Raw genomic sequence first — 113,241 nt, 5'->3', positions numbered from 1 at the left:
CTGGGGGTGTTGGCCGTTTCAAGGACTTCTGTGTTGGAGATATAGTCCTGCCACCTGATGCCAAGTATTCTCCGAAGGCAGCGAAGATGGAATGAATTGAGACGTCGCTCTTGGCTGGCATACGTTGTCCAGGCCTCGCTGCCGTAGAGCAAGGTACTGAGGACACAGGCCTGATACACTCGGACTTTTGTGTTCCGTGTCAGTGCGCCATTTTCCCACACTCTCTTGGCCAGTCTGGACATAGCAGTTGAAGCCTTACCCATGCGCTTGTTGATTTCTGCATCTAGAGACAGGTTACTGGTGATAGTTGAGCCTAGGTAGGTGAACTCTTGAACCACTTCCAGAGTGTGGTCGCCAATATTGATGGATGGAGCATTTCTGACGTCCTGCCCCATGATGTTCGTTTTCTTGAGGCTGATGGTTAGGCCAAATTCATTGCAGGCAGACGCAAACCTGTCGATGAGACTCTGCAGGCACTCTTCAGTGTGAGATGTTCAAGCAGCATCGTCAGCAAAGAGGAGTTCTCTGATGAGGACTTTCCGTACTTTGGACTTCGCTCTTAGACGGGCAAGGTTGAACAACCTGCCCCCTGATCTTGTGTGGAGGAAAATTCCTTCTTCAGAGGATTTGAACGCATGTGAAAGCAGCAGGGAGAAGAAAATCCCAAAAAGTGTGGGTGCGAGAACACAGCCCTGTTTCACACCACTCAGGATAGGAAAGGGCTCTGATGAGGAGCCACCATGTTGAATTGTGCCTTTCATATTGTCATGGAATGAGGTGATGATACTTAGTAGCTTTGGTGGACATCCGATCTTTTCTAGTAGTCTGAAGAGACCACGTCTGATGACGAGGTCAAAGGCTTTGGTGAGATCAATGAAAGCAATGTAGAGGGGCATCTGTTGTTCACGGCATTTCTCCTGTATCTGACGAAGGGAGAACAGCATGTCAATGGTCGATCTCTCTGCACGAAAGCCACACTGTGCCTCAGGGTAGACGCGCTCGGCCAGCTTCTGGAGCCTGTTCAGAGCGACTCGAGCAAAGACTTTCCCCACTATGTTGAGCAGGGAGATTCCACGGTAGTTGTTGCAGTCACCACGGTCACCTTTGTTTTTATAGAGGGTGATGATGTTGGCATCGCGCATGTCCTGGGGTACTGCTCCCTCGTCCCAGCACAGGCATAGCAGTTCATGTAGTGCTGAGAGTATAGCAGGCTTAGCACTCTTGATTTTTTCAGGGGTAATGCTGTCCTTCCCATGGGCTTTTCCGCTGGCTAGAGAATCAATGGCATCACTGAGTTCCGATTTGGTTGGTTGTATGTCCAGCTCATCCATGACTGGTAGAGGCTGGGCTGCATTGAGGGCAGTCTCAGTGACAGCATTCTCCCTGGAGTACAGTTCTAGGTAGTGCTCAACCCAGCGGTCCATCTGTTTGCGTTGGTCAGTGATTATGTCCCCCGATTTAGATTTGAGGGGGGCGATCTTCTTGATGGTTGGCCCAAGAGCTCTCTTCATGCCATCATACATTCCTCTGATGTTTCCGGTGTCTGAGGCCAGCTGAATATGACTGCATAGGTGTTGCCAGTAGTCGTTTGCGCAACGCCTAGCTGTTCTTTGTGCAGTACTTCTGGCTGCTTTAAGTGCTGCGGATGTTAAATCGCTGGGGGCTTTCTTGTAGTTCAACAGTGCAATGCGCTTAGCGGCTATGACAGGTTCCAGCTCTTCATTATGAGATTGAAACCAGTCTGCATTTCTCTTCGCACTTTTGCCGTAGGTGGTCAAAGCTGACTCATAGATGGCGTCTCTGATGTGGGCCCACTTGGTCTCAGCATCCCCTGTGGGAGTGTTTTGAAGGGCTGTTACAAGTGAATTTAGAAATTTTTGTAACAGCTGTGGCTGAGAAATTCTGCTCGTGTTGATGCGCGGGTGGCCCTTCTGCTTGGAATGATGCAACTTCTTTGGTCTGAGTCTAACCTTGCTGCACACCAGGGAGTGGTCGGTGTCGCAGTCCGCACTGTGGAAGCTGCGTGTGATTTGAACACTGTTTAAGGCGGCTCGCCTTGTGACAATGAGGTCTAGCTGGTGCCAACGATGTGATCTTGGGTGCCTCCATGAAACCTGGTGACAGGGTTTAGTGTGAAAGAACGAGCTGGTGATGCAGAGGTTATGATAGGTACACAACTCAAGCAGTCTCTGCCCATTCTCATTCATCCTTCCAACGCCATAGCGCCCAAGGCAGGAGGGCCATGAGTCATGGTCGGCCCCAACCCTGGCATTAAAGTCCCCCAGCAGGAATAGGTGTTCGGTGTTGGGGATGCTGCTAATGATGTTATGGAGTTGTTCATAGAACTGGTCTTTAGCTTCAGGTGGGGAGCAGAGTGTTGGAGCATAGATGCTGAGTAGGTGTACTGGACCAGAGGTGGTGAGCAGTCGGATGGACAGTATGCGTTCCGAGCCATTTGAGGGAGGCTCTATCATGCTGAGCAAGGAGTTTCTGATGGCGAAGCCCACTCCATGCTGTCTTGGTTCTTCAGGATCCCTGCCCTGTCAGAAGAAGGTGTAGTCTTGCTCTGCTAGAGAGCCACTCGCGGGGAGGCGAGTCTCCTGAAGTGCTGCAATGTCCACATTGAATCTACTGAGCTCGTTGTTAATGATGGCGGTCTTGCGAGAATCGTTGATTTGTGTAAGGTCTTCCGACAGGCCAGGACACATAGTTCTGACGTTCCAGCTTGCAAAGCGAAGGGCTGGTACCTTCTTTCCTTTTTTCATGTTGTTTGGTGCGGTGTATCAGTCCACCTTTCGGGCAATGACCCTGAGCTCCAAGCACCCATTGAAGCAGGCAGACTGTGGCGGGACAGAATCTTATTGACCGGGGGCTGCCCGGTTTGAGGCGGGCGGTAGCTGTCCAGTGAGGTGCAATGACCTCTCCCACCGACAAAGGCAACCCGTGGCGCCCAGTTTCTACGCCAATTTATCTGGACTTATAACCTGTAACTGCTGCCTTCCGTGTTGTTTTAGTCGCTGTGAGGCAACTGTGGAGTGACCTCTCCATGGCGCATGCCTGGGCAAATTTATGGAGGTTGAGAGTTGCCCAGTCGTCAAAACCCCCCTCTCGGCCTTTCTGGTGGGGTCCAAAGGAGTGCAGGACACGACGTTTGGCACCAGTATGGCTGAAGGAACTGCCGGAAACATGCCAAAGGTGACACATGACCGCCTACGGGGTTCCGCTCCGGATTTTCTGTTAGGGTTTACTCCCTTAGCCTTGGTCTCTCCCGAGATGCCCACAAGGCAGTGGGGTTGTTGGGGCCCCTACACAGGTGTAGGATGGTGCCGGTGGGAGGAGGGGATGCAAGGGGGAGGGGTAGAAAGAGGGGGTGGGGGGGGGGTGCAGGGGAAGGGGGTGCGGGGTGAAGATGGTGCGAGGGGGGGGCGGGCTGGGACGGGGTTGTGAGGGGGTGAGCTGAGAGGATGGAGCAGGGAAGGGGACGTGGGTGGGGGGGGGGTGGAAGGGGGGTAAAGGGGGGGGAGGGAAGCTGGTGCAGGTAATAAGCCATTTCCTCAGTGCCCACCATCGACGTCCGGAAAGCTCATCCACGTCCTTCGGGAGGTGAAGCATCATTTGGCAGACTTAGAGGTGATTACATTTGCTAAGGGTTTTTTTTTTTGCAGTGGTTTAAATAAAGGCATGCAGCATTGCCGACAGTGCGCTGCAGATGCTCTCCGAGCCATCTCCCGCGGGCGCTTTGAATCCCATATTCCTACCAAACATCCCCACCTGTCCCTATATTTCCCTACCACCTACCTATACTAGTGACAATTTTTATAATGGCCAATTTACCTATCAACCTGCAAGTCTTTTGGCTTGTGGGAGGAAACCGGAGCACCCGGAGAAAACCCACGCAGACATAGGGAGAACTTGCAAACTCCACACAGGCTATGAAAAGCCCCAGTGTCCTGACCAACATTCTCCCTTAACTAACACCATCAAAGAGAACAAATTCTGCTTAGTCATCCCATTAATTGACTGTGCCATGTTTGCCTATCCAAAAACAGTGTTTTCACTTCAGAAGTAATCCATAGGATGGGAAGCACTTTGGAACATCTGAGAGACATGATAAGGTGCTTCACAAATTGATCTTTGTTTTCTCTTTAAGGCTAAAGACTGATTATCCCAGCACTGACTATGTATATAACAGGACTAACTGCTCCACACTGACTGTGTATAACAGGACTGTGTCCCAGCACTTACTGTATGTATAACAGCACTGACTGTCCCCACACTGACTGTGTGTGTATTACAAGCATCCCTGTAATGACTGTGTGCATAACAGTACTGAATCTCCCCTCACTGACTGTGTATGTAAACAAGGATGAGACTTTTTAAATCGAGGAGTTGCCAGACCTGGAGTCTATGTAGATCAGCAAGCACGGGGTGATAGGCGAACAGAACTTGGTGCAAAGTCAGGATAAAAGCAGCAGGGTTTTGGATCAGTTGAAGTTTACAGAGTAACCAATTTCTAATCCTTTCCTCTTGTATGTGGTTCTTTCTGTAGTTTTTATGCTCTGCAGGCTGATGATATACTTGAAAATATGTAATACTGTTGAGAATTCAGAAGCTGTTTAAAGCTTGTTGTAAATTTATTGTCTTCTAGCTGAAAAATGAGAAGTAAATCTTCCTTTCTAAACAGAAAATTCTTTTTTTTAAATGTCTTTCACAGAGAACAAATTAAAGCTTTTTAAAAATAGGATTCATCCAGGATTTCACATTTCAAACTTACAAAGAGCCCCAAGCAAGAATCATAGCCCTAGACCAATGAACAACTATAGTGTTCTGCCAATTGTTTAACTCCCTTTCTGTCTCTGAAAACTACCACGTCTCTACATCCTCAGTCTGGACATGGGGGAGAGGATCGGGTTACTCAGATACCCATTGGCAGCACCACTCTCCTCTGGGGGTCTTTGCCTGTGAGAGGAACTTTATAGAGAAGGACTTTGCATTTATATAGAACCTCATCACATCTCCTGGAATGTCCCAAAGTGCTGTGTATCCATTGCATTATATCTTGAACTGCCATCTGACTGTTGTGAAGAGGGAAGACACCCTTCTGATCAACTCCTTTTACATTCTGCTCACAGTAAAGTTTAGATATCGATAAAGATCCTTCTACACAGTCCCATCAAACTTTCCCAGGACAGTATGCATGGCTTGGATACACATTAAAGTTCTTTTTACATTGCCCTATCAAACACTCACAGGGCAGGTACAGCATGGGTTAGATACAAAAAAAGGGGGTTAGATACAGAGTAAATCTCCCTCTACACTATAAAAAAAAGAAAAAAGGGGTTAGATACAGAGTAAAGCTCCCTCTACACTGTCCCATCAAACACCCCAGGGCAGGTGCAGCACAAGTTAAATACGAAGTAAAGTTCCCTCTACACTATGTGTCACATTGTAGTTCCAGGCTCTGGCCATTGGGTGAGTGATATTTCTGAAGACCCTCTTCCCTACTTTGATACCATCCTGTATATAACAAAAAATAAATGTATCAACTGAATGGGAAACAATAAGCAACTTAATACTTGTACCACTTTAAAATATCTTCTGTGACTATATTCTATGAAAGATTTTGGGTGGAAGGATGTTGGGCAATCCACATTGCTGTCTAATGTGTCAATGCTTCACCTCTGATTATGTTGTCCTATTTCATGTGGCTCAATTGGTAGTGATCCCACCTCTGGGGTTTAAGTCCCAATCCAGAGACTTCAACACATAATCTAGGCTACCACTCCAGTTTAGTATTGAGGGAGTGCTGCACTATCGGAGGTGCTGCCTTTTGGATAAGAAATTAAACTGAGGCCCTATTTGCCCCCTCAGGTGGATGTATAGTGCTTTGGGACGTCCTGAGTTTGTGCAATATAAATATAAGTCTTTCTTTTAAGTATTGGAAGACAGATAGTGCATCCAAATAATAGAAATAATTCACTTTGGCCACCTAGGCAATCAATCACCTAAACTCACAGCCTGCTACATTTGCAATTATTATCGATCTTTGTAAGAGCTGTCGCATGTAGGGGTCCTGTAAACAAGACTATCACATTTGTCCTTCATTCTGACTTTGTGTGAATTATTTGAGCCAATACTCTGAGATTCACAATTCCATCAGGAAGGATGTGGGCATAAGCAAGGTGACGATTCCTGGCAGCGGAGGTGCTCAGGTCAAAGTCTACATGTACGACACACCGTCGTCTGCTTGGATCTGCTGTCTGTTCACAGACTGATGAGCATCTGCGACCAGTTCGAACTGGCCTTGGGAGCTAAAGTAAATCACATCAAGAACGAGGCCATGTTTTTTGGAAACTGGGCTGACCAATCCTTTATCCCTTCTCCGTCAGGTCAGACTACCTGAAGGTGCTGGGGATACGGTTCGGAGGGCCAAGGTGTGTGCCAAAAACCGGGAGGAGCATATAGTCAAGGTGAAACAGAAACTGGTCATGTGAGAGCAATGCTCCTCCAATGCAGGTAAGAACCTGATCATCAGGGGCAAGGTGCTCTCAGTGTTACTGTAGCTGGCACAGGTTTGGCCCAGACCCCACTCCTGCATGAGAAGAACCACTAATATTTTGGAGCTTTATTGTTTTGGAGTGGGTAGCATAAGGTAAAGTGAAATAGTATAATCTATCAAAAAATACTAGTATAAATTTTGCTCCTGTTTACTCTTATGTCTTAATAAGTAGATTTTAGTAGTTTTAGTCTGAGCATATTATTCTGTTGGGTGGTGTTTTCCATCAGTCAGGCAGATCAGGAATAAACAGTGGCAACTAGTATTATCTTTAGTATATATTCCAACAATGCAAAGATTCAGTGTTCATCTACAGACTATTACCTTAGATACTTTCTGCACAAAGTCAAGAATAAGTTCCAAGGAAGACTGACTGCTTTTGGAGGTCGGCTTTTTCAGTGTAAATAAAAAATTTCCTGGAGAAAGCCCAATAATTGTATGCTAGGAAGTGTCAGGGCTTCTGATGAGAGCTCTTGTGGAGAGAGAGGGAATGGAAAAAGATGAAAATTCACATCTGTCCTGCCAGTGTTTGAAAGTGAAGAAAAGGGTTAATGATAGCCTCCCTCATGGTCCAGTGGGTAACATAACTTTGTGGTGTAGTACTGAACTATAGACCTGAGGTTTCCATGTTAAAATCACATAGCACAGCACAGAAGGAGGCCATTCTGTCCATTATACCCATGCTGGCTCTTTGAAAGAGCTATCCAATCAGTCCTACTCACCTGCTTTTCCCCCATAACCTGCAAATGTTTCCTTTTAAGTATTTATCAAATTCCCTTTTGTAAGTTAGTGTTGAATCTTCTTCTGCCACCTCTTCAGGCAGTGTATTCCAGATCATAACAACTCATTGCATAAAAAAACATTCTCTTCATCTCCCCTCTGGTTCTTTTGCCAATTAACTTCCGTTTGTGTCCTCTGGTTTCCGACTCTCCTGCCACTGGAAACAGTTTCTCCTTATTGTCGGGACCACAACCTGTGCTGAGTTAGCTGATCTCAGCTAGGGAAGAAGATGCGTTGCTACAAATGGCTTTGTTGCCCCTGGACTACGGAGGAACTTAGGTTGGCTTCCAGCTCCCAATTGATATCCAATATCCTCTGGTGGAAAGAGTGTTCATATGGACATTGGCCAAGAAAGAAAGAAGAATTTGCATTTATATAGCGTCTTCAAAACCTCTCAACTTCACAAAGCCCTTTACAGCCAATCAGTTATTTTTGAGTGTTGTAATATACAAAATGCACAGCTAATTTGCACACATTGAGCTCCCTCAGACAGCAATGAGATAAAGGACCAGATTACCTGTATTAATGGTGCTGGATGGGGGATTAAATATTGGCTCAGGTCACCAGGGAGAATTCCCCTGCTTCTCTACGAATATTGCCATGAGATCTGAGGCAGACAGGGCCTTGATTTAACATCTCTCAAAACAGTGCACTTCTGACAGTACAGCACTCCCTCAGAACTGCACTAGGAACATCAGGTGAAATTATGTGCTTAAGTGGGATTTGAACCCACAACCAAACAGGATTGAGCTTGGTTTACAATGCTCTCTAAATTCTACATCTCAGCTCACATGGGAACACTGGTTGCTTAGGCAAGGTTCTGTAGGGTGGACCTGAACCCTAGCAAGAGTCAGAAGGTGCAAAAGGGGAAGGGACAAAATTGACCAACAAACAGGTTAAAGCTGTGGGTCTGGTCACTAAACAGAATAAACCATAAACCTCTGGTAGATGGAAGATCAGTAACAAATTATATAAGAATGCTGATTATTTCTTTGTACCTTCAGACAAAAAAAAAACAGGGCTCGTCCGGGATTTGAACCCGGGACCTCTCGCAGCTTAGAACTATAAATGTCCCCCTAAGCGAGAATCATGCCCCTAGACCAACGAGCCCTCCTTTGAACAGTATTGAAGATTTTTAACTTGTCTCTTTCAGAACTGCCACGTCTCTGCTATTTGGGCTGTACACAGCAGCTGTAGGGAGAGAGGATCAGATTACACAGACACCCAGCAGCAGCACACACATGTGTTCCTCATCAGCTGGTGGGGGGCACATGTAAGGGAGACATGCAGACCAGGAGAGTGCAAACTAGCCTGTACTGAGTTGACTGATCTGAACCAGCTGGTACTTGGGCAGCTAACATTAATGTCAACATATGCTAGGGAAGTGAGGGAAATCAAGCAAGGTTCCTGCTCTCGTGATCATTGCTCAGCTATCCCAGCTAGACAGTGCATGTGTGCAGATTTCAGGCGAGGATAGGATAAGGCTTTGGTGTGGTGGCTGCCATAGTCAAATAGCTGGTCTCTAGCAGTCTCAGCCAGGGCTCCGTGGGTAGCACTTTTATATACGAGTCAGAAAATCATGGATTCAAGATTTATTCCAGCTTTTTAAGCATATAAACTAGACTGACACTCCAGTGAAATGCTGAACTTTTGGAGTTGCTGTCTTTCGGAAAAGACGTCTGCCCTCTTAAGTGGATGTAAAAAATCCCTTGCCACTATTTGAAGAATAGCAGGGGAGTTCTACTCTAGTACCCTGGTCAACATTTATTCCTTGACCAACCCCTAAAAAATATTGACTCATCATTATTGCATTGTTGTTTTTGGTAGCACGCAGTGTGTAAGTGATCTGTTTCCTGCAAACAGATTATACTTCAGAAGTAAAAACAGAAAATGCTGGAAATACTCAGTAGGTCAGGCAGGTTCTGTGGAGAGAGAAACAGAGTTAACGTTTCAGATTGATGACCTTTCATCAGAACAGATGATATAAATGCACATAAACATACAACTATCCTGTACTGTATAAATACACAGAAACACACAGCGATCCTGTACTGTATAAATACACAGAAACACACAACTATCCTGTACTGTATAAATACACAGAAACACACAGCGATCCTGTACTGTATAAATACACAGAAACACACAGCTATCCTGTACTGTATAAATACACATAAACACACAACTATCCTGTACTGTATAAATACACAGAAACACACAGCTATCCTGTACTGTAGAAATACACAGAAACACACAGCTATCCTGTACTGTATAAATACACATAAACACACAACTATCCTGTACTGTATAAATACACATAAACACACAACTATCCTGTACTGTATAAATACACAGAAACACACAGCGATCCTGTACTGTATAAATACACAGAAACACACAGCTATCCTGCACTGCACAAATACACATAAGCACACAATTATCCTGTACTGTAACAGTACACAGAAACACACAGCTATCCTGTACTGTATAAATACACAGAAACACACAGCTATCCTGCACTGTACAAATACACATAAGCACAGAATTATCCTGTACTGCAAAAGTACACAGAAACACACAGCTATCCTGTACTGTATAAATACACAGAAACACACAGCTATCCTGCACTGTACAAATACACATAAGCACACAATTATCCTGTACTGTAAAAGTACACAGAAACACACAGCTATCCTGTACTGTATAAATACACAGAAACACACAGCTATCCTGCACTGTACAAATACACATAAGCACACAATTATCCTGTACTGTAAAAGTACACAGAAACACACAGCTATCCTGTACTGTATAAATACACAGAAACACACAGCTATCCTGTACTGTAGAAATACACAGAAACACACAGATATCCTGTACTGTATAAATACACAGAAACACACAGCTATCCTGTACTGCATAAATACACAGAAACACACAGCGATCCTGCACTGTACAAATACACATAAACACACAATTATCCTGTACTGTATAAATACACAGAAACACACAACTATCCTGTACTGTATAAATACACAGAAACACACAACTATCCTGTACTGTATAACTACACAGAAACACACAGCGATCCTGTACTGTATAAATACACAGAAACACACAGCGATCCTGCACTGTACAAATACACATAAGCACACAATTATCCTGTACTGTAAAAGTACACAGAAACACACAGCTATCCTGTACTGTATAAATACACAGAAACACACAGCTATCCTGTACTGTACAAATACACATAAGCACACAATTATCCTGTACTGTATAAATACACAGAAACACACAGCTATCCTGCACTGTACAAATACACATAAGCACACAATTATCCTGTGCTGTAAAAGTACACAGAAACACACAGCTATCCTGTACTGTATAAATACACAGAAACACACAGCTATCCTGTACTGTAGAAATACACAGAAACACACAGCTATCCTGCACTGTACAAATACACATAAGCACACAATTATCCTGTACTGTAAAAGTACACAGAAACACACAGCTATCCTGTACTGTATAAATACACAGAAACACACAGCTATCCTGTACTGTAGAAATACACAGAAACACACAGATATCCTGTACTGTATAAATACACAGAAACACACAGCTATCCTGTACTGTATAAATACACAGAAACACACAGCTATCCTGCACTGTACAAATACACATAAGCACAGAATTATCCTGTACTGTATAAATACACAGAAACACACAACTATCCTGTACTGTATAAATGCACAGAAACACACAGCTATCCTGCACTATACAAATACACATAAGCACACAACTATCCTGTACTGTATAAATACACAGAAACACACATTTATCCTGTACTGTATAAATACACAGAAACACACAACTATCCTGTACTGTATAAATACACAGAAACACACAGCGATCCTGTACTGTATAAATACACAGAAACACACAGCGAACCTGCACTGTACAAATACACATAAGCACACAATTATCCTGTACTGTATAAATACACAGAAACACACAGCTATCCTGCACTGTACAAATACACATAAGCACACAACTATCCTGTACTGTATAAATACACAGAAACACACAACTATCCTGTACTGTATAAATACACAGAAACACACAACTATCCTGTACTGTATAAATACACAGAAACACACAGCGATCCTGTACTGTATAAATACACAGAAACACACAGCTATCCTGCACTGTACAAATACACATAAGCACACAATTATCCTGTACCGTAAAAGTACACAGAAACACACAGCGATCCTGTACTATATAAATACACAGAAACACACAGCGATCCTGCACTGTACAAATACACATAAGCACACAATTATCCTGTACTGTATAAATACGCATAAACACACAGCTATCCTGTACTGTATAAATACACAGAAACACACAGCTATCCTGTACTGTATAAATACACAGCTATCCTGCACTGTATTGGAACAATCAATGGGTATCATTTTGTCTGAAAGGTGGGGTGAGGATAATGAGACTAAGTTCTTGTTGGTGAGAATACTATGGCCACAAACTCTGTCTGTGCTGGCTCTTTGCAGAGGGTCTGTTTCTGTAACCTGAGCATCCCTCCCGACAGCTGCTGTGTGCATGGAAATCACAGAGACGTGGCTGTTCTTAGAGAGAGTGAGAAGCCACCTATCTGGAAAAGGGCTCATTGCTCTGGGGGCATGATACTTGCTTAGAGAAATTTTGAATTATGAGAGCTCCCAGATTCAAATCCACCTAAGCCTTTTTTTGTTTCTCTCTTTCACAGGATGGATATAAATCATGAATCTCACTGTCATCATTTTATTTTGATCCCACCTTTGACACTTGACCTCACTGTCCTTGCAAACTATCAGGCATCTCCAAACTCTCTTTCCTCAATCAGGTTTCCACCACACCGCAGTACCAAAAAAGCTCATATCAAAGTCACAAATGGCATCCTTCATGACTTCAACAAAGGTAAACTTTCCCTCCTTGTCCTTCTCAACCTGCCTGCAGCCTTTGACACAGTTGACCACACCTTGCTCCTCTAATGCCTCTCCACTGCTGTCCAGCTGGATGGGACTGCTCTTGCATGGTTCCTTTCTTATCTACTTAATTGCATCCAGAGTATCATTTGCAATGGCTTCTCTTCTTGCTCCCACACTGTTACCTCTGATATCCCCCAAGGATCTATCCCTGGTCCCCTCCTATTTCTCATCTATATACTGCCCCTCGGAAACATCATCTGAAAGCACAGTGTTAGTTTCCACATGTGTGCTGACAACACCCAGCTTTACCTCACTACCACCACTCTCAATTCCTCCACTGCTGCTAAGCTATCAGACTGCTTACCCAACATCCAGTACAGGATGAGCAGAAATTTCCTCCAATTAAATATTGGGAAGATTGAAGCCATTGATTTCCCACCACAAACTTCATTCTGTAGCCTCCATTCCATCCTTCTCCCTGGGAAAAGTCTGAGATTAAGGCAGTCTGTTCAGAACCTTGGTGTCTGACCCTGAGATGAGCTTCCAACCACATATTCATTCCATCACTAAGACCACCTATTTTCACCTCTGTATCATCGCCGACTTTGCCCTGTCACAGCTCATCTGCTGCTGAAACTCTCATTCATGCCTTCGATACCCCTAGACTTGACTATTCCAATACACTTCTGGCTGGTCACCCACATCTACACTCTGTAAACTTGAGGTCATACAAAACTCTGCAGCCCATGCCTTAACTTGCACCAAGTCTCATTCACCTATCACCCTTGTGCTCGCTGACCCACATAGGTTTCCGGTCAAGCAATGTCTAGATTTTAAAATTCTCATCCTATTTTTCAATTCCCTCCATGGCCTCGCCCGTCCCTCTCTCTGTAATCTCCTCTAGCCCAGCAACTCTCAGAGATATCTGTGCTCTTCTAAGTCTGGCCTCTTGAACATCCCTAATTTTAATCACTTTGGTCCCATTGGGTTTTTTTTCCAAAATATACTTTATTCATAAAAATCTGCAAAAATTACATTCCCAAACAGTTTAAAACAGCATCAAGTCAAAAAATACAAACAGTGCAAAGGTGATCAGTTTCCTTCTATACAATCATGAGTTGCCTCACAACCCTTCCATTTCATTTGTCATGCCATGTACATTTTTACATTTTACAGTACACAAAATTTTCCCGATACAGTTCGAGGGGTTTCCCATGGATCCAGCCCCTCATTTCACCTTGGTGGGGGGACCTTACACTGTGGTCTTTCCCCATTGAGCCTTTGCTGCAGCTGCCCCAAGCTTTAGTGCGTCCCTCAGCACGTAGTCCTGGACCTTGGAATGTGCCAGTCTGCAACATTCGGTCGTGGACAACTCTTTGCGCTGGAAGACCAGCAAGTTTCGGGCAGACCAAAGGGCGTCTTTCATCGCATTGATAGTCCTCCAGCAGCAGTTGATGTTTGTCTCGGTGTGCGTCCCTGGGAACAGCCCGTAGAGCACAGACTCCTGTGTTACAGAGCTGCTTGGGATGAACCTCGACAAAAACCACTGCATCTCTTTCCACACCTACTTTGCAAAGACACATTCCAGGAGGAGGTGGGCAACCGTCACTTTGGTCCCATTGGTTGCCGTGCCTTCAGTTGCCTAGGCCCTAAGCTCTGGAATGCCTGCCCCACATCTCTCTGCCTCTGCACCTCACTTTCCTCTCTTTTGGTCATCTGATCTAATGTCTCTTTGTGTGGCTTGGTGTCCTATTTTGTTTTATATTGCTCCTATAAAGTGCCTTGGGATGTTTCATTATATTAATGGTGCTATATGATTATAAGTTGTTATTGTTTACAAAGTTTCTTACCTCTATAATTCTACTCTCACCACTCCAGCCTTCTCAATTAAATCCAATCTCAACCAATCTTGTGTTCCCCCAGGATCTTAGGTAAAGAAAGCCAACCTTGCCCATTTGTGTTCTTTTCATCACCATCCCCACAATGTTTGTCCTTTCCTCCCAGTTCTTGCTGGAGTCCTGCTGTGCAGATTTATGACTCTTCTGAGAACTTACCCAAGTGGCTGTTCTTCTTGTGTGCACTAAGACAGTGACGAGTGGCAGCCTATTCAACCTTGAAAGGCACTGCAGCCAAGGAATACAGGCAACTGTATTCCCAATGTGCTCAAATGTTGATTATCCAGTCGGGGTCAAGAGCACAATTAAGAGTGAGTGCTCTGGCTGTCTATGCTTCTTTCTAACCCAGGGGCACTGGGACAAATTGTAATGCCCCAAATTACTGTACTACTTGAGATCAACTAACTCAGCACATGCAAAAGATCAAAGCTGGTCACTCAGGGTCCGTATGTTTGGTGCTGTGCAATGTAGTGAATTTACTCACTGAACCATCATGGGAGCTTCCTGCAATAAACCTTTGCACCCATTACAATAGAATACGTATTGACACTATCACACCATGCAAAGATGCTTGCTGGGACTGGCGTTTCGGGAATCTTGCAATGGTACTACAATGTGAAACAGGCTTCATTTATTCCAGTTTATGGTGTTTATGTGGAATTCCTGGATTTTGACAGCACTTAAAGCCAGCCCAGTACCACATATGCAACAGACCTGTCTGTCTCTTAACTAAAAGATCAAAACCAAAATGCAAGACACCAGCAAGGCTAAAGCGAGTAGATGAGACAAACCAGGAAATAGTTAACAAAGGAACAGGAGTGGGCCATTCTGCCCATCGAGGCTCTTCCACCATTCAATTAAATCATGGCAGATCTGCACTTATTGTTAAATGACATCAAGATTGGAGCTTTACAAGGTTGTAGATTAAAAGCAAAATACTGCAGATGCTAGAAATCTGAAATAAAAACAGCAAGTGCTGGAAATACTCAGCAGGTCTGGCAACATCTGTAGACAGAAACATAGTTAACGTTTCAGGTCTGTGACCTTTCAGCAGAACTGTTCTGATGAAAAGTCACAGACCTGAAATGTTAACTCTGTTTCTCTCTCCACAGATGCTGCCAGACCTGCTGAGTATTTCCAAAGCTTGTAGATTGTTGCTTGAGGGAAGAGTGAGGGAGGTGAGGAGTTCCAGAGTTTCAGGAGAGACTGAGAGAGCTGAGGAATTCCACAGTTATCAGCTCCTGAGAAAGCCTAGGTTACAGCAGGAGACAGTGTGTAGAATATGGATTTTAACATAGTGAAGATATAGGGAGGAGAAAGAGTGTGTAGGGCAGGGCATTTGGGGTTTAGGGATTAAGGGAAGTAAGTAGAGTAGAAAGTAGATTGGTAGGAGATGGAGAAAGTGGGGGAGAAGAAATGTGGGAATGGAGGGAGATTGGAGGGAGTTGTGAGAGAGGGTTGAATGACAGGGGAATCAAGGGATATAGGAGCATGGTGGGTACATAGAATTCAGGCTACTGCACTTATGGAGACTCAACATCAGCATAGACTGGTTGAACCGAATGGCATGTTCCCATGTTGTCACTTCAATATAATGATACAATCAGAACTGTTCTCAAGGATGTTTACATAGAATTACATGGAATGTCCAGCACAGAAACAGACCATTCAGCCGAATAGGTCTATGCTTGTGTTTACGTTCCACACGAGTCAACTCCCAACCCTTTTCAGCTCACCCTATAAACATAACTTTCTATTCCTTTCGACCACATGTACTTATTTAACTTCCTCATAAATGCATCTTTTCTATTTGCCTCAACTACTCCATGTGGTAGCAAGTTCCACATTCTAACCATTCTCTGAGTAGTTTCTCTTGAATAGCTTATATTTCTAGCCCCTAATTTTTTTGTCCCAGCGACAGTGAAGGAACGCTGACATAGTTCCATGTCAGGATGGTGTGTGACTTGGAGGGGTACTTGCAGGTAGCAGTGTTCCACAGCGCCTGCTGCCCTTGTTCATCTAAGTGGTTTGAGAGTTGCTGTTGAAGAAATCTTGGCAAATTGCTGCTGTCCATCTTGTAGATGGCATACACTGCAACCACATTGTACCATGGATGGAGCGAGTGTATGTTTAATCTGATGGATGGAGTGCCAATCAAGTGGGCTACTTTGTCTTGGATGGTGTCAAGCTTCTTGAGTGTTGTGTTGGAACTGGACTCATCCATGGAAGTGGAGAATATTCTAGCACACTCCTGACTTGTGCCTTGAAGGAGGTGGAAAGATTTTGGGGAGTCAGGAGGTGAGTCACTCGCTGCAGAATACCCTACCTCTGACCTGTTCTTGTGGCCATGTATTTATGTGACTGAGTTAAGTTTCTGGTCAATGGTGACTCCCAGGATGTTGATAGTGGGAGATTCAGTGATGATAATGCTATTGAATGTCAAGGGGAGACGGTTAGACTGTATCTTGTTGGAGATGATCATTGCCTGGCATTTGTTTGGCATGCCAATACTGCTTATCAGCTCAAGACTGAATGTTGTTCAGGTTTTGCTGCATGTGGGAACTGACTGCTTCATTATCTGAGGAATTGTGAAAGTTACAGAACACTGAAATCATCAGCAAACATCCCCACTTCTGACCTAATGATGGAGGGAAGGTCATTGATGAAACAGCTGAAGATGTTTGGGCCCAGGACACTGTCCTGAGAAACTCTTGCAGCGATATCTTGGGACTGATGTGATTGGCCTCCAACAATCACAACCATCTTCCGTTGTGCTAGGTATGACTCCAACCAGTGGAGAGTTTGCTCCCTAATTCCCATTGACTTCAATTTTACCAGAGCTCCTTGATTTGACATTCGATCAAGGACAAAGCAGCCGGCTTGATTGGCACTACCTTTAAAATTCACTCCCTCTACCACCAACGCACTGTGGCTGCAGGTTGTACCATCTACAAGATGCACTGCAGCAACTCACCAACTCTCCTTCAACAGCATCTTCCAAACCCGTGACCTCTACCGCCTGGATGGTCAAGGGCATGGGAACACCACCACCTGCAAGTTCCCCTCCAAGTCACATACCAATCTGACTTGGAACTATATCACCGTTCCTTCACTGTTGCAGGGTCAAAATCCTGGAACTCCCTTTCTAACAGCACTGTGGGTGTACCTACACCACATGGACTGCAGCAGTTCAAGAAGGTGACTCATTATCACCTTCTCAGGGGCAATTAGGGATGGGTAATAAATGTTAGCCTAACTAGCGATGCTCACATCCCCTGAGAGAATAAACAAAAAAAAGATCAAATGTTGATTTGACATCAAGGGCAGTCACTCTCACCTCATCTTCAGAATTCATCCATGATCGGACCAAGGCTATAATGAGGTCTGGAGCCGAATGGCCATGGTGACACCCAAACTGAGTATCGGTGAGCAGGTTATTGGTGAGTGGAAACATCTTCTATATATCTTACCCATCAAAAGCCTTCACAATTTTAAGGATCTCCAACAGATTACCACTCAGTCTTTTCTAGAGAAAAGAAACCCAGCCTGTTCATTCTAGTTATAACCTACTGGTAGGGGCCCTGTAAATCTTTTTTGTACTTTCTCTGGTAATCTGGAGACTAGAACTGTGCACAGTACAGTACTCCAAGTACAGTCTGACCAAGGATGTTTCATAATCCAGGGGATCCAGGGTGAGCTAGCAAATTGGATACAAAATTGGCTTGGTGATAGGAGGCAGAGGGTGGTAGTGGAGGGTTGTTTTTCAGATTGGAAGCCGGTGACCAATGGTGTGCCGCAGGGATCGGTATTGGGCCCTCTGTTGTTTGTCATATATATGACGTGGATATGAAGGTAAGGGGCATGATTAGTAAGTTTGCAGATGACACCAAAATTGGTGGTATGTGGACAGTGAAGAAGGTTGTCTAAGGTTACAACAGGATATAGATCAACTGGGAAAGTGGGCAAGGGAGTGACAAATGGAATTTAACGCAGACAAGTGTGAGGTGATGCATTTTGGGAAGTTAAACCAGGGCAGGACATATACAGTGAATGGCAGGGCCCTGGGGAGTGTTCTTGAGCAGAGAGACCTTGGGGTGCAAGTACATAGTTCCCTGAAAGTGGCAACACAGGTAGACATGGTGGTGAAGAAGGCGTATGGCATGCTTGCCTCCATTGGCCGAGGCATTGAGCACAAGAGTTGGGACGTCATCTTACAGTTGTACATAACGTTGGTTAGGCCGCATTTGGAGTACTGTGTGCAGTTCTGGTCGCCACACTACAGGAAAGATGTAATTAAGCTAGAGATGGTGCAGAAAAGATTCAGAAGGATGTTGCCTGGTTTGGAGGGCTTGAATTATAAAGAGATTGGATAGGCTGGGTCTGTTTTCCCTGGAGCGAAGGAGGCTGAGAGGGGACATGAAAGAGGTATATAAAATTATGAGAGGCATAGATAGGGTAGATAGCCAGAGTCTGTTTCCCATAGCAGGGGTGACTAAAACTAGAGGGCATAGATTTAAGGTGAGAGGGAGGAGGTTTAAAGGGGTTCAAAGGGGTAAATTTTTCACAAAGAATAGTGGGTATCTGGAATGAGCTGCCTGAGGAGGTGGTGGAGGCAGGAACAGTAGCGACATTTAAGAGGTATCTGGACAGGTACTTGAATGAGCGAGGCATAGAGGGATATGGAATTAATGCAGGCACGTGGGATAAGTATAGATAGGCATTATGGTCGGCATGGATGCGGTGGGCCGAAGGGCCTGTTTCTATGCTGTACGACTCTATCACTTTAAAATGCAGCTGTAAAAGAAATGGAAATAGCGCCATCTACTGGTACTGGAGGAAACTGCTTCCTCCAAACTTAGTTTCCATCTAAATACAAAACCAAAATACTGCAGATGCTGAAAATCTGAAATAAAAACAGAAAATGCTAGAAATACTCAGAGGTCAGGGAGCATTTGTGGAGAGAAAAACAGAGGTTACTTTTACTGCTCGTCATCGTCAGAACTGTTTCCACCATTTACTTAAGAATTACTCAATGTAAAAAGACCAAGGTCCGTAAATCTTTGTTCAAGAGTAACTAATTCAGTGAACAGCACTCCAGAGAAAATTTTTGATACATATTCCTACATTTAAAAAGGGAGAGAGAACAAGTTCAGGGAACTATAGACCAGTTATCCTAACGTCAATGGTAAGAAAAATAATGGAATTCCTACTCAACAGTGTAATAGAAAAGCATCTAGAAACTGTAAATATAAGTAGTTGGCATCCATTCAAAAGTGCAAGGTCATGCTTGACCAACCCTTTGAAGCAGTAACAGGAAGACTACACAAGGGTAATGTAGTAGATGTAATATATCTAGATTTTCAAAATATAATATACCACACACTAGACTCATAACTAAGGGTCAGAATGTGTGGAGTCAGGGACAAGTAGTAGAGTAGATAGCAGGCTGACTACAAAACAGAGAACAGAGAGTAGGGGTTAAAGGTAGCTTCTTTGGCCTCCTTATCTCGAGAGACAATGGGTAAGCGCCTGGAGGTGGTCAGTGGTGTGTGGAGCAGCGCCTGGAGTGGCTAAAAAGGCCAATTCTAGAATGACAGGCTCTTCCACAGGTGCTGCAGAAAAATTTCTTTGTCGGGGCTGTTACACAGTTGGCTCTCCCCTTGCGCTTCTGTCTTTTTTCCTGCCAACTGCTAAGTCTCTTCGACTCGCCACACTTTAGCCCTGCCTTTATGGCTGCCCGCCAGCTCTGGCGATCACTGGCAACTGACTCCCACGACTTGTGATCAATGTCACAGGACTTCATGTCGCGTTTGCAGACGTCTTTAAAGCGGAGACATGGACGGCCAGTGGGCCTGATACCAGTGGCGAGCTCGCTGTACAATGTGTCTTTGGGGATCCTGCCATCTTCCATGCAGCTCACATGGCCAAGCCATCTCAAGCGCCGCTGACTCAGTAGTGTGTATAAGCTGGGGATGTTGGCCATCTCGAGGACTTCTGTGTTGGAGATACGGTCCTGCCACCTGATGCCAAGTATTCTCTGGAGGCAACGAAGATGGAATGAATTGAGACGTCGCTCTTGGCTGACATACGTTGTCCAGGCCTCGCTGCTGTACAGCAAGGTACTGAGGACACAGGCTTGATACACTCAGACTTTTGTGTTCCGTGTCAGTGCGCCATTTGCCCACACTCTCTTGGCCAGTCTGGACATAGCAGTGGAAGCCTTTCCCATGCGCTTGTTGATTTCTGCATCTAGAGACAGGTTACTGGTGATAGTTGAGCCTAGGTAGGTGAACTCTTGAACCACTTCCAGAGCGTGGTCGCCGATATTGATGGATGGAGCATTTCTGACGTCCTGTCCCATGATGTTCGTTTTCTTGAGGCTGATGGTTAGGCCAAATTCGTTGCAGGCAGCCGCAAACCTGCCGATGAGACTCTGCAGAAACTCTTCAGTGTGAGATGTTAAAGCAGCATGGCTAATCATGGCTAAACATGGGGATTGCCTTCCACAGGGACCGGTGCTGGGACCACTGCTATTCACAATTTACATTGACAATTTGAACTCAGGAATCAGAAGTACAACTTCAAAATTTGCAGACGGCATTTGATTGGGGGTGTAGTTAATGAAAAAGAATACAACAAAATACAGGAAGACACTAATAAACTAATACTACAGTACCCTTTTGTAGTCTTCCTGTTACTTCTTCAAAGAACTCAATATGGGTTGGTCAAGCATGACCTTGCACTTTGGAATGGATGCTGACTACTTATATTTACGGTTTCTATATGCTTTTCTATTACATTGGCAAATGAATTTCGATACCGAGAGGTGGTATATTTTGGTAGGAGGAATAAAGAGGCCACATACTCCTTGGATAATAAGACTCTAAATTGAGTAGAAGAACAAAGGGATTTATAGATGTACATTCACAGATCACTAAAGGTAGCAACACAGGGTAACAAGGTGTTACAAGAGTGCTTATTTTTTTGTGTAAAATATGTTTTTAAGGACTTATAGTTGAATTATGGACACGGATTCATCTGGAATCTTGAAGAGATGCTGAACTTGGTGTTATTTTAAAAAGAAGTCACGAGAAGTTCCCTGGACTTGGCTTGTTAATAAGTCTTACTGGAAGGCACCAGTCTATGGATAATCACCCAGAAGGGGTTGTTTTTGATTTGGGGAGGTGTTTACAAAGAAGTGACTGGTCAAGATTTATAGAGATCAGGCGGCTTGACTTCTGGAATGTTTTTAGTTTCAGTTTTTCAGTTTGAACTGTTACAACAGACAGTTGGATTTTGCCTGCCAGAAGAAGACCCAGCTCATCTCTCCCTCTTGAAAAGAAACCCTACATACAGTGTTTCAATTTCCTATTTCCAACTGTATTTGAAGAAACCCTGTATATCAAATGTGTGGGAACTGAAAACTCTTGTTGTTGCATTTCTGCTGTAAGACCTATCTGAAGCCTCTGTCGCTGCATTTCTTGGAAAGCCTACCCAAACTGATCTTCAACATCACCTGGAGAGAGCTGTTCTAGGAAGATCCCCATGACAGCCGTCTATATGCATTTGGGACACCAAATCAAAACCCAGGAAAGGTATTCCACGTAAGTGTTTTTTTTTGTTTTCTCTGTAACAGTGCTATAAACAAAAATCCCTTTTATGTTTCTGGTTAACTGGTGTATGTATGTGTGTGTGTGTGGGGCTAAGATAAATAAGGGGGTTTAGTATTTCAATCTGTGTGTGTGTGTTTTACTTTATTACTGATTAAGACTTGTTTTATAATAAACCGATAATTATTAAAGAAACCTAGTTGGTGTGTTTTATTCTGGGAAAAATAGAGTATATGATTGACCACATCGATAAGTGGGAAAATTTAAATATATGTTGTGACCTGTGGAGAAGTGGGACCAGAATGAACAGTGCACTCCTCCCACCTCAGTCGTAACAAAGGCATAAATAAAAAACATGCACTGGGGTTCATTTCTAAAGGGATAGAATTAAAAAGCAGGGAAAATATGTTAAACGTATTGAATCTTGGTTAGACCACACTTGGCATACTGTGCACAGTATTCATATTATAATACTCCATATTATAAAAAGGATATAGAGGCATTGGAAGGTTGCAAAAAAGGTTCACAAGGATGATGCTGGAACTGAGAGGATACACTTATCAGGAAAAGCTGAACATGCTAGGGCTCTATTCTATAGAAAAGGCTGAGGGATGACCTGACTGAAGTCTTTAAGTGATGAAAAAGTTTGATAGAGTAGATGTAGAGAAAATGTTGATGTAGAGAAATTGTGGGGAGTCCAAAACTAGAAATGATAAATATAAGATCGCCACTAATATATCCAATAAGGAATTCAGGAGAAATTTTTTTACTGAGAGAGTGGTTAGAATGTGGAACTCACTGCCACAAGAAATAGTTGAGGCAAAGGGAGTATATGTATGTAAGGGGAGGCTAGATAAACAATTGAGGGAGAAAGGAATAGAAGGATATGCTGATAGGGTTGGATGAAGAGGGGTAAGAGATGGCTCTTGTGGAGCATATATTCTGACAAACCAGTTGGGCCGAATGGCCTATTTCTATGCTGTGGAGTCGATGTATTTCAATGTAATCCTTACCAAACAAAAATCTATCAATATCAGTCTTGAAAACTTTCGTTGACCCAGCTTCTACAGACCTTTGGGGGAATAGAGTTCCAGATTTCTACTACCCTATGTGTGAAAAAATGCTTCCTGACTTTACTCCTAAATAGCCTAGCTTTAATTTTAGGTTTGACCTCTCTTGCCCTGGACATCTCCACCAGAGGGAATAGTTTCTCTCCATCTACCCTATTGAATCCCTTAATAAGTTTAAAAACCTCAATTAGATCATCTTTCAACCTTCTAAACTTGAGGAATACAAGCAGATTCTATGCAACTTGCTTCATCATTTAATCCTTCAATAAAATAAAAGAAAGACTTGCATTTATATGGTGCCTTTTATGACTGCAGGATGTCCCAAGGCACTTCACAGCCAATGAAGTCGGCACAACATCGTGGGCCTGTGCTGTGCTGTACTGTTCTATGTTCAATGAAGTATGTTTGAGCTGCAGTCACTGTTGTAATGTGGGAAACACATCAGCAAATTTGGGCACAATATCCCACAAATGGCAATGTGATAATGACCAGATTTTTTTTAGCAATGTTGATTGATGTATAAATATTGGCCAGGACACTGGGGATAACGCCCCCCCCCCCCCCACCCCCCCTCCACCACCCGGCCCCCGGCTCTTCTTTGAAATAGTGCCATGGGATCTTTTATGCCTGCTTGAGAAACCCCCAGACAGGTCCTTGGTTTAATGTCTCATCCAAAAGATGACACCATTGACAGTACAGCACTCCCTCAGTACTGTACTGGAGTGTCAGCCTAAAGTTTTGTGCTCAATTTTCTGGATTTGAACTTGAACCCACAACTTTCTTGACTCAGAGGTGGGAGTGCTACCAAATAAGCTCTGTATCATTCTGGTGAAGCTGGATTGTACCCTCTCCATGGCCAATATATAATTCCTGAGGTTTGGTGTCAAAACTAAACACTATGCTCCAGTTGGGGTCAGAACAAGGATAATTAGGGATAGGCAACAATTGCTGGCCTTGCCAGCAATGCTCACATCCCATGAAAGAATAAAAAAAAAAGGCTCTGTACTTCCTCCCCAATGTATTCCAAGCCCTTGGTTTTTGTAATGCTACTACCAAACATGGTAAATAATCAATGGCAGACAATTAAGGAGCTATTTCACAACTCTCAACAATGTTATATGCCACTGAGAAAGAAAGACTGTACGAGAAGGATGCACCATCTGTGGCTAACTAAGGAGATTAAGGGTGGTATAAAATTGAAAGAAAAGGCATGCAATGCTGCAAAGATTAATGGTAGGCCAGAAGATTGGAAAATTTCAGAAACTGGCAAAGGATGACTTAAAAAAAGGGAGAAATTAGAATGTGAGAGTAAACTCGCAAGAAATATAAAAACAGACAGTAAAAGCTTCTACAAATATATAAGGAAGAGATTGGCTAAAGTAAATGTTGGTCGATGAGACAGGGGAATTAATAATGCGAACAAGGAAATGACAAAGACTTTGAATAAGTATTTTGTATCTGTCTTCACAGAAGAAAACACAAAAATATCCCAAGAATAGTTGAAAATCGAGGGGCAAAAGGGAGGGGAGGATCTTAAAACAATCACTATTATTAGAGAAAAAGTACTAGAAAAACAAATGGGACTAAAGGTTGACAAGTCCCCTGGACCTGATTGCCTGCATTCTAGGGTCTTAAAAGAAGTGGTTGCAGAGATTGTGGATACATTAGATTAGATTAGATTAGAGATACAGCACTGAAACAGGCCCTTCAGCCCACCGAGTCTGTGCCGAACATCAACCACCCATTTATACTAATCCTACACTAATCCCATATTCCTACCACCTGTCTCTATATTTCCCTACCACCTACCTATACTAGTGACAATTTATAATGGCCAATTTACCTATCAACCTGCAAGTCTTTTGTCTTTAGTTGTAATCTTCCAAAATTTCCTAGATTGGGGAAACATCCCAGTGGATTAGAAAACAGCAAATGTAACACCTCTATTCAAGAAAGGATGGAGACAGAAAGCAGGAAACTATAGGCCAGTTAGCCTAACATCTGTCATTGGGAAAATGCTGGAATCTAATATTAAGGAAATAGCAGCATGTTACGACCAGGTGAGAAAGAGGTCTAGGGTTCCCTTTCAGCCTTCACCTGGTCTAATGTAACAGGCTTTTATTTTTAAACACACTGTGTTTTTAGCTCCCCCTTGGTGAATCCTTATTCTCCACTTTCCAATTATAAGGCAAAGAAACCAGCACACACACACAGGCTTTCTTAGGTTTAAAGAAGAAAGATTGAAATTTATTAAAACTTAAACTTAAACTCTAACTTGGTTGATGCCTACGGATACACGACGTGCCCACACTAGCATGCATAGGCAATACACATATGTTAATAGAAACAGAAAAGAGCAAAAGAAATAAAGTGGAAAAGTTTGATGCAATATCTGCAGAGTTTTTGTTACGGGTCTTCGAACTCACTGTATAGTCCTTGATTGTAGGTACTTCTTGTTTTTCATTGGAGCCCAGTATTCTTTTTAAGCCTTGTTCACTGTAGGAGACTTTTCTCTCTTGCGGTTTATGTGGCTTCAGTCAGGTTTTGGAGTTCCATGAGGAAGAGATAGGAGCAGACAAGTAGACAAGAGGTTTTCTTCAGTCCGGGAGCATTCTGCTTTTCTGCCAGTTCAAACACTGACTCTACAATTTAAAACTCTCATTTCAAACTCTGCAATAGCCAGCCAGTCATGTGTCTAACTGGTCTGACCACGTCTGTTTGTGGATTGAATTGGAGCAGGGGATAGCTCCTTTGTCTCCAAGCACTGTCTGTTAATATGCAAAAATGTCTTTCCAGCCAGGGGCCTGGCAACCCCTTGTAACAGGCCTTCTCTTCTTTCCAGCAACAATTTGAAATTTAATGACCATGTGGCAAAATTAATGTGCCTCATTCTTGGCAGGTGGGGGCCTGCATGACAAGCAGGACATTTAGAAAATCATAATAAAATCAGCTAGATTCAACATGGTTTTGTGAAAGGAAAATAGTGGTTGACCAAATTAATAGAGTTCTTTGAGGATGTAACAAGCAGGGTGGATAAAGGGGAACTAGTAGATGTAATGGATTTTAATTTCCAAAATGCATTTGATAAGGTGCCACGTAAAAGGCTACTACACAAGTAAGAGCTCATGATGTTGGGAGTTTCCCCTTGTGGAGGAATCTAGTACCAGATGGCACAGTTTAAAAATACGGGGTCTCCCATTTAAGATGGAGATGAGGAGGAATTTCTTCTGTCGAAGGGTCATTAATGTTTGAAATTCTCTATCCCAGAAAACAGTGGAGGCTGGGTCATGGAATATATTCAAGGCTGAGTTAGACAGATTTTTGATCTACAAGGGAGTCAAGGGTTATGGGGGAGCAGACAGGAAAGTTGTGTTAAGGCCACAATCAGATCGTTATTGAATGGCAGTGCAGGCTCGAGGGGCATCTGGCCTACCCCTGCTCATATTTCTTATGTTTTATGTTCTCCGCTCCCCTCCCCTTTATCATTTGTGTTTGATTGTGACAGAATCTAATATTTCCTTTTGAAATGATGTCTTCATTTGTTATACAATTGGAGAATATGTGCACTGTAATGTCAATCTAGATTATGTACTGAAGTCCTGGAGTGGGGCTTGAATTCACAACCTTCTAAATCGAGTTGAACCTGTTATTAATTGAACCAAGCTGACACTTAATTGCAGATAGTAAGTTATTGCTCTTTAAAGGAATTGAATATTTGAAACCCTGATGGATGTGACAAGGATCATAGGAACAAGGATATGCACCAACATGTTGCACCACGGACATCTGACAAAATTATTGACTCTGCCATGGACATGGGAGCAATTGATCTGTATATAAAGTGTATAGCCAATCTAATGCCATCAAAACACAGTCCAATTTAAAACACATTTTTCCCTATAAATAAAGTAGCGAAGCATAATAACATCAATGGAGAGCAGCACAACTGTATTAGTTAGCTAGCAAGCAAAATAGTATGTAATGTCAATGTGAATTACTTTTGTTGACAGAATAGAGCTAGCTACACCATTTCAAGGTGTGGTAGATGGACCTTATCGGACGACCTCTGGATTCACACTGTGTCAGGAGTGCAAGTTCATCCAATAAACCATGAAACTCAAGGAGAGGATTGTTGTTATTGTAGTTATTGAAGTGAGGCAGTAGAAAAATCAGCAATAGGAAGATGGATCATTTCTCACACTGCTATTGTCACAAGACAATTTAGCCCATGATGGTCAACGTTTGTGCAACTTCTCCACCTGCTTGTAATATGTGTCTGAAGACAGGACAGTCAACAAAGGGGCAGTGATCTCCAAATCAGGAGAATATTATAGGATGGAGTAGATAGTACTTCAGAAGTGCCATGTAAAATAGAAAAGCAGAGTGGAACAGGAAGGGACATAGAGATTAATGGTAGGTATCCAAGACTAGTTTATTCATCTTGACAGGCTGTTAAACTAGGTCCTGGATTCTAAAATACAGAAACAACAGCATCTCTCATGGACAAAATGTCAGTTACTCACCAAAGCTAGTGACAAAATTAGATAAACACAATTACAAATAAAGAGCGCTCTTTAGTTCCTCAAATAAAGTAATTCTCTTGAATTCACTTGTGTCTATATCTGAGACTACCACTGTCGATTCCAATTCAGCTCGGACAAGATAAATATTAACAAAAAGCTTTTCTGCAAAAAGTTGGGCAGTTGTTACTACATGTATTATTCAGTTACAAAATGTTTAGTCACTATCTTCAAGATTGTACTCCAGACTAATCAATTTATATCCCCACCAAATCCCTTACCTGTTAGCATAGGTGCATTTTTAACAGAATGGAATTATATGATACAGACAACTTTCAAAAGACATTGGCCACTCAGGTTATCTGCCTCAAACTGGATAGTACATGATGCACATTGTGGTTACTGATCTTTGACATACTTGCAAAACTTGTCCTTTAACCCAATTCGCAGCAAAAAAAATCAGTTAATGACTGTGTCTAACATGGTCATTGAAATATAATATATTTTTAACTATGTCTTCCTGACAGTTTTTAAAACTGCTAATGCAGCATGGATTTTGTTAAGGAACTGTAGACAGTTTATCATAGACTAATGTTTATTAAAGCTGTCTGTTACATAGCATTTACTAACTATTGTATATGTATTTACTAACTATTGTATAACAGCATCCTGTTTTTGTCAATATTACACAGCTCCATTGCACCATACTCTTGTATTCATGAGGAATTTACAGTGGTGATTCCATGGATTTTCTTGCCTGTTTCCCCTCAATACAAGTTCTGGAACATGTGATTCCAAATGGATAGCAGCAGAACTGCGACATTTATAAAGAAGCAAAATTCCAGCAACTTTCAGCATGCCACTGAGCTTGCGTCCCAAGTGAAAGTTATGCATGCCAAAGCATAGAAACCGAGACATTTCCTGAGTGACTTTTGTCATTTTAAAATGAGTTTACATAACACAAGCCTTTAACCTTGTGTTTTAATATAGCCTAGCTGCTAGGTTATTTTAAAACACAAGGTTAAAGGCTTGGAACGGGGGTGTCGGGTTGCGGGGTGGGTGGGGGGGGAGGAACATCTTTGTCTTACATAGGGGGCCAGTGAGACAATTTTGAAAAGATAAAGGCATTAAAAATATATCTTACTATTGTTACAGCCAGGTGAGGAGGGGGTCTCAGGATCCCCTTTTTCCCCTTCCTCTTATTTGACCGCAACAGGGTTTATTCCTTTTAAACAGTGGTTGTGCTTACCTTTTTCCTTTACTGTGATTGCAAAAGAACCAATCGGACAGGTTTTCTTGAGTTTAAATAAGAAAGAAGTAAGTTTATTATACTTAACACTCTAACCTGATTTAAAAATACTAAAAATACGCTGCGCATTCACGCACATTTTCACACGAGAATCACACACACACACAAGTAGATTACAGGAGGGATATAGATCTGCTGGTTGGATTAAAGTCCAGAATAAATGGAACTTAAATAGAGTCTGTAAAGTGGATGATCCAGTAGTCCTCAGCTGAAGCTGTATTCTTGAAGTTTTTGGTTGGTCAAAGTGTATTTTGGCTGGCTTGCTGTGCTCAGCATTTTCCTGAAGGCAGAATTTGTAGTTGGTTCTCTTCCCCTGGTTGCTGACTGTAGCTGTTTGTAGGCTTGGAGGATCCTCCAGTCGCAGACGGTTTTCACTTGATGTTTTCTGAGGAGAGAGACAGGGGAGCAGCAGCCTTCTGTGCTGCTGTACACTCAGATACTTCTTTTCTGCTTGTCTGTGTAACAAAACTTGTTTCTTCAGAGATGAACAGGTGGTAACATGGTTCTTCTCAATCCCCTTTGCTTCTAATGAGGTTTTTCTGGAATCTTCTAATGAAATTCAAAGGTTCTACATGCCCCAGGGTGTCCATTCACACTTGGGAGAGGTTGTCTCTTTCAAAGTCAATGGGCGGGAATGGCCTTGACTGCCATCCTAATGAAGCCATTCAAGGTAATTCTATCACTTAGAACAAGCCATTGTCCTGGCTGGGCTGCTTGTTAGTCTTTTTGTCTCTGGTCCAATCTCCTGGTATTTTAGATGTAAATGGAAGTGGCCATCTTGGCTGCTAGTTTTTAAAAAGTTACTTGTAGGGTGTTTTCCATCAAAAGTCTAAGGTAAATTTCCAACCGTTGAAATTGATATTTCCCATTTGGCAAAGAGGGTTTTCCTGACACTATTAATTAAAACAACAAATGTGCATTTTGTGAAGAACCTTTAAAAGGGAAGACTAATTTATTGACTTACTTTTTTGTTACTATGTTGGACACTGATTTAGTGAGATATCTAGCATTTTTTTGCTTGCACAAGTACTCAATGTCTGCCTGCACATTTGTTGTAGCGATACGTCATATTCTGGATAGATGTCCATCTGTCAGGAGTGATCTTGATCGCTCTCTCTCCCTCTCTGTGTTGTCCCCCCTTCTCTGTGTCATCCCTCCCCACAATCTGTGTTGTCCCCCACTCTGTGTCGTTGCCCCACTCTCTGTCCCCCCTTTCTCTCCCTCTTCCCCCGCTCTCTCTCTGTTCCCCTGCTCTCTCTCTCTATTGCCCCCCTCTCTCTCTGTTGCCCTCTCCCTCTGTTCCCCCCTTTCTCTCTATGCTCCCTCGCCCTGTCTGCCCACCCTCTCTCTCTGTTTTCCCCTTTCTCTGTCCCCTGCCTCTCTCTCTTTACCCCTCCTCTCTCTGCCCCTCTCTCTCTGAGAGCGGGAACAGTGATTTCTGAACTTTGGACAGATTTGGGGTTTTCTAGCGGATTGCAATTTTTTTTAAAAGGCCGCTGGAAAACCACAAATCTGTCGGAAGTTCGGAAACTGCTATTCCTGCTCTCAGCACCAGTCAGCTGTGAATATGGAAAGGAGTGTTAATGAGCGTGAGATAAAGATCTGAGCTTAGAAATTCCAATTTAGCTGTAAAACTGCCAGCTGCAATTTAAAAAAAAAACCTGTCTGGTTGAAAAAAGCCAATAGAAAATTTCTCATCCCTGAAATTACCAGTCACGGACCTCAACATTTTTTTTACCATGGACAATGCTGTCTGTGTACGGACACATTACCGATCCTTGCATAGGAACAGGAGGAGGCAATTCAGCCCTTCAAGCTTATTCCGTCATTCAATTAGATCATAGCTGAACTGTACCTTATCTCCACCTAGCTGCCTAGGTTCGGTAACCCTTAATAACCTTAGCCAACAAAAATCTATCATTTCAATTTTGACATTTTCAATTGACCCTCAACAGCTTTTTAGAGGAGACAGTACCATATTTCCACTGCCCTTTGTGTGAAAAAGTGCTTCTTGATATCATCCTTGAATAGCCTAATTTTAAGCTTTTGTCCCCTTTGTTCCGGACTCTTCCACCATAAGGTGCTAAATGAGTGCAAGCCTTTCTTTTTAACATCCAGTTTTCTCTTCTTTTCTTGCTGCATGATACCACAGGTGCTGGCATCACTATCTCAAGTGGCTGTGTTGATAGGCTATTCAACTATAGGGAGAAATCATATTTAATAATTATTTTAAAATAAATGAGTATTCATAACCAAAAGCACTTGGCAAGTCTGGATGTTACAGACTCAACTGGAATGGAAAATAGGGGCGTACTGGTTAAGGGAACAGAGGTTAGGAGTAGTGTGTTCAGGTCTGTCTTTTAAGCTGCCGCTTCCTGTGCGTGCGGAACCCGAGAGTGAGGGGGTGGGTTCCAATCGGAGCGGTTGTTGTGTGAAGCTGAGTTCCGGTGTGAGCTCAATGGCGGCGGTGAGCCGCTGTGAACAAATTTAAAATTAGAGAAGAATTTAATCCGGATTTTAATCAAAATCCCCGAACGAACGGAGTTGGGTCCGCTGGGGATCGAGCGGCTTCCAGTCCCACCGTCCCATCTACTCGCTGCCGGAGCCATGGCCGGGGACAGGCCTTCGCTCACCGTCGTCTACCAGGCCGTCAAGGCGCTTTACCACGACCCGGACCCGGCCGGCAAGGAGCGCGCTTCCGTCTGGCTCGGCGAGTTCCAGAGATCGGTAAGGGAAAGAGGAGGAGGGGGAGCGCGGTAGTCGAGCCCCAGGCTTCCACCCGGGGCCTGTGGCCTCACACAGTCGAGAGAGGAGGCCGAGCCACAGAGAGCCGGCAACAGACACTTGGAGAGGAGGAGGCGGAAATAAGCAGCGCGGAGGGGAAATAGGGACCCGCGAGTTGGGAAAGTTTATTAAATTCGAAACAACTTCACTCTAGTGTTAAGGATTTGAGTTCACAACCGGCTCAATGGATCAAAAAGAAAACTTGCCATCAAGTGAACTTAAACAGGGATCCTTGTGATCGTGGAATCAGTGAGCTCCACCTTAATCTCCATAACTTCAAAACTAATATTTATCTAAACTCGTCACCAAGTGAAATTCGGGTGGGGATTCTTCTGATGTTGGTGCCAGAGGAGAGGAAAATAGTTTTAAAATCACCACGTTCAATCTACTGTGATATCAATAATTTTATATCCTTCGATAAATATTTAATGTAAACTTGTCACCAAGTTAAAATTAAACCGGAAGCGTTTTAATAGCGCCAGAGGAGAGAACAACAGTTTAAAAAAAAAACAAATTTCACGTTCAGTGACCTCCACTTTAATATCAATAATTTTATATTTTAATCTGAAGATGTGAATGAAGTGAAAAACATCTGGAATCGTTCTGATACGAGAGCTAGAGGAGAGAAAACCAATACTTCAATATTAATTTCATATACGAACATACGAATTAAGAGCAGGAGTAGACCACTCGGCCCTTCGATACTGCTCCACCATTCAATAAGTTTATGGCTGAACTGATTACTCCACATTTCCACCTACCTCTGATAACCTTTCACCCCCTTGCTTATCACGAATCTATCTACCTCTGCCTTAAAAATTTTCAAAGACTCTGCTTCCACTGCCATTTGAGGAAGAGAATTCCAAAGACTCATGACCCTCTGACAGAAAAGGTTTCTCCTCATCTCTGTCTTAAATGAGCGACCCCTTATTTTTAAACAGTGACCCCTAGTTCTAGATTCTCCCACAAGGGGAAACGTCCTTTCCACATCCACCCCTCAGGATCTATTGTTTGAATCAAGTTGCCTCTTACTCTTCTAAATTCCAGCGGATACAAGCTCAGCCTGTCCAATCTTTCCTCATAAGAAAGCCCGCCCATTCCAGGTATTAGTCCAGTAAACCTTCTCCGTGCTGCCTCCAATCCATTTACATCCTTAAATAAGGAGACCAATACTGTACACAGTACTCCAGATCTGGTCTCACCAATGCCCTGTATAGCTGGACCATAACGTCCCTACTTTTGTATTCAATTCCCCTCACAATAAACAATAACATTCTATTAGCTTTCCTAAGTACGTGCTGTACCGGCATACTAACCTTTTGTGACTCATGCACTTGGGCACCCAGATCTCTCTGCATCTCAGAGCTCTGCAATCTCTCACCATTTAGATAATAAGCTTTTTTTATTCTTCCTGCCAAAGTGTACAATTTCACACTTTCCCACATTATACTCCATTTGCCAGGTCTTTGCCCACTCACTTAACCTATCGATATCCCTTTGTAGCCCCATTATGTCCTCACAAGTTACTTTCCTACCATCTCTGTCATCAGCAAATGTAGCAACTATACCTTTGGTCCCTTCATCTAAGTCATTCATATTAATTGTAAAAGGTTGAGGCTCCAGCACAGATCCCTGTGGCACACCACTTGTTACATCTTGCTAACCAGAAAATGACCCATTTATGCCTACTCTCTGTTCCCTGTTAGCTAGCCAATCTTCTGTCCATGTCAATATATTACCCCCTACACCATGAGCTTTGATGTGGCACGTTATCAGATGCCTTCTGGAAATCTAAGTACAATACATCCACCGGTTCCCCTTTATCCACAGCTCATGTAACTCCCTCAAAGAACTCCAATAAATGGTTTAATTATGATTTCCCTTTCAGAAAACCATGTTGACTCTGCCTGATTACCTTGAATTTTTCTAAATCCCCTGCCATAACGTCTTTCATAATAGCTTCTAACATTTTCCCGCAGACAGATGTTAGGCTAATTGGCCTGTAGTTTCCTGCTTTCTGTCTCCCTCCCTTTTTGGATAAAGGAGTTATATTCGCAATTTTCCAATCTAACGGAACCTTCTCCGAATCTAGGGAATTTTGGAAAATTAAAACTAATGCATCAACTATCTCACTAGCCACTTCTTTTAACACCCTAGGATGAAGTCCATCAGGACCCGGGGACTTGCCAGCCCGCAGCTCCAACAATTTGTTCAGTACCACTTCTCTCGTGATTGTAATTTTCTTGAGTTCCTCCCTGCCTTCCATTTCCTGACTTTCAGCTAATACTGGTATGTTACTTGTCTCCTCAATAGTGAAGACCGATGCAAAATATCTGTTCAATTCATCTGCCATCTCCTTATTATCCATTATTAATTCCCCAAACTCACTTTCTATAGGACCAATGCTCACTTTGTTAACTTTTCTTTTTAAAATATCTGTAGAAACTCTTACTATCTGTCTTTATATTTCTAGCTAGCTTTCTCTCATACTCTTATTTTACCTTCCTTATCAATCTTTGGTATTTTTTATATTCTGTCCAATCTTCTGACCTGCCTCCCATCTTTGCGCAATTATATGCATTTTCTTTAAGTTTGATACTATCTTTAACTTTTATTAGTTAAACACAGATGGTGGGTCTCACCCTTGGAATTTTTCTTTCTCGTTGGAATGTATCTATTCTGTGTATTCTGAAATATTCCCTTATATGTCTGCCACTGCATCTCTGTTGACCTATCCCTTTACCTAATTTGCCAGTTCACTTTAGCTAGCTCTGCTTTCATGCCCTCATAATTGCCCTTATTTAAGTTTAAAATACTAGTCTTGGACCCACTCTTCTCTCCCTCAAACTGAATGTAAAGTTCAATCATATTCTGATCGCTGCTACCTAGGGGTGCCTTAGCTATGAGGTCATTATTCCTATCTCGTTGCACAATACCAGGTCTAGTACAATAAAAGTAAAATACTGCAGATGCTGGAAATCTGAAATAAAAACAAGAAATGCTGGAAATACTCAGCAGGTCTGGCAGCATCTGTGGAGAGAGAAGCAGAGTTAACGTTTCAGGTCAGTGACCTTTCATCAGAACCAGGTCTAGTATAGCCTGCTCACTGGTTGGCTCCAGAACATACTGTTCCAAGAAATTATCCCCAAAACATTCTATGTACTCCTCATCTAGGCTACCTCTGCCCATCTGATTTTTTCCAGTCTATATGTAGGTTAAAATCCCCCATAATTATCGCTGTCCCTTTCTGACAAGCTGCTATTATTTCTCCCTTTATACCCCATCGTACAGTGTGGTTAATGTTAGGTGGCCTGTACACCACTCCCACAAGTGATTTCTTGCTTTTATGATTTCTCATCTCTACCCAAACTGCTTCTACATCCTGGTTTCCTGAACTTAGGTCATCCCCCTCTATTGCGCTAATACCATCATTAATTAACAGAACTACCCCTCCACCTTTTCCTAGCTTCCTGTCCTTCCTAAATGCCATATACCCTTCAATATTCGGGTCCCAATCTATGTCATCCTGCAGCCATGTCTCTAATGGCTATCCGATTACTTATTTATTTCTATTTGTGCTGTCAGTTCATCTATTTTGTTTCGAATGCTACGTGCGTTCAGATACAGAGCCTTTAGTTTTGTCCTTTTATTATTTTTGTAACCTCTAGCCTTATCTGTTGATTTACTCTTAGATTTGTATGCTGTGTCACTTCCTGTCTCTGTCTATCATTTCCCATATTAATACCTTTCTCCCTTGCCTTGTCTCTACTCCTTGATTTACCATATCTTCTCAAATTTGATCCTTTGCCCCCACTATTCAGTTTAAACATTCAACATTTATTTTAAGAATTAAACTGGTAAAGTGAAAGTAAACCTGGATCATCCTAATAATTGAGTTAGTGGTGAGGAAAGCAGTTTCAAATCTTTGCTAAATTCAGCGAACTCCACTTCAGTATAAGTAATTTCATGTTTATTAATCTTCACTGAGGAGTTGCACTCAAAAAGTCTGCAGCATTTCCAATCTTTAAAAAAAAAATCGATTAAAATAAACTCCTGGCTCCTCATTTTATTAATTTTATTGCTTGTTTCAAATCTTCAATTGAAATTTGATGACAATGATGGAGGATAAATAAGTGTACATCTTTTCCAAAAAAAAATGTTGATTTAGGCTAGTGGAATCCAGATAATTATTTGAATTCTTTCAGGTCTGACTGGTTATAACTTCACAGGCTTGCAGTTTCACCACAGTTTAATATGTGTTGAAACTTCAGGTCCAAGTCTTTTCATTTGTGTCCTGGCCAATATTTATCTCTCAACCAAAATTACTATCAAGTAGCACTTACTCAGCAATATCCTGCTTACTGATGCTCAGTTTAGTTTCCGCCAAGGCTGCTTGGCTCCAGACCTCATTACAGCCTTGGTCCAAACATGAGCTGATTTTCAGAGTTGTGGGCGAGAGTGACTGCCTTTGACATCAAGGCAACATTTGATTGAATGTGGCATCAAGGAGCCCTAGCAAAATTGAGGTCAATGGGAATCGTGGGGGGAATCTCTCCTTTGAGTCATACCTCGCACAAAGGAAGATGGTTGTGGTTGTTGGGAGTCTAATCATAGCAGTTCCAGGACATTGCTGCAGGCGTTTCCAAGATAGTGTCCTACCCCTAATCATCTTCAGCTGCTTCTTCAATGACCTTCCCTCCAACATAAGGTCAAAAGTGGGGATGTTTGCTGATGATTGCACCATGTTCAGTACCATTCACAGGTCCTCATAATGAAGCAGTTCGTGCCCACATGCAGCAAGACCTGGACAGTATTCTGGCTTGGACTGATCAGTGGCAAGTGACATTCGTGCCACACAAGTGCCATGCAATGACCATCTCCAACAAGAGAGAATCTAACCATCTTCCCTCTACATTCAATGGCATTACCACCACTGAAACCCCCACCATCAACATCCTGGGGATTACCATTGACCAGTAATTTATCTGGACCAGCCATATAAATACTGTGGCTACAAGAACAGGTCAGCAGCTGGGAATTCTGTGGTGAGTAACTTGCCTCCTGGCATCCCAAAGCCTGTCCACCATCTACAAGGCACAAGTCAGGTGTGTGTTGGAATACCCTCCACTTGCCTGTATGAGTGCAGCTCCAACAACACTTAAGAAGCTCTACACCATCCAGGACAAAGCAGCCTGCTTGATTGGCACCCCATCACTCCCTCCACCACTGGTGCACAGAGGCAGCAATGTGCAAGATGTACTGCAGCAACTCCCAAACTCACGACCTCTGTCAACTAGAAGAACAAGGGTAGCAGATACATGGAAACACCACCACCTGCAAGTTCCCCACCAAGCCACATACCATTGCTGTTCCATCACTGTTGCTGGGTCAAAAACCTGGAACTCCCTTCCTAACAGCACTGTGGGTGTACCTACACCACATGTTCTGCAGCAGTTCAAGAAGGCTGCACACCACCATATCTAGGGAAATCAGAGATGGGCCTTGCCAGTGATGCTCACATCCCAAGAGCAAATGAAGAAAAAAACTAAAAGAGGTTATCTGGTCATTATCTCATTGCTGTTTTTGGGACTTTGCTGGGTGCAAGTTGCTTCATTGGCAGTGACACATTTTGGGATGTCCTGAGGTTGTGAAAAATGCTATATAAGTGCAAGTAAAAAGGGTTTAATTTATCCAAAAGTCATATAAACATTAGGAATATTCGCTAAAAGGTAACACTTTTTCTGCTGTGCAATAATGCTAAGTTACTTAATAGGTTTAACGTTGGATTTGGGAATCAGAGAAAAACCATGTTACTCTATAGTGTGTAACCTGAAGACATTCTCGTTGCCACATGCTATGTGATGTAATTAAGAGTTTACTTTAACTTGCCTTGGTCTGTGTCAGTTTTGAGAGAGAGGCTTTAATTTATTTACCCCGCCTGTAGCAAAGGAATTAATTGTGTGTTTTCTAAGGAAGCAACAAAAAATCTTCTGCACAACTGAGATGATTCTGTGTGCTAACCATTGCTGTGATAATACTGGTTTCTCCCCACCTCGATTTGCCTGCTCGCGAGATGTGTCCGCTGCTCTATTCTGAACAGCTGTTGGAATGTCTGCTGGGATCGATCATCTCTTTCAGGTGATGCGTTTTCTGGTTCTGAGCCATATAGAGCAAGGAGATCCTCGGTTTGTGCTGATCTCGGGGAGCAGTGCAAATGGTCCTGGCCATGGGCCAGGGAGGGAGAAATCAGCCAGGGTTCCTGTTTCTGATTGTTGTCCAATGACCCTTTCCGTTACATCTGATATCCTAATCAGGGACCTGGGGGGAGAGGGGGATTTGAAAAGTCCTGAGCAGGCAACTTGGTGGGTGGGGGGGATTAAAAGGTCTGGAGCCAGCTCCTGGGAATCTCAGGCTTTGTAGGGCATGAGACAATTTGCAGAGGAAAGGTTTTCTGTGGGATTGAGATAGCAGACCAGTGGTTCGCACCACTGTACACTTCAGTAAAATGATTTTAAACAGTCGCTTGTCACTTGCAATCTGCACACTCACACAGTCTTGAGTATTGAGACTTTTCCAGTGACTTGCTAGGTGCTCCCATGTTCACCATATGAATCGGAGCTGCTCATACCAGATCTTTGAATAGGTAAAACTAGCATGACCAGCTCTACCTTGCTGGCATTGCTTCTAGTGCAGTGTTCTCACTGCGATTTTACTGAAGTGTAATGGGCATATAAACTGTGTTCACTTGAATAGTGAAGACTAGCTTTCAGTTCAGCTGTACATTGTCCTTCTAAACTTGGTTTTGTGTCTGCAAAGAGCACTTTCAGCTGTGTAAAGTGAGTGGGAATAAAACTATCAGTGATACTGGGACCAATTTTAGATGATAAAGAGGGCATAATGATACATCGGACATCTATAGCATGTTAAAGTGTAGAAATTTACTTTACTGCATATTGGTGCAATATAATAAACTTGAAGAGACAGTGCAAAGGGAGCTTTACTCTGTATCTAACTGATGCTGTACCTATCCTGGGAGTGTTTAGGATTGCATAGGGAGAACTTTACTTGTATGTAACCCATTTTGTTCTTGTCCATGTTTTACAGGGTGAATGGTGTGATATGGAGTGGAAGGTATATTTTATACAGTGGAGAATGGTTAGGTTGTAGAAGGGTGGGGTTGGTGGATTGGCCAATGTTCCCACTGAGCATGGCCACGCAGCAGCCTGGAAAGTACCACGCTGACCTTGTCCTATTTTAAATACTGCGGCTGCGCGAACAATTTTAAAGATATCATGCATTGAAATAACTGTCCCTGCACCGCAACAGAATTTTAATGGGGACATGAAGTGAGGAATGATGCCTGGAAGGGGGTGGGGGAGCGTGTTGATGTGTTGTGCAGGAAGAATGATGTGAGACAGGGAGGGTATGTTGTACGGTAGGCGATGGTGAGGGGTGAGTTATGTAGGTGTGTTGTATGGTAGAGGAGGATGTATAGTTACAAAGTAATATGACATAGATTGTACTCATGTTGACATTTTCCTGTTTGCTTGTCTTAAAGTAATGTAGAACTCATTCCCTCGATGCAGTGTGAAACTGATTAATCACTGAGGAACATATATCTACTTGTGTGTCTGTTCCCATATCTCATGGCTGACCATATGACTCCCTGTCTACAGCTTAAGCCCTTCATTATTATATGTGAATGGTGGTTAAGATTCCGAAGACTGATGACAGTGTGGAAAAGAAAATGCTTTACGTCATGAACAAAACAAAGCAATGAATCATTTTGTATCGGAGGGCATTGGAGTAGAATTTTATAGCTTGTTTAAAAATGAAATTAACTGGGGGGGGTATCAAAATAGAGAGCATTGTATGTTGAATGGTGGTTGTCAATATGTGATCAATTCCATTTTGGCATTGCCTCCCACCTTCATTTTCTTGCCTTGTTTGGAGAAGAGTCTGTCTGACCCTGTCCCCCGATAGTGGGAAACTCACTGCCAGTGAGATCTTCACAGGTTTTTAAGTTGGTGACAGGATACTTAAAGAAAAAAGGCACTTCAGTGGTGGCCTGTGACTCACTTGTGTTGCTCACCCATTTTGCAGTGTGGCATTGGGCTGGTTGAAAGACCAATAGGATGGAGGCCGACAGTCTGCTTTAAGTCTAATGGCTGTTGTGTGAACCCACCAATGTTTGGCCCTGTATGCAGTCATACTGCCTGCGTTGCTGCTTGTGATGCAAGCATTCTGGAAGTAAGACACTGTGGCCCTCCAACCCCCACTCTATTCCCTCAAGGGGTGTGAACTTGTTTGACCTGTTTGTGGTGAGCACTACTAGGCCCAGCTGATTGCAGTTCTCTTTCCAGAAGTGGATACAGTGTCAGATTTCTGATCTGTTGAAATCATGTCCTCATTTTTTTTTTAAACTGATGATTGAGTAATGTAGCTAAGCCAACCTAGAAGAAAGTAAGGCTAGAAGTATACTGGGCCAAGGGAATTTTAATTTATTTTCCTCCAGCTTGTTTTTTTCTGTTGTTGCCTTCAACAGCTCTTTTTTTATGGAGCCCATCGCCTTCTGCTTCCCAAATTGGGGAGGCTCATAGTCCCAGTGATATAACGATATTCTGGGTGGGAGAACACCACTGCCCATGTTGGCTATCTCTAACCAGAATCTGACCTTACAGCTGACCCCAATGTCTCAAGTATTCGCCCCACAATTGTGTTCCGTCTATAATTTGAAGAATCGCTATCTACCCCCGTTTCAATGTTGGTGATCCCATTTTACGTATTTCAATCCATGGGGATACTTCCTGATTCCAATGAGCTTTTTAAGGATATTAATGAGGGGATTTGCAGTCCTCTTATCTACCTCTACCAGCACACTTCGATGGAAATTGTTAGGGCGTAGAGCCTTGGTTACCTGCACTTTTTTAAACCTTCAATGTAGAAAACATTCCCAAGGTGCTTTACAGAGAGGTGTATAAAAAAAAAGATAACAATTTCACAGTTTGATCTTATAGATGTCCAAGTACATATCAGAATTTTAAAATATTTGTTCTTAGGATATAAGTGGTCTCAAGGTGTCATTTACTGCCCAAACAAGTTCCTCCTGAGGGCATCCAGAGTCAGCCACATAATATGGGGCGAGTCAGATCGGGTCGGGGAAGCGGGTTTCATTCCCTGAAAGTCACTTTCCAGATTTATTGAATTCAGTTTCATAACTAACCATCATGGGATTCAAACTCCTGATTTCCCAGTTGCTAGTACAGCATCGTAATCACTAGGCTACCTGAAGTCTGTTTTCCTAACTTTTGTCCTCATTAGCTGCGTGTCTTCGTGTGATGCTACTTAGTGACAGTGATGTTTCACTGTTCTACTTACAAAACTATAGTATGTGGGTGGCATGATTTGGACTGTAATATGTGGGTGCAGCTCTGATATTACAAATTACCCATCTCAGTCTTGTCCTTTGGGGAGGCATCATGTAGGGTAAACCTTGTATTCAGCCCTAGGAGTGTAGCTCAATCCTCACCTTTGAAGGAACCTTTTTCCATTTTTTCCATTTCCTACACTAGCCCTCCTCCTGGTCTTTGAGTGAGACTATTTCTGGCTGTTTTGTGCTCCATTTATGAGCCTGTGATTACCAGGAGCCTGGCTGATTGCGTACCAAGGTTATTCCATGTAGGACATTTTCATTGGCAGTGAGAAAGACTTCCATCTCGTTGGTAGATTAAATTCTCAGTACTCATCAGTTTGCAGTGTGATTTGCAAATGTAACTTCACTTCAGCACTGTCAACTCTTGAAAAGGAGACTTGCCATCAATCAGTACCTGCTTTTTAAGTCAACAAATGAGTTTTTTTCCCCTTGACATCCTTTTTTCTTTCTTTCCTTGTCCTCTCCATTTTGGCAAAAGCAATGCAGGTGGCTTAGTTGGAAGAATTGGGTGGTGGAGTTACTGGGTCTGACAATGAAGGAGTGGAATTATCCTGCATACCTCAAATGATTATCAGTCAGTTGCTGGGAGATTTTGGACCTGTCATCATCCCAGCCAGTGCACTGATCCAGCTTCCAAACATTTGACTTGGGAACTCCTTCCAGCCAGTACATCATGTTACTGATTTACTGATGGTAATCCAGCTCCTTTGCAGTAATTGGGCTCCAGGTCTCTTGTTAGCCAGCGCCCTTGCTCTGGGTGGAACAGTGTTTGGAATCCGAATCTGCCTATATACCAAGTTGAGCCAAAGCACTATCTCTATGTGGGGGAGGGAGAAATGGCTAAAGGAGAATGAGGAAATCTGAGATAGTGTTGGCAATTGTTTTGAGCATGAGTCGTTTGCTCAAGGGATATGATCAATGAAACCTGTACAGGAAGATTGAAGGTATTTCACAGGGTCAAAAAACCACATCCTGTGTGTACTAATGTTCAACTTCCTCTTATCCTCAGTTCTTTAAGAACATAGGAACAGAAGTAAGCCATTTAGCCCTTTGCGCCTGTTCTGCCATTCAGTAAGATTGTGGCTGATTTATGACCTAACTCCACATACCTGACTTTGCCTCATATCCCTTAATACCTTCGGTTTATAATCTATCAATCTCCAGTTTAAAATTAACAATTGACCTGGCATCGACTACTGTTTGTGGAAGAGAGTTCCAAACTTCTTCTGCACTTTGTGTAGAAGTGATTCTTAAATTAATTCCTTAAAGGTCTGGCTGTAACTTTTAGACTGTTCTCTAGTCCTAGATTCCCCAACAAGTGGAAATAGGGTAGTACAAGAGTGAGAAATTACCTTGGTTCAGAAGATCAAAATCAGTTGGGTGGAGATAAGAAATAGCAAAGAAAAAAGTCACTGGTGGGAGTATTTTATAGGCCCCCTAACAGTAGCTACAAAGAAGGACAGAGTATGCAAGAAATAATGGGGGTTTGCAAGAAAGGTACGGCAATCATCATGGGTGATTTTAATCTTCACATTGATTGGACAAATAAAATTAGCAAAGGTAGCCTAGAGGTTGAGTTAATAGAATGTGTTCGGGACAGTACCATACGTTCTAGAACCTACCAGGGACCAGGCTGTTTTGGACCTGGTAATGTGTAATGAGACAGGATTAAGTAAAGGCCTCATAGTAAAGGATCTTGTAGGCAAGAGTGATCATAACATGATAGAATTTCATATTCAGTTTGAGGGTGAGAAATGTGGGTCCATAACTAGTGTCTTACCCTTGTAATTGCCTTTATTTAAGTTTATGAAGACAGAGTTGGTTAAAGTGGACTGTGAAAATAGGTTAAAAGGTTAGACGACAGAGAAGCAGTGGCAGACATTAAAGGAGATATTTCATAACTCTCAACAAAGATATTCCATTGAGGAAGAAGGACTCTACCGGAAGGATGCATCGTCATTGGCTAACTAAGGAAGTTTAAGGGTGGTATCAAATTGAAAGAAAAGGTGTACAATGCTGAGAAGATTGGGAAAATTTTAGAAACCTGCAAAAGATGAGGGAGAAATTAGAGTATAAGAGAAAACTGGCAAATATAAAAGCAGACAGTAAAAGCTTCTACAAATATATAAAAAGGAAAAGAGTAGCTAACTCGGTCCCTTAGAGGGTGAAACTGGTGAATTAATGGGAAACAAGGAAGTGGTAGAGGCTTTGAACAAGTATTGTGTAGTCGTCTTCACAGTAGAAGACACAAAAAGCATCCCAAGAATAGTAGAAAATCAGGGGGCAAAAGGGAGGGAGGAATGAAATCACTATCACGACAGAAAAAGTAATGGGAATACTAATGGGACTAAAGGCTGACAAATCCCCTGGACCTGATGGCCTGCATCCGAGGGTCTTTGAAGAAAGTAGCTGCAGAGATAATGGATGCTTTGGTTGTAATCTTCCAAAATTCCCTAGATTCGGGAATGGTTCCAGTGGATTGGAAAACCAGAAGTGTAACACCTCTATTCGAGAAAGGATAGTGACAGAAAGCAGGAAACTATAGGCCAGTTAGCCTAACATCTGTCATAGGGAAAATGCTAGAATCCATTATTAAAAAGGTGGTAGCAGGACATCTAGAAAATCACAATATAAACAGGCAGACTCAATATGGTTTTCTGAAAGGGAAATTGTGTTTGACAAATTTATTAGAGTTCTTTGAGAATGTAATGAGCAGGGTGGATAAAGGGGAGCCAGTAGTTGTATTTCCAAAAGGTATTCGATAAGGTGCAACATAAAAGGTTACTCCACAAGATAAGAGCTCATGGTGTTGGGGGTGATATATTAGCATGGGTAGAGTACTGGATAACTAACAGGAAACAGAGTCGGGATAAATGGTTCATTTTCAGGATGGCAAACTGTAAGTAATGGAGTGCCACAGGGATCAGTGCTGGGGTCTGAACTATTTACAATCTATATTAATGACTTGGATGAAGGCACCGATCTGTATTGTCAAATTTGCTGACATTACAAAGATAGGTTGGAAATCAAATTGTGAGGAGGATGCAAGGAGTCTGTAAAGGGTTAAAGATAGGTTAAGTGAGTGGGCTAAAATTTGGAAGATGGAGTATAATGTGGACAAATGTGAGGTCATTCACTTTGGTAGGAAGAATAGAAAAAGAAAAGCAGAATATTATTTAATGCAGAGAGACAGCAAAATGCTGCAGTACAGAGGGACCTGAGTTTTCTTGTACATGAATCACAAAAGGTTAGCATACAGGTATGGCACATAATTGGGAAGGCAAATGGAATGTTGGCCTTTATTGCAAGAGGGATGGACTATGCAAGTGGGGAAGTCTTGCTACAAATGTACAGGGCATTGGTGAGAGCGCACCTAGAGTACTGTGTACAGTTTTGGTCACCGTATTTAAGGAGGGACGTACTTGTGTTGGGAGCAGTTTGGAGAAGGTTCACTAGGTTGATTCCTGGGCTGCGGTGTTTATCTTGGGAAGAAAGGTTGAGCATGTTGGGCCTATACTCATTGGAGTTTAGAAGATTGAGAAGTGATCTTATTGAAACGTATATGATTCTGAAGGGGCTTCACAGGGTAGTTGCTGAGAGGATGTTTCCCCTCGTGGAGATCTGAAATTAAGGAGTCTCCCATTTAAGACAGAGCTGAGGATGAATATCTTCTCCGAGGGTCATTAATGTTTGGAATTCTCTTCCCCAGTGAGCTGTGGAGGCTGGGTCATTGAATATGTTCAGGGCTGAGTTAGGCAGATTTTTGATGGGCAAGTGAGTCAAGGGTTATGGGGGGCAGGGAGGTAAGTGGAGTTAAGGCTACAATCACATCAGCCGTGATCGTATTGAATGGCAGAGCTGGCTCGAGGGGCCAAATGTCCTACTCCAGTGCCTATTTCTTATGTTCTTATGTCGATAGAGAGAAACTCAGTCCCTTTTTAATATCTTGAAAACATCAATCAAATAATCCCTTAACTTTCTAAATTCCAGGAAATACAACCCAAGCCTCCATTGTACTAATGCAGTCTCAGTAATTCTGCAGCACTATTTTGTGACTAACACCTTTAAGACTGATAAATTTATCTAATGCCTTTCACGACTTCTGGACGTCCCAGTGTCCTTTACAGCCAATGAAGTACTTTTTGAAGTGTATCAGTGTTGTAATGTAGGAAACATGGCAGCCAATTTGTACACAGCAAAGTCCCATAAAGAATAATGAGACAATGGCTGGATAATATTAGTTAGGTTAAGGGTTACATATTGGCCAGGACACTGGGGAGAACTGCCCTGCTGCTGTTTGAAATACATCCACTGAGAAGGCAGACGGGTTAACGTCTCATTTGCAAGACGGCACCACGGACAGTGCAGCACTCCCTCAATACTGCATCGGGGGGTGTCAGCCTAGATTTTGTGAAGTCTCTGGATTTCGGGAAATTCTACTTCACACAGAGTGGACAACTTGTGGAAGGGACTCCCAGGTAAGGTCATGGAAATAAAAAGCCTGGGATTGTTTAAGAAGCAAGCAAACGCTTTCTTGAGAACTTGTTTTTCTAGATGGATGCGCATTGATACAGCAGGAAGCCTTTCCTCCTTATTTCATGAAGTGTCCTGGTGGCTAGAGTATGAACCAGTTCTCTTTGATCTTAATGGTCTCCGGTCTTGGCAGAACATTGAGTAAATGGTGGTTTTTGTTAACCGGTTTAAAATTTAAACATTGGACACGTATACATAACGGGAGCTTGACTTTTCACCAAGTTATTGGGCTATATTGGCTTTACTGCAAGTGACTAGTGAAAGAGTCAATCAAGACATTTACTTGGGAGCTAGATACTTGATCCATTTGGGCTGTTGGCATAAGGGCAAGGGGCTGAATGGCAAATTTGTGCTGAAATCTTGATTGTGTATGAAAGGGTAGTCCTTTATATGTGCTGCACATTTGGTTATTCTCCTAATGGTTTTACTTTGGGCATTGCATCCATCTGTTTTTTATTTATTCATTTCATGAAATGTGGGGGTCGCTGGCAAGGATTGTATTTGTTGCCCATCCCTAATTGCCCTTGACAATTGAATTCAGAGGGCCGTTAAAAGTCAGCCACATTGCTGTGGGTCTGGAGTCACATGTAGGCCAGACCATGTAACTGCAGTAGATTTCTTTCCCTAAAGGAGGTCATTTAAATTCCACCAACTACCATGGTGGGATTTGAACCCATGTCCCCAGAGTATTAACTTGGGTTTCTGGATTACTTGTCCACTGACATTATCACTATGCCACCATCTCCCCTGTTTGATGGCTTTATTTTTGGCAGCAATGTCATTTCGATATCAACCAGCACAACTATGATTCACATGAGATTAAAGTGTACAGATTTGCCTTACACTCCTTCCTGTCGAAATAGAGCCTTGCAAAAATAATCCAGTTTATTTTATTGTATATATTTGATACATTGCTGTAGGGATAAAATGGAAGGAGTTGTTCAGAAATTCATGTTTGCACCCTGAAACTATAGTGTTAAATGATATCTTTGGGAGGCCCTTACTAAATTGTGAGCCTCTCGTGGCCTGTGCTGCATGACTCCATTGAAATGTTATTTGTTTTTTTTTCTCTCCCTTGCATTTTATTTGTGTGTCTCTGGCTGTCTCTTTCCCTCTCTCCTCCCACACTTTCTTCCCTCCCTCCCCCCCAGATGTATGCCTGGGAAATTGCCGACCAGTTGCTTCAGTTGCAACAAGAAATGGAGCTCTGCTACTTTGCTGCGCAGACTATGAAGATGAAAATTCAGACGTCATTTAACGAACTTCCACCTGAAACACATTCGTCTCTGCGAGACTCACTGCTCACTCACATTCAAAACTTGAAGGACGTGTCTCCTGTGATTGTTACACAGGTGAGTTGTTGACTGAGGGGTGGACAAGCTTCTCTCCCAAATGTTATGGTACAACTTATCTGCATGTAAATATTAATGGGGGAGGTACTAAACTGATGTCATGACTGTCACCATGTTTATTTTAGAACTGTTGTTTCACTTTTCTTCTCATTGTCTGAGGACCCTGACTGATGCAAGGTGGTGCTTTTCTTGCCCACCTCTCCATTCTCCCTGTATGAGCCTGGGTAGTGTTGAAGGGCTGTTTGACTGTGATGGACACCATGACCTGGTTATGTTTCTCAAAGACAGAAAACATGTGATGCTCCATTGTGCACGGTACTGGGGTCTCGAACTGCAACGGCATTAAGGTGCTGCTAAACTGATTAAAGAGCTAGATTTAAGAAGTTGTAGATTGCACCAGACATGTTCCAAGAAAAAAATGCACAGTCAGGGTACAGTATTTTACACAAAGGAAATCCTTTGTAAGTAATGTTTCAGTAAGGTACCCTGACCTCTCCCCAATTTCCTTCAGCAAACCCTGTCACCCTACTAAATCATGTGGAACTCTGTACGTTTCCACAGTAAGGAAATGTTACACCTGACAAGCAAACAGGTGAGTCTCTACAATCACAAAGAGAAATCCTTACCCTAAAGCTGAATTGTTCACTCACAGCTGGCTTTGTAGTGGGATAGAGAATTTGCCGTATGGTGAACTGCAGACCCGAATCTCTGTCAGTGGAATGTCAGCAGTGATGGTGAAGATGGTTAAAACTTCGCCACTCCCTTAGAGTTTCTCCTTACAGAACTGAGGAGTTTTTATGCCGGGTTACAGTTTCTGAAACACAATTTCTTTCTTCCTTCTCCAGCTGGCACTGGCGATTGCGGATCTTGCCCTGCAAATGGCCTCATGGAAAGGATGTGTGCAAATGCTAACTGAAAAGTAAGTGTCTATGGGTTTGGGGCATATTAATATAAGAGCATAGGAGCTGCTTCTGTCCTAAACATTGGTGGGCCAAAGATGATTCCTGCAAGTTCAAGTCTTGTTTCTCTCAGTTCCTTCCTCCATCCACATACCATTTCATCAGGGAAGGTGGTAGGTAGGCAGCAACCTGTTCCTGCATCCTGTCCCATTATTTTTCAGGAGCTGCACATTGTTACGACCAGGTGAGAAATGTATCTAAGAGTCTTTTGCTGTCTTTACCTGGTCTTATTGTAACTGGGTTTAAATTTAAACATACTGTGTTTTGAGCTCCCCCTTTGTGAATCCTTGTTCACAACTTTCCAATAATAAGGCAAAGAAATGAGCACAAACAGGCTTTATTTGGTTTAAAGAAGAAAGATGAAATTTATTAAACCTTAAACTCATATATGACCCGCCCATGCTAGCATGCACACGTGATATAAACATGCAGATAGGGACAGGAAAGATCAGAAGAAAAGATAAGTAGAACAGTTTGCAGCAATATCTTGTTACCGTTTCTCGAGCTCGCTGTAGTCCTTGATTGAAGATATGGTCTTGAGTTTCGTTGGGGCCCAGTAGTAGTCATAAAACTTCGTTCACGTAGGAAACCTTTCTGTCTTTGAGTTTCATGTGTTTTCACAAGATTCAGTTCCGTGGGAAGAGATGAAGGCAGGCAGGCAGACAGAGGAGATGTTCAGTCCATGAGCACACTGCGTTCTCTTCAAATCCTTTGGAAGTTCAGATTCTCTAACAGCCAGTTAGTCATGTGACTAAAACTGGTCTGACCACTTCTGTGTATTGGGGAAGCAACTGCTGGGTCCCCATTGTTTCAACATTGTCTGGTACTATGCAAATGTCCTTCCAGTCAAGGCTTGCAATTTTAAGTTTTTGTTCATGTGGCAAAATAATGTGTGCCTCAGTCTTGGCAGGTGGGGGTTTTGCCTGACAATGTACGTCAAGAGAATAGGCCTTTCAATACTGGGGAAAGAAAGGCACTCCTGTATCATCATTCTACCACATGATTTTCCCAGTGTGAAGTGAACATATTGCAAGCTCAGGATCAGCACTTGAGTGAAAGTGTAGTGATAATACCTGAAGTGTGTACTCCTGTAAGAGATCTCCCTGACAAAAGCTGCAATATTTTCATGCTGATGCTTGAGAAATATGCTTTAAATGGTTATATTTCGGTCTCAAAATTCATACAATAGAAAAAAACTGAATGATGGTCAAGTTATTGTATCTCTTTTGGGGGACAGATGATGTGTGGTTGTCCATACATATGGGTAAATTGGCTGTCTCTGTCAGATTTTAGTCTCCGGTGTGCCAATGATCCATCCTCCCTTCAATTTCAGGTATGGCAATGACCCGTCATCCCTTTCCTTCTTGTTGGAAATCCTGACTGTGCTTCCAGAGGAAGTTCATAGCCGCTGCCTTCGCATTGGAGCCAACCGCCGCACTGAAATAATCGAGGACCTGGCATACTCCTCAAGCACAGTGGTATCCCTGCTGGTATGTATATAACATTTAATATCTGGTGGGAAAGGAACGGTTAGAGGAAGCGCAACTTCATTTTATTTTCTGCCAATTTTTTCCCCATCTCACCTGAGTGGTGTCTCTGGTATATCACCCTAGTGACCATTCGTCATGTGCAAGTGGAGACAGTATCAGTAGGCTGCTCGACCTTGGCAGCAGAGTAGGTGGGAGGGGTAAGGGAGAAAAGGCAGATCAGGACCAAACCTAGCTTGTCCTCAGCTAACCTCCACGTATGACTTCAGCAGGAGTGATTGGGTAAAGAGCAGGACAGGTAACCTTGCCAATTTTTTCACCTTTGTTGGACTGGGGCACTGAGGTAAGTTGTAGCAACTCGTCTGGCACTCAACTAACAAAGAACCTGCAGGCTTTCTCATCTGTATGGCTTAGCTTGCAAGGTAAAGGGAGAGTTATGTAAGTTGCATCTTTGTCTAATTTCTACGCACTAGCTGATCTGTCCACAACTAAACTCAGCGTCTCTTCTTCCAAAGGAGTGTTGATCTAATACAAAGGCTTCTCATCTCATGCAGTTTAGGAATAAAGAAGCTGCATTTATATAATGCCTTTCATGTCTTCAGGATGTCCCAAAAGAGTATTCACAGCCATTGAATTCCTTTTTGTAGTTACTGTTACATAGGGAAACAGTAAGGCCTTGCAAACTGTTGCAGGACCGGGAGCCAGTGTAGGTCAGTGTGCACAGGGGTGATGGGTGAGTGGGACTTGATGCAAGATGGGATACAGTCAGCAGATTTTTGGATGAGCTCATTAATGATTCAGCAACATTATTATTACACCCCCTCCCTGTCACCTCTTCTCAAGGCTGAAGAGCCCAGACCTCTCCAATCTTTGCTCATAATTCAGCCCTCGAACAAAATATGGAGTTGTGTAACCCTTGGTGAGCAGAAAGGCACGCTGCTTGGGGAGACATTTATGTGATCGACGCTACACTTGGCCAGTGCTCTCGGGGCCTGTGGGTTGTTGCAGTGTAACTTGTCAAATGTATGCGTGACTGCATTTGAATATGTTTGCTTTCTGTTCATTTACCTGTTAAACTAAGGTTGGGCCTAAAAATAGTGTCAAAAGATACATGGCGTTTCAGGAGGGTGTTGTGCCCTCTTTGCAGTGATGGGTCCATGGTTCATGTCTGAATGTGGTGCCCCTACCCATCCATGTTGCAGCTGGTTCTCCTGCCCTGGCAGAAATACTTTGCTTCCAAATAAAATCTGTTTAAAAATTAGAAGTTCAAATACCCTCATTGCCACATCTTTTTCTCTCTCTCATTCTTCCTCCGCCCCCCTCCCTTTCTCTCCCCTCCCTCCCTTTCTCTCCCCCCCCTCCCTTTCTCTCCCCCCCCTCCCTTTCTCTCCCCCCCCTCCCTTTCTCTCCCCCCCCTCCCTTTCTCTCCCCCCCCTCCCTTTCTCTCCCCCCCCTCCCTTTCTCTCCCCCCCCTCCCTTTCTCTCCCCCCCCTCCCTTTCTCTCCCCCCCTCCCTTTCTCTCCCCCCCTCCCTTTCTCTCCCCCCCCTCCCTTTCTCTCCCCCCCCTCCCTTTCTCTCCCCCCCCTCCCTTTCTCTCCCCCCCCCTCCCTTTCTCTCCCCCCCCCTCCCTTTCTCTCCCCCCCCTCCCTTTCTCTCCCCCCCCTCCCTTTCTCTCCCCCCCCTCCCTTTCTCTCCCCCCCCTCCCTTTCTCTCCCCCCCCTCCCTTTCTCTCCCCCCCCTCCCTTTCTCTCCCCCCCCTCCCTTTCTCTCCCCCCCCTCCCTTTCTCTCCCCCCCCTCCCTTTCTCTCCCCCCCCTCCCTTTCTCTCCCCCCCCTCCCTTTCTCTCCCCCCCCTCCCTTTCTCTCCCCCCCCTCCCTTTCTCTCCCCCCCCTCCCTTTCTCTCCCCCCCCTCCCTTTCTCTCCCCCCCCTCCCTTTCTCTCCCCCCCCTCCCTTTCTCTCCCCCCCCTCCCTTTCTCTCCCCCCCCTCCCTTTCTCTCCCCCCCCTCCCTTTCTCTCCCCCCCCTCCCTTTCTCTCCCCCCCCTCCCTTTCTCTCCCCCCCCTCCCTTTCTCTCCCCCCCCTCCCTTTCTCTCCCCCCCCTCCCTTTCTCTCCCCCCCCTCCCTTTCTCTCCCCCCCCTCCCTTTCTCTCCCCCCCCTCCCTTTCTCTCCCCCCCCTCCCTTTCTCTCCCCCCCCTCCCTTTCTCTCCCCCCCCTCCCTTTCTCTCCCCCCCCTCCCTTTCTCTCCCCCCCCTCCCTTTCTCTCCCCCCCCTCCCTTTCTCTCCCCCCCCCTCCCTTTCTCTCCCCCCCCCTCCCTTTCTCTCCCCCCCCCTCCCTTTCTCTCCCCCCCCCTCCCTTTCTCTCCCCCCCCCTCCCTTTCTCTCCCCCCCCCTCCCTTTCTCTCCCCCCCCTCCCTTTCTCTCCCCCCCCTCCCTTTCTCTTCCCCCCCTCCCTTTCTCTCCCCCCCCTCCCTTTCTCTCCCCCCCCTCCCTTTCTCTCCCCCCCTCCCTTTCTCTCCCCCCCTCCCTTTCTCTTCCCGCCCCTCCCTTTCTCTTCCCGCCCCTCCCTTTCTCTTCCCGCCCCTCCCTTTCTCTTCCCGCCCCTCCCTTTCTCTTCCCGCCCCTCCCTTTCTCTTCCCGCCCCTCCCTTTCTCTTCCCGCCCCTCCCTTTCTCTTCCCGCCCCTCCCTTTCTCTTCCCGCCCCTCCCTTTCTCTTCCCGCCCCTCCCTTTCTCTTCCCGCCCCTCCCTTTCTCTTCCCGCCCCTCCCTTTCTCTTCCCGCCCCTCCCTTTCTCTTCCCGCCCCTCCCTTTCTCTTCCCGCCCCTCCCTTTCTCTTCCCCCCCCGCCCCTCCCTTTCTCTTCCCCCCCGCCCCTCCCTTTCTCTTCCCCCCCGCCCCTCCCTTTCTCTTCCCCCCCGCCCCTCCCTTTCTCTTCCCCCCCCGCCCCTCCCTTTCTCTTCCCCCCCCCGCCCCTCCCTTTCTCTTCCCCCCCCCGCCCCTCCCTTTCTCTTCCCCCCCCGCCCCTCCCTTTCTCTTCCCCCCCCCGCCCCTCCCTTTCTCTTCCCCCCCCCGCCCCTCCCTTTCTCTTCCCCCCCCCGCCCCTCCCTTTCTCTTCCCCCCCCCGCCCCTCCCTTTCTCTTCCCCCCCCCGCCCCTCCCTTTCTCTTCCCCCCCCCGCCCCTCCCTTTCTCTTCCCCCCCCCGCCCCTCCCTTTCTCTTCCCCCCCCCGCCCCTCCCTTTCTCCTCCCCCCCCGCCCCTCCCCCCCGCTTACTGCGCCGAGGATCTATTTCTTACTTTGCTTTGTGGTATTTAGAGTCTGCCTTGTTTCTGTTGAATATATTCAAGACTGAGAAGATAGGTTTTTTGATCTCAGGGAATATGCAGACCGTGCAGGAAAGTGCAGTTGAGATAGAAAATACGCCATGATCGTATTGAATGGAGGAGCAGGCTCGAGGGACCCAATGGTCTACTCTTGCTCCTATTTCTTATTTTCTCCTTTACCCAGCGAGTGGTGAGACTGTCGAACTTGATACCGCAGGGAGTAGTTGAGGCAAGTCGTATAAATGCAGTAAAGGGGAAGCTGGATAAGCACAAATAGGAGGAGGTTTGAGTAGAGTGTAAATACTGACATGGGTATATTGGGCCAAAATGGCCATGTTTCTATACTGTATATTCTGTAATCCTGTTCCTCAGCTTTACAAAGTGTGTGTGTGAGAGAGAGAACTTTGGGTGAGGATAGGATAACCCACTGCCAATAGTTGATTAGCTTGCCCAGTAGGAAAATCTCAACTCATACAAGAGTAATCACCACATTGAGGTATGAGAATGCAGACAGCAACTGTGTAGCTGTAGCTCCTGCAGGGTTCCAGAGTTTCCGCTGAGGAGGGAAACCTGTTGCTGCATCAAGAAAATCCATAATGGCCATCTCTTTTTTTTTTCCCTAGACAGCCTGTACAGAATGTAGCGGCAACGAGGAGAAGACTCTAATCAAGGTGTTCCGGTGCTTAGGGAGCTGGTTTAATCTGGGTGTGTTGGACAGCAACTTCATGGCAAATAATCGACTGCTACTAATCCTTTTTCAGGTTTTGGTGAGTGCCTCGGGGCAAGATGCCCAGTATTCTTTACAGTTCTCTGAAATAGAGCAGGTCTGAAGGATCTGTGTGTATTGAACTGAAACCCCGTTTCCATTGCGTGAAAGTGACTTTATTATAGCAAGCAATATATGAACAAGTATGTTTTCACATGGGCGTAATGGCTTAATAATTGGACTTGAGCAGGCAGTAATCGTTGATGAGACATTAGGCTTGCAGTGAGGCAGCTAACAAAGCAAAATCACTGAGTGCTTTGTGAAGGTGTGATGCATGTAGGCATCGTAATACTTAAGACATTTGGCATTGAACCTGAGTCTGTAAACAATTAGCCAGTCTGCGTTCAAACGCATGTTTGGTATCGCAGTTGGCCTCAGTTTCCTTGAGTTAGGATGGGTCCCTGACTGTTGCCCAGAGATTCCTGCTGGAAAGTGGAGGGTGTGGACATTAAATTAAGCCATGGCCTGGTTTAGCATGGCCCACTGGCATTTAACTGTTCAACTCTTTCATGATGACTGGTTGCTGGCATATTACTGGAGTACACCCGGTGACTGTGGAAGCATAACCCAGTAAGATTCACTGTGCCAAAAATTTGTTTACGATATTTGTCTTTGGTTGTCAGAAGTTTCCCCTTATTCAGATGTCTTTGCGGTGCCTGTGTTAAAAGGAAATGTCTCTGACATCACCCTATTATCTCCTAAGGCTGCTTTTACTTTTCTTTGCTCTAGTCCCTCTTATCTCTCAGTTGTTTGGTTGAGATCATGAGTGTTAATGCAAGTGATGCACTTAAACCCAGTAACGCAAACATGTCAGTGTCTAGTACTGAGATTGAGGGTCACTGTTTTTTGACCAGGAGTGGAATCCTGGCATGGGTTCTCCCTTACTAACCCAGAAATGCTGATGCACTGTCTTTTTGTTTCAGCAATGTGATGATACCTCAACAAACCTGCACGAGGCTGCGTCTGACTGTATTTGTTCAGCACTCTATGCCATTGAGAATGTAGAGACAACCCTACCTCTAGCTCTGCACCTGTTCCAGGGCGTGCTAACTCTAGAATCTGCATATCACATGGCTGTGGCACGGGAGGACCTTGACAAGTAAGGATCTCATAAATTTTATCATTGTAAGGCTCTGTTATAATGTGATGTTGGCACCAGAGCTTTCAGTGTGTCTCAGACACTGGACAATCCTGATGTTAATTGGAATGGTTTTGTTGTAGGCACGTTGGCAAGTAAAAGCAGTCTTGAATTTCATATGCTGTAGAGCTGGTGCTGGAGGCACTGTTGATCTGTGGAAGTCATATTTAGTCTACAGGGCATGATGCTCAGCTGTGGAGGGGATGTCTCCCAGTACTGCTGCAAGTGAGCTGTCACTGACAGCAAATACAAATGATTGTTTCCTCCCACAGTTTGATCTGGCTGAGTGCCTGAGCTTTTGGCCCATCTGCATCGGCCTGAAAAGTGGTTTTCTGTATTCCTGGTGAGTTTTATCATTATCTTTCCAGGTTTTGTTTTTTTCTGAGTTCTATTCGCATAGAATTATAGAATGATACAGTGCATAAGGCAGCCATTCAGCCCATCATGTCTGTGCCAGCTCTTTGAAAGCGCTATCCAATTAGTCCTATTCCCCTTCCCCCACTCTCTAACCTTGCAAATTTTTCTCCTTCAAGTATTTATCCAATTGAATCTGCTTCCACATACCTTTCAAGCAGTACATTCCAGATCATCATAACACTCTGCATTTAAAAAAAAACCTCAATCCCTTCTCAGGTTCTTTAGCTAGGTACCTTGAATCTGTGTCCTCCAGTTATATCAACTTTTGCTTTGGAAAAAAAAATGTTTGGTGTAATTTAATGTCTTGCGGAGGAGTGGTTGGATGAGGGATAAATACCAAACAGGAAATAGGAGAAAGTTGGGGAAGGTAATCAATGGCAACGCATATGAAAATGGGGAGAGATGAGACAAGGTGGTGAGCTTTGGGGAAAAGCCCTTAGTTTGTGGGGTTAAGATGGGGGTAAAGGACTGTGGGTCAGATGTCCGAGTTGAGGGGAATACATAGTGCGGAGTGATGGGTATGATCTAGGATGCAAGGCTGGAGAACACTGCACTGACGAAGTGGGCAAAGGCCTTTAAAGAATTAGGACGGTAGGGGAAATTGAGAGCAATTACTGAATGTGATTGTGTGCGTAAGGTGTAATTGTCAGCAACAGATGCTATAATCAGTACAATGCAACTCCGCAATCACCTACCCCTCTAAATCAAGTCCAGCGCACCGCTCTGTACCACTTTTCCTGAACTTGGCATATTTAGTCAGGTGCATTCAGAAAAAGACATACAGTATGGGGTTTAAATTTGAGTTGAGAATGAAAGGGGAAACAATCTGAATTATTGGAAAACTGAAATAAAAATGGCAGAGGCTGGAAATATAAAGCAGGTATTACAGCTTCTTAAAGTGAAAGACAGTTTCATGCTTCGGGTGTAAATCTTTCATCAGAACTAGAAACTGGGAGATGGCCAAATCCTTTTGAAAGGACTACACCTGAAATACTAATCTGTCTTCTCATTCAGATGCTGACTGACCTGCTCTGCAGTTCCAGCTTTAGTCAGTTTGAAATGGATTCCCTTCTCTTTTATTGATGTTTCCGCTCATGTTCATAAGCAAAGTGTTTGATCTCATATCTTCCTGCTTGGCTCTGCAGATTGGTTACAAACATTCTGCTGAACCAACTGCTTCCTGGGTGCTTGCTCTATCACTTAGTCTATTCCTTTTTTAAAAAATTCTTCAGATGTGGATGTTGCTGCCAAGTGCTTCTTTTATTGTCCATTCCTAGTTGCTCTTGAGAAGGTGGTGGTGACCTTTTCTCATAAACCGCCGCAGTCAGTGTGGTGAAGGTACTCCCACAGTGCTGTTAGGTCCAGAGTTCCAGGATTTTGCCCTGACGGTGATGAAGCAATGGCGATATGTGTCCATGTAGGGATGATGGGAGACTTGGAGGGGCTATCCCTAAATTAGTATAAAATGTGAAGTGTAACAAAGTGCTCATAGGACCAATATTATTCCATCTCTCCATCATGTGCAATCTTTTGCATTCTCTTGCCTGCTGTATTTCTCTCCCTTACCCACATGCATACTTTGTGCCCCCTCTTTGTGTACACATGCACATGGTTGATTTCTGCCTGCAGCTGTTGCCTTTTGGTTGTGTGTGCCTGCCACACAGTTTTTGCATGAGCTCCCTCTCCCCTTTCATGCTTGCTTGCACACTCTCTTTCTAATGCACATTCTGCATTCCTCTTTTTGCTGTATGATCTTGCACTGCAAGCTCTTATTACCCTTCTTTCCTCTTCCTCTCCCACCTTCACTCCCTTTGGTGCACTCTTCCTTTCCTTGCTTTCTCTTCACATGCTCTCTATGCTAGACGTACCCTTGCCGTTTCTCTTTGATGTGTCCTCTCACTTTTCAGTAGTGTAGTGGTTATGTTACTGGGCTGGTAATCCAGAAGGCTGCACTAATAATTGAGAATGAGTTCAAATCCCATCATGGCATTTTGAAAATTTGTATTCAGTTTAGAAAGAAAATCAGGAAATAAAAAAGCTGACTTCAGTAAAAGTGACAAAGTTGCTGTCAGATTTTTCCAAAGGCAGGAAACCTGCAGTCCTTACCTGGTCTGGCCTGCATGTGACTCCAGTCTCTCACCAATGTGATTTGACTGTTAACTGCCCTCCAAAATGGCCCAGCAAGCCAGTCAGTTAAATCAAGCCATTCCCACCACCACCACCACCACCATCTCACTACCTTGTCAACAACACGAACATCCCAAGAATGGATTAAAAACTCAACTAGTCATTCACACATGACCTTTGATCATTGTATCATAAGGTTTAGGCTGACGATGGAAAAGGACAAAGAACTATCCAGGGTAATAATAATTAACTGGGGGAAAGCCAACTTCAATGGGGTAAGAATGGAGCTGGGGCGAATAAATTGGAGTCAAAAGTTGGCAGGAAAACCAGTAGCTGAACAATGGGCTGCCTTCAAAGAAGAGATAGCTTGGGCACAGTCAAGGTATGTTCCCTCAAAGGGGAAAGGTAGGGCAAACAAATCCAGAGCTCCCTGGATGACAAAAGAGGTAGAGATTAAGATATAGAAGAAAAAGTGTGCTTTTGACAAATGCCAGGTAGAAAATACTATTGAGAACCAGGCTGAATATAGAAGGTTCAGTGGGGAAATGAAAAAGCAAATAAGAGAAGCTGAGAGAGAACATGAAAAGAGACTGCAGCTAGCATTAAAGGAAATCCTAAAGTTTTCTATAGACATATAAATAGTAAAAAGGTGGTAAAAGGAGGAGTGGGGCCGATTAGGGACCATAAAGGGGATTTACACATGGAGGCAGAAGGCATAGCTGAGGTATTAAATGAATACTTTGCATCTGTCTTTACCAAGGAAGAAGATGTAACCCAGGCAATGGTGAAACAGGAGGTAAGTCAGATACTAGAAGGGTTTAAAATTGTTAAAGAGGACGTATTAGATAGGCTGTCTGTACTTAAAGCGGATAAAGCACCAGGACTGGATGAGATGCATCCAAGGATAGTGAGGGAAGTGAGGGTGGAAATAGCGGAGGCACTGGCCATAATTTTTCAGTCTTCCTTATGCTCGGGGGTGGTGCCAGAGGACTGGAGAATTGCAAACGGTGCACCCTTGTTCAAAAAAGAGTGTAAAGATAAGCCCAGCAAATACAGGTCAGTGAGTTTAATTTTGGTGGTGGGAAAACTTTTGAAAAAATAATTCGGGACAAACTTAATAGTCACATGGACAAATGTGGGTTAATTAAGGAAAGCCAGCATGGATTTCTTAAAGGAAAGTAATGTTTAACTAACTTGCTGGAGTTTTTTGAGGAGGTTACAGAGAGGATTGATGAGCGCAATGCTGTTGATCTAGTGCACATGGACTTTCAAAAGGCGTTTGATACAGTGCCACACAACAGACTTGTGAGCAAAATTATAGCTCATGGAATAAAAGGGACGGCAACAACATGGATACAAAATTGGCTGGGTGACGGGAAGCAAAGAGTAGTGGTTAATGGATGTTCTTCGGGCTGGAGAAAGGGTTTTAGTGGATACCCAGGGTTCAGTGTTGGGACTGTTGCTTTTCTAAAGGGGGTGCAGGAGCAGAGGGACCTGGGTGTATATGTGCATAATTCATTGAAGGTGGCAGGGCTGGTTGAGTGGGCGGTTAATAAAGCATACAGTATCCTGGGCTTTAATAATAGAGGCATAGAGTACAAGAGCAAGGAAGTTATGTTGAACTTGTGCAAGACATCAGTTCGGCCTCAGCTGGAGTATTACGTCCAGTCCTGGGTGCCGCACTTGAGGAAAGACGTGAGGGCATTGGAGAGCGTACAGAAAAGATTCACGCGAATAGTTCCAGGGATGAGGAACTTCAGTTATGAAGATCGATTGGAGAAGTTAGGACTATTTTCCTTGGAGAAGAGAAGGCTGAGAGGTGATTTGATTGATGTATTTCAAAATCATGTGGGGTTTGGACAGAGTAATTAGAGAAAAACTGTTCCCACTCGTGAAAGGATCGAGAGGGCACAGATTTAAAGTATTTGGTAAGAGAAGCAAAGTGACATGAGGAAAAACTTTTTCATGCAGAGTGGCAAGGTCTGGAATGCACTGCCTGAGAGTTTGGTGGAGGCAGGTTCAACTGAAGCATTCGAGGGAATTAGACTTATATGAAAAGGAAGAATGTGCAGGATTACGGGGAGAAGGCGGGGGAACTGAGTGGCTCACTGGAAGAGCAATTCAATGTGGACAAGATGGGCCGAATGTACTCCTGCACTGTAACAATTCTGTGATTGATGATGGCGGTGTACAACCTTGCTGCTGAGCCTTGCCTTCAGTTGATGTGCTTCTGCTTTCTAACACGAGGGGGTGGGGGAAGGATCAGTGGAATGGGAACTTTGGTTGATTCTCTTTGCCCTAGCCAATGGGCAATAAACAACTTGTAGCACCCAGCTGCTCCCGGGGTTGAGACCAGCCCACTTGGGACAGACCTTCTGTTTTGAATGGCCTCATATTTTATACCATTTAGTATTTCTAATTAGTAGGTTATCAGGGTGTTGAATATGTCACATTGTCCTCCAGACTGTAAAGGGCTTCCTGTTTGTACTTCTCTCTGTCCTTCCTTGCTTCAATGGATTTTCTTATATAAGAGAAAACTGAATTGACTTAAGTTTTACCATGCATCCCATATTGATCCTAGCCATTCTTCCTTTGCACAGGGTTCTGAATTACTGTCGGATTTTTACTGAGTTGTGTGAGACGTTTCTAGAGACGATCGTACAGACCCCAGGGCAGGGGCTCGGAGACTTGCGGACAGTGGAACTACTACTGATTTGTGCAGGGCATGCGCAGTATGAGGTAGGGAGAGGGGCCTGGTCGCAGCATGGTGGGCAGATCCTGGCAACGGTTTTACTGCTCCAGCTTTGACGGGTCGCACTACACTTTTCTCTCTCTTCTGAAGGCAGGAGCTTGTGATGGGCACACTTCCTCTGGCATCAGCTGCCCTCCTGTGCCCCAGCCAAGGGGTATAACTGCATGAGGAAGCCTGGAAGCGAAGTGTTGGGCCTTTCAGCCCTAATCATACCTGATCCGGTCCTCTCTGATGGGCAACTCCCAGCAAGGGATCACTGGGTAGGAGAACCTGCTGAACTTTTCTAATCTATCCTCAGCAATGAATTATTGTGAACTCCTCATTGTCCTGGTTGAGATCAGCTAACTTGCTACAGCCCAGGGACTGCCTTTGTGACTGAGTCCCACAACCTGCAGTTCAATTAAATGCTGACCATGGAAATTTGAACCCTATATTTTGAAGAAAATCTTTTCTGTGTGAGTACTTAGGAACGATTAAACTTGAAATTATATAGCCCTTTCATGACCTCAGAATATCCCAAAGTGCTTTACAGCCAATGAAGTACTTTTTGTAGTGTGGTCACTGTTGTAATGTAGGAAATTTGGCAGTCAATTTTTGCATAGCAAGGTCCCACAAACAGCATTGAGTCAAATGACCAGATAATCTCCTCGTGATGTAGGTTACTTAGCAGGACAGGAAGACTCAGCACAAATGTGGAAATTCACACAGATTCAACAACAGAAACAACTTGTAATTATAGAGTGCCTTTAACCAAGTAAAATGCCCCAGGGCATTTCACAGGAGTGCTATAAAGCAAAGTTTGATGTTGAGCCACATAAGGAGCTATTCGGGCAGGTGCCCAAAAATTTGGTCAAAGAGAGAGGTTTTAAGGAGTGCCTTAAAGGAGGAAAGAGAGCTAGAGCAACAGAGTTTAGGGAGGGAATTCCAGAGCTTAGGGTCGACAACTGAAGGCATGGTCAGCAGTGGTGGAGCAGTTAAAATCAGAGATGCTGAAGAAGCCAGAATTGGAGATTATTACAACCAGGTGAGAAATGTGTCTAGGGGTCTTTTACTGTCTTCATCTGGTCTTATTGTAACAGGGTTTATATTTTTAAACATACTGTGTTTTGAGCTCCCTCTTGGTGAATCCTTGTTCACCACTTTCCAATTATAAGGCAAAGAAATGAGCACACCAGGTTTTCTTAGGTTTAAAGAAGAAAAGTGAAATTTATTAAAATGACTTAAGCTCTGATTGGCAGAGGCAGCTGATCGATGGTCTCAATCTTACTATCAAACCAACACTGAGCTCTTCAACCTTGGAGGTGGTGGTGAGGGTGGAGGAAACAAGGGAGAGGGGTTTAAGAAGATGGTTTGCAGTAGAGAAAAGAAGCTGGGTGTTTGTTTTCTAGGGTGGTCGTAGTGAGTAGTTTTGGCAGACGAGAGCAGGATCTGAAAGTACTTTGTGGCCCAGCCAGATCTAGTGGTGAATGGCTAAATCAGTTGACTGTCTTATCTGTTCAAGATTCAATAGAATGTATCTTGTTTAAGGTAAACCTTAGCGTTACAATGAATGTTGGAGTGATGCTCAGTAACTCATTGGTCACGCACACAGGTTAGCAGGTTGTTGGAATATTGACATAGGTATGACCTATACTGAATCAATGATCATGGTTGTCACTATAGTGAAGCGTAATGCTGGCCGCTGTGACAGTTTTGTACAGTGTCCACTAGAATTGTGGAGGAAAGGTAACAGTACAATTATAGATTGTGGTCTGCTAAGCTTGAGTTGTAACTAGAGGTAGAATTTTGAGCTATGTAACAGTGTTCCTTTTACATGTTTAGAATGCCCCAAAGTGCTTTGCAGCCAATGCAGTACTTCTTGAAGTGCAGTCACTATTATGTCAGAAATGGCAGCCGCCATTTTGAGCACTGTAAGATCCCACAAACAGCATGTGAGACTTGGCTTGATGAGCTGCTTTTGGTTGAGGTAGGAATTTTCACTAGATTGCTTGGGGAAAATTCTATTTTTTTTGTTGAAGTGTTCCAATGGATTCTTGCAGCCAGCTAAACAGACGACTGGTGCCGAAAATTGATGTCTTTTCTGAAAGATAACACTTCGAACAATGCAGCACCCTCTCAATATTGCCCTGGATTGTAAGCATAGATTGTGCTGAAGTCCTGGAGTAAAAGCACAGGTGGTTACAGAATTGTCGCTGGTACTGGTAGGAGCAATTTGAAAGGTTGAAGTGAGGACATCCTGGTGGATGCCAGGAAGGATGTATGTTCAAAGCTCATTGACTAGTTTTTCTGTGTTTAAATTGATTTTTTTGGGGGAACTGTAAACCGTATTTAAGCGGTCACTGTCCTGTTTTCCTGGTTACTGAATCTTCTCTGTTTATCAAGGTAGCGGAGATCAGCTTTAACTTCTGGTACAGATTAGGAGAGCATCTCTACAAAATGAATGACCCGTCACGCCACGCTGTCTTTCGTCCATACATCCAGCGGCTGCTTCATGCCCTGGCCCGGCACTGCCAGCTCGAACCAGATCACGTAAGATTTTCAGGAATTCATGCATGACTTTTTTAATGATAGTAGCCTCCTGAGATGGGATATTAATGGAATTGGGGTGAGGATGCATTGGTGTGACAACATATGTTCATAACCAGTGGGAAGGGATTGCCATAATGTGATGACCTGGGGTGGTGTAGTCTAGGGACTTGGAATCTTTGTGATATTAAAGAAACTGATTACGTAATGTTAATGGGTTTCTGGTTATATCCCCATCTCTCTTGATGCCCTTCCCAAATTGGTCCGTCTACGTGAGCCTAAATAGTGAGTGTTTAGATGCTGTTCAACTGTGGGGCGTAACAACCAAGCTAAGCCCAATCTTGTGCTCACCCAGCACCTGCATTTCTCCGTTTCCGAAAGGGGATCGCTGGTGTGATCATGATAGGGGACACTGATTTTTTTTTTTACATCCCTTTCCCAGAATTGTTGAGGCCAATTGTCACGCTGCTATTGACTCAGCTGTGTTGATAGATCAAACTCCGGAACTACTTTGTTTCTGTGACTCAGGAGCAGTATTAAAAAGGATGAGCATGCTGGGGACAATATACTGACAGTTGCATCTAAACAATGAGTAGCACCTCTTTGGCCTGGCCCTATTGGATTGACAGCCAACAATTGGAAGGATGCCAATCTCACCAACTGGTGCCGGTGCCCCCTGCCCCCCAACAAAGGCAGTGAAATATTCCATGGGTCTCAGTGGTTCATGTAAAGCTGCAGGTGAGAAAATCTGGAGGGACAGCAGATCAGGCTAAATGGTTGAAATATAGGATGGATGTATCTTGCTTTTTTTTCCCGTCATTACTTTTGGCGTTAAACGGTATTTGTATAGAACTTCAGAAGATGAAATGGGTAGTTCACTATAGGATAGAGTGTACATGGGTTGTGGAATGAAATTAAATAAGTGGATATAGTCCATGATAAGGCAGATTTGTACATAGTCTATGGAAGAAAGGGGTGTGAAAAAATATATACGCTGTACTATCAATATCTTTCACTTCTTCAGTCTCCCTTCTCAGCAGATATTGTTTCAGCTCCTTTTTTTTTTTGAAGGTGGCACTTGACCCTGAATCCCTTGTCTTGGAGTCTGTTCCACTCACTCACTGTCCTACAAGAGTGAAGTGAGGATTCTTATCTCTCAGCCTAGTGAAAACTTGTGAATTTTATACTTGTGTCCTCTAGCCCTGTGACCATTATCCAAGTTAATTAGCTTGTTTGCTTCTACCTCATAGGTACCTTCGTTATAGTAAAGACTTTTGCTATTTTTTAATCTGCAGGAAGGAATTCCAGAAGACTCAGATGACTTTGGGGAGTTCCGGATGAGGGTGTCTGATCTTGTGAAGGATGTGATATTCTTGGTTGGGTCAATGGAATGTTTCACACAGGTGACACACTAGGTTCAGAAAGAGTGTGTACATGGACTGTAATTTAAGAGGGTTTGACCCCTGAAGTACTGGCTCATGCTGGGGCATGATTTGATGGTTTCTGCATACGCTGCAGTAATTTTCCCGATTGATCCTTCTCCATCCTAGATAGTGATGGTACAGCTATTTGGCTGTGGAGGCCATTGTGGCTGAACCTGATCTTGTCCTTGCCAGATGTCCAGATTTATCCTGTCCAGGGGTTATTGGATAACCTGAGAAACCCTAACTTATTTTTCTCTCCCTGAGCCGACGGTCTAGCCTACACATGAAAGGTGTGGTTCTGTGGTGAGGTACTGGTGAAAGGCTGTAACCAGTGGAACTAAGTTATCGGGAGTCAAAACATTCAGAAGAGAAAATTGGAAATATAAAAAAAAAATTCTCCCTCAAGGAATTAAAGCCTCAAAATGACACTGTACGAACCTTAGTGTATGAACACTTTGTACAACGATCTTTTACTTGTATTCCAGTAGACATTGACCCATTTATAATACAGTTTAATGCGTCTCTACTGCAGTGGACAAGGGAATCTATCAGTTGTTATTCCGAGGCCCAACTGTGTTGGGGGAAAGTTTGTATATTGGGTGGGTAGAGTCCATGATAAAGTAGAGTTTGCATGGGCTGTGGAAGGGGATTAAATAGGTGATTGGAGTCCATGTTAGAGTAACAACTACTTGCATTTATAGAGTACCTTTAACATAGTAAAACGTCCCAAGGCACTTCACAGGAGCGTAATCAAAAGGGACACCAAGCTAAAGAAGGAATCTTTAGGACAGGTGACCAAAAGCTTGGCCCAAGAGTACATTCTAAGGAGTGTCTTAGAGGAGAGAGAGGCGGAGAGATTTAGGGAGGGAATTCTGGAGCTAGAGGCTGAGAGATGAAAGCACGGCCGCCAGTGGTGGGGTAAAGGAAATTGAGGATGCAAAAACGGGCCAGGATTGTTGCCACGCAGAAGGTACGGAGGGTTGTAGGGCTAGACCTGCATGTGAGAGGGGATTAAATGGATGACCAGAGTTCATGATGGGGCAGAGCATATATGCCCTGAGTGCATTTGTGAGCAAAATGTCCTTTATCTGTTTCATTTTTTTCAAGTTCTAAAATAGAGTTAAGATACAGATCTAATTGAATGGTGGAACAGGCTCAAGGGATTGAACAACCTACTCCTGTTTCAAGTTCCTAATAGTATTTTTGTATAGGTTTTATTTAATATTGTAATGTCTTATTGATCATCTAAGCTCTATTCTACGCTGAAAGACAGTGGACCTTCCTGGGAGATCACTGAAGCTGTCCTCTTCATCATGGCTTCCATCGCGAAGAGCGTAGATCCGTAAGTAGTTGAAAAATGAATACAATTAAAGAATTCTGGAAATGTCATTGCAGAAGCAGTGCTTTTTGGAGCATTGTGTTGTTCCCATTGAGCTATGAGTCATTTTCCTGCTCTTTCCTCATCCCTTTTAAAATCTGTCTTTCTCTTTTTCATTAATTTTCCCCATAAATGCAATTGACTCTGCTCAAGACACATGTAATATATTCCATTAACCCTTTGTATGAAAAGATTCCTTTTCTACTTTGTTTTTGATATTATTCCTGAATTCATGCCCCACTAGAAATAATCTTTCACAATTCATTCTCGACTACTCTTATTCCATGACTCTGTGAATCTTTGGGTGAAAATGTTTTGCCTTTCTTACTCCAAACTTAGTTTTTAACTGTTTCCTGGGATTTAACCCTGTGGCCCGGTGACCAACGAGCTAAGATTGGCTTTAAGTCCCTTCGCAATCTTTAAGACTTTATTAGGTTAACTTGAAGTTCCCTTTTCTCCAAAGAAAAGAAAGGGGACGTCTAGAGAGAGAGTACTTTTTATTAAAAGTACACCTGTTATTATAGGGATAAGATTACATTGTTAGCTTAAAAGAAATTGCAGCCTGGATCATATTCCTGATCACTGTCTGATGATTCCCTGCTGGATTGTGCATATGCATGGACATTATTTGAAAATAATGTTATGACTAGGTGAAAAGGGGTCTAAGGGGTTCCCTCTCAGCCTTTGTCTAGTTTAACTGTAACAGATTTAATTTTAAAAACACTGTGTTTTAGCTCCCCCTCAGTGAATCCTTGTTCACTGCTCTCTAATTGTAAGGCAAAGAAATCAACCAGACAGGTTTTCTTAAATTTAAACAAGAAAGGTGTAAGTTTATTAACCTTAAAACTCTAATTCAGTTAAAACTACTACAAATACATGATGCAACCACAATAGCATTCATACACAATAAACACACACGCAGATAAAAACAGAAAAGGAGAAAGGATAAAGGGGAAACGTTTGAAGCAGGAGAGGCTGTCTTGTTCCAGGTTCAGTTGCAAACTGCAGTCTGAATTCAGACTGTCCCATGAGCATAATTCAAACCCCCAAGTTGGCTAGCACATTAGTCATGTGACTAACTTTATACAAACTGCTGCGTTTGTGGATTTCAAAGTTCTCGTTTGGGGGGGGGGGGGGGGGGCGGATGGCAGTGCTGTCTCCCACACTGACAAGATGTGGATCACCATTGCCCAGACCAATCTCTGTTAATTGAATCAGAGAGCAATTCTTTTGTCTCTCCAAGCACTGTCTCTTAGTATGCAAATGTTCTTCCAGCCAATGGCCTGGTGATTTCTTGTAAAACAAGTAATTTCTTCACTCCAGCAACAGTTTAAAATGAATGTTCATGACAAAATTAATATGCCTCATTCTTGGCAATTGGGGGTCTTCATGGCAATTGGGGGTCTTCATGACAATAGGTTCGCACTGAGCTGGACTCATGGTAAAGTTGTTTGGGTGCGAGACAAGAGGTGCTCACTTTAAATTGGCTTTGATAGCTACTGTGGAGCTACCCACCCTTGAATACCAGGCTACCAGCTGTGTGGATTTCCCAGTAGTTTCTGGAGTCAGGCAGTTCAGGTGCTTCTGTTAGGCTGGTGAGAAGTTTACAGAATTGACACAGCACAGAAGGAGGCCATTTGGCCTGTCATGTCTGCACTGGCTCTCCAAAAGAGCAATTTGCCTATTGCTACTCCCCTGCCTTTTCCCCATATCCCTGCACGTTCCTCCTTTTCAAATAATCCAATTCCTCCTTGAATGCCTCGATCACACTTTCAGGCAGTGCATTCCAGATCCTAATCACTTGCAGAAAAAAAAGTTTTTCCTCATGTCGCTATTGCTTCTTTTGCCAATTATCTTAAATCTGTGCCCTCTTGTTCTCGATCCTTCCACCAATGGGAACAGTTTTTCCCCTATGTACTCTGTCCAGGCCCCTCATGATTTTGAAAGCCTCAATCAAATCTCCTCTCAACCATCTTTTCTCAAAGGAAAACAGTCCCAACTTCTCCAGTCTATCCATGTAACTGAAGTTCCTCATCCCTGGAACCACTCCTGTGAATCTTTTCTGCACTCTCTGATGCCTTCACATCTTCCCTAAAGTGTGGCGCCCAGAACTGGGTGTAATACTCCAGTTGAAGTCGAACCAGTGTTCTATACGAGTTTAACGTTAAACTTTCTTGCTTTTGTACTGTATGCCCCTAATAATGAAGCCCAGGATGCTGTATGCTCTATTAACCGCTCTGTCAACCTGTCTTGTCGCCTTCAATGATTTAGCACATATACACCCAGGTCCCTCTGCTCCTGCACCTACTTTAGAATTTAGGACTGAGATGAGGAGAAATTACTTCACTCAAAGGTTTGTGAATCTTTGGAATTCTCTACCCCAGAGGGTTGTGGATGCTCCATCATTGAGTGCATTTAAGGCTGGGATAGACAGATTTTTGGTGTCTCAGGGAATCACGGGATATAGCAAGCAGGCGAGAAAGTGGAGTTGAATCCTAAGATCAGCCATGATCATTTTGAATGGCAGAGCAGGCTCGATAAGGCTATATGGTCTACTCCTGCTGCTATTTCTTGTGTTCTTGTGCATCCTTTATATTGTGTCTCTGCATTCTGTTGTGGGTCCTGAAACTTTGGGACTTTCAATTTTTAAAAAAATTCTAAGAAATTTGAGAGCTTTTCTAGTAGTCCATTTGGCTCATTTGCTATTTCTCACTGTCCAAAATCAAAGGTGGTAGGTTCCCGCCCCACTTCCAAGACTTGAGCGCACAAACTATGCTGACAAATCTGTGTAGTATTGAGGGTGTGCTACTTTATCACATGTCTGCTGTTGGGATGCTATGTTATACAGAGGGCTCTCTGTCCCATCTGTCTGTTCAGGTGAGCGTTAAAGATCCCATCGTACTATTCAAAGAATAGTTGGTAGTTCTCCCGATGTCCTCCTCAACCAAGACCTCCAAAAACAGATTAACTGGTCATTTGTCCAATTGCTGTTTGAGGGATCCTGCTGTCTGCAAAATGGTTGCTGCATCTCCCTACCTAACAGTTAAGGAACTTGAAAGTAAATTCAGTGCATCTGATGGGCTTTGGGTAGTTTTTGAGACATGATGAGACACTTTATAATACTTATTTAACCATTACAGAAGATTAAATGTAGAAAGACAAAATCCCTGTTTGCTAACATTCATTCTGTGCTTTTTTAAAAAAATTGTTTCAGTGATAATAACCCTACCTTGGCTGAAGTTCTTGAGGCTGTGGTCCAGCTCCCAGATACTGTGCACATGGCAGTCCGATTCACTAGCATTGAACTGGTCGGAGAACTGAACGAGGTCGTTGATAGAAATCCCAGATTCTTAGGTGTGTAGTATTGTGTACAGTAACTGTGATGGGCAAAGTTCCACTTTTGTGTGCTCTATACCTGTCTTTGTCATAGTATGTTATATGACGTCATTGTCTTCCTGTCTGGTGGTGGAGGTTGTGGGTTTGCGAGGTGCTGTTGAAGAGCAGTGAGTTCTTCTGATGTCTTTCAATGAACACCAGTTATGAAATAGGTTAACTGGTAGATAAGTACATGGAGAAAGGAATCAAATGATGGGAGGAGGCTTGTGTGGAGCATAAACACTGGTTTCGGTGCTGTAAATAAAGTATAATTCTACAGTCCCCATCTCATAGCTGCTCGTAGGATGTTACTCAAGAACAGTGGCTGCTGCATTTACCTCCATTGACTGCGCTTCAGAAAGTCACTCATTGTGTGAAGTACTTTGAATTGTTCCGACTGATAAATCGCTATATAGTTGGGAGTACTTGAAATTTAGCCCCCTGGTTGTTCATCTCCCCACCATAACCCAGAGTCACAGACCGTAGAAAGATACAGCACAGAAGGAATCCATTTGTCCCGTTGTGCCTCTGCTGGCTCTTTGCCAGAGCTATCCAATTAGTCCCACAAACCCCTGCTCTTTCCCCACAACCCTGCAAATTTCTTCTCTTCAAGTAAACATCCAATTCCCTTTTGAAACTTACTAATTAACCTGCTTTCACCTACCTTTCAGGCAGTACATTCCAGATCATCATGACTTGTTGCATTCAAAATAAATTTTTCCCATTTCCCCCTTGGTTCTTGTGTCAGTTACCTTAAATCTGGCCCATGGTTATCGATCCTCCTGGCAGTGGTATAACTCCGAGTCATTGAAGTCATTACGGCACAGAAAGAGGCCATTCCCAGCCCATCGAGTCCTCCCTGCTAACTGTATAGCAGTCCAATCAGTCCCATTCCCCTGCTGTCTCCCCATAGCCCTGCAAGTTTATTTCCCTCAAGTCCCCATCCAATTTCCTTTTGAAATTGTTCTTCATCTCTGCTTCCACCACCCTTGGATGTAGTGGGTTTGAGGTCATTACCACTCGCTGCATAAAAAGTTCAGTTCTTCCTGACACCGTCCACCTCCCCTACCTCCAGCATCTCTTGCTCAAAACCATAAATCTGTGTCCCCTACTCCTTGTATCAATCATCAGCTAATGGGAACAGCTTTTTTAAGAATTAGAATTAGAACATTACAGCGCAGTACAGGCCCTTTGGCCCTCGATGTTGCGCCGACCTGTGAAACCATCTGACCTACACTATTCTATTTTCATCCATATGTCTATCCAATGACCACTTAAATGCCCTTAAAGTTGGCGAATCTACTACTGCTGCAGGCAGGGCGTTCCACGCCCTTACTACTCTCTGAGTAAAGAAACTACCTCTGACATCTGTCCTATATCTATCACCTCTCAACTTGAAGCTATGTCCCCTCGTGTTTGCCATCACCATCCGAGGAAAAAGACGCTCACTATCCACCCTATCTAACCCTCTGATTATCTTATGTCTCTATTAAGTCACCTCTCCTCCTCCTTCTCTCCAACAAAAACAACTTCAAGTCCCTCAGCCTTTCCTCGTAAGACCTTCCCTCCATACCAGGCAACATCCTAGTAAATCTCCTCTGCACCCTTTCCATAGCTTCCACATCCTTCCTATAATGCGGTGACCAGAACTGCACGCAATACTCCAGGTGCGGGCTCACCAGAGTTTTGTACAGCTGCAGCATGACCTCGTGGCTCCGAAACTCGATCCCCCTACTAATAAAAGCTAACACACCATATGCCTTCTTAACAGCCCTATTAACCTGGGTAGCAACCTTCAGGGATTTATGCACCTGGACACCAAGATCTCTCTGTTCATCTACACTACCAAGAATCCTCCCATTAGCCCAGTACTCTGCATTCCTGTTACTCCTTCCAAAGTGAATCACCTCACACTTTTCCGCATTAAACTCCATTTGCCATCTCTCAGCCCAGCTCTGCAGCCTATCTATGTCCCTCTGTAACCTACAACATCCTTCGGCACTATCCACAACTCCACCGACCTTAGTGTCATCTGCAAATTTACTAACCCACCCTTCTACACCCTCTTCCAGGTCATTTATAAAAATGACAAACAGCAGTGGCCCCAAAACAGATCCTTGCGGTACACCACTAGTAACTAAACTCCAGGATGAACATTTGCCATCAACCACCACCCTCTGTCTTCTTTCAGCTAGCCAATTTCTGATCCAAAGCTCTAAATCACCTTCAACCCCATACTTCCGTATTTTCTGCAATAGCCTACCGTGGGGAACCTTATCAAACGCCTTACTGAAATTCATATACACCACATCCATGGCTTTACCCTCATCCACCTGTTTGGTCACCTTCTCGAAAAACTCAATAAGGTTTGTGAGGCACGACCTACCCGTCACAAAACCGTGCTGACTATCACTAATGAACTTATTCTTTTCAAGATGATTATAAATCCTGTCTCTTATAACCTTTTCCAACATTTTACCCACAACCGAAGTAAGGCTCACAGGTCTATAATTACCAGGGCTGTCTCTACTCCCCTTCTTGAACAAGGGGACAACATTTGCTATCCTCCAGTCTTCCGGCACTATTCCTGTCGACAATGACGACATAAAGATCAAGGACAAAGGCTCTACAATCTCCTCCCTAACTTCCCAGAGAATCCTAGGATAAATCCCATCTGGCCCAGGGGACTTATCTATTTTCACACTTTCCAAAATTGATAACACCTCCTCCTTGTGAACCTCAATCCCATCTAGCCTAGTAGCCTGAATTTCAGTATTCTCCTCAACAACATTTTCTTTCTCTACTGTAAATACTGACGCAAAATATTCATTTAACACTTCCCCTATCTCCTCTGATTCCACACACAACTTCCCACTACTATCCTTGATTGGCCCTAATCTAACTCTAGTCATTCTTTTATTCCTAATATACCTGTAGAAAGCCTTAGGGTTTTCCCTGATCCTATCCGCCAATGACTTCTCGTGTCCTCTCCTTGCTCTTCATAGCTCTCCCTTTAGATCCTTCCTGGCTAGCTTGTAGCTCTCAAGCGCCCTAACTGAGCCTTCACGTCTCATCCTAACATAAGCCTTCTTCTTCCTCTTGACAAGCGCTTCAACTTCTTTAGTAAACCACGGCTCCCTCGCTCGACAACTTCCTCCCTGCCTGACAGGTACATACTTATCAAGGACACGCAGTAGCTGCTCCTTGAATAAGCCCCACATTTCGATTGTTCCCATCCCCTGCAGTTTCCTTCCCCATCCTACGCATCCTAAATCTTGCCTAATCGCATCATAATTTCCTTTCCCCCAGCTATAATTTTTGCCCTGCGGTATATACCTGTCCCTGCCCATCGCTAAGGTAAACCTAACCGAATTGTGATCACTATCACCAAAGTGCTCACCTACATCTAAATCTAACACCTGGCCGGATTCATTTCCCAGTACCAAATCCAATGTGGCATCGCCCCTGGTTGGCCTGTCTACATACTGTGTCAGAAAACCCTCCTGCACACACTGGACAAAAACTGACCCATCTAAAGTACTCGAACTATAGTATTTCCAGTCGATATTTGGAAAGTTAAAGTCCCCCATAACAATTACCCTGTTACTCTCGCCCCTGTCGAGAATCATCTTCGCTATCCTTTCCTCTACATCTCTGGAACTATTTGGAGGTCTATAAAAGACTCCCAACAGGGTAACCTCACCTCTCCTGTTTCTAACCTCTGCCCATACTACCTCAGTAGACGAGTCCTCAAACGTCCTTTCTGTCGCTGTAATAGTCTCCTTGATTAACAATGCCACACCCCCCCCTCTTTTACCATCTTCTCTGTTCTTACTGAAACATCTAAATCCCGGAACCTGCAACATCCATTCCTGCCCCTGCTCGACCCATGTCTCCGAAATGGCCACAACATCGAGATCCCAGGTACCAACCCATGCTGCAAGCTCACCCACCTTATTCCGGATGCTCCTGGCGTTGAAGTAGACACACTTTAAACCAGGTTCTTGCTTGCCAGTGCCCTCTTGCGTCCTTGTAACCATATCCCTGACCTCACTACTCTCAACATCCTGTACACTGGCACTACAATTTAGGTTCTCATTCCCCTGCTGAATTAGTTTAAACCCCTCCGAAGAGCACTAGCAAATCTCCCCCCCAGGATATTGGTACCCCTCTGGTTCAGGTGAAGACCATCCTGTTTGTAGAGGTCCCACCTACCCCAGAAAGAGCCCCAATTATCCAGGAAACCAAAACCCTCCCTCCTGCACCATCCCTGCAGCCACGTGTTCAACTCCTCTCTCTCCCTATTCCTCGCTTCGCTATCACGTGGCACGGGCAACAACCCAGAGATAACAACTCTGTTTGTTCTCGCTCTAAGCTTCCACCCTAGCTCCCTGAATTTCTGTCTTAAATCCCCATCTCTCTTCCTACCTATGTCGTTGGTGCCTATGTGGACCACGACTTGGGGCTGCTCCCCCTCCCCCTTAAGGATCCCAAAAACACGATCCGAGACATCACGAACCCTGGCACCTGGGAGGCAACATACCAACCGTGAGTCTCTCTCGTTCCCACAGAACCTCCTATCTGTTCCCCTAACTATGGAGTCCCCAATGACTAATGTTCTGCTCCTCTTCCCCCTTCCCTTCTGAGCAACAGGGACAGACTCTGTGCCAGATACCTGTACCCCATTGCTTACCCCTGGTAAGTCGTCCCCCGCAACAGTATCCAAAACGGTATACCTGTTGTTGAGGGAAACGGCCACAGGGGATCCCTGCACTGCCTGCTGGTTCCCTCTCCTTCCCCTGACGGTAACCCATCTACCTACTTCTTTTACCTGAGGTGTGACTACCTCCCCATAACTCCTCTCAATAACCTCCTCCGCCTCCCGAATGATCCGAAGTTCATCCAGCTCCAGCTCCAGTTCCCTAACGCGGTTCTCAAGGAGCTGGAGTTGGGTGCACTTCCCGCAGATGCAGTCAGCAGGAACACTCTTGGCGACCCTTACCTCCCACATTCTGCAGGAGGAACATACAACTGCCTTATCCTCCATTCCCACTATTCTAAGTTCCCAACAAATCTACTGAAAAACCAAAAACAAAAAGTCAAAACTTGTTAGGTTAGCAATCCAACGGACAGAACTTCTTAAATAAAAAGCTTACCTTATCCGCACACCAGAGTCCTTTTTTTTGGTTAGAGGAGGAGGGTGGGTGGGAGACACTACACGTGTAGTGTCTCGGGCACAGCCACCACACAAATATATAGTTTTTACTTACCCAGCAGTCCCCTGGAGCTCCGAAAACAAAAGGGAATTCACTTTTAAACTTACACTGAAATTGACTTCACAGCTGTAAGCCCGCTCCCGCACCTCCGTTACTATCAAAGCTGCAGTCACCGAAACTAAACCTATCTAAACCTGTGACAATCTTGTACACCTCTGTCAAATCTCACCTCAGTCTCCTTTGCTGTAAGGAGAACAACCCCAGCTACTTCAATCTAACCTTGTAGTTAAAATTCTTCATCCCTGGAAACATTCTGGTAAATCTCCTCTGCACCCTCACTTCCTTCCTAAAGTGTGGTGACCAGGACTGGCCCTAATCCATTCATGGCCTAACCAGACCTTTGTAATGGTTCAGCATAATGTCCTTGTTTTTGTACTCAATACCTCTATTTATGAAGCCCAGAATCCCTTATGCTTTGTCAACTGCTCTCTCAATATGTCCTGCCACCTTCTAAGATGTATGCACATGAAGCCCCAGGTCCCTCTGTCCTTGAACATACTTTAGAGTTGTGCCATTTAGTCTGTATTGGCTCTCAAACCATTTGTTTGCCTGAGATCAGAGAGATTAGCACAGATGGAGGAATTGAAGCCTGGACTTGGCCTTTGTGGGTCAGCTACTTGTTGGTTAATTCCGGGGCACTTCAGAGAGCACTTTCAAGTCGCTTTCCTGTTAGTTAAATCTTTCAAAAAGATCTCTAGAAAAAAGGCTGAAAGGGGTGACCTGATAGAGGTCTTTTAAAATTGTCAAGGAGTTTGTTAAGGTTGATGTAGAGAATATGCTTTCACTTGTGGAGAAGTCCAAAGCTAGGGGCCATAAATATGAGATAGTCACGAATAAATCTAATAGGAAATTCAGGGGAACCTTCTTTACCAGAAAGTGGTGAAAAATGTTGAACTTGCTACTATGTGGTGTGGTTGAGACAAATAACATAAATGCCTTTAAGTGGAAGCTAGCTAAGTACATGAGGGAGAAAGGAACCAAAGGATATGTTTATAAGGTTAGATGAAGTAAGATGGGAGGAGGCTGGTGTGGAGCATAAATGCCGGCATGCACCAATTGGCCTGTTTCTGTGCTGTAAATTCTATCTTATGATAAATAAATATAACCAAAAGCTATCTTGTGTTTTGCTTTCTTCCTCCCCCACCCCCAACAAGATCCGGTGTTAAATTATTTAATGAAGGGACTGCGGGAGAAAACACTCGCATCAGCGTCAGCCAAAGCCATTCAAAACATCTGCTCCTCCTGCCGTGATCACATGACTCAGCACTTTGAGGGCCTCCTGGAAATCGTTCGTTCCCTCGATACCTTCAGCCTCTCACATGAAGCTGCCATTGGCCTCCTGAAAGGTATTTAAAATCTTAATCTGCAGAATGACTTGTATCATGACGCCGGGGACTGTGTTGGATGGTGGCTGTTGCAGTAGATGTACTTGCACCCTGACCAAAGTCTGAAAACAATATACACCATAATATTTGTACTCTGCCAATTCCCTCTTTCCTTCTGTTTCCCATTGGTCTAATTTTGTGGACGAGTCTAGTAAGTCTCTCAATAAGGTGAGTGGGTTTAAGTGGTGGACATAATGGACAAGTGTGGAACTAGAGATAAGAGGGTTTAGTGTTTCCCCTCGTGTTTCAGATCAATCACTTGGAGAGGACTTGCCTTCCATTGCATACAGTACATGAACTATCAATTGATTATGGTCAGGCCTCCACTTAGCAATGGAAAGATTATTTTGAAAGTGGTGCTGTAATTAGAATTTTAATGAAGTGTGATGTTGAGTGTGTGAAATGTTATTACTTCCACTCAGCAACACAGCTTATAGATTCTTTACCTCCAGACTCATTGGTAATGATCATTTAGAAGTGATAATGCTTGGTAAGAGTGAGTGAAATAAGCTTAGTGACAATATTGTCAGTGTTCAGGCAGTGCCCGTGAGCACAGGGCACTGTATTTGTGCTTTCGTTTGGTGTTAAATTTATTTTTGAACTGAGCTAACAACACACCATCAAGTGTGTTTAGCAGTGGCTCATTGGCTAGCACTTTTGCCTCTGAATGAGAAGGTTGTGGGTTCAAGATCAACTCTGGGACCTGAGCACACAATCTAGGCTGACACTTGCAGTGACGTACTGAGGGATCACTGTGCTGTCAAAAGCGGCCCTCTTTTGGATGGTATATTAAACCGAGAGCCCTTTTTGCCCTTTTGGGTGCATATAAAAGATCTCATGGCAATTTTTCAAAGAAGAGCAGTGGTCTCCCAGGTGTAATGGCTAATACCATGACCAACATAACTAAGTGGAGATTATCTGGTCATTATTGCACTGCTGTTTGTGAGAGCATGAGGTGGTCAAATTAACTGTTGCATTTCCTACATTACAGTTGGGCAGCTTTGACTTAACTCTGCCTTCAACTACTTTTGTGCATCAGTCCAGACCCAAAAGTGTAGGGGACTGAGGGGAGGGGCTCAGCCACTTATTATAAAATAATTGGAATCAAAAGTCTAGTTTCTGGAGAGAGCAGAGTTTTAAGGTACCTGCCTGGAACACTGCTGGATGGGGTTGTGATTAATCCACTGAGGAATGTTTTTTTTTGGGCCTGATGATCTCCTGTGCCTTTTTAAAAAAAGAATACTGGGGGGTAATTTTAACCTAATGCACCAGGAGGGAAATGGTAGGTTCAAGTAATATAGCCCCTGAACTGAATCTATCCATTTCCTGCACAGCAAGTTAAGTTAAAATTGCCAACACTGTTTTTGTCACACCCACATGTATAATTTTGTTTAGTTTAGAGATACAGCACTGAAACAGACCCTTCGGCCCACCGAGTTTGTGCCGACCATCAACCACCCATTTATACTAATCCCACACTAATTCCATATTCCTACCACATCCCCACCTGTCCCTATATTTCCCTAGGGGTAATTTATAATGGCCAATTAACCTATCACCCTGCAAGTCTTTTGGCATGTGGGAGGAAACCGGAGCACCTGGAGGAAACCCACACAGACAGAGGGAGGACTTGCAAACTCCACACAAGCAATACCCAGAATCAAACCCTGGCCGCTGGAGCTGTGAGGCTGTGGTGCTAACCACTGCGCCACTGTATTTAAAGGATCCAAAATCTGGTTTGGAGCTGGCAGTACCTGGGTGGAGTACTGATTATAATGCTGTGAATTGTTTGTGTATCTATGGATTTTTTTTAAACTACCTAAATTTTCATTTCTTGCTACAGGCACAGCACTTGTTCTCTGCCGGCTTCCTCTAGAGAAAATCACTGAATGTCTCAGTGAGCTGTGTGCCGTACAAGTCATAGCACTGAAAAAGGTAAGAGAGCAAAGTCAGAAAATGGGCAATGACTAGTGGATTAACACACAGCCCCTTCACCTCTGAGTTCAGCCCAAACTTGTGGCACAGAATTTAGCTCTTCCTCTGCTGGCTGTTGATGTCAGAGATATTCACAATCCAATTTCTGGTGGGCTTTCCATCTTGAATAACTGTCTCGTGTGTAATGAAGACTTCAGAATTCCCTCCACACTGCCTCTGCCTGTTCAAGCCCCAACTCATCAGGTTGTAAGCACAATTTCTTTTACTTGCAGCTCCTGGCACAAGAGCCCTCCAATGGCCTCGCTACAGACCCCACTATATGGCTGGATCGGCTGGCTGTTATTTTTAGGTACGATGATGTTTTCTCAAAATATTTTCTATCGCACTGTTCTAATGGTGCAGTTACATTCCCTATCGCACTGCTGTAAAGGTGCAGTTACGTTCCCTATCGCACTGTTGTAATGGTGCAGTTAAATTCTGTATTGGACTGCTGTAATGGCCCAGTTGCATGCCCTATTGTGCTGTTGTAATGGTCCAGGTACATTCTCTATTGTTCTGTTGTAATGGCAGAGTTTGTATTGGACCTGTCCTTGTTACAACAGTTGCAGTAGAGTTAAAAGCAAATGCTAGAAATCTGAAGCAGAAGCAGAAAAGAGTACAAAAGCAAGGAAGTTGTGCTAAACAATTGTAAATTACTGGTTAAGCCTCAGCTGGCGTATTGTGTCCAGTTCTGGGCACCATACCTGAGGAAGGATACCAAGGCATTAGAGAGGTGCAGGGGAGATTTACTAGAATGCTACTAGGGGTGAAGGACTTCAGTTATGTGGAGAGACTAGAGAAGCTGGATTGTTCTCAAAGTAGGGAAGGTTAAGGGGAGATTTAATAGAAATATTCAAAATTATAAAGGGTTTGGATTGAGTAAATAAGGGGAATCTGTTCCCAGTGGCAAGAGGATTGGTAACCAGGGAACACAGATTTATGATAATTGACATAAAAAATCAGCAGAATTTTTTAATCCAGCAAGTTATGATCTGGAATGCACTGTGTGAAAGGGTGGTGGAAGCAGATTTGAAGATAATTTTTTAAAGGGAATTGGATAAATACTTGTAAAAGAAAAAAATTGCTGGGCTATGAGGAAAGAGTAGGGTAGTGGTGCAGATGTTTTTTCATTCACATGTGGTCTTCGCTGGAAAGGCCAGTATTTATTGTCCATCCCGAATTGCCCTTGAGAAGATGGTGGTAGTGAGCTGCCTTGAACTACTGCCGTCTGTGTGGTGATATTCCCACAGTACTGTTACATAGGACGTCCAGGGCTAACAGTGGCACTGACTTCCCACTATAATCCTCAGTGAACTCCCCACAATACCCGGTAAGGCCCAAAAGTGATCGGAGGGCTGGCACTAACTCGGGCAATTAAGCGCCTCTATGGGTTTCCCATCTCCCCTGGTCTGATCGTCATGCTTAGAAATTGGACTTCCTCTTGTCATACCTGCGCCTTCTTGGGGTTTACTTTAAAATCTGCCTCTCAACAAAACCAGCAGTTTTGGCAGGCGTTCCTTATGGTGACCAGAGCTGGACCCAATACTCTAGCTGTGGCCTAACCAGAGCTTTATAAATGTTCAGCATAATTTCCCTGCTTTTGTACTCAATACCTCTATTTATGAAGCCCAAGGTCCCATATGCTTTGCGAACTACTCTCTTTAAAATGTCCTGCCACTTTCAAGGTTCTGTGCACATGAACCCCTTGGTCCCTCTGACCAATTAGTGTATATTGCCTCTCCCTATCCTTTCTGCCAAAATGCATCATCTCACACTTCTCTATTAAATTCCATCTGCCATTTGTCTTTCCATTCTGCTAGCTTATCTATGTCCTGTTGCAGTCGACTTATGTCATCTGCACTGTTCACCACACCTCCAAGTTGGTATCATTGGCAAATTTTGAAATTTTAGTCTGTATTTCAATATCCAAGCCATTTGTATATTTCATTGAATGTCAAGGGGAGGTGGTTAGATGTTCTCTTGTTGGAGATAGTCATTCTCTGACACTTGTGTGGCATGAATGTTACTTGCCACTTACCAGCCCAAACCTGAACATTGTCCAGGTTTTGCTGCATGCAGGCATAGACTGATTCTTTATCTGAAGAATTATGAATGGAACTGAACACTGTGCAATCATCAGCGAACATTCGCACTTCTGACCTTTATGGAGTTTTTTTCTGTGTTTCATGGGATGTGAGTGTAGCTGGCAAGGCCAGCATTTTTTGCCCATCCCTAATTGACCTTGAGAAAGTGGTGGTGAGTTTATGATGGAGGGAAGGTCATTGATGAAGCAGTTGAAGATTATTCGGCCAAGGACACAATCCAGAGGCACTCTTACAGTGACGTCCTGAGGTCGAGATGATTAGCTTCCAACAACTACAACCGTCTTTCATTGTGCTAGGTATGATTCCAGCCAATAGAGAGTTTGCCCCCTGATTCCCACTGATTTCAGTTTTGCCAGGACTCCTTGATGCCACACTCTGTCAAATGGCTGCTTTGAAGCCAAGGGCAGTCATTCTCTCCTCACCTCTGGAATTCAGCTCTTTTGTCTATGTTTGGACCAAGGCTGTAATGAGGACTGGAGCCAAATGGTCTTCGTGGAACACAGACTGAACATTGGTGAGCAGGTTGTTGGTGAGTAAGTGTCGCTGGTTAGTATATCGACAGCACTTTACAACACTTGCTGATGGTTAAGAGTAGACTGGGGCAGTAGTTGACCAAGTTAGATTTGTCCTGCTTTTTGTAGACAGGATATACCTGGGCAAATTTCCACATTCCAGTGTACCTGTACTAGATCAGCATGGCTAGAGGAGCAGCTAGTTTTGGAGCACAAGTCTTCAACCGAGATATTGTTGGGGCCCATATCGTTTGCTGTATTCAATGTGCTTGACCGCTGCTTGATCTCACGGGGATTGAATCAAGTTGGCTGAGGAGGAGGCTGGCACATCTGGTTGATTACAAACGCTTCGGCCTTTGTTTTTTGCACTTGGGTGTTGGGCTGTGCCAACATTGAGGATGGGGATGTTCATGGAGCCTCCTTCTCCCTTCAGTTGTTTAATTGTCCATCATTCACGACTGGATGTAGCAGGACTGTAGGACTTTGATCTGATCCATTGGATAGTTCTTTCAAAGGGCCAACACAGTTACAATAGGCTGAAAGGTGCATGGGTACACTGCCACCTCTAAGTTCCCCTCCAAGTCACAAACCGTCCTAACTTGGACACACATCATACCTTCATTATCGCTGGGCCAAAAACCTGGAGTTCCCTACCTAATTAATGTGGGAGCACCTTCACTGCACAGACTGCAGCGGTTCAGGAAGGCAGTTCACCACCGCCTTCTCCAGGGCAATTAGGGATGGACAATAAAGGCTGGCCTTGCCAGCAACACCCACATCCTGTGAATGAATTTTTTTTTAAAAAGCTGAGTTTGCTGACAGCGCAACCATTAGATGGTGCAGTACTGGCACATGCGCAAATGCAGCCTCATCGACAGAAACGTCATTGGCTGCGATATCTCGGGCAGCTGGCAGTAATAAAAATGGTGCTGCTCGATTAGTCACAAAAAATGATTTAAACCCAACCCCCCTTAATGGCTGCGATTGCTGCCTCCATCCTGCTCCCTCCTGTCATTGCGCTCCTCTTTGCCGATCCCTCCAGTGCCCATCTGCTTGCCGCTCTCTTCCCTGCCTCGCCACTGCCTCCCCTCAGCCACCCGCCCCTTGCATCGTACTCCACCCCCCCCCACCCCCCATCACCACCACCACCGTCCACACCTCGGCTGCCTGCTCCCCCCTCCCATTGGCTGCTTTCCCCCAGCGGCATGGCCAGGAGGGTGGTGGGAAGCAGCGAGCGGTTGAAATGGGGTACTGTTGGGGGGGTGGGGGAATGGAGGCAGCGATTCGATTGCAGCCATTGAAGGGTGAGGCAATGCTCGGATGTCATTACGTGTGGCGTCATTGCATGGTGACGTCTGTGCGCGCATGTGCAGATTCATACCGGCAAGCTGACAAATGGTTGGATGTACTTATGACATCAGCGTTCATTCTGCGCATGCTCTACATTGTCAGGAGATGCTCTGTAAAAAAAAAAAAAATAGTCCCCGACCCAGAGTACATTCTGTGCTCTTGCTATCCTTTGTGCTTCTTCAAAGTGGTGTTCAACATGGAGGAATACTGATTCATCAGCTGAGGGAGCGGCAGTAATTGATAATCAGGAGTTTCCTTGCCCATGTTTGACTTGTAGGTAGGCCTGGTGGAGGCTCAGGAGTTCACATGTTCATCAGTTGAGCTGTTTTAAGATTTGAGACCTCTCTCCCCGTAGTTTCTAATAACTGAATGGTTTGTTGTGGGAGGCGTCACTCATGCAGCCTGTTACTTGTATAAGACACTAGTTCGGCCTCAGCTGGCGTATTGCTTCCAATTCTGGGCACCGGACTTGAGGAAAGACATGAGAGCATTGGAGGGAGTACAGAAAAGATTCATGAGAACGGTTCCAGAGATGAGGAAGTGCAATTCTGGTCACCACATTACTCTCTCTGGAGAGAGTACAGAGGAGATTTACAAGAATGTTGCCAGGGCTTGAAGGTTGCAGCTAAGAAGAAAGATTGGATAGGCTAGGGTTGTTTTCCATGGAACTGAGGAAGCTGAGGGGTGACTTGATTGAGGTGTACCAAGATATGAGGGGCCTAGATAGAGTGGACAGGAAGGACCTGTTTGCCCTGATGGGGAGGTCAGTTACCAGGGGACACCGATTTAAGGTGATTGGTAGAAGGATTAGAGGGAACATGAGGGGAAACCTTTTCACTCAGAGGATGTTGGGTGTCTGGAATTAAAGGCCTGCTCGGGTCAGCAAAAAAAACCTGACCCGAACCCGACAGAACCACATCGGACCCAAGCCCGACCCGGCCCAAGTCTCTCCATTTTTTCCCGCGCCCGACCCAACCTAAGCCCGACCCGACCACTGGAATGTTCACATTACCAACCTTCCAACTCCGAATATGCAGGAAGCTGCAGCATGAGCGCGATGACGTCATAGAGACACTCACTCGCTCACTGCGCAGACTCAGTTTCCCTCCTTGACGTCCTGGACTCCCAGCTCAGGAAGGCTTTTCAACTTTTGACACTTAGCAGCAGAGCAAAATGCAATACTTACTGTGTGTGTCCGGCCCGACCCGAGTCCAAAAGCCGGACCTGAAAGAGCAATCCGAACCCGACACATCGTCGGGGAGCAGGTCTTTATCTGGAATTCGTTGCCAGGAATGGTGGTGGAGGCAGAGACCCTTAATTCTTTTACAAGGTACCTGGACATGTACCTGAAGTGCTGTAACCTGCAGGGTTATGGACCTGGTGCTGGAAGGTGGGATTAGTTTGGGTGGCTAGTTTATTAAGTCATTGCAGACACGATGGGCTGAATGGCCTCCCGTGCTGTACTTTTTCTATGGTTCTATGAGGAATTTCAGTTATGAGGACAGATTGGCGAAGTTAGGACTGTTTTCCTTGGAGAAGAGAAGGCTGAGAGGTGATATGATAGAGGTATTCAAAATCATAAAGGGTCTGGACAGAGTAGAGATAGAGAAACTGTTTCCACTCGTGAAAGGATTGAGAACAAGGGGGCACAGATTTAAAGTATTTGGTAAGAGAAGCAAAAGTGACATGAGGAAAAACTTTTTCACGCAGTGAGTGGTTAAGGTCTGGAATGCGCTGCCTGAGATTGTGGTAGAGGCAGGTTCAATTGAAGCATTCAAAAGGGAATTAGACAGTTATATGAAAAGGAAGAATGTACAGGGTTATGGGGAGAAGGCAGGAGAATGGAACTGAGGGAGTTGCTCTTTCAGAGAGCCAGTGCGGACAAAATGGGCCAAATGGCGGCCTCCTGCGCTGTAACAATTCTGTGATTCTGTTGCATAATATTTTGTCTCTGATGACCAATTTATATTGAAGTCAGTTCTAATGGGCAGTAGTAGCAATGCTATAAACCTCTGTTTATAAAGTAGATTGCAGAAAGAAAGCTCTTGTTATAACTTCGCCCATCGCGCTAAAATTCTAAAATATAAGATCAGTAAAACTTGAGGCCAGTGCATTTCAGTGTTGTGGAATGTGCTTAATCCACCGTCTGGGATTTCTCCCAACACTGGTGATAGACATGTCCCTGTCCGGGCTTCACCCTCCCTATTACAGTCAAAAGTCCCCTCTCCAGGTATGGCTCACATTTACAAGAGCAAAATCTGCAGTTTTGTTTTCTTACATACTTAAGTAGCCGTGGTATGAATGTTTCACACAGCCACCATTATGCTCTGCTCAGGACCCAGAAATCGTCATCTGTTGTGCATGCCATGCTTTCTAGTCTGTACCCACATGGGTTGTGCCAGCTTTACAGCTGCCCATTCCATTATATCATCGACCCATGTTCCTGATCTGTTACCAGCAACTCTTTCAGACCATAAAATCCCAACATCTTTCAACTCCCAAATAACATGCCCACCTATTGTCTCTTGGTGATTGGCTTCATTGCTCTGTGTGTTAGTTTAACGACCCTCTCGTTGGTCAGTCGGCTTGTCCAGCCAGTTTGCAGCCTCTGTCTGTAGCACCAGAACTCGACCACATCCAGTCATCATAGTTCAACATTCATGATCGAGCTGTCACATCCGTACAATGCTGTTCAGAAAACTAATCAACATCAAGAAGTAACATGCCTTTTACATATTCATGAGCTGTTCTACTGTGGCCCTAATTACAAGATTGTCTCATTGTTTGTCAAGCTGCAGGAATGTGCTTCCCCCTTAATGATCTTTCCTCCCTTTTTCATACTGCAGGTAACCCACTTGCAGGCCTCTGCTGGGGGCAGTTGATAAGAGATGTGAGTTTTTTATTCATTCGTGGGATGTGGGCGTCGCTGGCCAGGCCAGCATTTATTGCCTATCCCTAATTGCTCTTGAGAAGGTGATGGTGAGCTGCCTTCTTGAACCGCTGCAGTCCATGTGGGGTAGGTACACCCACAGTGCTGTTAGGAAGGGAGATCCAGGATTTTGACCCAGTGAAGGAACGACGTTATAGTTCCAAGTCAGGATGGTGTGTGACTTGGAGGGGGACTTGCAAGTGGTGGTGTTCCCATGCATTTGCTGCCCTTGTCCTTTGAGTTGGTAGAGGTCACGGGTTTGGAAGGTGCTGTCTAAGGAGCCTTGGTGCGTTGCTGCAGTGCATCTCGTAGATGGTACACACTGCTGCCACTGTGCGTCGGTGGTGGAGGGAGTCTGTGCCTCCGTCATGGTGCCTGCTATGATTATCGCTTCTCTGGAGCTGCCCTGCAAGTTCTCGGACTTTCCACTATGACCTGTTGACTATCAGCAGGTTTGATGTCATGGAGCTCCCACTGGCACAGCATCCATATCTTGAAGACCTGTTTCTTTTTTCCTGTTCTCCATTTGTGTTTCACGTGCCAGCAGCTCCCCTGCTGTGTAGCTCTGTACACAGTCATGCACGGATGCCCACAGGTGGCATGGGACTGGCACTCCATTTTGTGCTCCCTGCACCCACTCTAACCCAGGGCAGCAAGACTGACGTAGAGCCCTCTGCTCCTGGAACTGTGAATCCACATCCCTGCCCTGCATGCTGCACTGAGCTTCACTCTTCCTCAGTCCCCTACAGCCGTGCAGTTTTACATTAAGTTGTATTCATTAATGAAGCAGTCAAAGATTTGCCCCCCACTCTGCCTCTGTGTCAAAGTCAGACTGATGGTCCTATCAGTATTTTCTTCCCTTCTGATAGTCCTCCTCAGTGCTGATGCTGTTGACTCTTGCAAGGATACACCCATTAGTGCTGATTACACTGGCACCTTGGTTCTTCATGTATGCAGCCGGTGCAGTGATATTCAACTGCGGAGGTTTCATAGCCACTTCCTTATCTGCCAGCTACACACAAACTCACACTCTCAGTTCCCAGCAGTGGGCAGGAACTTTGTGGTTTGTTGCTACAATTCAACTGCGATCAGCTAATCCAGCAGAGTGGTGATTAAACATGGGACCTTCCTGGTCTGTCTCACTCAGCTATTCACAGCCCAAACCAGCTGATCTATTAGGGGAATGTTGTAATGAAAACCATCTTTATAACCCTTGTGCCCATAGTTAGCACATTCTCAGGCACTTTGCCAACATTTACTGCCTTACAAATCAGAAACTGTACACCAATTAACCCTTAACCTGCTGTACAAACTGGATGCAGTGATTAATCCTCACTCTGCTGTACAAATAGTGGAACTGCATTGTGATTAACCCTTACCCTGCTGTACAAATTGTTGGACAGGACACCCCAGTGATTAACTGTTATCCTTCTGTGCAAAGTGTGGAACTGGATACCGTGATTAACCCTTATCTTGCTATGAAGCTACACACAGTTCCAATCTAGGTGAAGTTGATAACAGTTTAAAAGATTGTACAGAAGTGAAATGATTTGGTGCTGTTGAATTTAATAACTAAATTATGCAGTGCAGCATCTATAGTGCTGTCACCCCTCTCGTGGACATTTTTCTTCCAGTAAACTTGCATGCAATTGGCTCAAATTTTATATTCAAACCAATGAAATGACAACAGCTTGCCTTTTTTAATGTAATAAAATGTCTCGAGATACTTTCATAGGAGCAATTATCTGACAAAATCTAACACCAAGCCACGCGATATTGGGACAAGTGACCAAAAGCTTAGTCAAAGAGATGCGTTCTAGGGAGGAGAGAGAAGTAGAGAGGTGACCAGGTTTGATGAAGGAATTCCAGAACTTGGGGCCCAGACAGTTGAAGCTACGACTGCCAAAATTTTAAATCTCTGAATCAAAAATCAGCAGTCGGTAACAGTTACCTATGGAAAATGATAGTGAACTAGTCACATTGCTCACAGTACCTTTTTTTTTTGAAAATCCTTTTTGGGCTCCCCACATTACTACCACAAGTAAGGTTTGTAATATAAAACCTTCAAAGTGGCTGGGCGTTGTGCATTATAAGTGGGAACAAATCTGTATGTTATGTATTGAGTGACCAATTTCAGTTGAACATATTCATCCTTTAAAATAAAAAAAAAAGCAACTTGTATACCTATTGCTTTCAAAATAAAAACAAAAAGTGCTGAAAACACTCTAACTCAGGCAGCCTCGCTGGAGAGAGAAACAGTGTTAACGTTTGAACTCGATGGCCATTCGTCAGAACTAGCTTGTGTCTTTGCTTTTAAAACCCAGCTGTAAAAGTAAGTACCCACCCCAAAACCCTTTCTGAGGAAAATAGTCAAAAATATCCAGAAACATAACAATTGGGTTTAAATATATTGTGTAAACGTTGCAGAGGTATTTGGTAAAGAAAGATGCAAATAAGGATAGATTATCCTAAAGTTTCATACATTTCCTGGGCTTTGCTATGAGAAACTACTCAAACGAAATGGTGACAATAAAGAACTGCTTCCCATATTGTGTATGACAATTTATATATGCAATTGTCATGTAGTAAAGAAAAGGTTATTTGTTTTCTAGGAAGTAATTAATTGAAAATAAAATACCTACTTCAATTTAAGGGAGATTTCTGTGAAACTTCTTTCCAAATTTTCTCTGCCATAATGTGCACTCACCCTTCACTTGCACACCTCCGGACTTGTGACTTAGCGTGACCAATGTGAATGTTCAGTGAGTTGGAGTGCTGAATATCCAGCTGACCTGATCTTCACACGGGGCAGTGTGATAATTCTGCCATCTTGCTGTCATTACCATCTGTGCGAGCCATGCTAACTGAGCTGTCCAACTACAGGTCCTGAATACTGTTAACTAATTTCCCCTTTGCATCCAGGATTGTCTCTCTCCCCTCCCTTATTTAACATTGTACAGAATGTGAGATGTGCTACTAATGATTTAACTTTGTCACATTTCAGGCACACAAATCCTATTGTCGAAAATGGACAGACACATCCATGTCAGAAGGTGATACATGAAGTAAGTCCATGTGTCACAATGGCACAGTCAGTGCTACTAGTGGATGAGTTTATTGGGGGTATGGGATGTGCTTTTGGGTTCTTTGGGTTCTAACCACCCTCAAACCAACCCCACCTTGGAATTGGTTCCTTCATGAAATGTTTTTTGTCCCTTCTCACCCCTTCCCTCAATTGAATCTTGCTTTCCTCAGCATCACAAAGCCTAGTGTCCTACAGCTCGAGTCATAGATACAAATATAGCAGACCAGAGACACCAAGGCCAGATGTCATACCTGTGGAGCCACTGTAATGCATGTTAGCTAACTTGGCACAGACCAAGGATCACATGTCAGCACCTTCCTGTCTGAATGACTCAGCTGCTCGTTGAATAAACTCGCTGGGCTTTCAGGGAGGGCCCTGTTTGTCTTTTTGAAAGAGTGCAGAATGTGAGACAGGTTGCCAACATTGCTGAAACACCTGTACACATCTCTACAGAGCGCTGGGTGTGGGTGCACATTTGGCATCGTTCCCTTCACACTATCTATCCATTCCCTCCCTACCCCAAGTCTCTGCTGAGTTTCCAGTGTACGCTAGGATGTTACGGGAGGCATTGACCAGCAGCTATTGGGCGGTGGTGCTCTTTTCTTTTTGGGTCCTGGCTTCAGTCCAGTTCAGACTTGATAGGATGAAAATTTCTGCATTTATTGTATTTTATTTGTTCTCAGGATATGGGCAATGCTTGAAAGTTGAATATATTGTCTATCCCTAGTCATCTTGTTTATACTTCAGAGGTATTAAAAGCCAACCTCGTACTGTGGCACTAAAGTTATGATTAGGCTGGACAGTGTATATGTGACAGATTCACTTGCCTGAGGAATATTAGTGATCCGGTTTTGTTTTTACAACAATCTGGCAGCTTTCATGGTTATTTTTCTGGTCATTAGGCCAACAAGCTCATCTCTTTGCCTAAACTTAGCCCCATCTTATTTCTCAACCTTAGCTCCCCACCTTCTCTCTATTCCTCAACCCCACCTTATTGCCTTATCCCTCTTTTCTCCACAAACTACTGGATTTATAAAATTCATTTTAGCAGCTTGCCATGGTGGGATCTGAACTCCTGACTCTGGATTGCTAGTCCTGTTTTGAGGGTCCCATGCACGTGGACATTCACAATCCAGTTCCTAATGGGCATTCACCTACTGCATGGAAGTGCCTCCAACTCAGCACTAATGTGCAACCTTAAAGGTTAGAGAATGAGGTGGAGCAGTCCAGGAATAATTGTGCTTTATATTTAGTCCACGCTCCATCAGAATTGGGAGTGTTTGACCATGGCACCAGGTGTCCAGAATGAAAAGTGTTCTGTTGCTCAGCCCGAACATTCCTTGCCTCAGTGAGCATGAAGTTCCCATACAAGAAGCTGATTTGAACAGTCATGCTTCAATGCTATGAATGAAAAATAGTGAAATGGAAAATGTGCTAGGCTGCTTCAGAATCGAAAGTAAAATAAACAAAGTAACAGAAGTGCAGCGTGGGTCAATCAGCATGAGAACAAAGGAACAATGTTTTAAGCAGGGATCTCTGGTGCTGATTAACCCACAGGGCACTTCCACGTTCTTGGTTTTCCATGGCTCACTTGCTAGCACTTCTGCGCCTAAGTCAGAAAGTTGTGGATTCAAGTCCCCCTCCAGAGACTTGAGCACAAACATCTAGTCTGACACTCCAGTGCAGTACAGAGGGAGTCGATGGTCCCGGTCTTTCGGATGCAATTCAAACAAGGCCCCATCTGTCCTCTCAGTTGGACGTAAAACATCCCATGGCATTATTTTGGAGATTAGCAGGGGAGTCATTGCTGTTGTCCCTCAATCAATATCACTAAACAAGCAGATTATCTGGTCATCCTAACATTACTGTTTGTGGGAACTTGTGTGCTAATTGGCTCCTGCGCATCCGACATTACTGCAGTGACTACACTCAAAAGAAAGTACTTCACTGGCTGCAAAGTGCTTTGGGGTGTCCTGAGGTCATGAAAGGCACTATGCAAATGCAAGTTTTTTTTTCTCACTTTCTTTATTTGTTCTCTAAATGCAGTTTATTTCCCCCCCCCCCCCCTGTTTTTTTTTAGATCTGGCCTGTCTTATCCGAAACCTTGAATAAGCACCAAGCAGACAATCGAATCGTGGAGCGCTGCTGTCGGTGTTTACGTTTTGCTGTCCGTTGTGTGGGGAAAGGGTCAGCTGCATTACTTCAGCCCCTGGTCACCCAGGTAGGTTGTTCTGTGGACCCTGCCAGCTGGTGGGAGTGGAGGAAGGAGAATTTTAAAAATAGATCTGCTCATGATCATAAGCAAATTTCTTTGCAAGGTAATGGACCAGTGGAATAAGATACCAGGGAAGAACCTTCGAAGTGGGCAATATAGAGGGAGATATTTGAATGTGTTTCTGAGCAGAGTGAGGGAAAAAGTGAGAAGGCGTTTTGAAGGTTATGATTCATTTGAATGGGTAGGTGGGGTTGTTTAGTCAAATGATGGGATGGACTTGTTGGGCCTGATCTGTTTTTTCCCCCCCCCCCCCCCCCCCATTACTTAACAAATATGTAATGCAAGGATTTTTAATGGAGTTGCAGGATTCCCTCTGATACAGCAGTTTCAATTATTAACCTCCTCAACTGAGACTGAAGTCTCTTTCCTACATTTTCTTCCCTGTTTGCCATCTGAGGGCCATGGGGTGATCCGCTCCCAGTCCTCCAGAAGTTCTCTCACTCAAATAGGCAATAGGATATTGGTGACTCTCTTCTCCCTCTCTCAATGGCATAACTGGAATTGGTTAGTGTCTTGTGGAGAATTGATTGTAAATCTGTACCCCTCCTGCTTGAGGGAGGATTGTTGCTCAGCGTTCCCTCAGTCCTGCCCTGTAATGTTGATCCAAATTATTTCTTCAAGCTCTAGAGTAGGGCTTCAGTCAGAGAGGGAATTGGTACCACCTGAGTCAAGTTGACACATCACAGGTATGAAGGTCGATCCTCACAACTTCTTTCACAAAGAAAGCGTCAGTTAAGAGGTCATAAATGAGACTCCTCTGCAGATTCCTCGGAGATCTGTCACTGACCACGTCAGCATTGTATCATGCTGTTTTGATGCTGCCCTTTAAAGGTAGAATCATGTTGCAGTACAAGGATTGAAAGAGAAATCTGTCTCGGGAAATTACACCTTTTGGACCCGAGTGAGGTGCTTCAGTTCCATTAATTTCCTTCCTGTGGTAAGGCATCATACCTCTGTCATTCCCTCCTCACAGTCCAGCAAATTGGCAGCTCACCCATTGTGTTTCAGCTGTGAGCATCAGCTGTGTTCTGTCCTCTTGGGGGATGTGGTTGTTCCATTTACTGCTTCAAAGCAGTGATGTAGTATTGCCCCCTCTGATTCTTCTTTAGGCCCCTTGTCAAAAATAGGGACTGCACCTGAAATGAGAGGGATCCCTCTGCAATTAACTGTACACTTCAACACCTTCCCCACTCTGCCGGAAGATGGATTATGGTCCGACTCATGACAATGGGTGTCTTGCATGGCTTGTGTGTGTCAAATCCACAGGGAATTTAGAACGTGATAGCTGCTAGTGTACTGGGGTGCTCCCGCTAGTATACTGCCGTGTCCCAACTACGTTGAGGGTAACCTTCACTGTGGTCCTTGGTCCTTCACTTTGGTTCAACAATAAATAACAGACACACACTCTGATGGTGAACCTTGAGGATATGATGCTCTTGCCATATTTTATGCCCACCACCAGAGGGTGGTATTGTGTAATGTATAATACTCCTGCTGTTAGGTTTATGTCTGGTGAATTGCCATGCAATATTTATGCCTTCAGATTGAGGTATTGTGCAGTGCTTCATACTCTAGCAGTGTCTGATTGCTGCCAGCAGTGTAAGCACTGAATGCAGTTGAACAGTGGCTGCACTATGGATTTGTAAAGTAGTGTTGGGGGAGTAGTAGGAGCAATGTTCTGTCTAAGTTACATCCCCGCACAGCAATGTGAAATGGACTGCACATTGCAACAAGCAGGTTGCACACAACTAATGTTTCCTTTAAGTTTGCACATGCGCGGCAATCTTAGGGCTGCACGGTGCAACAAACAGGCCGCGCACAACTAAGAAAATAGAGGGATCATTGATTAGGCGCCTGATCTAGAATCAGACCATTGATCAAAAACACGAGGCTAAAAATTGGTTTGCTTTGTGTTTTGGGCATGGGTGTCACATTTTCGACCTGCCCCCGTCAGTTCCAGTGGAGGTGGACAGCATACAAATTTGGCACTGTCACCATCATTTACATGATGAGGTTGGGATGAGCGGCTCCCACACTGCTGGCTGCCTGGCACTCAGCAGGGGGTCGAACAACATTGTGCCTACCATGCAGCCTCCTATCACTGTCAAGGAGCATGGAGGAGTCCGGCAGAGAACATTGTTCAGAGCTTGCCCTTTCTACTGCCTCTGCTCCGTTGTCCTGTCATGCTGCAGACCCAGAGGCACAGCAACTGCTGCTCCCTTACCAATTGAAGCCTTTGGGTAGTCAGGTCACTGTCAAAATGCAGCAACACTCCCTGCCTAATCCACAAATTCACCAGAACACCCCAACAACACTCCACAGTACTTCTTAAAAACTTAGTAATAGTAGAAATTCTTAAAAATCACCTTACCTGCAAGTTGGGCACCTAACCCTTTAAGTAATGTTTGTGCTGGACCCCTCTTGTGGCTGAACGCCAGATCCTTGTTGAGTGGGGATGTGCAGGTTCATGCATTCACCTGCATGGTCCAAATTTGGACAGTGGTGTCATTGGCCAGTAGGGATATGTGACAACAGGATAGCTCCAGTTCAGCTGCATCCATCACAGACAGGGATTGCCCATGTAGCAGCCTTCTTGAGCTGTCGTGCCAGAAGTGACTGCTAGTGCAGGTGCGCAGCTGCAACACCGCCGCCCCCCCCCCCCCCCCCGCCCCCACCACCGATGGCCATCAGCAGGCAGTGCTACTGAGAAGAAATTTGCACCCACAGACCTGCTCATTTTTCACAGAGTTAAGTCAAGGGCTAAAAGCAGTGTTCCCCTCTCAACTGACACCACCAAAATAGATTAACTGGAGATTCAGCTTGTTGCTGATTATGGGATAATAGTTGATGTGTTTGCCTCCATTAGTCACTGCACTTCAAGGTAGTTAATCATTTGCAAAGCAGTTTGTGGAATTTGAGATGTTGGAGTGATGAACGTAAATACGAGTCTTCTTTGGTTGAATGGAACTTGATCTGTCAGCACAGCAGTGGCAAAATTAAAATGCATTCTTGTATACTATGATGTGATTTTTGGCTTATTTCTTGATGTATTTTATTCATTAATTGGGGATTGGGATGCAAGGGCCCCAAGTATTCTTAATCAGACTGGGACTAGATTGGAAGTGAGCGATATTGCATCTTTGTGAACCCACACTGGGTTCCAACGTGATAGTCAACCAGCTGAATTGACTGTGTGAGAAAGGAGCCACAGAGCTCCTACTGTATTGTGTTTGGTACTGTAGACCACCTTGAGAAGGCTGCCTGCATGTAATGGATGCAGCTGAACTAACTAACTTGAATTTTTGAGGAAGTAACGAGGAGGATTGATGAGGGTAGTGCAGTGGATGTTGTCTACTTGGATTTTAGTAAGGCATTTGACAAGGTCCCACATGGCAGACTGGTCAGAAAAATAAAAGCCTGTGTGATACAGGGGAATATGGCGAGTTGGATCCAAAATTGGCTCATTGACAGGAAACAAAGGGTAATGGTCGATGGATGTTTTTGTGAATGGAAAACGGTTTCCAGTGGTGTTCCACAGGGCTCAGTGTTGGGTCCCTTGCTGTTTGTGGTATATATTAATGATTTGGACTTCATTGTAGGAGGCATGATTGGGAAATTTGCAGATGACACAAAACTTGGCCGTGTAGTTGATAGTGAAGAGGATAGCTGTGGACTCCAGAAAGATATCAATGGTTTGGCTGAGTGGGCGGAAAAGTGGCAAATGGAATTTAATCTGGAGAAGTATGAGGTAATGCATTTGGGGAGGGCAAACAAAGCGAGTGAATACACAATAAACGGGAGGATATTGAGAGTGGTAGAGGAAGTGAGAGACCTTGGAGTGCATGTCCACAGGTCCCTGAAGGTGGCAGGATAGGTAGATAAAGTGAAGAAGGCATATGGAATGCTTTCCTTTATTGGCCGAGGTATAGAATACAAAAGCAGGGATGTAATGCTGGAACTGTATAAAATGCTGGTTAGGCCACAGCTGGAGTATTGTGTACAGTTCTGGTCACCGCATTATAGGAAGGACATAATTGCTCTGGAGAGAGTATAGAGGAGATTTACAAGAATGTTTACAGGACTTGAAAATTGTAGCTGTGAGGAAAGATTGAATCGTTTAGGGTTGCTTTCCTTAGAACCGAGGAAGCTGAGGGGTGACTTAATTGAGGTGTACAAAATTATGAGGGGCCTAGATAGAGTAGACAGGAAGGACCTGTTTCCCCTAGTGGAGAGGTCAATTACCAGGGGGCACCGATTTAAGGTGATTGGTAGAAGGATTAGAGGGGACATGAGGAAAACCTTTTTCACCCAGAGGATGGTGGGTGTCTGGAATTCGCTGCCAGGAACGGTGGTGGAGACAGAAACCCTCAACTCATTCAAAAGGTACCTGGACCTGCACCTGAAGTGCTGTAACCTGTAAGGCTACGGACCAGGTGCTGCAAGGTGGGATTAGAATGGGCGGCGCAGACATGATGAGCTCAATGGCCTCTTTCTGTGCCATAACATTTCTGTGGTTTCTACCACATCAGCCCCTGTGCGGTGCTCAGAAGCTCACAGGACAGTTGCAAATGAGGACGTTCATGTGGTCTGTGTTAGCTCAATCACCTGGAAAGATCCTACACCTGGACTTCTCCCACCACCCTGTACCATCATGTCACAGCATCTGTTTATTTTTAACATTATTCCTTGGGATGCGGGCATTGCAGGTAAGGTTGGCATTTATTGCTCATCCCTAGTTCTCCTGAATTGAGCGTCTTGCTAGACCACTTCAGAGGGCAGTTGAGGGCCAATCACATTGGTGTGGGACTGACATTGCATGTAATTTAGATTGGATATGCACGGCAAGTTTCCATCCCTGAAGGGCACTCGAGAACCAGTTGGAGTTTTCCAAAAATCCGATAGCTTCATGGTCACTTTTCCTTATCAGGATATCAGCTTTTTATTTCCCAATTTTTATTTTCAAAGCTGTATTCAAATTTTCGAACTGCTAAATTGGGTTTGAACTTACGTTCTCTGGATTATTAATCTAGACCTCTGGATACTAGCTCAGTACCATAACCACTACACTATTGTTGCAGGACTTTTCTCTCCATTTCCCTATCATAAAGGCTGCATAATGAGTACATTAGTGTTTGTGTGAAAAATGTCCTGACAACAGTCCTGAATATGCTCGGGTTTGACCTGTATCCCTAGTTTCTACATTTATCTTGCTATGCTGATTTATAAACCCCTGTAAAGTCACCTCTCAGCTGCTGCCTTTCAAAGCTGAAGAGCTCAAGTTTCTTCAGTCTTTCCTCAAAACTTGGAGCCTCCGACATCAGATCAGCCACATGGTTCTTCTGTTCTATTAAAGAATAATGAAAATAAAACTTTGAAAGAGAAGAGTGGCTCCTATCCTTTATGGGCTCTGTCATGGTGGGAAGCTGTAGTAGTGGGTGGTTTGGTCCTTGTCAAGGATTTTAAAATTCTGTATACTTATTTAAGTGATTTGTGTTTTTTTTTTAAATACAAAAACTCACCATCAGAAATTTGAGTGAGAAATCGTTTAAGTTTGACTCTGGCCTGGTAGTGGACGATAGCTGAAGGGTATCTCTATGAAGAAAGTGGGGAAGTTCTGTTGTTACTCATTACTTGGGGATGTACACGGCTAGTGTGGGGGGTGCAATGTTTGTTGTTGTCCCTCTTATGATCTCCTGTTTCTCCTCCCCATGTAGATGGTGAACGTGTATCGCGTGCACCCACATTCCTGCTTCCTCTATCTCGGCAGTATCCTTGTTGATGAGTATGGAATGGAAGAAGGCTGCCGACAAGGACTCCTGGACATGGTGCAGGTAAGTTATGGCAGCCCAATGCCACGAGGGACCTCCACTCAGTGCTAAAGGAATTGGCTGTAGTGGGGTTTGCGATCTCCTTCAACTGCAGGCTTGGACAGTGGGCTGAGACTCTCTGTTTGGTCCTTTCCTGAAGCCAGGGAATGGGGGATGCAGGGGTGATGGTAAATCAATGAGAGAACTGTGCACTTAGCTGCACTTTTTGCGCATTCCCGATTTCTATCGTCCCACCATAGGCGGCCGTGCCTTTGGCTGTCTAGGCTCTAAACTCTGGAATTGCTCCCTGCTCCCATTCCCCCCAAACCTCTCTACTCCTCTCTCCTTTAAAGCACTCCTTAAAACATAGCTCTTCAATCAAGCTTTTGGACACACCCTAATATCTGCTTCAGTGACTCAGTGTTGATTTTTGTTTGATAACACTCCTATGAAGCACCTTGGGATGTTTTATTACTTTAAAGGCACTATATAAATGCAGGTTTTTACCAGAGTGAAAAGTCTCAAGGGAAGTATTGAAAGGTGAGCTCTGGCTTGGCCACAGGGGTTGGTGTTGAGGCTTTTGAAGGTGGGAAGTGGGTTCCAGAGAATCAAAGTTCATCACAATCTCCTGATCAGACTTAGGACCACAGAATGGTGAAACTACTCAACACACACTCGTGTCCCTTCTGCAGCCTTTCAAAACCAAACTCAGTGTCACCTTATCACAAGTTCCTGATTGACCCACACCCTCTACTCCTCAACCCCAGTGGTGTCCTGCACTATGAGCTTTTACCCTTCGCATCGACTCTTCTCAGTATAAAAAAATGCCCTCAGTATAAAGTATCTCACGTGTAATTCACCACAACTGAATGAATGACTAACTGTGCTATGTTTAGACAATACTCCATCTTCACCTTCTGGATGTTGGAGGTTACCCTGTCCCCGACGTTGGGGCATCTACATTGGTTTTGTGTTTTGCTCTCCTTATTTAAGGAAGTATGTGGATGCGTTGGAGGCGGTTCAGAGGAGATTGATACCTGGAATGAACGGGTTGTCTTATGAGGAAAAGTTGAATAAACTGGGCTTGTTTTCAGTGGAGTTTAGAAGAGTGAGGGGAGACTCGATTGAAGTTTAGAAGATCCTGAACAGGATGGATGTGGAAAGGATGTTTCCTCTTGTGGGTGAGTCCAGAACTAGGGGCACTGTTTGAAAATTAGGGGTCGCTCTTTTAGTACAGAGACGAGGAGAAATTTTTTCTGAGGGTTGTGCGACTTTGGAACTCTCTGCCTCAGAAGGTGGTGGAGGCGGGGTCATTGAATAATTTTAAGGCGGGGTAGATAGATTCTTGTTAGGCAAGGGAATCAAAGATTATTGGGGGTAGATGAGTGTGTGGAATTCGAGATGCAAACAGATCAGCCATGATCTTATTAAATGGCAGAGCAGGCTCAATGGGCTGAATGGCCTACTTCTCCTAATTCATATGGACGTCTGGTATATTTGGATTTAGCATCACTGAACTAGAAAATCACTGTTTAGGGATTCCAGCTGGGATGTGTGTGTCGGGGGGAAAACAGGATTAGACTCTGCTGTGATTCCCTCCACAGTCAAATAGCCTGCTGACATTCAACAAATAAGCTTATAGGTGCGGTATTAGGCTGGGTGGGACTATTAGGATAATGCTCCCATGGCATCTCAAAGGAGACAGATAGATGACATAAATGGCAGCAGTGGGCCATCCTGCCCTGGTTAATGGCAGCGGTGAGCCATCTTTATCCACTTGGCCAGCAGACATGTGCCTTTTAATCTTGACTTTCTTTGCAGGCCTTGTGTATGCCAACATTTCAGCTGCTGGAACAACCAAACGGCCTTCGGGATCATCCAGACACGGTGGATGATCTTTTCCGCCTAGCAACCAGGTAAGTTGAGGGCTTTGTGCAGTGTTCTCTTGTCTGGAAGGGGTTGCTGTGGAGTTTACTTGCAACAGTTGCCCATTTGTGACATTTGCATGTCTCACATTGGCTGAATCTCCCGAACACTGACTCTTTTCTGGAAAGGAGTCTCTGTCACTTCATCAGCTGCCTCTTATTCTGCTTCGGCATCAAACCCATGTTCCCTGTTGCTTGAACCAAAACTGAAATCCAAACCAATTTAGGAGTCAGATGTGGGTGGGGTCTGGAACATTCCTCTCTGACCGTTTACTTGATTGATCATCCAGTGCAAAGATTTACCCGGACATTGCATGTGCAGACTGGCAGTGATAGCCGTGCTTGCTCTGTGTCTTCGCTTCTGTGTCTCTTGGAGAATCTTACAGTGCAGGAGGAGGCCATTTGGCCCATCATGCCTGTGCCAGCTCTTGAAAGAGCTATCTAATTAAACCCACTCCCCTGCTCCTTCCCCATAGCCTTGCAAATGTTTCTTTTTTTAAGTATATAAAATTCCCTTTTGAAAGTTACTATTGAATCTGCTTCCATGATCCTTTCAGACAGTGCATACCAGATCATATTGACTCACTGTGTTTAAAATAAAAAATCTAATCTCCCCTTTGTCTTTTTGCCACATAGTAGATATGCTAAAAGCTTGATGTGCCAATTAACTGCATCAATCCATTCCTAACCAGACATTTATCCATTTTCTGATGAAAGATCACAAACCTGAAACGTTAACTTTGCTTCTTTCTCCACAGATGCTGCCAGACCTGCTGAGTATTTCCAGCACTTTTTGTTTTTATTTCAGATTTCCAGCATCTGCAGTATTTTGCTTTTATTTATCCAGCTCTTTGTTTTGAAGATTAGAAGGATTATTGCATACTGACTTTGTTCCTGTTCTGCTGAGACTGTGGAAATTTAATCTCTGGAATGCTTGGTTGCAGACATGATTAATGGAGGTCTAAGTGTAGGTGGATATTGTAGAGTTTCACTCCATTATCTATGAACTTAGGGACATTTGGCAAAACCTTCCCTCCAGAGCTGCTGCACACTAATAAAATGTTTTTTTTTGCAATGACAGAGATATTTTTCTGTGGGCATTTGAACACTATCAGCATATCCTTCTATTTATTTTTCCTTCATATGTTTAACTTCCCCTTAAATGCACCTTTGCTATTCATCTCAACTGCTCTTTGTGCTAGCAAGGGCGGCGCAGTGGTTAGCACCGCAGCCTCACAGCTCCAGCGACCCGGGTTCAATTCTGGGTACTGCCTGTGTGGAGTTTGCAAGTTCTCCCTGTGTCTGCGTGGGTTTTCTCCGGGTGCTCCGGTTTCCTTCCACATGCCAAAGACTTGCAGGGTGATAGGTTAATTGGCTATTATAAATTGCCTCTAGTATAGGTATGTGGTAGGGAAATATAGGGACAGGTGGGGATGTGGTAGGAATATGGAATTAGTGTAGGATTAATATAAATGGGTGGTTGATGGTCGGCACAGACTCGGTGGGCCGAAGGGCCTGTTTCAGTGCTGTATCTCTAAACTAAACTAAACAAGTTCCACATTCTAACCACAGTCTGAGCAAAGAAATTTCTCCTGTATTCTTTATAGGATTTATTAGTGACTATTTATATTTGATGCCTTCTAGTTTTGGTTAGTCCAACAAGTGGAAAAATCTTTCCTACATTTACCCTATTCAGCCCTTTTATACTCTTTAAGATCTCTGAACAGGTCACCTCTCAGTCGTCTTTTCTCTAGAGAAAAGAGCCCCAGCATGTTCAGACTTTCCTGATCATTATAACTGTTCAGTTCTGTTACCGTCCATGTAAATATTTTTTACACCTTCTCCAATGCCTCTATATTCTTTTTGTAATATGGAAACCAGAAGTGTACTTCCTCTTCAAGTATTTATGGGATTTCCTATTTTCCCCTGTGCAGGTTTATTCAGCGGAGCCCGACCACACTCCTGCAGAGTCAGATCATCATTCACATCCTGAACTGCGCCATCGCAGCAGTCATCCTCGATCACCGGGATGCCAACTGCAGTATCATGAAGTTCTTGCGGGATCTTATCCACACAGGGGTTGCCAAAGATGTAAGTTTGTACCAATACTGAGCCCAGAGCTCACAAAGAGTGCAGATGCCTGAAACTGGATACAGCTGCCAGGTGGCAGTGCTCTCACTTAGACTCGGAAGGTTTCAGGTTTAAGCCCCTCTCCAAAGTTTCAACATGCAATCTGGGTTGGTGCAGCGAGGGAGAGCTGCACTGTCTGAGGTGCGGTCCCTTTGCATGAGCACAACTCTGTGTCTGTCTGTTTGGGTGAATGTTAAAGGTCCTGCAGCACTATTTGAACACGTTCAAGAGAGTTATCCCAATGTCCTGGCCAACACTACCAATGGCCATTCATCGTGGGATCTCATGAAAAATGGCTGCTTGCTTGTGTCTACTGCATACACTCTTGCTCTAAGTAAAACTTTAGTTTCGAACATTTGAGTCACCAAACTTTCACCATGATGGTTTCATTATATTTTAGGTTTTAGAAAATAACTTCCCTTTTAATTACTCAGTCCAGTAATTCAGTGTCATTACAATCCAGCTTGTGTCTATACTTCAATGTAATTCTTGTTTGAGAAACTGTCCAAAATGTTCTGATGAAAGGCCATCGCCTGTTTCTCTCGACAGATACTGTCAGACCTGCTGAGTATTTCCAGAACTTTGTTTTTATTTCAGATTTCCAACATTCGCTGTATTTTGCTTTTATTCCTCTAAAATGTTTGCCAGTTTTGACAATATGCTGTATATACCTCCACTGCATGTGCAGATCTCATTTGCCCATGCACTGGAGGTATATGTATGCGTATCCTTAGACCCACATAGAGTGTATATTCTTACTGTCACATTACTATCACATTTTTAAGAGGCATCTGGACAGGTACTTGAATGAGCAAGGCATAGAGGGATATGGAATTAATGCAGGCTGGTGGGATTAGTATAGATAGGCATTATGGTCGGCATGGACGCAGTGGGCCGAAGGGCCTGTTTCTATTCTGTATGACTCTGACTACTAAGCTCAAAATAAGGATGACTGCCCTATCCTGTACTCAAACTAATTCTTCCCCAAAACTGTGAGACCTCTTGTCTCCAGTCTGCAACTAATCTTTGCGATCTTTAAGCTCTTAAAAGCCAACATTGGTGTCACAGTCTAAATCGTACAAAACTAAAGCTTGGCGTCATGCTCTGTAGACTTTGAAAGCCCAAGCTTGGTGTCAACCTCAACACTGATTCCCGACTTGTCTCACATTCTCTCTTGCCTTGCTTGCTGTTCTGCAATGTAGAACTTGGGGCCTGTGAATAGTTTTCTCAGTTTATCAAAGGGTTTTTCAGTACTGTGCACAGTTGCATGCCAACCTCTATGCTGGCTAAAGGGCCTGAGCAAAAAAGTAGTAATAATTGGATCTTGTTTCCATAGCATGAGGATGACTTTGAACTGCGGAAAGAGCTGATCAAGCAGGTGATGGCCCAACACGGTCAGCAACTGGTCAACCAACTCCTCCAGGCTGTGTGCTTCTGCCTTCCCCCATACACCTTGCCGGATCTAGCGGAGGTTATATGGGAAATCATGCAAATCGACAGAGCGGTAAGATCATAATAAACAGCTGGAGGCTTTATCTTGTTAATCAAGATAGATGGAAGGGTGTAGGGTACGTTGTGTTAGCAAAAGGTGCTCCTGCTCCGATGGTGTGGCGTTTTCTAATTGCACTTACTAATCTTCCTGTGACCACCGAGTAAGATTCCTCAGTCACAGAATCTTGCGGCACAGAATGAGGCCATTTAGCCCATTGTGCCCGTGCCGGTCTTTGAAAGATCAATCCATTTAGTCCCACTCCCTTGCTCTTTCCACATAACCCTGTAAATCTATCTTTCTTTCTTCAAGTACTTTCCAATTCCCTTTTTGCAAGTTATTATTGAATCTGCTTCTACTGCTCTTTCAGGTGGTACAATTCAGATCATAACAAATCACTACTTACAAAAAAAAAAATTCTCATTCCTCCCCCCCCCCCCACTACCCCAACCCGGGTTCTTTTGATGATTACCTTAAATCTGTGTCCTCTGGTTACTGACCCTTCTGCCAGTAGAAACAGTTTCACCCTATCAAAACCCTTCATGATTTTGAACATCTCTTTTTTTAAAAAAAAAAAGTCTCTCCATAGCCTTCTCTGCTTTAGGAGAACAATCCCAGCTTCTAGTCTCTCCACATAACTGAAGTCATTGCTGAATTGGGGCAATTTTGCACAATCGGCCTGCCCCTATCGGGCAGCTCATATGCTCGGGTAGAACCCGTACGTCCTTCCCACAGAGGGAACTTGCATCTCGCCATCTGGGAAATTCCAGAGCTGAAAGGCCAGTCAGGCTTTGAACATAAAACACACATTTTGACAGCTGGCTCAGTCGGGCTTTTTCCCATTTCCAGCGATGCAATGATGGTGCAGCTCTGTGGTAATTACACTCAGAGAGCACCCGCTGTACGTGGTGCAGCAAAACTGGGAATTCATATGTCTGGTTTATTTCACAGAATTAACTAACCTGAGTGTAAAATTTTCAATTTTGTGGGGCCTTAAGATTTTAAATTTCACATTGTACTCACAGCTCCAGCCACCTGGGTTCAGTTCTGGGTACTGCCTGTGCGGAGTTTGCAAGTTCTCCCTGTGACTGCGTGGGTTTCCGCCGGGTGCTCCGGTTTCCTCCCACAGCCAAAGACTTGCAGGTTGATAAGTAAATTGGCCATTGTAAATTGCCCCTAGTGTAGGTAGGTGGTAGGAGAATGGTGGGGATGTGGTAGGGAATATGGGATTAATGTAGGATTAGTATAAATGGGTGGTTGTTGGTCGGCACAGACTCGGTGGGCCGAAGGGCCTGTTGCAGTGCTGTATCTCTAAATAAAATAAATACACAGTAGTGGGAAACACACTGGCAGAATGAAAGGCTGATCACTGCATTGTACGCAGTAGTACAATGCAGTGCTCAGCCTTCCAGTCTGCCAGTGTGTTTCCCAGGTTTGCAAACACTTGAATCAGGGGTGTATATGTAAGTCTGTGTGTGTGCGCGCAAATGTAATGCTGGTGCTATGCCTCACCTCTGTCCCCCGAGCTCTATAGCAAGTTACCCGATGCCCTTAGTTAAACTGCGTTCCTGTTATCTGTAAGAAAAAGTGTGTGCGTGAGAGTGTGTTCATGCATGTTTGTATCTGAATGAGTGAGCACACTGTGTGTGTGTGTGTGTGTGTGTGTGTGTGTGTGTGTGTGTGTGTGTGTGTGTGTGAGACAAGAATCTGTCTACACTTCTCCTTCCTCTTCACCTTGTACATACAAGAAGGATTCAGTGAGGTGCTGCTTGTCTGTTTTAAGAATCTGATATTTATCAAATTATAACAAGCCAGGAAGACCCATCTCTGAAATGTAGACATGGTGTTAATCACAAAACAAACTCTCTCTCTCCCCAGTTACCCCCTAAACACTAGTGCTTTTTCATTGTGCTTTCTAAAAATCTTTGGATGTTTCTCTGCTCTTGTCCCCCTCCAGACCTTTTGCAGATGGTTGGAAGCTTCACTCAAGTCATTACCTAAAGAGACAGCAGGGGGTGCTATCACAGTGACACACAAGCAGCTGACTGACTTCCACAAGCAAGTCACCAGGTGAGAGCTGCTCAGTGGCCTTGCAAAGCCAGCCGTGCCCTAATACGTTCACTGTGTAATTTTGGGAAGATGGGAGATGCTAGCATTGGGGAATTGACACCTAGGGTCTGCAGCCAGCACTCTCTGGGACTGGTGAGATTACCTCACTATTGGTCTTTTTAATACATCTGGTACAATAAAATGGTGGAGTGGCACTCAGATTGTGGCTCACTTCCAGAGCCTTCCAATCAATGCCTAACTAGTTTCCACAAAATGGGAGGGAAAAGAGAGACTGGTTACAGGGGAGGAAAACTTTCAGTGAATTAGCAATCAGTGACATGCTCAGACCTGTACAAGGGCTGACTGTTTGCAGGTAGAAGTCAATCATGAAGTCTCCCCATAGGATAAAGTGCTGGCAGTGAGCAAGTTCTGACTCGAATCGTACGATATGGTCTCGACCAGTCATTGAGCTCACTCACTTGCGAGTCAGGAATGGCTCGAACTAAAACCTGTGCCTCTTGAGCCCTGAGTGCTCTGAAACTTCTTTGCATGTTGCTCAACTCTGAATAGTAGAGAGTTGTTTGAAAAGGTTGAGATTTTACTGCTGTTAACAGTTTAAGCAAACTGACTGGGGTAGATGAGTCAGCAATTGTTCATGCTTTTCCGCAATCTGATTTTTGGATCCAGCATTGCACCGAAGCTGGATTGTACTGTCACCCAAGCTGGCCAGGGGGCAAGAGTAGGGATCCTGGCTGAATTTATATTTTGCCTCTTTCTCCAACAATGTCAGGGGTGATTGACCACTACTGCTTAGGAAAGAGGCGATTAAACTTGTGACACACTACTGCCTCACCCAGAAACATGGCAGTGTGATAATTTCAGAACTTTACAAATTTCATCTTGAATCTGTGGTTCTTTCTGTTTGCCAGTCAGCAAGAGTTTTTAGTAACTCTCTGGGTTTTGAGTGTAACTTCAGTTGTGTAAATTTGTGATTGAATTAGTTGAAACATGACTTGCCTCATTTGATATTTATCCACTTGCCACATTAAACAGAGCAAGATGCCACCTTTTGCATAGCAGGCTTTCTTGCAGAAAGCTTTTATTTCTTTTAAAGCAAAACTCACTACTGAAAAGGAAATGTCAATCAGATTGTCCTTTTAAATAAACAGTACAAAAGGCTCTCTGGATGGCCAAGTGGTTGGACACACTGGCCCAGGTTCATTGAGCCACGGAGCCCCAAGGTTTGATCCTTGGTCTGCATGCAGTTAGCAAACAGTCCGAGCAGGCCGCAGTTAGCCAGGGTTCCTGATCGCTGTCCAGTGACCCGCTGCTGGATAGTGCATGTGTGTGCAGACAGGGTTGGGTTCAGTTCCCACAGATCCACTGTCTCTCTCACTTGAAGAGTAACTGCAAGGTGTTCTAAAAACCGCAACTCCTAGCAAAATTCAAAAGCGAAAGAAAAGGAGATTGGAGTGGGGAGACAAAAGCTTTGAAAAGAACATGTTTGTCCATCTTTGATTCTTGTATATGTCGTTAAATAAAATAAATTAAATAATTAAGCCCATGGAATAGAAGGAACAGTAGTAGCATGGATGTGAAATTGGCTGAATGACAGGAAGTAGAGTAGTGATGAATGGTTGTTTTTTTGGATAGGAGGAAGATATATAGTGGGGTGGTACCCCAGTGTTAGGACACCTGTTTTTTCTTGAGATATATATATATATATATATATATATATTAATGACATTAATGACTTCGATTTGGGTGCACAATTTCAAAATTTGTAGATGACACAAATCTTGGAAGTATTGTGAACTGAGGAGGAGGATAGTGATGGACTTCGAGGACATGGACAGGCTGGTGTAACAGGCAGACACATGGGAGATGAAATTTGATGCAGAGAAGTGTGAAGTGATTCATTTTGGTAGGAAGAATAAGGAGAGGCAATATAAAATAAAGGGTACAATTCTAAAGTGGGTGCAGGAGCAGAAGGTCCTGGGGTGTATGTGCACAAATCATTGAAGGTGGCGAGGCAGGTTGAGAAAGCAGTTAATAAAGCATAGGGGATCCTGGGCTGTACAAGTAGGGGCCTAGAGTACTAAAGCAAGGAAGTTATGATAAACCTGTATAAAACACTGGTTTGGCCTCACCTGGAGTATTGTGTCCAGTTCTGGGCATCACACTTTAGGAAGGATGTGAAGGCATTAGAAAGGATGTAGAAAAGATTCATGAGAATGGTTCTAGGGATGAAGAACTTCTAGATTGGAGAAGCTGGGTCTCTTCTCCTCGGAGAAGAGAAGATAATGAGCGGATTTGATAGAGGTGTTCAAAATCATGAGGGGTCTGGACAGAGAGAGAGAAACTATTCCCATTGGCAGAATGGCTGAGAACCAGGGAATACTGATTTAATGTGATTGGCAAAAGAGCCACCGGCGAGGAAGGACTTTTTTACGCAGCGAGTGGTTAGGATCTGGAACGCACTGCTTGAGAGTGTGGTGAAGGCAGACTCAATCAAGGCCTTCAAAAGAGAATTGGATAATTATCTGAAGAGAAAAATGTTGCAGGGCTAGGGGGAAAAGGCAGGGGAGTGGGATTAGGTGAGTTGCTCTTGCAGAGAGCCAGCATGGGCACTCCGGGCCATCTGGCCTCCTGTGCTGTAACCAAAGAACAGTACAGCACAGGAACAGGCCATTCGGCCTTCCAAGCCTGCGCCGATCTTGATGCCTCCCTAAACTAAAACATTCTGCACTTCCGGGGACTGTATCCCTCTATTCCCTTCCTATTCATGTATTTGTCAAGTTGCCTCTTAAACGTCGCTATCGTACCTGCTTCCACCACCTCCCCCGGCAGCAAGTTCCAGGCACTCACCACCCTCTGTGTAAAGAACTTGCCTCGCACATCCCCTCTAAACTTTGCCCCTCTCACCTTAAACCTATGTCCCCTAGTAACTGACTCTTCCATCCTGGGAAAAAGCTTCTGACTATCAACTGTGTCCATGCCACTCATAACTTTGTAAACCTCTATCGTGTTGCCCCTACACCTCCATCGTTCCAGTGAAAACAATCCGAGTTTATCCAACCTCTCCTCATATCTAATGCCCTCCAGACCAGGCAACATCCTGGTAAACCTCTTCTGTACCCTCTATAATTCTATAAATTCTATAACCATTCTATAATTCTATAAATGCAGCAATCTCCTTAGGCAGAAGGTTCGTCTGCAAGAAGCAGTTGATTCCAACTGTGCAGAGGTGAGTTCACCTCAGTAGAGACTCAGTTCACCTGAAAAGACTGTCAGCAGTTGTGGTTCCTGGCATTTGCCTTTATTGGCTGTTCTTTAGGTCAGAGCATCGTCATCTTTGAACCTTCATACAAGTTCCTCTCTCTGTTACAGAGTTAATGTTTTATTTTGTGTTTTTCTCTGGTATCCTAACAGTCCCTGAGGCACCATGTGATTGTGTGTCCATTCATTGTGTGAGCCCAGATAAAAGGAGTGTTATTTTAACCCAGGACTCCGTGTTAATTTAAATTGGGGCTCTGTGCTCGTAGTTTATCTAGATCAGTGTTAGTAAACCTGGTGCTCTGTGCAAATAGTTTATATAGATCAGTGTTAATTTAACCCATTGCTCCATGTTATTTTAACTCAGCACTGTGTGCTAGATGTCTCTGTAGATGTAGTAACCTAACTCAGTGCTCCATGTTATTTTAACCTAGTGCTCTGTTGCTTTTTAATGTGTGTCTTTTACCTGTTGCAGTGCTGATGAATGTAAGAAGGTTTGCTGGGCTTTGAGAGACTTCACACGCCTCTTCCGATAGCTGTGTGCACAAATCCATGACTTGCATCTGTCTCCCAGGTAAGAGCTGTCCCTGTATCTGTAAAATGCAACTGTAGGTAGCCTTGGAATCAGCCAGTGGGAGTAATGCCCCTTGCATGAGGAACCAGGAAGGAGTGCCTCAGGAACATCAGGCCTTTTTACCTTGTTTCAGGTCAGTCTTGTTATAATTTTCTAATGTGCACCTCCCGTACCCACTCCCTCCCCACAGAAATGAACCCTTCAGTGAAGTTTAATCTCTGAGTGTGCTATATAGAGCAATGGATGTATGGGATCCTTAATATCCGTCCTAGGTGAGCTGGGTTGTGTTGGGATTATGGACTGTGTCCCTCCCTGTTTGCTGCCCTCCCACTTATTTAAGAAGAAACTTATAGCTGTCTTTCTGTCTCCCTCCTTAAACAGTTGAAAGTATCACATACTGTCCTCACTTGTATGCGATTTCCAATCGGGATTCACTGGGTAGCTAGGACTGGCAGCATTGGCTGATGTTTCCCTTCAGAACTTGTCAGCACCGAGACATATTGTAGCATCCCAGTTAACATCCCATCCGGGATCTGCCAACTCAGCAGAGACTGCTGGAACCTGGGACCTTGCAGACTCTCTCTCAGCCATCGGGCCAATTTCAGAGTCTTTGTTCTGAGGCACCTTCCCTCCTTGGTCTCCTCTTGACACAACCTTTGATATTAGCCCAGAGACCTTCTCCTCAGCTGCCTGTATTGTCACTGTGAAACTGCCAACTGTGATTGTCCCCTTGCCTAGAGAGGAACTCTGTCAGATTGAATGAATTTTATACATAGTTTCAGCATCAGGCATTCCCAGGCTAAGTTGCTGACTAAAGCGCTCTCTAGTCTATTCTAACCTTTAGAGGAGCACCAGTTTTCCCATTTCGCACATCAGCTATCCTGAGTACCATCAGAAATATATTGTCAACAGTCCTCCTGTGATTTCACCAGAGTATCTCCCCTCATTTTCTCTAGTGCCATCCTACAAAATATTCACTCGCTGGGAGAGGACCCACTCCAGCCATGATTTTATATTGGAGGAAATATTTCAACATCTTGCCGCAACTGAAACCTACCTCACCACTGGTGCTCCCTTCTTCCTAGCCTGAGCCGCCGTCCTCCCACCCCGAGCCTCCCCATGAAGTGCCTGAGAAAGCAACATTAGATACCAAGCTACATAAGGCAACACTGGGGCAGATGACCAAAAGCCTGGTCAAAGATTTGGGTTTTGAGGAGCGTCTTATTGGAGGAAAGACAGAGGTGTTTAGGGAAGGAATTCCAGAGCTTAGCGCCTCAGCAGCTGAAGGCACGGCCATCAATGCTGGAGGAGTTAAGATAGGGGATGTTCAAGAATTCGCTGAGCGCAGATATCTGAGGGTTTAAAGGCTGGAAGAGATTACAGAGATTAGGAGGGCAAGGCCATGGAGAGGTTTGAAAATAAGGATGAGAATTTTAAAATTGAAATGTTACTTAACTGGGAGCCACTGTAGTAGGTCACCAAGCACAGGAGTGATCGGTGAATGGGACTTGGTGCGAGTAAGGACACAGGAAGTAGAGTTTTGGATAATCTCAAGTTTATGGAGGGTAGAATGTTGGAGGCCGGTCAGGAGTGCGTTGGAATAGTCAGGTCTAAAGGTAAGGTAACAAAGGTGTGGGTGAGGGTTTCAGCAACAAATGAGCTGAGGCATGGGGGAAGTCGGGTGATGTTACAGTTGTGGAAATAGGCAGTCTTAGCGATGGTGTGGGTATGTGTTCGGAAGCTCATCTCAGTCAAATATGACCCAAGATTGTGAATAGTCTCGTGTAGCCTCATAGTTGCCAGGGAAAGGGATGGAGTTGGTAGCTAGGGAATGGAGTTTGTAACAGGGACAGAAAATAATGGCTTCAGTCCTACCAATGTTTGATGGGAGGAAATTTCCTTTCATCCAGTACTGAATGACAGGAAAGCAGTCTGATAATTTAATAACATTGGAGGAGTGGAGAGATATGGTGGCGAGGTAGAGCTGGGTGTCATCAGCGTACATGTGAAAACTAATGCTGTGATTTTGGATTCAATGTATTTTCGTCAATTCTATTCAGCGTACTTTTTTTCTAAATTCTTTTGTAAGCTCCTGCTAAAATTGTTGTTTGCTCTTTCCACAGAGGACTGTGTCTCAAAAAAAAAGACCGGAAATGCAAATCAAAATAAAACCCAAAATGCCATGGCCGAGTCCCAGTGAGAACAAACGGGGCACGCAATCACAAACAGAGGTCTGTAGCCTGGGAGAGAAGTGCCAAACGCCCTACTGCATAACGCCACATGGGTGCAGCTTCCCTGGCATTGTGCATCAGGGCATGCAAGAGGGTGGGGGAGGTCCAGGATTTTATGTCCCCCTCCCAGCGTCAAGATGGCTTCAGCAGGGGATCGACAGCACGATCGAACAGCTGCCAAAATGACTGATGGCAGAATATCAGTTGCCTTGAGCTTGTATGTAAAAGGAGGATCTGGAATAAACCAGCTTTTAATCAGCCAGAGTTCCTTCAGGGAGGAGTTTGTTTTGTTTTTGGGGGTGGTGGGTGGGAATGGGGTGGGCTCAGGGGAAATTATTGTGCACAGCACAAGAGACTTTCTTAATTTTTAAAATGAAAATCATATTTAATGTTCATGATTAATGAACAAAGAACAGAATGGACTGGGTATCCTCAGCTGTGTCACAACTTTAAAAAAAAATCTAGGAAGAGTGTTGATTTAAAAAAAAAAACAAAAAATGTCCAGAATTCCTAAAATGGAGCCATGGATCTCTGGGACGTGGAGTTGTGGATCTGAGCCCGACCTTTAGTGAGGAGGAGGAGGAGGTGGTGGTGGAAGAGTTTTGCCCGCATTGGTTGTGAAGATTTTGATTGAGACAGAGTAACGGGTCAGGAAAAAAAGAGCGAGTGAAGGGGTGGGTGGGCTGGCGGGCAGCGGCTGTTTACAGCAGCATACAAGGAAAGCGCTGTCGAGCTGGGTGGGAGGGACAGGAGTCCCAGGGGATGGGGTGGGACGGCAGGAGGGATGAGGGTGTGCAAGTGCTGTTCCGTCTGGTGTTGTAGCCATCTCGAGAACAATTAAAAAAAAATGAATAATAATAAATGTGTATATGGCTGTTTGTATAGTGGAAGTTCAGATAACAACACCTTACATAGAATCTATAGCTCAGAAACAGGCCATTCAGCCTAACTGGTCTGTGCTGGTGTTTATGCTCCACACAAACCTCCTCCCACTATCCGTATATCCTTCTATTTCTTTCTCATGTACTTATCTAGCTTTCCCTTACATGCATCTATAATGTTTGCCTCAACTACTCCATGTGGTAACGAGTTCCACATTCTCACCACTCTGAGTAAAGGTGTTAAGTTTCTGAATGTAACCTTGCAGCTTCTAGTTGGGCCTGGGTGTTGCAACATTAATTTCAAACCCCATTGAGTTGCCTGCATTGAAGGTTGCACCAATCTCCCCATTCTGTGTTAAAGTAAGACAGTTGGAAAATCCACCACCTCAAGTGCATGAATCCCTTTGGGAGAGGGAAGAAGCTAAATTAGGACTGTGCTGAGGGGAGGGCCTCTGTAAGGGAACTTCATATACTCCCCAGGGCACTGCACCATATGCACACATCAGACATGCGCATGAGTCACTGAACTAATAAAGGGAGTCTCCTTCCTTCAGATGAGGAACAGATGATTCACATGCCACTTCCTTATGACTGAGCAATTTCACTTCCCTGATTTAATTTTCATTACTATAAGGAGGTATATGCTGGCTGTTCAGAAATGTTCACGTTAAGACTTTTCTTAAACAGAAAGGACAGTGAAAGAAACTTTGATTTTCATTGTTTAAATGATATCTCTGCCTTCCTATGAGTGCAAGTTCAGAGGGAAAGTTAGACTTGTTATCTTTGGAAAAGGGGAGGCTTTTGAGAGGATCTATCGGTTTGTTGCAGTAGGTCAATCATTGTGGCTTCACCGCTGGTACTTGGTTTCAAGCCTAGTTCAAGTTGATGGGATGCAAGATTTCTCTGCTGATTCGTGATAATGTAATAAATTTGGGATGGTCTCAATCCTGTTCCTTGTAGGGGCACGGTCTCTACACAATGGGTAGAGGGGCACCTGAGATGCAGTGAGAGATTGGGAGAAAGGGTCTTGTGTGTAGAATAAGCTGTGATGTGATTATAAGTTTAAATAGAAAATGCTGGAAGTACACAGCTGCCCAAGCAGCATATGGAAAGAGAAACAGTTAATGTTTCAGGTCTGTGATCCTTCATATGAATTGCAAAATGTTACAGATTGTAACAGGTTTTAAGTAAGTATAAAGGAAGGGAAAGGTGGGGAGGGCAGATAAGAACAAAAGTCTGTGATAGAGTGGAAGGCAGAAGTGATTTAAATGACAAGAGGGATGATTGTGCAGGGCAAAAGGAGATGGTAATGGACATGTAAAGAAGCAAAAGATGAGTCTTGAGGGCAAAAGCAGAGTCATTACCAGCATATGCTGTCTGAAAAATTGGGAGTAAAGGTTATGACCTGAAATTATTAAACTCAATGTTAAGTCTAGAAGGTTGTAAAGTGCCTTATCAAAAGATGAGATTCTTTTGAGTTTAGTGAAACAGTGTAGGGGGCCAAGACAGAGGGGTAGGAGTGGGATAGAGAGTTAAAATGACAAGTGACGGGAAGCTTAGGGTCACGTGGAAACGGAGGTGTTCAGCAAAGCGATCATCCATTGTATTTGGTCTCGCCAATTGTAGAGGAGACTGCATCATAAGCCTTGGAGGATGGGCAGAAGGTAAAAGGGCAAGTTTTACATCTGCGCTTGCACAGGGAGGTGCTGCGGGAAAGGGAGCAGGTGATGAAAGAGTGAACCAGAATGTCGGAAGAAATGGTTCTATTGGAATGCTAAATGGGATAGGGTGGGGAAGATGTGTTTGGTGGCAGAAATGGTGGAGGATGATCTGTTGAATGTGAAGTGACATGAAGAGATTTCTTTTTTAAAAAATCTTTTTTCCGCTCCCACTGCTGATGCATGCTGGGGTTTTGTTTCTCCACAGGCTGGGAGTCCCGTAGTATTCAAACAGGTATTCATTCTTCATGTATGATCCCAGGCAACAATCTCTGTGTGGGGAAGGTAGGGCAGGCTATTTGATTTTGGTGTCGTTGCATTTGAGCCCGATTCAGGAGCCTAGCCAGATGCACCCACAAGCCCAGTTGCAGCAACCCCTACCCACTGCTGCATGAGTTAACTCTGCACAAGACTAGGATTGTGGTCTTCCTGATCCACTAGGCTCATTGTCACACTGGACATTTGAAAGAATGAAATGCATCATGAGAGGGTCAACATCAGTCTGTGTGTATACATAGAGAGAGAAGGAATGGGTGGGGCTTCAGTTTATACTGGTTGAACTGTTCACTTGTGTTGACGGATTTACACCACATTTAATGCAGATGCAGTTTATGGTGGTAGGATGTGGAGCTTAATTCCATGGATGCTCATCTAATTAATCTTTATTTGTTCTGTCGAGCTACATTTATATGCCGTGGTCTTCTCTTCCCTTCCGTTGTCAGCAGTACACAGCCCATTTCTTTTCACTTAACAGACATCTGTTCTTGTTTGCTTCCATAACAAGGTCCCCTTTTATTTTAATGTAAAAAAGAGACTTGCCTCTATATATTGCCTTACACAACCTCAGGCCGTGTCAAAGCACTTTACAACTAATGAAGTATTTTTGAAATGTAGTCACAGTTGTCATGCAGGAAACACAGTAGCCAATTTTTGCACAGCAAGCTCTCTCAAACAGCAGTATGGTTGAGGGATAAATATTGGTAGGATACTGGGGATAAGTCTCCAGCTGTTCTTTGAAGACTGCTATGGGATCTTTTACGTCCACCTGAGCTGGCAGCTGGAGCCTTAGTTTACCATCTCATCTGAAGGATGGAACCTCGGAGTGTAGCACTCCTTCAGTACTGCATGGGAGTGTCAATTTAGATTTTTGTGTTAAAGTCTCTGGGAATTGAACCCACAACCTTCGGAAGAGAGCTACCAACTGAGCTACAGCTGCCGTACCTTGGAACAGGTTGTTAATGTGACTCGCCCTGCCAGATTACCTGCTGATGCAAACTCAGTGTTCAGAGGCAGGAGCTCTAGTTCCCCCGCTCCCTACTATTCACAAACTGGAACTCCTGTCTCTGCTCACTGGGTCTGCTTGGAGTGGGATTCAAACCATGCACTTACTGACTCCGAGGCATAAATATTACCCCTAAACAGGCTCACCCCATTGATTCATCTACTTGATATTGTTTGCATGAAGTGAAGCCAAGTAGTTGAGATGTTGAGAATGTGTTGCCTGTGGGGTTAGTATCTAATGCTCGGATTTCCTCCTGTGCTCTGTGGTTCCTACTTCAGAACACCCCCCCACCCTCCTAATGTTTTTTCTTGTATTTTCCACTACTGGTTGAATACAATTCTCTGGAGATAATCTGCAGGACTGGAGTTTAAATCCAGACTGCACTCTGAGTGGCGGCAGGATATTCCACCAAGGTGTTCAAACTGTGGGGTTGGGGTTAGAGCATAGCTACCCGACCAGACCCGATGACGTGTCGGGGGTAGGGTCTG

General features: G+C 44.1%; 1 protein-coding gene and 1 non-coding gene across 2 annotated transcripts; one reads left to right on the top strand and one right to left on the bottom strand.

The window, feature by feature from the left end:
- Positions 1-8,354: 8,354 nt before the first annotated feature.
- On the bottom strand, positions 8,355-8,446 carry trnap-agg (transfer RNA proline (anticodon AGG)). The gene is made up of 2 exons: positions 8,411-8,446; positions 8,355-8,390 (listed from the first exon to the last, which is right to left on the bottom strand). It is a non-coding gene; the product is annotated as a tRNA-Pro (tRNA).
- Positions 8,447-31,124: 22,678 nt separating this feature from the next.
- On the top strand, positions 31,125-109,564 carry tnpo3 (transportin 3). Its single transcript, XM_068059376.1, has 23 exons — positions 31,125-31,458; positions 46,633-46,833; positions 47,679-47,752; positions 49,126-49,282; positions 53,221-53,364; positions 54,287-54,462; positions 59,646-59,784; positions 62,180-62,326; positions 63,619-63,726; positions 64,998-65,089; positions 68,340-68,479; positions 74,931-75,122; positions 77,005-77,096; positions 77,369-77,445; positions 87,036-87,096; positions 89,197-89,337; positions 95,106-95,222; positions 97,020-97,114; positions 99,058-99,214; positions 100,590-100,757; positions 102,700-102,812; positions 106,543-106,641; positions 108,765-109,564. Exons 1-22 carry the CDS (start codon positions 31,339-31,341, stop codon positions 106,601-106,603), a joined length of 2,772 nt encoding a protein of 923 aa, XP_067915477.1. The 5' UTR covers positions 31,125-31,338; the 3' UTR covers positions 106,604-106,641; positions 108,765-109,564.
- Positions 109,565-113,241: the final 3,677 nt, after the last annotated feature.

Source organism: Heterodontus francisci, chromosome 27 (assembly GCF_036365525.1).
Source record: "Heterodontus francisci isolate sHetFra1 chromosome 27, sHetFra1.hap1, whole genome shotgun sequence".
Classification (NCBI taxonomy): domain Eukaryota; kingdom Metazoa; phylum Chordata; class Chondrichthyes; order Heterodontiformes; family Heterodontidae; genus Heterodontus; species Heterodontus francisci.
The sequence above is the reverse complement of the archived record's forward strand: the minus strand, read 5'-3'. Positions and strand labels throughout refer to the sequence as shown.

Coding starts and splice junctions, on each gene's coding strand:
- tnpo3 (XM_068059376.1), top strand. CDS start 31,339: ATGGCCGGGGACAGGCCTTCGCTCACCGTCGTCTACCAGGCCGTCAAG. Junction 87,097..89,196: donor GTCAGAAGGTGATACATGAA/GTAAGTCCATGT, acceptor GTTTTTTTTTAG/ATCTGGCCTGTCTTATCCGA. Junction 97,115..99,057: donor CTTTTCCGCCTAGCAACCAG/GTAAGTTGAGGG, acceptor TCCCCTGTGCAG/GTTTATTCAGCGGAGCCCGA.